At 35.1% G+C, this 123,815-nt stretch overlaps 1 protein-coding gene across 1 annotated transcript; it reads right to left on the bottom strand.

Annotated features, from left to right (window-relative positions):
* Nucleotides 1–6,078: 6,078 nt before the first annotated feature.
* DPY19L2 (dpy-19 like 2) lies at nucleotides 6,079–108,200 on the bottom strand. The gene is made up of 22 exons (XM_004418833.3): nucleotides 107,806–108,200; nucleotides 99,919–99,943; nucleotides 98,465–98,552; nucleotides 95,406–95,543; nucleotides 81,504–81,624; nucleotides 78,710–78,803; nucleotides 73,661–73,718; nucleotides 71,869–71,960; nucleotides 69,600–69,699; nucleotides 55,817–55,894; nucleotides 54,917–55,003; nucleotides 49,319–49,378; nucleotides 41,252–41,332; nucleotides 39,052–39,153; nucleotides 37,884–37,955; nucleotides 36,546–36,592; nucleotides 28,045–28,069; nucleotides 21,068–21,187; nucleotides 19,962–20,136; nucleotides 16,693–16,792; nucleotides 15,246–15,371; nucleotides 6,079–6,241 (listed from the first exon to the last, which is right to left on the bottom strand). Exons 1-22 carry the CDS (start codon nucleotides 108,182–108,184, stop codon nucleotides 6,091–6,093), a joined length of 2,319 nt encoding a protein of 772 aa, XP_004418890.1. The 5' UTR covers nucleotides 108,185–108,200; the 3' UTR covers nucleotides 6,079–6,090.
* Nucleotides 108,201–123,815: the final 15,615 nt, after the last annotated feature.

Consider the following 123,815-nt stretch of genomic DNA (forward strand, 5'->3'; position numbering starts at 1 on the left):
CTGTTGTGCCCTGGCATTGATCACAGAGTGATTATCACCCATTAACTTCTGAGCTCTTTGAAAATATAGAGTGCCTGTAAAGTGTTTGTGGACTCACTCTTGCACATTGTATCCATACAGTAAGCAGACAATGCATTTTGAATAGAACAAAGAAGGGACTCTAAGAGCTGCAGGGCGTACAGAGAGTCTTAAATATTGAATATTAGTAATTGATTAGATCTCATTTGAAAGAAAACCAATGTCTCCTATTGATTATTACTGAAACCCATGCTAGAAATTTTGCCCTTTTGAAAAATAATCTCTTGATGGATCATGCATTAATATTAAGCAGGTACATTTTGTACTTTTTCTAATCTTTGTAGTTAACTACAGGAAGAGATGAAAAAGCAATTTAACACAAGAGAAACAGAGAGACTAATTTGAAGTTCTAATCAATGTACTGCTGAAAGTTGGGTGACAAAAATCTTGACTTTTTAAAAAATAAAAACAAATTTAATTTGTATTTTCCTATATACTATAGACCACAAGCGTTTTGATATACAAAGGTCATCAAATACACTGATGTGTTGGGTTGCCAAAACAGAATTCTCATCATATGGAGGCTATTTTAAAGGCCATGAATAAGCCACATTATATTGCACATCTTGACTTATTAACAAAAGAAAATCAAATAATCATCATGAATTATAATACAATTTCTCTGAATGAGATCTTTCTTCAAAGTCCTGTGAACCATGATATGGTACTCTTTAAGAGGCTGTACTACTTCTGAAAGATCATGTATTTTCTTTTCACTACTATCCAGGATTTTCCAACTTTCCCTTAAAGAACATGAATTACTTTCATAGCAAAAAACTTAAAATAAAATAAAAAATAATAACCACTCTTTCTATCCAGTTTGTGCTGTTCAATAAAGGCACTGTCCCATCATCTGCCATTTGAAGAATCTAAGCAATAAATTGCCCAAATGGAAGCTCAATAAAATTTATAATCTGACAGAACAACTCCTGATACCTGTTTAAGCACCCTGGAACTGCTGAAAGAATCTGAGTTTTCAGAACCACCAATGTGGTATCAAAGCCCTACTTTGAAGGGTATAAACTGTTAAACATTACAAAGTACATGTACATCTTAAAGAATTATGAAATGAACACTTAACGTACTTAACACAGTTAAGAAATGGAACAGGAACATTGAAGCACCCAGGGTCCCTCCTGGAACGCATTCTCTCTTAGAAATCATCACCAACCTAAGTTTTGTATTAATTATGCCTACACTTTTATTGTTCTGCCACACATATATTTCCTAATAATATTGTTGTTTTGCTTTTAGGCTATATCTAAATGACAAATATATTTACATATATATACACACACATACACACACACCACCTTTGATAACTTAGTTTTTTATTCTTAACATTCTATTTGAGATTCATTCCTGTTGATGCATGAATACATCATTTTCGGTCTCTACATTATTCCATTATATGGAAATACTTCATTTTATCCATTCTATTAGAGGCCTTTTAGATTGTCTCCAGCTCCCCAACCTCCCAGGAACAAATAATATTTCCATGAAAATTCTTGTAATTGTTTGCCCCGGCGTATTTGTACAAGCATTTCTTCAGGGTGGAATTGTTGGTTGCAAGGACTACATTAAAATTTATTAGGTAATAACTATTTTCTAAGGTGGCTGTACCAATTTATACTCCTACTACAATTTCATGAGAGTTCTTGTTGCTCTGTTTTCCCCAATTCTTATTATTATCAGACTTCTACATTTTGTCACATGGTTTTAATTTGCATTTCCCTATTTTCTTCTAAAAGTTTTCAAGTTCTGCCTTTCTCATTTAAGTCTTTGACCCATCTTAATTTTATTTTTGTGCATGAAGTTACATACCTACCTGTTCTTTTCAAATTTTCCTTTGATTTATCACGGATAAAAAGAATTTTCAAAGAGAGGTTTTTCTTCTCCCTTATCTCTACTCCCACCCCTTTGGAGGAGACTCCATGGATTTATCAAAGAATATGAACAGAGCACCGGAGAAGATACTTTCTAAGGAATAAGAATACAGGGAGTTTTTACTGGACAATGATGGACATAAAGCTCCACTACTTCACATGAGGCCAAAAACTGTTGAAAATTTAATAATTTTGCTTTCTATATCTGATAAAAAGCCATCCAGATTAGAATAATAATGGTTTAAGAAACTTCACACATAATTGACAAAGTGGATAGCGTCCAACCATGAAATTATGATCACTGAATCCTTGAACAGCTGAGGCACTGAAATTTTTAAACTTGATGTTTAATACTAAATGACATACTGAATATGGTACAAAGTAAATTATAAACTATTTTAGACAGTCTGAAGCATAATCCCCAGCCTGCAGAGTACTAAGGATATACAGACTCACATGGTGTCTTTACCACCTTTACTGAACACTGATGGACAAGACAGACTCACTAACAATGAGTATCTGTAACCCAGACAACCTCAGTGCTGGGCTGGCCACACACACATGATGAATGCAAAGACGCAATGCGCAAGAGGAAATGCAACCATTTAACAAACATGAGCAGGTACCCAGTCTCACAAACTGTAAATTAAAATAATAATGAATACCACTTGTGAGTGTCACAAATTAACAAAAAATATTCTTAATAAGGCTAACCAACGCTAATGAGTGTGTTCTGAAATGAGCATTGTCATACACTGACTTTTGGTGGTGTATACCATCCTTTTGCAAAGATAATTTGAGGCAAACTGCATCGAAGGCTTTAAGGGTGTCCACATTCTTTTACTGCAATTTTACTTTATGGAATATACCTTAAGGAAATAATCTGAAAATTAAAAAATAATCAATGTACTAAGATATTTATTGCAGTGTTCTATATATACATACCTGTAGTAGCCAAAATGGAACTAGCTCTACAATGGTTAACATGTTTATATATATATACTATATATATACACAAAATAGGATGTTATGTAGCCATTAAAAATAATCTATATATAACATTTCCATTTAATATATGAAGAACACAACATAAAACTGATTAAGCTATGTTAAAAGAAGAAAACAAGCAAAAAATTTATGCTTAAACGTAAGGTTGGAAGAAAACAATGAGACGTTAACAGTGCCTGTTGAATAATTTTCCCCTTCTTTCAAGCTTTCTCTAGTGAGCTTGTATTCCTTGTATAATAGAAACATATAATATAAACATAATTAAAATTAATATGAAAAGTACTCAATGTTTTTCACGTGGTATCTGTTAGCAGCAAGCGTGCTATCATTCATCGAAGCTGCACCTCGGCTTGTGACAACTGGGTGACGGAGGGGATTGCTGTAGCTTGTGTGCAATTCACTTCTTCCAGCTCACTTTCAGTTTCAAATAAATGTGCAAAAATATGAAATATCATAGGAACTAAGGAAAACACTTCATTGTACTGAAGAAAAATCTACCCTTCACTCAACCCACAGTGTTCATGCATAGTCTTCACATATCAAAAGGATAAACAATAAAATATATGCAGGCAAGAAGCCAATAGCATAATTTGTATAAAGCTGTAGTCCAGTATTCCTACTTATTGACACAAGATAAAGGTAGGACTATTTGGAATTCTGAGATGAGATAACCTACCATGTAAATTAATATTACTGAACTGTTTATTCAGTGGGAGAGGGAGAGGGAGCAAATGGAACTAACATTTGTTGAGTGCCTGTATGTGCCAAGCACTGTAGCACATCTCACTAATCCTCATAAAGACCCTGTCAAGTAGGGATTGTAAATTCTGATTTACCGGTGAAGAAACTGAAGCTCATAAAGTCAAGTAACATGACCAAGCGTAGCACTGTGCCTGGCATGCACTAAGTGCTCAATAAATATCTTTTGAACGGATGGTAGGTAATACACCTAGTAAATGTAAGTGCCAGGATTCAAACTTGGCTCCATCTGGCTACAAAGCCCACACTATTTCCATTACAGTACACTGCCTTCTGTGTAAGACTCTGCAGAATTGTTTAAAAAATGGTTAAGATAGGTCATTGCCAATGAAACATGGTTAATAAATCTAGGAACCTATGATGTCTACCTTCAGATCAGAGCTATTTCAATTTCAAAATGTACGGTTGGGAAAGGATGAGGAAAGATAAAAAACACACAGAGGATCGTCAAGGGCTTCTTTAATTTTAAACATACATAGTACATGAAAATAACATAAATCCATATTAATACACCATATTTGTATGGAACATTATTTAATACAACTTATCCCTTTTTTGTTGTTGAATTCTACCAACTTCTTTAAAATGTTTTCTATGAAAACACCATACAAAATGTGTTAATTTTATGAATGTTAAGTGTTATGTCTCTTTTCATTCTTTGCCCTGTACTTACATCAAAACAAATTATTTGAAAAGGCTACAGTAAGTAAAATGTGGCATACTTTCTTAGCTGCTTTGTATCTTGTATTAAAATATTCTACAACTATAAAAAGTTGAAAATAATTTTATTGGTTTTCCTATATATAAACCCATGTAAATATAGTTGTATCGAATATTTTATTAGCTATTACAGATGTTTTTTTTAAAAAGTTATACCAATGTTATTAAAATATTTCCTAGGAAAACATCATCCAAAATGTATTTTAATTTTTATGAATGTTATATCTCCTTTCCTTCTTTGCTCCATACTTCCACCAAAACAAATCATTTGAAAATGCTAATATAAATATAATGTGACACGCTTTCTTAGCTGTTTTGTATCTTGTATTAAAATATTTTACAACCATAAAAGTTGAAGAACAATTTTATTGGTTTTCGTGTATATAATCTCCTACCTACTATAAGTGAACTGATCTATGGAATTAAGTCATTTTGTTATCTCAAGTGTAGAGAGGCTAGAACATAAGGAAATCGCAAAAACTCCAAGATGATTAAAGTAGATGCACATTAAAATACTATAGATGTGGCATATTTAATATCTACCAAGCAGAGAAAAAGAGTGTTTATCTTTGCATTTGGTAACAGTATCTTCAAGATAACTATTTACCACTTTTCAAAGCATTATTATTGGATAGGTTTTATATTAGAGGAGACAATTTATAAAACGTCACCTTCCCATCCAAAACCAAAAATAAATGAGAACTTAAAAATATGTTATTATAAAGATGGTGACTAGAAAGAAAGACTATTCCAATGAGCTACGGGGCTATCAAGATGAAAATGCCTTTGCTTCATTCAGATCTAGAATGTTAAAACCTCGTTTAATAAATTTAACTAAATTTTCTTTTATGATTCTGTTTAACTCCCAAATTTGGCTGCGTACCATAGCAATTTTTATTTTACCTGGATATTAAAAGAAAAACCACTGGATTCTATAGACAGATTAATAACCTGTTGGACTTAGGTTAAGAAATAATCAGTAGAAAATACTTATCTGGTTGGGTAAATAAATTTCAAGAGATTCAAAACATTACAAAATAAGCTGTTTTTAAAAATACTTAACTTGTATGAAATGATACCAAAAAAGTTATTAAAAGCTATTAAATATCTTTCCTGAGGGCTAGTAAAAGCAAAAACAAACTTAATAGACACATGGTTACAAATTTCCTCACAGAGGTAAAGAAGCTGTGATCAGTATCAGGATCTTAAGAAAGTGTCATTTCAGAAAACTGTATTAGTCTATTCTAAATGGTTTAGAGTTTCAGCTGGTACATCCTGGTTCTAGAGAAAATCGGAAGCAATTCACCTAGTTGGATACAAAAGGATGTACATATCCTTGATTTATTAAATTTCATTGTTCTTTTACATACATTTTTCTTTCAAACTTTAAGATGAACATTTGTTTATGCAGTATGAAATGATTTAATCATTTAAATGACAAGCTTAATAAGGCTGATATTCAATGGAAAACAATGAAATAATTTACCTTTTAGTAATTAGAAACACTTGAAATCATTTTTATTATCTTCTTTTTAAGGGTCCCTTACTAAAGCTTGTGATTTTTATTACTGTAAATAAGCCAAAAAATGATTGTTTTTGACACACTTCTTTGCACCACAGTGTAACGGTAGTCTCATTCTCAGTTAACCTTTAACACTCTGTACATACTATTCTGAAAGACTGTGGTAAAGTAAGGCCTTGCATCCTTGAGTAAGATGCTACATAAGGGAGGGTTAGCTGCATTGGAAGGGTCTTCCACATCCCAAATTTCAAGCATACTGCAACCAGGCCTGAAATAAAATAGGTACATATACATCCATATTAAAAATGCATTCATATCTAGAGGAAATAGGTAAATTATAAAGTTTCTCCTAGATTTTTAGAGACTAACTTAATAAATTAAAGATTTTAAAGCATCATTTCAAAAAACATAAGTTCAACATTTAGAGATAAAAATGAAATTAAGTATGTTGCATTTTTATGTTCCAGTTAACCAAATAACCAATATATTATTGAACCGAATAATAAAGGTTCAATACACATTCAGAAATATATAAAATTTATTTTCAAAATTAAATATAAATATATTTTCTACATAATATTGCCATGTAAACATGAGGCCCATTAGTAATAGAATGAGACAAATTAGAGGAAAGATAATCTAATTCCTGTTGAATTGTATATTTTTGAGCTTAATGTGACTTGGATTAGCATGAAAACATAAAGTCCAAGGCAAGGAAGGGAAGCTTTCATGCCAAGTTTGTTTTCCTCAACCCTTTCCCATCTTGGGTTGGGTGGCTGAGACAATATTTCTCACTTGAGAATAACCTTGCATGAGAGTCATTAAAGGGAAGAAGTCAGGCAAAATTGGGTTCTACTTTTTTTAATAGCTATATTGAGGTATAATTTATGTACAATAAAATTCACCCATTTTATGTGTAAAGTTTTATAAGTATGGCCAAATGCATACAGGTGTATAAGCACCACCATAATCATTATACAGAAACTTCCATCACCCCAACAAGTTCCCTTGTACCTTTTGCAGTCAACCCCTCCCCTAAACACAGCCTAGGCAACCAGTGATACTGATCTTTCTGCACTATCGTTTTGCCTTTCCTAGAATATGCTAGATATTAATACATATCCACTTCAGCTTTCTTATGTTACTCACATGGCAACATTTTCATCCTTTTTCCTTCAACCTTTCCTTCAATGTATTTGTATTTAAAATGCATCTCTTATAGGCAGCACATAGTTGGAGTTTGCTTTGTATTCAGTCTGCCAATCTCTGCCTTTTGATTGGAGTGTTTAGTCCCCATTCATACTTGCAAATACTCATATGGTTTGACTAAGGCTTGTCAATTGTCTTTTTTCTTCTATTTGTTTCATCCCCTTTTTGATCACCTGTTTCTCTTTATTGATTTCTTTTATGTCAAGAAAAAGTCTATTGGCCTATTAATTATTTTTTTGCATTTTTTTTTAGTGGTTGTTCTAGGGATTACAACAGGCATCTTCAATGTATCACAATTTACTTAACATTAAAATTGAATTATTTCCAGTAAATCATAGATTTTAATTCCATTTACTTCCCTTTCTTGTGCTATTAGTGTCATGCATATTCAAACTATTTACATTATAAACTCAAAATTACAATGGTATCATCTTTTCTTTAAATAGTCATGTCTTTTAAAAATGTTCAGAGAAGAAAAAATACATATACATATATAGTGATTAATATTTATCCACATATTTACCATTTCCAGTGCATTTCAGTATATCGTGTATATCTGAGTTACCATCTGGTGTCAATTCCCATCAGCCTATAGAACTTTTGTTCCATCTTCAAGTGTATGTCTTTTAGCAACAAGTTATCTTAGATTTTACTGATTTTAATGTCTTTATTAGCCTTAATTTTAAAAGGATAGTTCATAGTTTCATTGAGTATGGAATTACTGATTGACTTTTCTTTCCTTCAGTACAGCTGGCCCTCTGTATCTACAGGTTCTGCATCCACAGCTTCAACCAATTGTGGATTAAAAGGCCTATGATGGTTGCATCTGTACTGAAAATGTGCAACTTTTTTCCTCGTCATTATTGCCTAAACAATACATATAACAACTATTTATACAGCATTTACATTGTATTAGTATTACAAGTAATCTAGAGATGATTTCAAGTATATAGGAGGATTGCATCGGTTATATGCAAATACTATGCCATATCATATAAGGGACTCGAGCATCCATGGATTTTGGTATCCACAGGGGGTCTTGGAATCAATCCCCTGCAGATACTGAGGGGTGACTGTATTTTGAATTATTATTCCGATGTCCATTGAATTCCATTGTTTATGAGAAGAAGTCAAGTGTTGAACATATCACATCACTTCTCTCTTGTTTCTTTCAACATTTTCTCTTCTCTCTTCCTTTGTCACCAGTTTGACTATGATGTGCCTTGGTGTGGTTTTCCTTGGGTTTACCCTAGTTGGATTTGTTGAGCTTACTGGATCTCTAAGCTAATGGCTTTCAGCAAACTTGAGAAATTCTTGGCCAACAGTTTTTCAAGTATTTTTTTCCTGCCACTTTTCTTTCTTTCATTCTTTCTGGTACTATATTACTCATGTGTTGAACTAAATATTACACAGGTCTCTATGGCTTTGGTTATTTTTCTTCAATCTTTTTGATCCCTGTTTTTTTGGATTGGCTACTTTTTCTTGGATCTACCTTCAAATTCACTGACTTTTTTCTGTTGTCATATCAAATCTGTTGTTGAGCACGTAAAGGATTTTCATTTTACTTATTATACTTTTCAGCTCTAGAATTTCCATTTTTCTAGGGAGGCTGTTTTTATTTCTCTATTGAGACTCCATATCTCATCATTTACTGATACCATATTTTCCTTAATTCTTTGACTATATTTATAATAGCAGCTTTGCAGTCTTTGACTGCTAAATCCAATATCTGGGCCTACTTGAATAAGTTTAGATTAACTGCCTTTTTTTCCTGAGCACTGGTCATATTTTCCCATTTTTTTTTTTGCAGGTCTATTAATTTTTGGTTGGAAACTGGACACTATAGATAATACATTGTAGTGATGCTGGAATCTGTTTTGTTCTTCTAATAATTGTCAATTTGTTGTTTTTGTTCCATAGGCAATTAACTTGCCTGGATCTCCTGTCATGTGCAGCAGCTCTCTCTTCTCAGGTTTTTTTTTTTTTTGTGAGGAAGATCAGCCCTGAGCTAACATCCATGACTATCCTCCTCTTTTTGCTGTGGAAGATTGGCCCTGAGCTAACATCTGTGCCTATCTTCCTCCATGTTATATGGGACGCCGCCACAGCATGGCCTGCATCCACAGATTCAACTCGGTGCATGCCTGGGATCCAAACCCAGGCCGCCAGCAGCAGACCATGCACACTTATCTGCTACGCCATGGGGCCGGCCCCTCTTCTCAGTTTTTGAAGATTCCAGTTACTTCTTTTTTTAGCCCTGGGGCTTTCCTTGTGTTTTTATCAGCCATGGGCAGAGTTATACTCATATTTGGAGGCCCATCTTCTCTGTATTTCCCTTGCTTCAGGGGTTATCCCCTAAATGTGTAGTTTCTTTGGTATCCCTTTTTTCTGCTCCTGATACCTTGAGTGAGTAATGATTCTACTTTCTGTTTCCTGGGGTATGGTGCAAGTTGGGGAATATACCTAGTCAAAAGCACAGGAAATTAGCAAATTTCACGAAGAGAAGTTCTGTCTTTCAAGGATAGACTCCTTGCCCTAGTTACTGCCTGCCCTTTCTCTAGGCTCCTTGGGGTTGCCCATGGGAAAGTGTAGAATAGTAGTTAACCAATGATTTAGGCAGAATTTATAGTCAGATTTTAGATTTCAGCCCTTCTGCAGTGCTCTTGCTTCCAAAACGTGTCCTTTAAATATCCAGCTGCTTTGCTACTCAGAAGTCTTTCATCTGTCCCCTCAAGCCAGTAGGCTGTGACTTTCTGCTATACCTGAGGCAGGGAGAGGGTGGTTTATGAAGTGCTCTCAGGTAAGAAAGTCACAAAATCATACAAGTTCTTTAAGAGTAAGTTTTTTCCAAGTTTCTCCCTGCTTCTGTGTCACTTTCCACAGTCTTCAAATAGTCGTTTTAAATACAGTCCATCCTAGCTTTGCATGGCATCCTATTAACTTAAGCATATACACACTGGAACTATGTCCTTGCTTTAAACAGTTCCGTGATACCTCTTAGAGAGGACATGGTTCCAATATAGATGAGTTTCAGTTAACGTGACACTGAGCTTCCATGGAACCATGCAAAGCGAGGACATAGTTTTGACAAGCCCGGGTTTCAGTGAATATAGTAGCATGCAAAGTGAGGAGTGCTTGTGTTTTCACCTAGTTCTTATAATTGTAATCTCTGGGAGAAATAACTCAACCTCTTCTTGCCAATATTAACTGAAATCCTCTAAAACTGGTTTCTTATGGGTCTTATGTTTAATTATTTTGGGCCTTAGACCAATAAGTCCTAAATTCAGTTTGTCTAAACTATAAAAGCCAATTAGAATTTTACATTATTTTCCTTCTATGTCATAGTCTGAGGACCTTTAGGCAAGGAGTATGTAACACTTAATAGAATACAGTTGTGAAGAAAAGTAGAAGCAGCCGATTTTGTGAAAACAAGCTGTATCTTAGTGCTTTCTATCTAAGAGATGGCACTGCCTTGTACAGACCCATCTGGTTCTTAATGCCAAACCCATAACAGGAATTACTAATCAATCACAGCTGTTTTTCAGTCTGAGCCCAGGTGTGTTTTCAAACATGGTCTACACTAATACTACCAATAAGAATTGTCTTGAGAAAAAATTTGCTATTCTTGCTTTGGACCTTATTCCTGGTGTTCTCAGAAGTCTACTAGCAATAGTTCTAAAATGTTTTTTAAGTCATAGAACTTTAAAAGAGTTGTTCGCATAAAAATTTATCTTTATATTGAGAGTAACTTTTTACTGAGGTATAATGAATTATAAGTAAAAATGCCTGGATTTTAGTGTACAGTTCCATGAGTTTTGACAAACGCATACACCCATAGAACAAACATGTGAATCAAGATAATGAGCACTGCCATCACTCTAGAGAAAAGAAAAACAAAAGTTCCTCAGACCTGTATATTCTCCCATCTTCCGCTCCACCACAGCCAACCACTATTCTGATTTCTATTCCCATTGATTAGTTTTGCCTGTTTTGAATTTCATAGAAACGGAATCATATGATATGTACTCTCTTGTGTTTGGCTTCTTTTACTCAGCATGTTTTTGAAATTAATTTTTTTCTCCCCATATCAGTGGTTTGTTTCTTTTTATGGCTGAGTAGTATTCTATTGTATGAATATACCACAATTTATTTATTCATTCTTCTCTTGATAGATATTTGGGTTGTTTCCAGTTTGAGCTATTAGGAATACAGCTGCTATAACATTTGTGGACACATGTTTTAATTTCTCTTGTTTAAATTCCTAGGAATGGAATTGCTGATGGTAGATATATGCTTAAATTTTATAAGCAGCCTCCAAATAGTTCTCCAAAATGGTTGTATATTTTTACTCCCATTAGCAATGTAAGATATTTCCAGTTAATCTGTATCCTCTCCATTGGGTATTTTAGTTTTTTAAATTTTATCTGTTCTAGAATACGTGTAATTGTGGTTTTAATTTGCGTATCCCTGAATATTGAGCAACTTTTCATCTATTTACTGGTCATTCACACATCTTCTTTGGTGAATGATGTTGTCCAAGTCTTTGCCCATTTTCAATTGTACTGTCATTTTATTATTAATTTGTAGAATTTCTTTATATAAACTATATTTATAAGTCCTTTATCAGACATATGCTTTGCAAATATCTTCTCCCAGTCTGTAGCCTGCCTTTTCATTCTCTTAACAATATCTTTTGATGAAAATATTTCAATTTTGATGTATATAATTTATTGATATATTTTTTTTTGCTAAGGAAGATTTCCCCTGAGCTAATATCTGTTGCCAATCTTCTTCTTTTTTGCTGAGGAAGATTCACCCTGAGTTAACCTCTGTGGCCAATCTTCCTCTATTTTGTATGTGAGCCACTGCCACAGCACAGCCACTGACGAGTGGTGTAGGCCCGCACTTGGGAACTGAACCCAGGCCACTGAAGTGGAACATGCTGAACTTAACCACTAGGCCACTGGGGCTGGCCCACAATTCATTGATTTTTTTTTATGGTTAGTACTCTGTGTTCTAAAGAATCTTTACAATTTTAATTTTTATATTTAGTTCTGTAATCCATATCAAGTTAATTTTTGTGTATGGTGTAGTATGGGTCATGGGGTTCAACTTTTCTTCTATACAGATATCCAGTTAGATCAGCAACATTGTTGAGAAGATCCCTTTTCCATTCAAGTAAAAAACAGTATTTTTTAATTTCCCTTGTGGTGTTTTTTTCTTTGACCCATAAGTTATCCATAAGTTTACTGCCTAATTTCCAAATATGTATGGATTTAGTAGATATCTATTATTGATTTCTAATTTAATCCTGTATAATTGCAAACCTTTTGACTATATTGAGACCATTTTTACGGCCCAGCATATGTTCTCTCGTTGTGAACATCCCACGTGTCCTTGAACAGAACGTGTCTTCTGCAGCTGTTTCCTGTTGTGTTCTGTAAATGTCAATTAGGTCAGGTTATTTGATACTATTTGTTGTTCATCTCTTTTATATCCTTACTGACATTTCATCTACTTTTCTCAGTGAAGAAAGGAATGTTAACATTTCCAACTATGACTGAAGATTTGCTTATTTTTTTCTTTTCGACAATAGCTGTATTTTATGTCTTTTTTTTTTTTTGGCGGTAACATTGGTTTTTAACATTATATACATTTCAGGTACACATCATTATACTTCTATTTCTGCATAGATTACATCATGTTCACCACCCAAAGACTAATTACAATCCATCACCACACACATGTGCCTAATCATCCCTTTCACCCTCCTCCCTCCCACTTTCCCCTCTGGTAACCACCAATCCAATCTCTGCCTCTATGTGTTTGTTTCTTGTTGCTTTTATCTTCTACTTATGAGTGACTTCATATGGTATTTGACTTTCTCCCTCTGACTTACTTCCCTTAACATAATACCCTCAAGGTCCATCCATGTTGTCACAAATAGCTGGATTTCATCATTTCTCATGGCTGAGTAGTACTCCATTGTGTATATACACCACATCTTCTTTATCCATTCATCCCTTGATGGGCACTTAGGTTGCTTCCAAGTCTTGGCTATTGTGAATAACACTGCAATGAACACAGGGGTGCATGTATCTTTATGCATTTGTGATTTCATGTTCTTTGGATAAATATCCAGCAGTGGGATAGCTGGATTGTATAGTAGTTCTATTCTTAATTTTTTGAGGATTCTCCATACTGTTTTCCATAGTTGCTGCACCAGTTTGCACTCCCACCAGCAGAGTTCCCTTTTCTCCACATGCTCTCCAACACCTGTTGTTTCCTGTCTTGTTAATTATAGCCATTCTGATGGGCGTGAGGTGATATCTCACTATAGTTTTGATTTGCATTTCCCTGATAGTTAATGATGTTGAATATCTTTTCCTGTGCTTGTTGGCCATCTGGCTATCTTCTTTGGAGAAATGTCTGTTCAGGTCTTTTGCCCATTTTTTAATTGGGTTGGTAGTTTTTTTGTTGTTGAGATCTCTGAGTTCTTTATATATTTTGGAGATTAACCCCTTATCAGATATAAGGATTGCAAATATCTTCTCCCAATTGTTAGGCTGTCTTTTCATTTTGTTGATGGTTTCCTTTGCTGTGCAGAAGCTTTTTATGTTGATGTAGTCCCATTTGTTTATTTTTTCTATTGTTTCCCTTGCCCAGTCAGACACAGTACGTGAAAATACATTGCTAAGACCAATGTCGAAGAGCAGACTGCTTATGTTTTCTCTAGAAGTTTCATGGTTTCGGGTCTTCCATTCAAGTCTTTAATCCATTTTGAGTTAATGTTTGTGTATGGTGTAAGATAATGCTCTACTTTCATTTTTTTGCCTGTGGCTGTCCAGTTTTCCCAGCACCATTTATTAAAGTGACTTTCCTTTCTCCATTGTATGTTCTTGGCTCCCTTGTCAAAAATTAGCTGTCTACAGATGTGTGGGTTTATTTCTGGGCTCTCAATTTTGTTCCATTGATCTGTGTGTCTGTTTTTGTACCAGTACCATGCTGTTTTGATTACTATGGCTTTGTTGTATATTTTGAAATCAAGGACTGTGATACCTCCAGCTTCGTTCTTTTTTCTCAGAATTCCTTTGGCTATTAGGGGTCTTTTGTTGTTCCATATAAATTTTTTCTTTTAAATTCTACACATTTTTACTTTGTGTACTTTGAAGCTCTGTTTAGATGTATACACATTTAGAATTGCTATGTATTTTTGATAAATTAATCCTTTTGTCATTATTAAATGTCCATCTTTGTGGTAATATGCTTTGTTCTGAAGTCTACTTTGTCTTACTAAATTTTAAATTAAATTATTATGATGTTCCTGTTTCTTCTTTTGTAAGATGCCTTTTCTTCCTAGATATATTTGATATTAAAATTTGATATAAAAATTAGCTACTAAAATTTCTGAACTTAGCTTTTCAAAAATTTGTTATACCCTATTCCTAATTATCCATTGAAGAAATGAAAATTCTTAATGTTAGACTTACTACAACTAAGGAGTCTTACTTAGATGTTAGACCTACTACAATCAAGGAGTCTAAACCAAGGCCTCAAGATATCCATTAAACATTTAAAATTTTATCATTTTTAGAGATTCAAAATTTAGAAATTTAAAAATTTTAATTAGTAACATTTCTTATTATGTCCTTTTATGTGAAATTTTTCTTATAAGTCTTATAAATCCAATGTAACTCAGCTATAGTAGCAGAATGGTAATACCTCGCTTTTCTGTGAATTCAAATCTGTATTTCAGACATCTAACAAAAGTTATCAGAAAAACTTGAAAAATTACGGGAAAAAAAGCTAAGTTTAAGATATTAAATTAAAATGAAAAAATAGGATACTAAAATATACTATAATTTTTTGAAATAAGGTTTTACTTAAATGATAGTATAATTTTACTTTCCTACATGAAATAATTTTAAATAAAATATCAGGGTAATATTTTAATGGAATTTATTTAGAATAAAAATTCTTAAAGAATCAGGACTACTGTAATAAAGTTAAACATTTGTTGCTTAAAAAGATACTATGTCATATAGCAGAGCGCTCATACTCACTTAGTTCTCACAATGCACCAAGCCTCTTCTAAGACGTAATAATTCACATGTAATGCCAACAATTTATCTCTCACTTCTTTTACAGATTTTCGACTATATGTAGAATAAACTACTTTTGTCCGGGCCCTTTAAATTCAAACGACAGGTTAAAAATTTTTTTAAATAAATGATAATAAAATGGATTACAGAAATTTTGCTAGCAATTAAAATCTCAATGCTCATTGAAAGGAGCACTGATATATGTGACCCCCAAACAGCATGAATTATTTTTGGGATAGCAATTTCCATATTCCTACTTATATTTTGCATGTGCTAAAACTTCCAGCAGTTTGAATTTTGCAGGTATTGCTTGTTAGTGCATAAACCACTTTAAAGTCTAGAGTTGGGTAGCAGGATGATAGTTCAGAATACAAAATTTGCTTTGCATAATTCATAAAATAATCTGCTCATGGAACACATTCAGGTAGAGGCTGAATATAGTGAAAATATAGATTTCGGCAGATAATTTCATCTACAGAAGCTCTGAAAAGCATATGAGTTGCCGCCGCACGTAGGAAATAGAACATTTAGACAGTGGACATCCAGGGTAGCAGTCAGGTAGAGACCTTGCCTTAACAGATCCCTGAGAAATTTTAGGGATGTTCACTATAATAGGGTACAATAAATGATTTGGCCCTAAATTGGAGTTTTTATGAAATTCCTGAACAAATTACCATTTATGCATTAGATATTTCTTAGGATTTCAAACACATGGGATGCCCAATCTCCATAGACAGACATAAAACTTTAAATAATTTAAAATTTTACCTCTAACAATAGGCCAAAAATGTATTAAAAGAAAACAATTACCCTGACAGTTCCTAAAATGATTTTTTAAGTCATTTAAGGAAAACAAAACTTTCAGACCTCAATGGAAACCAGAGTTCTCATAATCAGCTAGCAAAAGAACACTCTAAATTTTCATAAAAGCATGTAATATAGTAAATTTCGTGTACTTTTTCTGTTAAAAAACGCTAGTCATTGGCCACCAGTAAGATCAAGAATGGTTTCTTAAATCAGGCAGAGGAGATTGTGGAATCTAGAGCAGGGACTGGCAAACCACGGCCATGAGCCAAACCCATCCCACCTTCTACTACTATTACTTAGGAGTTTTACTGGAACACACACATACCCCTCCACACTCACACAGACTAGTCATAAATGTGACACAGTTTTCATTTTGAGAAAAATTGGCTTTTGCTTTTTTCAGTTTTCAGAGGTTTACTAAGCTTGCTTTAGAGTCAACAGGTACATTTTGTAATTTCTGGATGGTTATTTTACATTTTTTTAAATTTCTATCATGAATACAAGGATGAGAAGGTGTGTGTGTGTAAAAATTTTTCCCTATTACTAAGAGTCAGTTTAGGTTGTAAGTGTGTCTGGTTGAAATATTCTATCAGTTGCCAACCTCAAGTCTGCATCCTCGTAATGTGGGTGATTCACAATGGGGTGAAGAGCCGAGAGCTTGACACTTGCCATTATAGGCATGGTACCTGCGAATACAGCATCTGAAAAACAAGATTATCTTCCTTAATAACACGTTTTAAAGAAAATCAAAAGTTACTTATCTATAATATTTGAACCTAAATTAAGAAAGATTAAGAACATTTAAATAATAACCATGGACATCATTTTTTTTCTTCACTCAATATTTACTGATTGACTACTATAATAACAGCCAACTTTCTGTTCAATGCTATCTTGGTGCCAGGAACTGTGCTAAATATTTTTACTAGGATTAAAGAATTTAATTTTCACAACTTTGAGGTGAGTTCTATGTTATTCTTATTTTGTAAATGAGGAAACTGAGACACAGCAAAGTTAGGTGACTTGCCCAAGACTACACAGCGAGGAAGTATCTGAGCCCACCCTCTGAGCCACTTCACTACAGCTTCCTGCCACATTCAAGCACTATGCTAAGAGACAGTACTACAAAGACACAGGACTAGAAAGAATTGCAAAATTTCATATCTTGTTCCAATAATTTAAAACCCTAGGAACTGAGAGACTCTTATACAGGACAAGTCTTATGATATATCTTTAAAAACAACTTTTTGCAGGTTGTGAACTGTAAACCTGAGGACTTGCCAGAGGAAAGCATTGTTTTTTTCCCCTCAGATCATCCTTAAATATTCATAATTAAGTTTTCTTAGTTTTTGTTTGACTTTATATAATTTAGACATTCCATCAAATCATTTCATTACGTGTTAGTAGTATTTTTTGGAGTATGGCATGTACAAATGTATTGCCTTTTGATTATAACAAGGGATACACTAAAATCTCCTGTCTGGCTTCAGTTTCAGTTTTGTCTCTTGGAAGTCAAAAAGATCAAATGCTTACTTCCTGCACTTTTGTATAATAAATGATTATATAAAGGTTATGACAATTTTTAATTGGCACAATAAAATCACTAGTAAGAGCAAAGCATGTTATTCAGATCTACTGTAAATAATGGAATGTTCACTTTCAAATATAACTAAGCATTCTAAATGTAACTTTGAATGAAAATCTCTTTTATATGCCTTAAATTGGAAAATAATCAATTGAACTAGAAATGTGTATTTATTTTGGTTATCACGCTAGAGCAATGGTTCTCAAACAGGGGTGACTTTGTTTCCTAGAGACACTGTCAACTTCCAGGGACATTTTTGGTTGGCACCCTGTGGCAGAGGGTGCTATTGGCATCTGGTGGCTAGATGGAAGGGCTGCTAAATATTCTGCGATGCACAGGACAGCCTCTAATGTCAGCAGTGCCAAGGTTGAGAAACCCTGGGCTAGAGGGCCCGAAAGCCCACGGCCAGGGTCATCCAGAAGAAACTAGGAAAGCCTGTCCAGCAAGAGCTGGAACTACTGAGGAGAAACCACCTATGGCAGAGCGAGGGGAAGAAATAATCCCCACCTGCTTCTTTTCTCTTGGTGAAGTAAATATGAGCTTGACAGGGAAAGAATAAGATCTTTTCCTATAAATATACTTAGGTCTCCTCTTACCCTACTGCATGTACAGTCATGCCTCGCTTAACGAAGGGGATACCTTCTGAGAAACGTGTCGTTAGGTGATTTCGTTGTCATGCGAACATCATAGAGTGTACTTACACAAACCTAGATGGCAGAGCCTACTACACACCTAGGCTATATGGTACTGATCTTATGGGACCACCGTCGTACATGCGGTCCATCGTGACCTAAACGTTGTTTTGTGGCACATGATTGCATTACAAAAAAGTATCCCTTCTGACTTGACAGAACCTCACTAACGCGTGACTTGGTGAGTGGACCATAGGGTGGATTTCAGTTCCCAGTTCTCTCAACTGAGCACCTTTGTGCAGTGCACAAACTATACAACCCTACACTACATGGTGGACCCGAACATAAGCACTAGTCCCCCCACGTATAGAACTTCATGCTGCGTTTAATAAACATGTGGTAACCATGACAGAACTCATAATACAGGGATGAAAAAGATTTATAAGATAAAGAAGAGGTGGCTAAAAATGAGGTAGGAGTTGGTGGGTGTTATCTTAGAAGGGTAAGTTGCCAAGCATAGGCTCTGCCAAGAACCCGAGACAAAAACTGGAAGAAAGAAAGACACAAGAAAAGATTAAAAGAGCAGGGACCTTTTAAAGCTTGGGAAAAATAGCTGTAATTGGGGAGGGGCAAGGGAGACTAAAGGGGGTACCTACCTTGTACTCCTCTAGGGAAAAAGTCAGTAGAGGATTAATTCAAATGTTCTGATTAAACTTGGCTGGCAGCTCTAAGTGATGAGACACTGTCACCTATACCCTTTGAAAGCCACGGACCAAATCTCTCAGTTGAAGTTTATAAAAGTTTACTTTAATGATGGCTAATTAGTAAAATGGTAACTATCAAATGAGAGATAAGAGGAAATCGATTCAAGGAGTCATAAAAATTTAAACAAACCAAAGTAAAGAATTTGTGCCAGAGAAAATTACTGAACATCAAAAAGAGTCTTGGACAAGATTATAGATTACTTACTGTAGAATATACTTATTCTCTGGAAAGGTATTTAAAAGTGAAATATCTATCTGCTTCAGGTGGTTTTAGATCAAGATACAAAGGAAAGAAGATAAGTTAAAAAAATACTTTTGAGTATTTAAAAGTAGGATGTATGAGATGATTTAGTGAAGAAGATATAATATCCAAGATTTTAACTCTTGTGCATGTGACTGGTTTTAGAGACTTAGAGCAGACAGTAGCAACTGAAGTCATGGAAGGGGTGTTGTTAACCTCCCTACAGCCAAAAGTATCTTCTCCAGGGGCCCGTCATAAGGTGTGAAATTTTGATATTAAAGATTTATTTCTTTATATGTGTCATTGTTATGGTTAAAATACAATAATGATCTCAGAGTTACAGCACATAACAATCATTAATTCTTAATGTTAATTAAAATTCTTTTTGACAGTTATCTAGGAGGGGTTTAAAGAGGGCAGAAAATCACTTTTTGAAAAGGTTTGATTTGAGATATTGCAATTAGCAGGCTCAAAATCTGTGTGAGGGTATGAATGACTGCATATTTTAAAATTATATATATATATATATACACACACACACACACATACATGAAATGATAGCTATATAATTTATATACACATATATAAATAAATGTGTGTGTGCGTGTATATAAAGCTAGTTATACATATAACTAAACAGCTACATACCTGGTCTGGTATTGTATTTGATCCACTGTATCAGTTCTTCCTGAGGCAAATTATTAAATTCTCCAATTATGCTCCATTGATTACGGAGGTTTGCAAAACCTTGTATTGACATCACTGTTAGAATGCTAAAGATAACATTCTCAAAACGAACTCTGTAAAAAAGCCAGCCAAAGAGCTGAAATGAAAGAAACCATTTATTTATAATTCTTATATGACGAGTACTATAGGGTCAATAACAAATTCTCACCTTGCTACTTAAACCATGGTGGTTACCATTTGATACTATCAGTACACTAATAATATACACAACTATCATCACCTATTGTTTAAAAAGAGTAAATATTTTGGAAATACAGGGCCCAGTTAAAAATGGAGCTTTCTTTCCTCTCCAAAGAATTAAGGAAGGAATATCTTATCCTTCTAGTACTGATTTGCTACCAGGAATTAAAATTAGCAAATTACAATTCTGAAACATCCCAGAACTAAATCCTACTAACACCTGGTTCCCTTTATGGATATCTTGAATAACTAGGGAACTCCACTAGTGCTGACATGTATATTCCTCTCAGGAAAATAAGCACTATGATGTTCCAAGACAAGATTCTCATAATCAAAACTAAATAAGGTGTTTCTAGAGGATCTTGGTCCCTAAATTCTAGCTACTTTGTCTAACTCTTTCGTATATTAGTTACAATAATGGAACCCCAGAATCAACAACTTCTCCTAGGGATTCTTCGAGCCAAATAAGACAATACTAGAGCAATGACCCTGCATCTACTATGAGTACTAGAAGAATACTTGAGGATAGGTTTGCTGGGCCAAGAAACTCTTGCACAGACCTGAACTCCAAAAACTGTCTGTGGACAGCTGACTAATAGGGGAAAGTGTGCTTCATCACTTGTCGAAGAAATCAGTTAAGATCCAGCAATAATTTTCAAAGCTACTTGAAGGTGCTTTTCTTATTCTATAGTGAATCAGGAACATTTTAAATCATTTAAGATAAAAACACTTAGTGTTTTTACGTTTTGGGTTACTCAGCAAAGCCACAGTAACTACACTGCTGTTACTACAGTTCTAATGTAGCTATACAAGAGTGAATACCTTACCCGTCGAGAGCATATCAAGGAAGCCATAACACACATGTGAGGTGTCAAAAACAGCTTCAGCCTCATAATTAAAATGGCAAGAGCAGTAAATGCAAACAGCTGCAATGTGTGAAAAATTAGCTATAAAAACACAAAACAAAATGACATTTCACTTTATATATTTTAAAATTAATAAATATAAAACAAAGTATATTAAAACTATTATTATTCATTAGGACAAGGACCTTTTTTTAGTTTATTTTTTTATTGAGGTAAGATTGGTTTTTAACATTATATAAATTTCAGGCGTATGGACAGGATCTTTTAACTTAGTATTCAGTCTATTAATATCTATTTATTCATTCAACAAAGATTTACTGAATGCCTACCATGTGCCAGGTACTGTTCTGGGTGCTTCAGATACAACAGTGAACTAAACAACAGTGAGCAATTTCTGCCCTTGTGAGGCTTACAGTTTAGTACATTTAGTAAGGAGAGAGAGAAAACGAATAGACACAGCAAATAAATAAACCCATTATATAGTCTATTAGAAAGTGGTAAGTGCGCAGGGTGTGGTGTGAGGCCACAGCGGGGAGGAGTTGCACTCTTGCAATCGTAAGTGGGATCATCAGGGTGGGCCTCACTGAAAAGGTGGTATTTGAGCAAGGACCTACACAAGGTCAGGAAGTGAGTCAGAGAGTCATAAAAATGTGGAATGCTTCACAAATCGGCATGTCAGCAAAATTCAGTCAGCAACAAAAATCACAGCAAACGAGATTATTTTAAAAGTAGTGGAATTACATAAATATTTGCACTAATTAGTAGGACACCCCATTTTGATTAAGATGGGGTTCCACCGAACAAAGGTTTCAAACAAAACTTTTCTCACAGACATAATTCATAAAATATCAAACAACTCCTCACTAGAAAAATGGACAAAGAATTAACGCAACCCAAAGTAAGTCACAACTAAATATTCACGTTCTAGCTCACTAACACTTAAACAAATTAAATGTTAAAGATATTTTCATCTATAAAACTGACAAACATTAAATTAATACTGAGTGTTAGAGAGGATGCCATGAAACACCCTGAAATAATTAATTGGTACATTCCTGTAATTTAGTAATATTTATCAAGACACTAGAAAAGAGGCAACCCCTTTGACTTAAATTTCTGTTCTAGGGATTTAGTTAAAGGAATAATCAAAACACAAAAACACTTCCACAAAGATGATCACTGGAGTGAATTTTTTAGCAGCAAAAACAGAAACAACCTAAGTGGCCAATGAGTAAGTAAATTATTGCATTTCCACATGTATACAACCATTAAAAGATTTCATATCAGAAGATTATTTAATGGCATGGGAAAGTTTTCAGAGTATAAAACTCTGTACACCACAGAATGACATTAATTCTGTGAAAACCATCTGTGTGTGTATGTATACACACCCATGGGGGAAAAGGCTGTAGGAAAATATACCTATGGGGCCGACCCTGTGGCTTAGTGGTTAAGTGCGCGAGCTCCGCTGCTGGTGGCCCGGGGGCCTGGATCCCGGGTGCACACTGACGCACCGCTTGTCAGGGCATGCTGTGGCGGCGTGCCATATAAAGTGGAAGAAGATGGGCACAGATGTTAGCCCAGGGCCAGTCTTCCTCAGCAAAAAGAGGAAGCCCTGAGCTAACATCCATCTACTGGCATGGATGTTAGCTCAGGGCTGATCTTCCTCACACACAAAAAAGAAAATACACCTAAAAAGTTAACAGGTTATTTCTGAATGGTGATTTTTCTGCATTTTCCAATTTTTTTTTCAACGTGTCATTTTTATAATCATAAATACATAATTTATATTTAAAACAGAATGGCAAAAACTGTACCCAAAGCTTTTTTTTTCCTTAAGAAGTTTAAAAATGAAATTGTTAATATTTTTCATAATTCTTGGACCCAAAGTTGGAATGTGGAATATTCATTTCAAAATCAGCCCTTCATTTTTTCTTTAGTCAAAGTCATCTTCGGGTAAAATCAAGGACATGTTGTGGAGGGAACAAAAGACATCACTGAATCACAGATTGGTAGATTACATGAGTCATCTACTTTAATCATCTATCCAAAAAAGGGATTTTTCCTATAAATCTATGAACTGGATATTTACTATTTTCTGAATAGGACTATGCCCACAGGAGTGCCTATTATAATGATGGACAGCAGTAAATGTTAGAAAATCTTTTCTAAACCTGAACCAACGTTTCCTGGTAACCTCCATACCTCTGGAACAGCACAAAATTAGTCTAAACCCATTTGTGCTTGACAGTTCTTTATTATTTAAATACTATAATTACAACCTTGCACTATCCCCACCTTCACCCTTAGAAAGCTTGCTATTTCTAGGCTAAATATTCAGAAACCTTTAATCATTAGTTCTGTGTTGTCACAGTTCTGGTCGCCCTGCTCTGGATGTGGTACAGATCGATCATGTTTGTTTAAAATGTGGCATCTAGAAACAGACTATAACAGATGTGGTCTCATCAACGTGAGCACACATCTGACTTCCTCCAATATTCCTTCCTTTGGTTATTTTGAGCCACTATCATTTTCTCCCCTATTCTCCTCACTTCTACTTTAGCAACAACTTCTCATATGACCAAAACTAAATTCAAAGTAGTAATTCTCCTTGACTTTCCTCTATCATCTGAAGACTGAAAGGACTCTTTTCATATGGAGACTTGAAAGATCCCTGCCATTTCCTTGTCTTCCCTGCATGATGTTTTTGTGGCTGGATGACACAGAATAGCTATTCCAAATGGCATCACATTCTCACCCAAATGCTCCTGACCATTCCTCTACTCTTTGGCTCCGGAGTTAACATTGAGCTCTCTTGCCATGGTTATTTTATTTCCCATTCTATTACATAGCTTTCTTTTCAACCACCAAGTGGAGGACACAAGGCTACAGTCAAAAAGTATAATCCAAAAATCACTACTGTATGTAAACTACTGCCAAATCATCAGTGCTTCTTTCCACATAAAAATTACTAGGAAAATTCTCACAACACTTTTTAGAGGCTGGAAGCAAGGAAGGAAGAGAAGCTCAGGAAACTGTTCATTCCCCATCTTTGGAATAAGCGAGGCCAACTGGGTAAAACGTGAGGTAGCAGCTAACAAGCAGAGAGAATACAAGGACTAAGTGTCTGAGGCCAGTCCAAATGGTGGGCTGTGCCTGTCAAAACCACCTCCCATGACAGTGTGAAGATGCCTTGAGAGCATACTAAAGAGGTGCCCTTCGCTGGCACAATTAACAGTTGGAGCCTCCTGAAGTCTTGGTCCAGAAAGCACACTTGTAAAAGTGGACATTTACACAGTGCTTAACTTACACTAGGCATTACTGTAAGTACCCTACATATAACTCATCTATCCCAAAGCAACCATATAAGTACTATTATAATTATTGTTGTTTCCCAAAAGATATGAGGTTACTTAGCCAAGATCACACAATTAGTAAGTGGATCTGAGTCCAGTCCAGCTCTCGAGTCTATGCCCTTAACCACTATCCTGTGCTTCCTCTCCAAATAATAAACTATTTGACAACATGGTTCTATTAGTCTGTGAACACAGAAGTGTAGAGATTCCCAACATATATCACTCAATTCGTTTCTCAGAAGAAGTAATTCTTCTCTCAAACACTGTATCGCTTCACTCCCCATCACTTTATTCCTACAGAATACCTCTATATTGGTCCAGATGCCTTCACTGTATGTCACAGAAAACCCTTTGGCTGTAAGTAATAGAAAAACTTCGTTTATAACAGAAAACACAAACTCAACTGACTTAAAATATAAAGGATCAAATTATATAATAAACTGTAGGGATTAGAAAAAAAAGTGAAGGCTGATGCAGGACTGGCTGTCATGGACAAAATGAGGTCTGAGTGGGTCCAAAGGAAACTGAGGAGCCAATACTCTCAATGTTCTCTCTCCCTAGCCTATCCTCACACTAGCTCCTCACAGGGACTTTGACATTCTGGCAATAAATATTGTTCCTAGCTCTCCTTCCCTTCTTCTTCTTTCCCATGAATTAGTGGGTATTCCTTCACTAATTTCTAAGCCCATAAAATAGAAAAATTGGTTAAATTAATTTGATAGAATAAATAAATACAGATAATTACATGAAATTATGAGGAAAAATCACAACAGAATCCTTTAACCTAACACGCTTTAATAATATCATGACAGTGGGGAGATAACCCAGGCATTGTTTAGTAAGTGGAAGGATGCAAACTGTCCCTGATTCAGAGGGTTGGCACAAAGCAAGGACTTGAGAACTCAGTCTCTGGTGATAAAATCATCCTAAGCAATCCTCACCTAATCCTGAAACAAGCTGGAATGGTAACCTTTTGTCATCATATCACACTCAGAGTGAGTCACAGCCCTGTACCCCTCCCAAGGTTTATGCCTTCCATGCCCTATCACCCCTAAGGTGAAAACAGTCCCCTTCTCCTAAACCTTGTAAGGAGAGAGATTTACCAAGTGTGACTTACAAGTGGGAATGGGATGAGGAGCCAGCCTCTCATCCGGCAGACATAAGACTTCACACTGGTACTGCATGGAAATCTGTCATTTCCTTCCATAAGATCTACTGTTTTTAGAAATTTAAATCTCTAATCTGCCTGTACATCAGGAGTTTAACATACTCTCTTTAGTTTAAAAAGATTAAGAGATTTGCTATCACTGTCTTTCTTTTAGTGCCCTTCACTGTTGGCTTGACTTCTGATTGCCTTTTTAAAAAAACATCCTCTTTACTGCCAATAGACTTAAAATATTTAAAACTCAGATCTGACTGTACCATCTCCTGCTTTACTACAAAGTCTAGAATAACTCCAGCTTCTTTGCATACGAAGCCACCATAGTCTGAACTCTGCTTACTTTCCCCATCTCGTTTTCTGCTACTTCTTGCCTTTTTATGCATCAGCAATACTGATTTGCCTATAGCTCTGAACATATTACCTTATGCCTTCAGTGCATATCCTCTGACCTTGGCAAACTCCTCTTCTAATGTAATTTAAAAAAATCTTTCTCCGACTGCCCCACCCCCTCCACACAGATCTAATCATTTTTTTTCTGTATGACTTTTGTATCGACCTTTATCATTGTTCTTATACTCATCTGTTCACATTTTTTGTCTTCCTCCACTATACGTTAAATTCCATAAAAGGAGGGACCTGGTGTATAATAAGCACATTATGAAAAGTGAACTGATAAGTATATAGAATTAGTAGAAAAAAAGAAAAATGGGCAAAATAAGAATAAATGGAGAAATGAAAGACAATGAGAAAGCAGCAAAATAATGATGTGAGAGGAGGGCAGAAAATTAAGGAACACTACGCTTCTAAAAAGAAGTGGGTTTTAAAGACTGTATGATAAATGGGTAATGTGACATGGCTGATACACATAAAAGCAGTTCACATTAGGCAGTAGTAGGATGAATGGCTAACAGCATGGATTCTCCTGCTACACTGCCTGGGCTCAAAGTCCTTGGCTCCACAAACCTAAGGGCACTTCAGCTTCAGGCAAGTCACTTGGGCAAGTTATTTAGCCTTTCTATACTGCAGTGGTTTTCATCTGTGAAATATAAACAACAATAGTATTTACCTCAATGGGTTGTTATGAGAAAGAAACTATGAATATATGTAAATCATGTACAAAAAATACCCTGTACACAGGACGCAGTAAGGGCTGACTATTACTTTGAGAGCACTGGAAATGGACTGCTTGGGTTCAAATGTAACCGTTAGTATAAATTAGCTGTGAGCTCCTAGGTAAACTACTTAATTTCTCTAGATCTCTATTTCTTGGCAGAGACCTTTGCTCTTTGCTCTTCTTCCTAGACACACAGCTGGACTCTGTCTCCCAGCCTCCCTGGCTATCAGCTGTGGCCATGTGCCTGAGTCCTGCTGTGGGCAGGAAGTGGTGTGCACCTCTTCCAGGCCTATCTCTTACAAAACCTCTAGTGCATGATCTTCCATGTTCTTTCTCCTCTGCTGGCTTGACGCAGACAAGCACGTCAACTCTGGAAACCACATGTTGAAGATGACAGAGTCATATATGGAAGGAGTCTGGGTCTGTCAATCATTGCTTGTTGGAGAGCCACCTGCTAATCAGGAACTCCTGTTTTTAACTTTATGTGAGCAAATAATTAAACCTCTACTGAGTCGTCATTGAAATGTTAGTGTTTATCTCTGTCACAGGTAGTACCACCTAATTACCATAATTTTCTTATTTGCAAAATGATATTCATATTATGAGGATTAAACAGCACAGTACATGGCACATAGTAACTATTCAAAAAATAATAGTTATCATCATAAGCTATTCCTATTAAGTTCAAACTTAGTTGCCCTCTCTTGTAAATTTGACCTTCACCTTAAGACTCAAAGTTCTATTACTTAGGAAATTGTATTTCCAGCCCATGCTGATCCTTCCCTTTGTACACTACAAAACAATTCAGCACCATATAGAATGCTGTCTTATTTGTTTCATGTCTCCATTGAAAACTCACACATATTTGAGGGCAGGAACATTGCTATACCATCTTCTGTATCCTATAACACTGCTAAGCTTGTAACTGGCTGACCATCAAGTTTGTGTGATGCAGAAGGCCACCAGTCACAGGGCCATGGGTACCTGCCCTGATGGGCTGTAGGCGATTAGCTCTGCAGGCTAGAAATTAATGCTTGTTATTGCTGAATGAAGGAAAGACTGAATGAATGAAGGTAATTTAATTATGTTCCATGGTCATAAATCAGCCTTCTGGCTTTCAGATCCTTACTACTGTTCAAAACAGAGCAGATTCAAGAGTGGAAAGGATCAGGAGAAATTTATCACCAAGGCTGAACCACTCAAGCACTGCTGATGGTGCCTCAGCAGCAAGGTTATACCTTTGTGAATTATCCTCGAGCTAGAATTTAATACACAAATCTACCAGAGATTAAAATGAAAGCTTTACCTCACCATGTTCAAGGAGCTGTTTTCTGGAATAAAACAAAAATATTCTCTACTTACTGAATGCCCATTATTACATAAAAATAAACTTCATTTATTTGTTTTAGATTTTGAAAATCTGATTCTCTCTAAATTACTTAGGAGCATAAATAAAAATAAAAATATTAGATAATATCACTAAAAATTACAGCAATTTAAAAGGCATGATTTATAGTCATCCTATTTAAAGTATATCAAAAAGCCATTCTTTGGTTAAGATAAAATAGATTTTACTGATTGCTGGAGATTGTACCTCTGGAAGGATATATGAATAAAAAGAATTTCTATTAAATATTCAACCATGTACAGTATATACAATACTTTAAATAAGCAATCCCGAACTTTTGAGTTGTTTTCATTTTTGACAACTATAAATAACATGAACATCCTTGTACATAAAACTATGAGCATCTCTGAGTATTTCCTTAGGATAAATTTCTAGAAGTAAAGTTATTGGGTAAAGCCCTATAAATATTTTTAGTTCCAGGAAAACTGTCCAACAAATTTACTAAATATTTAGTTCTAAAAATTTACTACATTGTTATGGCACACTTGCTACGTTCTAGGCACCATGCAGTGAGCACAGTGGGGATGGTGTAGAGGCTGTTCTTACCCTCATAGAGTTTACTTTAGATTCATACAAGAGTACCAGACTGCCTATTTTATTGTTCCATTGAAAAGATTGGATATTTTAGTTTTACAAAAAGCCTTTACAGGATGCAGAGGCCTTCTAATATGAATTTTGGGGTTGCAAAGAGAACACAGTTCAAGTAAGAAAGTAAAAATACAGCAGTTCAAGGGCACACACACATCTAGTGATAAAAAAAAAATGGGTAGTTGGGGGAAGCCCTCTCAGGATAGTAGTGAAATCACAAGATTACTTTGCCTCCATCACAGCTCCTTCCTAACTCATGCAGTCAAGGGTGGGGGGCGGGGATGTACTCCCCACTGTCCCGAAATCTGCCAGTCACAACAGGATCCTGTGGAGAGCTGTTGCATTCAAGGGAGAGGGCTGGTAGGTAAGTAATTATTATAATCGCCAAGGACTTGACAATAACTACTGATACAAATAAATCTAGTAGCTAATTTAAAATATGAATATGCAACTGAATCATAAGACACAAATAGCATGAAAGAGAAACACCAAGATGAATGAGCAAATGAACTGACCTCTCAGGAAACAGAGTTAATGCAAGAAGTAAAAGAGGGTATTAGGTGGAAAATTCCAACTATTATCTTCAGAGAAGTTTAAGAGTATATTGCATCCATACAATTAGAACAAGCCGCAATGATACAGAGCTTTCAGAAATTCTGAGGAAAAACATATGTGCCTAATTTAACACATCAAAGGAAGGCTGAATAGCAGAATGTACACAGCTTAAATTGATAATGCTGAAGATCCAGTCAGGGAATTCTCTGAGAACCTAAGAGAAAAAAGAAATAGAGAATATGATAAAAGTAAGAACAGATGTTCAAAAAAAGAGAGCCTAAAGCAAAAGAATAGAGAACAATTCCTTGAGCTAAAGAAAGATTTGAGTGTTCAAGTTAAAATGTCCCATGAATTAATAAAAATATAAAACACACACACACACACACACACACACACACAATCTCAGAACTCTATAAATTTCCAGAGAGCAAAAGTAAAGATGTAAGACTCCTCATCTGTAATGCTCCATGCTAGGAAACAGTGAAGCAGTTATCTACAAAATGCTGAATAAACCCCAGAAATATTTACTAACCAATCCATCAATCTAATATAAGGGCAAAATAAAAGCACTTTTCCCTCAAGAAAGCACTCAGAAATGCCATCTCTACACTCTTTCTAAAAAACATCATTTGAGCAGATGTAGTCTTTGACTCTAAGAAGGGGAAAAACATGAGCTATAAGAAACAGTCAAGAACAAACTGGTAGAATCTGAAGTACAAAAATATCTTTTGTCTTTAATCTAAATGTTCAGACACTTCTTAAAACAGAAGATATTACAATAATCTAGCTAAAATTTCAGATCATTTCAGTATAACATGGGAGGTGAGGGTGTGTAGGAAGGGAGAAGTGTTCCCATAGCACAGTGGTGAAGCAAGTAGGTCTCTGAAGCGAGAGTACCTGAGTTTGAATCCTGACTTTACTACTTACTAGCTGTGTGCCTCTGGGAAAATTACTTACCTTCTCTGTGCTTCAGTTTCCTTATCTGTAAATAATGAGCATTATAACGGAACTCCTCTCTCATTGAGTGGTTGTGAGGATTTACTGAGGTAATACAGATAAGAAACTTAAAAGTACTGTCAGGCACATAGTCAATAAATGTTAGCTATTATTGTTGAGAGTAACAGGTTTTAGAAACTAATTAGTTCTTGATATCAATATATTTTCTAATAATTTAAGGGAAACAACTAGGAAAACAGAAACGGGATGTAGACAAACGATTCAGCAAATGTCAAGAAAATAATTTTTTTAAAGTGTGATGAAGAGAAAATCTAAAAAAAGATGGCAGGGTGAGTCCAAATTTAGCAGTTATCACAAAGAATATGAAAAGGGATTTAATTAGCCAATTTAAAAATGAATTGTAAGAGAATTTAGATTGAAGAGAAAAAATAAAATCCAACAATGAGAAATATACCTAAACCAAAATGTCACAAAAAGGTTGAAAATAAAGCATAGATAAAGGTACACCAGGAAAATACTAAAAAAGAAAGTGGATGTGGCCAAATTAATTTTCTATGAGGAAGGATTCAAAGGAAAAAGTATTAAATAAAGTAAAGAATATCCTTTAGAATAATCAAAGGTATACTCTATAATAACCATGTAATGAACAACAGCATTGAATATGTAAAGCAAAAACTGTTAACATTACAATTTTGAAAGCCAAAATACATTCTTAACACGATACATGAAGATAGCATTCTGAGAAAATAACATAAAGAAAAATAAATTGCTATACTAGAGAATTTAGAATAGCACTGTTAATTACATCATACAATATTTAACTTTGAACTCCCCAAAATATGAAATGCACGTTTTTAAATGCTCACAGAGCATTTACAAAAACTGAATGTTAATCTCGATAAATAGCAAATAAATAAAACCATAAAGGCGAAATACAAAACAGAAGAAACTAACTAGCTAGAAATTTTAACACATTCTTCTAGATGATTGTCAGATTAAATAATCAAAATTCAAACCATAGACTATATAGAAATGAACATCAATGGTAACGCTACACATACCCACTGGATATAGTCTAACTGGTCTTCAGAGGGAAAATTATACCTTTAAATGAATTTACCAGAAAACAATAAAAATTGATAATAAATGAGCTGGACATTAAACACAGAAAAACAACAAAAATACACCAAAAGAAAGAATAAAAATAGGTAAAAATATAAGCAGAAATTAATAAAATGGAGAACAGCCCTCATAGACATGATAAAGAAAACCAAAAGTTGGTTCTTTGAAAAATCCAAAGAAGAAAGACTTCTGATAAATCTCAACAAGAAAAAAGAGAGAAAATGCAGATATACAATGCTAAGATAGAGAAATATAATTACAAATACAAATGAAATTATTTTAAAAGAATTCATTCTACAATTTATGATCTATGAAATGAAATGGCTTATTTTCCATAAAAATATAGATTACAAAAGTGAATCAAGAAGAACATCTGCATACATATATTGTTATATAAGATGTTGAAAAAATAGTCAGGGCTAGGCCCCTACTCTCAAAAAAAGGCCAAGATATTTTTATGGGTGAGTCTGTCAAATCGTTAAGGAACAGATAATTCCCATGTTAATTAAACCATCCTCAGACAACAGAGAAAAATATAAAGCAAATAAAACTATGAGATGAATATAACTTTGGTTCCAAAACCAGGTAGGGATAGCTCACAAAAACTCTATAGAGCAGTCATATATATACACACATACACCCACACACAAACTAAATAAAATATTAGCAAATAAGTTTCAGCACAGTATTAAAAGAATAATGCACAAGGACCAAATAGATTTCATTCTTGGTGTTCAGAAATAGATCAACATTAAGAAACCCATTAGTATATTATTTATAAATACTTAATAAAGTAAAGGAGAAAAGTCATACAATGATCCCAAAATATATATATTTTTTTTGTGTGAGGAAGACTGGCCCTGAGCTAACATCCATGCCAATCCTCCTGTTTTTTTTTTTTTTCCCTTCTTCTCCCCAAAGCTCCAGTAGATAGTTGTATGTCACAATTGCACATCCTTCTGGTTGCTGTATGTGGGACGCCACCTCAGCACGGCCGGACAAGCTATACGTCAGTGCGCGCCTGGGATGCAAACCCAAGCTGCCAGTAGCGGAGCGCGCGCACTTAACTGCTAAGCCACGGGGCCAGCCCCCCGCAAAAGTTTTTTAAAAGCTATTTTTAAAAATTTAATATCTTTTTTTTACAGTTTTATTGAGCTATAATTCACATACCACACACTTTCAACACTGAAGTTTAATTTAAAAAATTATTTTGGTTTATATGGACTACAAGGAAATTTCCTTAACTAAATAGAGGCTAACCATTACACACTAACAGCAAACAGAACACTGAGCCACTAAAGACATTCACCTTCCAGTCAGAAACAAAACAGTAACAAAGGACAAAGCCTATTATTGCTGTAATTATTCAAACTTGTTCTGGAAGTTCTAGCCAATACAGTAAGATAAGGAAAAAAAGAGAGGTATACATATTGAGAAATGATCATTATTTGTAGATTATATGATAACCTGCCTAGAAAAATCTAGAGAACCAATTGAAAAACTATAAGAATTAAAAAGAAAGTTTGGTAATGTGGCTGGATACAAAATTGATGTTTAAGAATCAACAGCTTTTCTATAAACTAGCAATGATAAATTAGCAAATGTAATTTAAAAATTACCATTCTCAATAGCAAAAAAGGAAAAAACCTTACTAAGATCCAGAATTAAAAATCTTAGTAAGACTCACAGGGCAAAAAGACTACAAAGCTTTAAGAAAGTATAAAAATTAGAACAATAACAACAATAATAATAACGCTTGAGTGATTGTCCTGTCAGCAGTTCTAAGCACTTCACATGCATTAACACTTCTAATACATACAGCAACCTTGCGAGGTCGATGTTGTTATTCCCATTTTACAGATGATGAAACTGGGGCACAGAGGGGTTCAGGGACTTGCCCACACAAATAAGTAGAGATATATCATATTACTGGATTGCAGAATCAATTACATAAAGATTAAATTCTCTTTGAATTAATCTAAAGCAAATCCAATAGACTACGGTGGGTGCCTGGGGGCGTGGGTGATTCTAGACACATTTATTCCAAAGCTTACCTGGAAAAGTAAGTGTGAAAAACAATAACAATAAAGGGGAGATTGAAATAGTGCTGTTCTGACTCAGAAACAAATAAATAGATCAATGTAAGAGAGAATCTAAAACAGAATCAAGTACATATGAGAATTTATTAGTATGTGATTAAAACTGGTATTTCAAATGATTGGGGAAAAAGACAGATTACACAATATTGTGTTGGGACAATACCTCATTTTAGGGGGAAAAGGTAGATTCCTATATGTCAACACACTGCAAAATGAATGCAGGGTTGATTAATCATCTGTATGTAAAACAGAAAATTATGGAAGATGTTAGCAAGACAGTGAAGTGGGAGATACCTGCCTTGGTACCTCCACAAAAAACAACAATTAGATGGCTATCCACAAATGAAAACTGTTCCAGGAGGTCTCAAGAGTCCAATTAAGAACCTATACTCGGGGCTGGCCTGGTGGTGTGTAGTGGTTGAGTCTGCACGCTACGCTTCAGCAGCCCATGGTTCGTGGGTTCAGATCCCAGGGGTGGGGAGGGGCTACACACCATTCATCAAGCTATGCTGTGGTGGTGTCCCATATACAAAATAGAGGAAGACTGGCACAGATGTTAGCTTAGGACCCATCTTCCTCACCAAAAAAAAAAAAAAAAAAAGAACCTATCAGTGGAGCCAAAAACAGAGAATAACTATTCAGAAAGGATCGCTAAGGAGATCAGCTTAGTTGAGACATCTGGAGATGGCTAGAAACAAAGAGGAAGGGTGAGGGGTATCGGTTTCAGCCATGGGGCAGGCGCCATAGTGGTCCCCAGAGGCCTGCTGTGCAGGGACCCAAGTAGATTTTGTCAGTGAGGACCTCAACATCTTTCACAGCAGAGGATCCCACAGCATTTGTCAGCATAGACCTCAAGGGCCTGCTGTGCAGAAGATACTGGCAGCTTCCACCACTGAGGTAACCAACAGCCATTGCTGCTGTGGACCCCCCAGGGGAAGAGGTGATTGCTCCACCAAATGTGAAGACAGCAACTACCAGAAACTCAAAAAATCAAGGAAACGTGACATAACCAAAAGAACGCAATAATTTTCCAGTAACTGACCCCACAGAAATAGAGATCTATGAGTTGCCAAAGAAAATTATGAAAGAAAATACGTGGAAATATTTTAATGATTTTGATGTGGGGAAGTGTTTCTAAGCAACAAATGAAAACAGAAAATGTACAGTTGTGACTGTATAGAAATTTTAAACTTCTATAAAGCAAAGACTATTAATAAACTATAAATTGGTATCCTGGAAGAAACTATGTTATATGTGTAACAGACAAAAGATTATTGTCTATAATATAAAAAACACTACAAATGAATATTCAAATGGTCAAGAAGAAATACAAATAGAGAATAAACTTGGAAAGACGTAAAACTTCACTGGTAAAGACTTACAAGATAAAATGAGTCACTATTTTTTTTTTACGTATCAGAAAATGTTAAAAGTTTGATAACACTGGTGTTCACAGAGATACAGGGCAATGGACCCTCATCATTATAAGTTCTCAGTATTTATCAAATTATAAAAATTCATACCTTAAAATCCAGCAGTCCCATTTCAAATATTCTAAATACTAAAATAAGTATGCAAAGATACATGTATAAGGATGTTCATTACTCATAGCATTGGTTGTTATGACAAAAAAATAATCTAAACGTCCATTGATGTGGGAAAGGCTAAGTACTTGGTCATCACTCATGATGATGAACAATAAAACGTGGAGACCACTACAAAGTATGAGGAAGATCTAGGCACACACCCAAGACATACTGTTAAACAAAAATAACAAGTTACAGAATAATAATACTATGATTCCATTAAAAATATACATTTTATGTTTTTGTATGTGTTTTCTACAATGATACATACAAAGCCATTTACAATCAGCACCCTCTATTCTTGATATACTATTTTGTCAGAATGTATTACTATAAACATGTACTACCTATGTGATTTAAAGGACCCCTCTGCCCATACACACACACTCGGGGCTGTCACTTTCAGGTATTTAACTTCTAAGAAAGCCCTCCTTACTTTTGAGCTAAGTATCTTCCACTCATTGGCCCCCTCAAGTCTGTCCTCTTCCACATTATACCTTCTCAAATATTTGAAGACAGCTGCCACGTACCCCTCAAGCTTCTATTATCCAATTAAATATCCCAAGTCCCTTCATGCATTCCTTATGTGAATAGTTTTCAGCTTCTAAATATACTCTCTAGAATGTCAAGACACATTCCCCTTAGCTCCATCTAACCAGAAAAAAGTAGAGTCGGTCTATTACCTCCCTTAGTTTGGAAATGATTTCAACAGATAAGATTCTATCATTTCAAAGATTTCAATCATAAGATTCTAATTAGCTCTTCTGGCAACCATCCTGTTTATTGAAAATATAATCATAGGGTACAGAGTTCATGGAAATTCTCTGTACTATCTTCACAATTTCTCTAAATCTACAACTGCCCTAAAAAATAAATTTCATTAACTACAGCAAATCTTATGACATATCTACAAATATAAAATGTAATTTGAGTTAAGATTTTCCTCAGAAGGAGCTTTCTTCACAATTTACCCCCCATGTCCTGTAGCAATGTGTGATTTATTTGACTAATATTTTTCCTGTATATTTTTATGCCTTAATTATAGTGACTTTACTAAAACTACAAAAAATGTGATATGACAAATAGTTTTAACAATAAATGTAGCAAAAACTGTTTCATGAATATTCAGAAAATCAAAAAATTATGTTTTCTCTGAAAGTTAAAAAAAATAAGAATCACCAAAATAAAACTTTAGCTTATTTCTGTTTACTGACTTTAAATTCTAGTCATATATTAAAATTAAACTAAACCAATTTAAACTTTGAGTTAATTCACAAATATAAATATCTCCAAAACAAGTCCAGATACATAAAAGAGATCCATAAGAATGATACAGTCTTTTTTTTAAAGAAAACATCTAAGTTTGGTTCATGTCTCCCTTCTTAATCATAACGCTGAAGTTTAATGTACATTCATTTGAAAAATTGATATTACAGTAAGTTATTTAATAACTGAATATAGTATGATTTAAAAACAACTATGATATAATTACCTTAGATAAGTATTCGTAGATAAGACACACAAAATATCACGAAAAGCCTGTGAATAGAATCAAATCAATGAAACTTTTTAAAGGAATTATGTAACATTTAAAATGCCCTGATTCATTCACATAAACATCCCCACTAGAGAGAAGAGTTTTTATTGTTAAAGTGAGTCCTCAGGAAGATATGCAATTTGACTATCAGAAAACTAATTTGAACAGGAAAACACCTGGTATGGTGGTAACGCCATCATGTTATTGCTATCTGCTTAAAAGTATAAAATAAATACATACTGACTTAAGGCAAGTCAACTTGTAAAGAATATAAATAAAAATGGTTCAAGGGGAGGGAGGAGGGCAAAAGGGATGATTAGGCACATGTGTGTGGTGATGGATTGTAATTAGTATTTGGGTGGTGAACATGATGTAATCAATGCAGAAACAGAAAAAAAAAGAAGCGCTAAAAACGAAAGACCACTGTCTTTAACTAGGCTTTCAGATAAACCACTCTCAGACCAAGAAAATCTGCCAGTGGTATTTTAAACATTATTTCTTCTATTGTGATAATATTTTCCTCTGTTGTGAAAATAGTGAACACGTAGAGAATGATTTTTTTAAAATGGCTATGCAATTTCTCCTGTGTATGTCTCAAAATGGATCAAGACTTCTTTAAATGTGCTTTAGGGGCCGGCCCCATGGCGTAGCAGTTAAGTGCACCCACTCCGCTGCTGGCAGCCAGGGTTCGGATCCCGGGTGCACACCGATACACTGCTTGTCAAGCCATGCTGTGGCGGCGTCCCATAAAAAGTAGAGGAAGATGGGCACAGATGTTAGCCCAGGGCCAGTCTTCCTCAGCAAAAAGAGGAGGACTGGCATGGATGTTAGCTCAGGGCTGATCTTCCTCACAAAATAAAATAAAATAAATGTGCTTTATATTTGAAAGATACCAAAGTTGTCATTGTACTTTTCTTTCATAGCACCTATAACAATTGTAATTCTTTAACCATTTGTGTGATTATTTGCTTAACGTCCCCCCCATACCCAGACTATAGGAGCAGGCCTGTCTTATTTTCCCAGTGTACCCACAATGTTAACGTAGTTCTTGGTATATAGTGGGTAACTGATACATTTCTTTTGAAAAAATAAATAAGAATATCTTTTCTAATGTGGCTTTCTAAAAAAAAAAAACCCATATAATACTAGATAAAGAAACATCTAAATAAAAAACTTGTTAGGGAGGGGAAGAGTTCATCCTAAAAATAAGACAGAATTCTGAGCTATTAGCATTAATCTATTATAGTCCTTATCTTGAACCCAAAAGCAAGTGATAAAATTTTTTTAAAATACCTTTTTAAAGATAAAATAAGTAATCACCATAACAACTGGAAGCAATAATGTCTTTGTGTATCTCAGTGGAGTCTGAAATATAGCAAATTATTTAAAATAGTCAATTATTAAATTTTATAATAAATGAGTAAAAATCTATGTCAAATTGAATGTCATAATGAAATTTCTTAACGGTAAAAATGTCTTTGTCATTAACAGAATATCTATTTATCAACTTTCATGTTCTAATGTAAGAATCAAAATTAAAAAAAGTTACACAAATTTATCAAAAATTTTAATGATAAAAACTATTAAACAAAAAATCAGCTATGTCTATTATTTTTTGCCTTTCTTTTGGTATTTTTCTTCCTCGATTTACATAATATTAAGTTTTAAAATGCGTGTTTACTGAACCCTGGGCCCTACATTATCATTTCCTGGGCTGCAAAGTTCCAGTATTTTCATTTGTGAAACTAGAATTAACAAGGAAGAAAGCTAGCCTAAGTAATGAATAAGTACTGAAATAATATCAGCAGCTGAATAACTCTCAGGACTTATTATTGTGATAGGGAGTGATTCACCATGTAACTAAATTACATATTTCTTGAAGGCAGGAACCAAGTCATTTTCTTCTTTGTAGTCCTACAGCAAACTGCCTCACAGATAACTGGTGGTCAATAATACCTTTTGAATGTAAGTATGACTGGCTGGACAGATAAGAGAATAATGTATGATTAGTAGTATACCTTTCTTGGCAACGTCTTGTTAAAAAATTTCATAATATTTGGGGTATTAGATGAAATAAAACTGAACTTTTTTAAAAACGAAAACAAGAGTTTGGATTTATTTTTCCTGAGTGGTCCCATATCTCCAAGTGACCTAGATTATTAAAAGTAATTGAACTATAATAATAGTAATTCACTATGGCTCATATAGTATGTTAAGCACTCTCCCTGGATTATCTCATTTAACCATTATCAAAAATTCTTTAAGATAGGGGCCACTGTTTACTGATTTTACAAGTAAGAAAACAGGCGAGGAAGGCCATACGATTAGTAAAAGTTATAGTAAAAAATAATAAAGTTGGGTGTTTCTGAATAAAAATTTTGAGTTTCATATTAAAAGGAAAATGAAAGAGAAAAAGACCATCATACCTGTAGAGAAGGAAAAAACAAAGAAACATTCATACCGCTTTTTCCATGAAGTCAAATTCAGGAGCACAGGTGTAAATTAAGGTATGGAAATCTGTATACCTTAAGATTCTGGCTGCTATAAGGTCGCTCAGGCGAATCTGGAAGAAAATAAAGTAAAAGGAATTTTACACAAATAATTATATCAATAATAATTGATTTGATGTAATAGTAATAGAGTCTGCAGAACAGATAAATCCAAGGTACATGGATGTTTGTCAAAGAAAATAAAAAAAATACAGTGAACCATACTTGCTATTCACTGAATTATGAAGAAAACTGAAAACAAAGAGAAACATCAAGAGAAATGAAAAGTACAAAGAGGTCAGAAAAAATAAGCAGAGAAGATGATAATGTAAAGAGCGAGCTAAAATCAACATTTGCTGGGCAGAAACCACCATGGAGTTAATCATGAGATTTTACAATCAGATCATTCATCAAGAAAAAAGCAATTTCATGTTAACCTTTTTCACCACACATTATAAGTCACAAACAAATTTTCTATGCATTGTCATTTTCACAAAGCCTCATATACTGATTGCCATTTTTGGTGCTTCTTGGATTTTTCAGACATACATCCAAGCCATTAAATATGAGAGCTATTCTTCATAAGAATTACGACAACTATATACTATACGACAACTACACTACTTTAATTCAGTTACTTGATCTGCAAGGCCTTTAAAATAAACATCACCAACCAAACCCAACATAGAACTCCTATTTTCTACTGATTATTTATTACTTACTGTTGGTGAGACAACTACTTTTTCACTGCATTCTTATAATGCAGTGAAAGCCAGAAAAAAGAAAATATTTGGTATGTAAAACCTTAATTCAAATTATTTTACAGGGACAGAAATGATTTTATATCAAGTGTGCTAACTGTCCATGGATTTCATTTATTCATGGTTCCCCTTATCTACCAGTGTCAAGGATAATTTAGAGTTGACTTTATTTTTCTAATTTAGGGTAGGCGGGTGACTAGTAATAATTTAACCAAACCACTTTAGTTTCAAGTCTTTCTCACAGCTGTCACATAAAGAAAGACACTTAAGAGTACCAAGGGCATGTGTGTGTTTAAGATTTGTAAAGAGCTGGGTGACAACGTGGAGCAAGGCAAGAAAGAAAATCACAGATCAACTTAATAGATAAATAAATAACTTAGGAGGCCTAAATAAAGTTTATCATAAAATGCATACCCTCTACAGAATAAAAAGTTAGGAACAATAAAAACGGAAAGAAAAAAAGAAAATGTGTCAGACATACCAGAAACAACAGCAAAAAATAAACCTAATAAACCACTATACAGAGCTGCAATAAATGGCAAATAAATCCCTAATTTGGAAATCTTATTTAACATGAACATGTACGCAAGCTCAATTGCATTGGATAGTGATAGCACTTAACCTTTTAGAGAATAAATACTATAATCCCTTGTTAAAGGTGAAGTAATTTCAGCTTTAGACAGGGTCCTAATTGGATAGTACTAGATAAGGTAAATTTCAGAGTAGATTATTGTATGATACACTCATGTATGCTCATATCCAAACAGAAAGTGTTAAACATCAAAAGTAAATTCATGCATTGTTTTCTATTCCCTAATTAGTTAACAGAGACCTATGCTTTGAAAAGGGCCATTCTGAAGGTATGAGCCTTAAAACAAAGAGAAACATCACACATGAGGGATAAGAGGTCCATATATTTCCTAGAAGATGAAAAGATAGAGAACTTTCAATGTTCTCTTTTTACATTATAAGAAAAGCTTTAAAAATATCAAATCACATCTTAATTTTAGTCCATAATAATAAATAAATAAAACTATATTGAGATTTTAAGAGTTCTATAATTCAAAGCTCAGTACAGACTGCTCATGTGTTAACATCTACAATAAACTTATTATTTAAACAAATGTTTATTTGTATTTTAAATGAAATATAAACAAATAACTACTTAACATATTATTAATTTTCTTCCTAGAAGGCTAAGTCAGCATTCACTGATACACCTTTTTCTTAGTGGGTTGGACAGATCATTGAACTGCAGGGTCTTAGTATTGACTTTGCCAACAACTAGCGTGGGGACCTTGAAGAAGGCACTTAACCTCTATAAAATGAAGAGGTAAAAACAGATGGTTTCAAAGTTTTCATCCAGCTATATATTTATAAGGAATTTTTCTATTAACTAGAAAGTACTTACATGGTCTGAAACACCTAAGATTTTAGATGTCAGAAATTTCAAAGTGATTGTCCCACACAACCAAGCACAACCTTGAATTAGCTAGAAAATAAATAAAATAAATAGAAGTCAGGTATTCAAAATTATAAATTACCCAGTGAAAATATTAAATTATACCAACAAATGGCACAGGAAAATTTTAATCATGTGAGGTGTATTAGTGAGGAGGTCTAAAAAAAGGATGTTCCTTTAGAAAATTTTCTTTAAACTCAAAGAATTGAAACTGATGGCACTGCTATAAAATACATAACAACACTAGAGTTTTACATATCCTAAATCTAAAGGAATTTTAAAGTTATTTCTTTTCAATTTCTGCAAAGAAAAGAAGGGGGTTATATGTTTGTTTCCAAATATTATTTTCTAGCTGAAAATCTTTTCTTTTTTTTTTTAGTAGGATTACATCATTAAAAATTCTTCCATCACTCTTTTGGAAATATAACTACATGAGTCCCTCTTCAAGAAAGGAAAACTTGAAATTTGAAAACTTAAGCTTTCATTTTTAAGAGAGAAAACTAAAATGTACAAGGGGGTTTCTGTTTGTTTTTTGTTTATGTTTTGGCTAGCCTTGATTAGAAAGAGCACAAAAATGGACTTCTGGGTAGCCTGAGGAAAATTATAGCAGCCTAAACCCAAACCTCTCCACACTATCCAAGAAGTAGAACAACGCAACCACACATACAGAAAACAGATAACAGTACAAACTTCACACTACCTGTAAATAGAAAGAAACAACAAATACAGCAAAGTTATATGTCAAGTTCCTGATCTAAGCCTTTTCAGAGAATAAGGGGAGTCTCAAAACTATATGGAAGAGGGAAGTGAGGCGTCCAAAACTGAACTAAAATAATCTAAGAAAGAGAAAGTTCACCTCAAGTATGAAAAGAGTCCTGGTAGAGTAAAGAATGGACTACAAAGCAGGAACTTAAAAGGATGAAGGATAAAAAATACTGATCTCAGAAAGGCAGTACATCTGGAAAGAGAGGAAGGAACAAGGCAAAGAGAGAAACCCTTTCAATAATGCATAGAGAACGAAATAAGAAGGAAAAATTTAGTATATAGAAAGATAAATGAGAACCAAACAAATCAAAAGATAAAATCACTGCTGCCATCGAAAGAAAGAAAGTTATTAATTGATAAAACCACATTTTGTTAACCTGACAAAAGAGGTTGCACTTGGACTAAAAAACACCAACTCTGTCCACAAAATATTTAGATGAAAGGATGCCTGTGTTATCTACATAAAGCTTCAATAAGAAGATAACAAAAATGAGAGTCAAATATTTCAGCTGATGATATCCTAATGAACAACAAAAATCTCACAAAGCAGAAGAAACTATAATGCAGAAATAAAAGCTTAATTAAGTATCCTCAAATAAGCATTCAGAGATATTTAAAAAAACTTAAATGAGAATTTCAAAAACTGAGAATAAAAATGGACAAAACTAGAAATAAATAGAGAGCTGATTAAACATAGAAAAGAAATGGAAGAAAAGGAGAAGATTAAAAATGAAGACAATTTCAAAGTAATTAAAGGAGAAAGGATTCAAATAAAACTTGAATAAGGGCATTGAAGTAAAGGCAGTAAAAAACCCCCAAAAGAATGAAAATGAGATTAAAGGAGGAAGTAAAAGAATCAGAGAAAGTGGTAGAAACGGAAGACAGGCAACATACTTCTGATGGGAGTCTCTGAAAAAGAAAAAGCAAGCAACGAATCAGAAGTAGTATTTAAACTATAATCCAAGAAAACTTCCTGGAAATAAAAGACGACAATCTATATTTGAAAAGTACCCACTAGTTACTGGGAAAATTGATCTGGTATGGTAAAGTGCCTCAAGACATATTCTAGTAAAACTATTAAAAATGAAGAACAACTCCTCAGAACCTCCAGGTACAAAGACCACATAACTCATAAGGGCAAGAGAATTTGGCTAACACCAGACTACCAAAAGAAACACACAAAGCAAGACAGCAAGGCAGAAGCATTTTCAGAAAACTCAAGAAAGCAGGAAGCAAGGACTTTATATCTAGCCAATCTGTCATTCAGGCATAAAGATTACAGAAAAACAGTTTCAAGCATGCGATAACTGAGGAAACAACCTTCCTGAATATAAAAAGAAAGTTAAAAATGAAAGAGAATCATGTAATGAAATATGTAGACAAACAATAAATATAATAAAAATATATGCAACATTTACAACATAAATAAAAATCTTCAAATTACTTCACAAAGCAAGACCTGACCTATGCTGTGTGGAGACGACATATTAAAACAGACTCAGGGGAAAAATAAAACAGTGGCAAAAGTGTACCAAAGCAAATAAGAAATTATAGGTTATAATCTTAATATCATTAAAAGTTTTCCACCAAAAAGCATTAGATATAAAAAATATTTTAACACTAAAAGACATAATTCATGATGAGGCTATAAGAAGTATGAATATCTATGCACCGCAACCACCTTTTATATAGCAGAAGTTACTAGAAATACAAGGAGAAATAGAAACACACTAATAATAGAAGGCAAACACTTTTTCAATACAAGATAGGCCAGGGGGCAAATAAGACATAAAGATATAAAAGACAAAAATGATGTTAACAAGTAAATCTCATGGATAAATATATAAAACTTGGCATCCTGATAACAAACGATACACCTTCATCTCAAGCACACATGAACTATTCACACAAAAAATGATCACCTATTAGGTCAGAGAGAAAGCATCCAATAGCTACATAAAACAAAAATATTACAAACCACCCTCTGTAATCATGATGTAATAAAACTAAAATAACAAAGTCAAATCAAAAGGCCCTTTCTCCTGGAAATTAACAAAGCTTCTATTAAACAAGTCTTAAGTGAAAGGGAAACACAAACAAACAGTTTTTTAAAAATATGATAATGAAAACTACCTATTAGAAACTCAGGGAGACATGTAAAGCAACGATCAGAAGAAAATCCATGGTCTCAAAAACTCATATCAATAAAAATGAGAGTAAAAATAAATACATTAAAACCTTGACTCAAATATCTAGATAAAGAACAACAAAATAAACTGAAAGGAAATACTCAAGAGAATAGTCTTTTATATTTACCCCTATGTGTATCAATTTTGTTGTTCTTTATTTCTTTCTGATGTTCTAAGATTCCTTCTCTCATCATTTACTTTCTGCTTCAAGAACTTCCATTAACCATTCTTTAAGGGTTGCTCTGCTAGCAACAAATTCTCTTAGTTTTCCTTCATCTGAGAATGTCTTTTATTTCTCCTTCATTCCTAAAAGAGACTTTGACTGAATAAGCAATTTGTGGTTGACAATTCTTTCAGCGCTTGTCAAATGTTGTGCCACCTCCTTCTGGCCCCCATAATTTCAGATGAGAAGTCTGCTGTAATTCAATCAGTTTTGTCCCTTAGGTAATGTGTCATTTCTCTCTGCCTGCTTTCAAGATTTTTTCTTTGTCTTTAGTTTCCAGAAGTTTAATTATGATGTGTCTTGGCATGGATTTTGTTGGGTTTATCCTACTTGGGATTCACTTAGTCTCTTGACTCTGTAGATTTATGTCTTTTACCAAATTTGGGAAGTTTTCAGCCATTACTTCAAATACTTTTCCAGCCCCACTCTCTTTTTACTCTCCTTGTGGAACTTCGATGATACAAATATTAGATCTTTTGTCCTTAAACCTCTATCATTTTTTCCAGTCTATTTTTCCTTTGTTTTTTAGATTGGGTAATTTCTATTATTCTATCTTCAAGTGCACTGATTGCTTCCTCTATTATATTCATTCTGCTATGAAGCTTATTCACTGAGTTTTTTATTTCAGTTATTGTATTTTTCAGTTCCATAATTTCCAAGTTGTCCTTTTTTTTAAAAAAAAAATTTCTATTTCTTTGGTGAGATTTTCTATTTTTTTGTTTGCTTCTAGAGTATTTATAATTGCTCACTGAAGTATTTTTATGATGACTGCTCTAAAATTCTCGCCCAATAATCACAACATCCTATTCATCTCAGTGTTGACATCTACTTATTGCCTTTTCTCATTCAAGTTGTGATTTTTCTTATCCTTACTATGATAAATGGTTTTTTATTGTATCCTGGATGTTTTGGATATTATGTTGGAGACTGTGGATCTTACTTAAACATTCTATTTTAGCAGTCACCTCGTTTAGGGTTAGCATGCAAGCCCTGGCCTACTTTCGTGTATTATAGGGGCAATGACAATTTACATTTCAGAGCCTCTGCAGTGCTATTCTGGTCAGCTTAATTCACGTGGTGCTCCTGGTGCTCCATCTTATTAGTCCCTACTCGTGCTGTCCACCAGGGAAGAATGTGCTTACCCTGAGTCCTGTTGCTACTAGGTGAAGGGAGGGAGACACCAAGCTTGTGGGGGGCAGAAAGCTCTTTCCTGGCCTAGTGTTAGTAGGGCTCCTATTTGATCCCTACTGGTGCTACCTGAGTGGGAAGCCAGGCCTGTTGATGCCAGGTGCAGGACAGTAGATTCCAGACCTGTAGGATGGAGAGCATTTCCCTGGTCCCACTCTCCAAGTCCCTCCTTCCCTCTGTTGCACCCCCCAGTGCTGAAAGGGTTTCTGCTGAATCTTTGCCAGAGCCCCAGGGGAGAAAAAAGCATCTACCTAGGCAGATTTCTACCACTGGGTAGAAGGCTAGGACATGATAAGCCTTCTTCCACTGGGTGGAGTTTCAGGAGAAAGCAGCCTATTGTGTTTGAGTCCTAGCCAGTCTAGCTAGTGCCTAGCCAGTCTGTCTTCCTACAGCACCAGACTGGAATTGGAGGTATAGTTATGAAATCATGATTTCATACATATACATACACACACACACGAGTTCACACACACACACATACATGCAATAAAAGGGTCTAGAAGCAAGGACACACTGGCGGCAATGAGAACACTTAGCACTCAGATCTTGGTTTCTAAATACCATTGTACACTAAAAGGAACTAGGGATCCTTGGGAAGATGGTTGATTCTAGAGTTGGGGCAAGGAAAATACAAGATGAGCCTGGAGCAACTTGTTGAACCAGAATGTAAGGAAGTACACAAAGAATTGTGAAGACAGATCAAAAGGGGAAAGGACAAAGCTTGAAAAGATTCACAATGCCCAAATCTGAAACTGATATTTGTGTATGATGTGAGTTTTCCCGCATACATAAATTATTCCAGCATCATTCACTGAAAAGTGACCTGCAAGGTAATCTTGATGGAATTGCTTTGAATCTAAACATGAATTGGGAAGAACTAACATCATACAGTCTTCCCATGCATAAACATATTTTTCCATTTATTTGGATATTATGTCTTAATTTTAAAATAATTTTTATCATACAAATATTGTATGTATTTTGTTAGATTTACTCAGAGACTATAGTAGTCTCTTTTCTTCCTAATATATTTTTTCTTCCTAATATATTTTTAAAAATATGTTTTGTTTGCTGTCAGAGAATAGAATGCAACTGACTTTTGAATATTAATCTCATATCTAGCCATGTTATTGAATTTATAATTTCTAATAATTTGTCTGAAAATTATTTTTTTCTATGTAAATAATGATATTATAACAAATTTTTATTTTTCCTTTCCATTTCCTTCCTATTCCTGTTATTTACTTTCTTGCTTTAATGTGCTAGCTTGGACCTTTAATAAAATGTGAAAAAAATATTTATATTAGTCTTTATTTTAAATGGAACACACCAAATACCTCATTTGTAAAAACAATGATTGATGAAGAATTTTATTGGGTTAAGAAAACTTTGCTATTTCCACTGTGCTAAGAGTTTTTATCATAAATGGGTGTTCAATTTTATCAAATTCACTTTCTGCATCTAATGGGATGATTGTAAGGCATTTTTCTCCTTTAATCTGTCAGTGTGATAATTTACATTTATGGATTTTCCAGAAACATCTTTGTACTCCTCGGATTAACCCAATTTGATCAGAATTGATTATCTTTTATATATATATGGCTGTTTTTGAGTTGCTTATCTTTTCTATTTTTATATCCATGGAGTGTTTTTAATTTAGGTGGAACTTTAAATCTATGTTTACGAGTAAGAATAGCCTTTCTCGTGCTGTCCTTGCCTGACCTTAGCATCAAGCTTTAGATTACCAATGAGGTTCTATTTCCCTTCTTGTAAGGATTCTCATCTCTTATGACACACACAGAGTTCCCCTGGGTGTTTCTGAGTAAATTTCAGCATGAGCTCAGTTCAATAATTACCTTGCAACCAAAAACTGGAGTCTCCCATTAAGCACTGAATTTCCTCCTACTGAAGAAAACTATAAAGTGAATCACTTAGGTCTGAAAGTACCTTGTTCAGGCTTTAGGTTATAAATACTTATCTTCGCTAAAGACATATAGAAGCTAAAAAATAGAGGAGACTTAATACCTAAGAAGGCAAAAAAAAAAAAAAAAGAATCTTTCCCTCAATTTGCCACATGAAGGTAAAGAATATTAAAATTAGATTTCAATCCATCATTAGTGACTTTTTACTGTTATTCAATGTGAAAATATAATAACTTCTTTAATTTCAAATTTTCAAATTATGACAGAGTAAGATATGCTATATAATCTTTATTCCACAGGCATGAAAGAATTAGTTGGAGTAATAAAACAGGTTTTTTGGTAAGAAAAAGTATCAGTTCACAAAAATATCTTTGCTTCTCCTTTTTGACTATCTTCTATTAAAAAAAAAAAGCTATAAAAAGCCAGAATATCTTTGCGTTGTTTGTTTAGATGACTATCATGATTTGTTTCTCCCTTTTGCAAGAGATTGACAATATCAATTATATCAGTTTCAAAACACAAATATTAGCTGAACATTCATTATATGTCAACTTTTTCTCCTTACATTTTCGTTTCTTTAAACTTCTTAAGCTGAAAGCTTAATTTTTACTCTTTCCAATCTAAAACTGAAAATATTTAAGACAATAAATTTTCCTCTGAGCACAGCTTTGGCAGAATTCCTGAAATGTCCACAGACACTGTTTTATTTGTTGTCATTTTTCAATAGTTTGTAATTGAAATTTGACTTTCTTTTGTGAATTTTCTATTGTTTTCTTCGTTTAATCTTGAAAAAAAAAAAAAACAACCAATGCCAATTTTTCTGAAGTAAAAAAAAATCATATACTAGAAGGTTCGGGTCATCCAAAAACTTAAGTGCACAAATATTTCTACATTTTCACCATAAAGGATGGGGGAATGCCTCCAGCAATGAGAAACTGGTGACTCAATCCATTTTGTTCTTTTGTATTCTGAGTAGAAATCTACCTTCTCATCTTACGATAACTATTCCAGGTTTACCCTATCAATATATAATATGTATTCACATAGTTCTTCAATGTGGCAGGTTTTATTTTTTAGTAGTAGTACATCAAAGACCCAGAGAAAAAGAATGAATGTCATCTGTCTGATACTACAAGAATTAGTAATTACAGTGCCTACCTAATAAATACATTTTACTTGCAAACAAAACACACAAACACAGAGAGAACATGGGCCACCCATTTGTATATTTGGGAAGAAGTCAAACAAAGATTAGGTAGTGGCTGAGTTGAAATAAGAAGGGGCTGGGAGATTTTAAGGAAAATGTCAAAAGGACAAAAATAATAGTCTAAAGTTGGAAGCAGAAGGAAGGATAGGGGAGGGACAGATGTAGCAAAAAGAAAAAGGGAAGGTGGGGACAGAAGTACAAATTGAGTTATTTTGAAGCGAAGGTTAGTAAATCTAAAGAGAGAAACCCAAGGCAAATAGAAAGAAATTTAAAAAGCAAGGTAGTAGGAGTATATCAGAATAAAAAGTAAAGGAAGAAAGGCCTGAGGATAGTGCTGAAATCAATGAACTAATTTCTTGAAAATGACCTGTAGATGTTGCTAAAGACAATTTCCCACTTTATGCAAGTACCTATTTATAAGATTTATTAATTATAAATCATTCAAATTTTTAAGTATATTATCTGTATTGTTTATAGAAATAAAAAGTTTGAGAAAATTGTGTTAAAAATTTTGAACCTTACCCAAAAGTTGAGTTCAGACACTCCCAATCTTTGAATTTTATTTCTCTTTAGAATTATCACCTGAAATGCATTTGATATAAAAGGAAAGAATTAAATAAAACTAATATTTATATTTTATATGAATGATACATTTCAAAAATTGCACAGCCACCCCCTTCCATTTTGGCTCTCATTAGCCATTTTCCTTCTTCTTTTTTTTTTTTTTGGTGAGGAAGATTAACCCTGAACTAACATCTGTGCCTATCTTCCTCTATTTTGTATGTGGGATGCCGTCAGAAGATGTCTTGAAAAGCGGTGCATAGGTCTGTGCCTGGGATCAAACCTGAGAACCCCGGGCCACTGAAGTGGAGCGTGGGAACTTAACCACTATGCCACTGGGCCATTTTCCTTCTTAATTGTTGATTTTTCAAAATTTGGACATGGCAAATTTCCTTGGACAAGGCAAAATTCCCAAATGTTTTGTGTGCCAAAAAGTTGCCTCTAGAATCAAGCTAATTTCTGAGTTACTTGGGACATTTTAGGCAGAACAAATCCTTTGAGGAGGTAGACGGTGTGTGGAAGGTGTGTCTGTGTCAGTGTATATGTATAAGTTATCCAGAAAAATTAGTGGGCTAAATTAACATGAAAATTCTTCCTCTCCAAACTCCAAATAAAATATTTTAAAATCTTTAAAAATGCATAACTGAACTTATTAAGAAAGAAAAGGAACTTTTCAGGTGCCAGAGAAAAGAAGGTGATTTAAAAAACTAAAACATTAATTAAGAGAGAACCTATGGCAGTCTTTGTTTATTCCCAAGTTTGGGGTGGAAAAAAAAAAGGTTTCCCATGAGAAACTGAAATCTGAGGCCTATGTATTATTTAGATTTGGAATATTTTGCACCATCTAGTTAGACCACCGTAAGCCAGGATTCCTGAACTTCCAACAGGAAAATATAAATGTACCAGATTATACATTGCAACATTATTTGTAAACATAAAATATAGGAAACAACCTAAATGCCCAGACATAGGACAGTGGTTGAATTATCAATGGAACATGCACAGTGGAGTACTATAAAACTATAAAAAAGAATAAGGAAGATCTCTACGAACTGATATGGAGTGATATTCAGGAGAGGCTGAAAAATCAAAGTACAAAAGACTATCTATAGTAGGCTACCCTTTAAGTAAGTAAGAGGGGCTATAATAAAATATATATGTAATATTTATTAGTACAAAAAAGAAAAAACAACTAAATGGGTAAACCAGAAAACCAACGAGATATTTTACAAGAAAGAGTTAGGACCAAAGTGAAAAGAAAGGTGGAGAGAATGAGGTGGAAGGAATGAGGAGTGACATTTTCTGAGTATAACTTTTTGTATATTTCTTATTCTTAGAAACATGGTAATATTTCACCCCCAAAATAAAGTAACTAAAATCAATCAGGATGGAACTTCTGCTTCTGATCAAGTTGATATAAGAGGAATCACATTTACTCTCTCATCTGAAACAACTAAACCCAAGCAAAGTAGATAATAAGAGACTACTATGAACAATTAGACGCCAACAAATTGGATAACCTAGAAGAAATGGATACATTTCTAGAAGCATACAATTTACCAAGACAGAATCACGAAGAAACAGAAACTCTGAACACACCTATAACTAGCAAGGAGATTGAATCAGTAATCAAAACCATCCTAACAAAGAAAAGACAAGGACCTGATAGCTTTGCTGGTGAATTCTACCAAACATTTAAAGAAGAATTAGAGTAATCCTTCTCAAACTCTTCCAAAAAAGTGAAGAGGAAGGAAGACTTCCAAACATATTTTATGAGGCCAGCATGACCCTGACACAAAGCCAGACTAGGACACTATAAGAAAACTAAACTCTAGACCAACATCCCTGATGAACACAGATGCAAAAATTCTCAACAAAATACTAGTAAACTGAATTTGACAGCACATTAAAAGGATCATACTCTATGATCAAGTGAGATTTATTTTCGCAATGCTAGGATGGTTCAACATATGCAAATCAATTAATGTGATACACTACACTAACAGAATAAGGGATAAAAATCACATGATCATCTCAATAGATGCAGAAAAGCATCTGATAAAATTCAACTCCTTCTCATGATAAAAACTCTCAACAAACTAGGAATAGAGGAAATTACCTCAACACAATAAAGGTCATATTTGAAAATCCCACAGCTAACATCATACCCACTGGTGAAAAACTGAAAGCTTTTCCTCTAAGATTAGGAATAAGGCAAGGAGGCCAATTCTCATCATTTCTATTCAGCGTGGTACTACAAGTCCTAGCTAGGGCAATTAAGCAAGAAAAAGAAATAATAGGTATAAAAATTGGAGAGGAAGATATAACATTATCTCTGTTTGCAGATGACATGATCTTACACACAGAAAACACTAAAGATTCCATACACACACACAAAACTGTTAGAACTAATAAACAAATTTTGCAAAGTATCAGACACAAAAATCAACATACAGAAGTATGTCACATTTCTATACACTAACAGTGAACTATCTGAAAAGGAAATTAGAAAACAATCCCATTTACAATAGCCTCAAAAAGAATAAAATATTAAGAATAAACTTAATCAAAGAGTTGAAAGACTTATACACTAAACACTACAAAAACTTTCTGAAAGAAATTAAAGAAGACACAAATGGAAAGACAGTATTTGTCTTTCTCTATCTGACTTGCTTCACATAGCATAATGCCCTCAAGGTCCATCCATGTTGTCAAAATGGCAGGAAAACCTTATATATTCACCTTTAGCTACCATTTCTAGTGCCTTTCATTTGTGTAGAGCCACAGTGACATCTAATATTATATTCCTTCCTTCTGAAGGACCTCCTTTAACATTTGTTTTAGTGCAAATCTGCTGGTCATGAAGCCTTTATTTTGCTTTCATTTTTGAAAGATATGCTGGCTATGTATAGAATTAGATTGACAGTATTTTTTCTTTAAGTATTTTAAAGATGTTGTTTGTCTTGTTGCTTGCATTTTTTCCTTATGAAAAATCTGTTGACATTCTTACCCTTTGTTCTATATTTAACATGTCTTATTTCTCTGGCTATTCTTAAGGTTTTCTATTTATCACTGATTTTGAGCAATTTGATTATAATGTACCTAAATATATCTTTCTTTATGTTTCTTGTATTTGGGATTTATTTAAATTCTTCATCTCTGAATTTATAATTCTGAACAAATTTGGAAAATTTTGGGTCATTAATTCTTCAAATATTTTTCCACTTCCTCCCAACTCCCCTCATTGAGACATGTACTTTACTTTTCCTATATGAACTGTAAATGGAGGATTGGAATATCACCCTTCTGCAATCCCTATTGAATGAATGGATTTGGTACCAAGCATTGACCGCTGCTATCATAAAAAGAGAGGCATCAAACATTATGTGCCTCCTGAAGAAAATACAATACTATAGACTTGCCAAAGGGATCAAAAGTGAACCTGTCCAAGTTTTAGATCCAATGACTATATATTATAAATACAGAAGGCAAAGCAAAATGTAAAGCTACACTATGAGGATTCAAAGAGCAAAATCTAGACCACAGAACCCTCCATATGTTCAACGACCCATGTTCTTCAACAAATAAATTTCTTGGGAAAAAACCAGGGAGGTATATGGGAAACCTGTAGATAAAAATAGAAACTTAAGTGATGAAACTATAAAGGAAAGCTAGGAAGTGATTACCATATTCAATGTAGGCATTGCTGTTTTAGAGCACTGCAAGGGAGTTATAATTGGGGCAGGTCACATCGAGGGCTTCTAGAATGGTTGGAAAAGTTCTGATTTTGACTTGATGGTAGTGTAAAGATGTTTGCCAAATAACAGTTCATTAATCAGTACTACTCAGTACTAGTTAGCACTAGGTCAGTACATAAAACATTTGTTTTATGCAGTTTTGTGTATCTGTGCTATATTCCAACATAAAAAAAAGTTGTCACAGAAAGAGGTGGATGAGCACACTGTTACAAGTCCTCTACTTTGTAATGCTGAAAAAGTTTGACAAAATGTTGAAAAGAAAGAATGTATGTTTTTTGGGAGAGAGAAAGAAGAGGGATTACTTACTACGATTAACAAAAAGGCATGGGGAGCAAAAATGTTAAAACATAAAGGCAATCCCCAAAGATTCAATCAATGAACCATACATGGAAAAGTGCTGTATTTTGGTATTACTGCGGTTGGTATCATTTATGATCACTGTGGAAAGAGAACATCCCAGGAACATTCCAGGTCTGGCTTATAAATACCAGAAGTGTGACTATAAAGTAATAAAACTGATTTACTGAACTGTTGTTCCAAATACATATCCAAATGAGTATTATCTATGAAAGTAAGTCACATGAGACTATACACTTATTCTAATTATGTTGCCATTGCTCAAAACATTCCTCTTTCTAACGTGCCTTCAGAGATAATTCAGCTATGGGTGTAAGAAAATCAGTCTTATTACTTTACTGTTATCTCATATTTTTTTATTATTATTATTTCTTTTGATGAGGAAGATTAGTCCTGAGCTACCTCCGTTGCCAAGCCTCCTCTTTTTGCTAAGGAAGATTGGCCCTGGGCTAACATCTGTGCCCATCTTCCTCTCCTTTATATGTGGGATGCCTGCCACAGCATGGCTTGACAAGTGGTGCATAGGTCCACACCTGGGATCCGAACCTGTGAACCCCAGGCTGCCAAAGTGGAGTGCGTGAACTTAACCACTAAACCACTGGGCTGGCCCCTTTACTGTTACCCCATATTTTGATTAAGATCTCTATTACCCAGCCCAATCACCTATTTATTCACAGGACTTTGTTGGTTTTCAAAATTCAAACCCACCCTTGAAAGACAAAGATTTGTCACTTTTGAGGATATTCAAAGAATGTGCCACAGTCTGTGAAGGCAATTCAGAGGAGTTCCAAAAATGTTTGGGGCAATGGCAGTGTCACTGCAGTAAGTATTTAGCCTACTGAAGTGACTTAGAAGGAAATAATTAATTTTTATCATAAATTATGGCATATTTTAAAAGTAAGTCTCATTACTTTACGATTGCTTTTTTAAATATTTACTTGGGCATTGCTTCAAAAAGGTAAACTTTGTACTATATTATTTTTCAAGGATGAGATAGAAAAAAAGTGTTATTTGGGTAAAACCTTTTCATGTGAGTGATAACCAGGAAAGGGCCCTATTCATTCCCCTAGACCTATATTAGGTGGGTAAATCTGCTATTTGACAGGTAAAGAAAAAATTCTTGGGCTGGCCCAGTGGCGTAGCTGTTAAGTTCATGCACTCCGCTTTGGCATATACAATGTCCGCATATAAAAACGTAAAAATATATGTTTTTATAACATATAAAAACGTTCGCAGGTTGGGATCCGGGCGCAGACCGATGCACCACTTATTAAGCCATGCTGCAGCGGCGTCCCATATAAAGTAGAGGAAGATGGGCACAAATGTTAGCCCAGGGCCAATTTTCCTCAGCAAAAAGAGGAGGATTGGCAATGGCTGTTAGCTCAGGGCTAATCTTCCTCACACACACACACACAAAATCTTCATAAGCTTAGCAAACACTTACCCATGTCATTAACAAAGATGAAGAATAGTAAGAAGATAAATACATTGGATTTCCAAACATCAACACAAAACAAAGGAGAACCGAAATCTGAAAATTGAATAAAAGAATGTTTTATAGTTATTAGATAGATAATATAATGTATACTTAGTCTACAGGCATATAGCCATTTCTAATACAAACTTTATTTGTATAAATAAGACTAAAAAATAGATCTTGGACAAATGATAATAGAATTTCAACACACCGATAGGTTCTAAGTATTTTCAACACCATAAATTCTATACAGCAGGATTTAATTTTTTTTTTCTCTTCATTTTTTTCTCTATCTGCTACTTGTTAGAAAGAAAACAGGAAAAAAAACCTATTGTTTCAATAATGGAGTGATATAATAAGAAAGACTTAGTTACAAGTATTAGATTTTCAATCTTACGTTTGTTGGACTATTTGAGAGTTTCCATCACTAATAAAGTTCTATTTTACGTTCTTATCTAAAAGATATTTATTTTTATGTTCTTAAAGGAGATGCGTTTGGAAACTAAGATAAAAACAAAAAATGCAAAAACATAAAATTCGCAGCCTCATATACATGCAAAGTGTTAAAAATCTCAGGTCTAAGGGAGAAAAGGCAGTTTAAAAAGTAGTGACAATAATAATAAATAAAACATAAAATTTTTAAAAAGTTTCAGAGATTGCAAAACATCTACAGTCTAGTTGAGAAAGTATAACCTTCTATAATATGGTATCTATAATGTACATTTCCCATTTTCCTTCTGGATATTATTGACATCATACGCATTAAATACTACTTGAGAGAAGGTACCCCTAAAACAGAATAAGTTCTGTTTTATAAACTCTGAGATTTTATTTTAATATTTGACTTATAAATATTAAAAATGTTACCATGTTCATATAAATGATCTTCTGAAATTTGTTTGGCTCAATGTACCCCACAACATACATGGGAAATAATGAGGCTATCTGAAATAAAAATATAAAAAAAAGCAAAAGTGAAAAAAAATGTAGAAAACAAACACTTCGCTATTCATAAGCCAAGTAAACATGAGAGGAGAGTTTTATTTCCAATAATGATAGTCAAAGTAATTTGAACCAACCTTCTCACTGAGAACTAGAATAGCTAGGAAAAATATAAAAATCACCTGTATGAAAGCCACAGATTACTAACAAGGCAAAAAAGGATTAGGAAACTAAGACCAGAGAAAAGATGGAAATCTACAGTGACGAGCATGACATTTTGGGTCACTTTTGTCCCAGAGGCACCTGCCAATTTCAATAGAAGTAGATGCCTGCCAGCTGAGAGATTCCACAGACTCAGCAGTCAGGGCGCACCAAGAACGGGATCCCTACTAAGTCCCCAGACTTTACTTTGGGGCTTCAAAAGCCTATACTAGAAAAGAGAACCAGAAATCAAGCAACCCTCAGAAAGACTGAAGCCCACCTTTGAATTACCTCATTCTCTAATTGCATGAAAATGATTCAAGATTTTTAGTGCCTTTATTTGCCTGCTGGAAGCAAATTTAATCTTCTTTGGAAGAAGTTAATATTAACCTAGTCTCAAATTAACTCTATTACTGTTCATGTACAATGTCAAAAAGACCATCAAAACTAACCAGATACAGGAGGAGATAAGACATTATCTCTAAGACAACAGAAACAGATCCATAAAGAATCTAGTTCAGGGTCAGCAAAATTTTTATGTAAACAAGTCAGATAGTAAATACGTTACGCTTTGTGGGCCACATACAATCTCTGGTTGTATATTCTTCTTCTAACTTTTTTCTAAACAACACTTTAAAAATGTAAAAACCACTCAGCTTGCAAACCATGCAAAAACATGTCTTGCATCGTCAGACACAGACTTTACGTTTGACATGTGCAAGGAAATAGACAGGCTTGAAAATTCCAGGAGAGTACTGGAAACCATAAAAAAAGAACCAAATTTAAAATGTACAACTAAATATTAATTAATTAAATAATCAATATTAAGAAATCAAAGATGGGTTTAAAAGCAGGTTTAACACAGCCAAACAAAAAAGGGATAAACTGAAGATAGGTCAGAAGAAAATATCTAGAAGAAAGCATAAAATGACAAAGGGATGAAAAATATATGAAAGAACATAAAAGATGTAGATCATATAATATAAAGACCTAATACACTATACTTTACATCTCAGAAAGGGATGAGGGAATTAAGTAAAAGCTATATTTAAAGAGATTATACCTGAAAAGTTCCCAAAATTTATGGAAGAAATCAAGCACTGATTCATAAAGTATTACAAACCCCCAACAAGGGATAAATTAAAACAAATGAAACCTGACCACACTTACAAATATCATAATAAAAACTGCTCAAAACCAAAGGCAAGGAGAAAACTCTTCAACAGATCTGGAAACTAACTGACTTGAAGATTCACTATAAAGCTGCAGTAATCAAGACGGCACGGTATTGGAGAAAGAACAGACAAACTGATCAATGGAATAAAATACAGATCCTAGAAAGAAATCCACACAATTATAGGCAACTGAGCTCTGACAAAGGAGCAAAGGTAATTCAATGGAGGAATGACAGTCCTTTCAACAAATGGTGCTGGAAGACTTGGTGGACATCTATGCACAAAAAGTGAATCTAGACCTAGACCTTATACCTTTCAAAAAAATTAACTCAAAATGGATCTTAGACCTAAATGTAAAATGCAAGCTATAAAAATTCTAAGAGATCACATAGGAGAAAATATAGGTGACCCTGTTTGAGGATGAGTTTTTAGATATGACACCAAAAACATGATCCATGAAAGAAAAAAAACTGATAAACTGGACTTCCTTATAATTAAAAACCTCAGGTCTGCAAAAGACATTATAAAGAAAACTAAAAGACATGCCAGAGACTGTGAGAAAAATCTTTGCAAAACCTATATCAGATAAAGGTCTGGTATGCAAAATACACTAAGAACTTTTAAAATTCAGAAATAAGAAAACAAATAATCCAATTTAAAACTGGGAAAAAGATCTGAATACTTTACCAAAGAAGATATACAGATGGCAAATAAGCACATGTAAAGATGCTAAACATAATACTCCATTAGGGAATCGTAAATTAAAACAATGAGATACTGTTACACACCTATCAGAGTGGCTAAAATCCAAAAACCTGATAAAATTGGCAATTTCTTACAAAAATAAACATAGTCTTACCATACAGTCCACCAATCACACTCCTGTGTATTTACCCAATTGAGTTGAAATCTTATGTCCACTCAAAACTGCACACGAATGTTTACAGAATCACCAAAGACTGGAAACAACCATAATGTCCTTCCAGAGGTGAATGGATAAACAAACTGTGTGGTACATTCATACAGTGGACTATTATTCAGCAATAAAAAGAAATGAGCTACCAACTCATAAAAAGACATGGAAGAACTTTAAATGCATATTGCTAAGTGAAAGAAGCCAGTCTGAAAAGGTTGACATGGTCTGTGATTCCAACTGTATGATATTTTATTTTGGTTGTATTTTACTACATTAAAGATTGCAGAGCTCTACTGTGCATTACAGTATTACTATTTCTTGTACTTTAGAGGACTATATTCACAATAATTATTATGACTGGGCCCAGAAATTCTTTTGTGAGGGCCTTTGAAAAGCCCCATGCAATTTAACATTTAGTAGTAACCAGATTATGAGTTCACTATATAATTTCAAAAAATTTATAAATACAAAAGCAATGAATAATTCATTCAAGAATCCGAAAGAGATGTTTGATTTAAAGTGGTACCGGTCGAAGATGGTAACACTTTCAAGTAATAACCAAGTTACCTGAATGTTGTTTCCCAGAACTTGGCTTATAACTTAGTTGCTTGGAGCTTAAAATACGGTTTTCTTAGAAACAATGCTATAAATTCAAGTCCATTCAATGGATACTAGAATGCCAATGTTATCTCCATCCTAAAAGAACTTACTTGCCGGTGGTGTGGAAAAAAGGCAAGGACACAGCTGCTCGGCAAACCTCCTTTCAACACATTCTCACGCGTCTCATAAAGCAAGCTCAAGCATGGCAGAAAGCCAGCCTCAAATCTCAGAGCCAAAGAATGCACGAATTGTTACAAGTTTATTCTACAGATCAACTACCCAGAATTTGGGAGTTTTACGCTAACACCTTACTCTCAAACCCCTTGTCATTTCTTCTTCTCGCAGCATAAATACCTCACTACCCACCTCCTTCCAAAAAATGGATGGGGCGGGTATAAAGCGGTTCCAACTGATGCTACAGCTAACAGATAATCAGAACTTGACTGGAGTTAAGAACTTTATCCCTTTTATTAAGCTTAGACTCTCTACCAAGGGCTCCCCTATTACTTTTTTTCCAGCTTTATTGAGATATAATTGATTTATAACAGTGTTGATTTGATACCCCTATATATTGCAATATGATTACCACCGCAGTGTTAGCTAACACCTCCGTCATGTCACATAATTACCATTTCATTTTTGTGAGGAGAACATTTACGATCTACTCTCCTAGCAAATTTCAAGTATATGAAACAATATTGTCAGCTATAATCACTTTACTGTGCATTAAATCCCCAGAACTTACTCATCTTCTAGTTACAAATTTGTACTCTTTGACTAATATCTCCCTATTTCTCCTACACCCCAGGCCATGGGAACTATCATTCAACTTTCTGTTTCTTTGAGTTTGGCTTTTTTAGATTCCACATATAAGTGATATCATACAGTATTTGTCTTTCTCTGTTTGACTTATTTCACTTAGCATAATGCCCTCAAGGTCCATCTATGTTGTCACCAATGGCAGATTTCCCTCTTTCTGCTCGCTGAATAATATTCCATTGTAAATACATACCATCTTCTTTATCCATTCATCTGTTGACAGACACTTAGGTTGTTTCCATATCTTGGCTATTGTGAATAATGCTGCAATAAACATAGAAATGCAGATATGTCTTGGATATTCTGTTTTCATTTCCTTTGGATAAAATACCCAGAAGTGGGATTGCTGGATCATATGGTAGTTCTATTTTTAATTTTCTGAGGAACCTCCATACTGTTTTCCATAGTGGCTGCGCCAATTTATACTTCCACCAACAGCGTACAAGGGTTCCCTTTCCTCCACATCCTCAGTAACCCTTGTTATCTCTTGTCTTTTTTTTTTTTAATGTTTATTTTTTTGGTGAGGAAGATTCGCCCTGAGCCAGCATGTGCTGCCAATCCTCCTCTTTTTGCTGAGGAAGACTGGCCCTGGGCTAACGTCCATGCCCATCTTCCTCTACTTTATATGTGGGGTGCCTGCCAGAGCATGACTTGGTAAAGTGGTGCGTAGATCCGCACTGCGGGTTCCAAACCCGCGAACCCCAGGCTGCCAAAGTGGAGTTTGAGAACTTAACCACTACGCCACCAGGCCAGCCCCATCTTGTCTCCTTGATGATATTAATCCCTTATCAGATATATAGACAAGTGAGATTGCATCAAACCAGAAAGCTTCTGCACAGCAAAGGAATCAACAGAGTAAAAGGCAACCTACGGAATGGGAAAAAACATACGCAAACCATGTATCTGATAAGGGATTAATATGCAAAATATATAAAGAACTTATAATACTCTAGCAAAAAGCTAATGACTCGATTAAAAAAAGGGCAAAGGACTTGAACAGACATTTATCCAAAAAAGATATACAAATGACCAATAGATATATGAAAAAATGCTCAATGTCAGTGAAATGCAAATCAAAACCACAATGATATATTATTTCATACCTGTTAGGATGGCTATTATTAAAAAAACAAAAGACAACAAGTATTAGAAACAAAAGGAAGGTATAACAGCTGTGCACATAATAATATTGCATCAAAATGTTTAAAGTAAGAATTGACAGAACTAAAAGTAGATATAGACAACTCCACTGTTAACAGTGGAAGATCTTAACACATTCCTCCTCTAGTAACTGAAATAAGCAAACAAAAATAGTGGAAATCTAAAATATGTGAATAACACAATTAACAACTTTGCCTAACTAACACATGTAGAACTATACACCTAGCAAATATAAAATACCCAATCTTTTAAAATGCATCAAAAATAGAAAATACCTGGAAACAAATCTAATGAAAGATGTGTAAGATCTCTAAAAATCTATATAACATTATTGAGAGAAATTAAACAAGAACTAAATAAGTGGAGATATATATTATGTTCTTTGGTCAGAAACAAACATATTTAAAGATCTCAAAATTTTTTATTTACTGAAATGACACCTTTCTTCAAAATTAAAAGGAAAGAAATATGTGTGGGACCTCCTGAGATTTCATCTAAATTAGGGGGGAGGAACAAGCCTAAAACATAGGTTTTAAGAGGCACTGAGAGAAAGAATACAGTTGCTTTCTGCTTGTCTCCTGTTGAGTCCAGCTCCTTTATAAAAAGTTACAGTTGTTAAAAAGAAGTTCATAAATTCACCTTGTGAGGAAAATTAATCTTGACACTGATTATGAAAAATGTATCATATAGATTCTTAAATAGGAAAGCAATTAGGTAACAGAGTAGACTCAATTATAGTTTCGCCAAAGGTACATAACTATTCTTCAAATGCATAATTCTTTTATTAATGCTGCATGAAAACCAAAGGCATTTTAGCAAGGAAATAAGATAATATAGCCGAGGATGTAACCTTCAATAGAGAAGAATTCAAAGACCCTAGGGACGCAACAAAAATAAACTGGGAAGTACTGGTGCTTTGGCAAGACTTGATTTTAATTTAATCTTTGAGCCTCAGTGTTTTCATCTCTAAGACTAAATAATACCCGTCTGACTGGAATCCTTCAGGATTAAATGAAATTAACACTGAAGTCTGGCATATGTTAGTCTCCCTTTGCTTCTTCTCATAGACCAATATTATTAGGATATGCAGATCTGGACCATCCTTCTTAAATGTCACAATTAAGCTTTGGCTAAAAAAAATACTTCACAGGTGAAAATTTAGATACAAGCAGCTGAGTCGACATTCTGTTTGAAAACGTAGAAAAGTGACTTCTATTCTTGCCCCCAGCTGAAGATTTCATCATATTTCTGCAGATACTAGCCTCAAGGTCAGTAGGTCTGATGGTAGGTCAAAATTTGCTTCCAGGAAACAAAAAAGAATTTTGAATCTGGTCAAACCCTTGGACCAATTTTGTTCCTGAAATCAGAGATGAATGCAGACACTTTAAATAAAATTATATATAAGAAGTGAAGCCATAAAACTCTTCTGTAAGCTAATTTTTGATTCCCTGTTAGTTTATATATATAAAATTTAAACTATATTTTAACCATTGTAGCCATAATAAACACTATCATACTAACAAGGAGAAATCAACTAGAAATTCATCTACTAGAACAGGATGCCAGCTCAGACAAAACTTTTAGAGAGAGAAGCTGACATTTATAGTAAGAGAAGCTGCCTCTAATTCTAGTAGAAGAAACATCAGGTCCCCTGAGAAAAAAACATTTTAATGGCCTCTTTTATTTTTGAAGGTCAAAGGTGAGTAGGCACCCACTTTTCTTGAATTGAACAAAGTTTGTTTGGCTTGACAAAGACTCCTTTCTCAGACCCTTGGTGTGCGAAATTTGATGTTCAGTGAAGAGGGAGGACCTGGAAAAAAATTTCATAGGGAACCAGGAGTCTTCTGGGGGAAAATCTTTCTTTTCTGAGATGTATCCATATTTGAACATCTCCAAGAAAACAGTGGGTAAACTGACAAGACAGGACCCCCAGGAACTTGAAAAACAAACACATAGCACAGGCAAGAGAACTTGGAACTTGTGAGCTCACACAACGCCAGAACTCTAGTCTCTTCTTAGGAGAAGGCTAGTTCTGCAGAGAGCCTTTAGCTGATGCTGAGATTCCTTGACTCGACTTAGCTCTCTCAGCACCACACGCATGATATGAGACAAAATGACCATATTTACATAAAAGAGAGCTGTACCACTCATAAGTGAAAGCACGGAGTTCAGGTCAATTTTAGTATGAAGCCCCCAGCATCTACGGCTGTCAGAAGTTTTCTGTCTTCAAGAAGGTGAATCTGAGTTCTTGATGTCAATGCCAGCCAGAGGGTCTTAAGTTCACACTTGGCCTCAGGTTCATTCAGACATTCCTGTTCTGTAGGACAGGAAACATGATTTGTCAGCAGGGCAGCTTCAGACATTTCTCTTCAGTGGGAACCCTCAAAGAAGTCTACACAGCAGCCTCACCCCAGCTTTCCTGAGAAAGCTCCAGAGCAGAAAAAGAAGACACACAGCAGGCAAATGCAGAAGCCAACCTGACTTAGGAGCTCCATAACCCATGGGAACCTCCACAAGGGAAATGCAACTTAAAAAAATACTTCACTTAAGGAAGCCCAAAGTTATGGCATTCCCTACAGGTAGAACTTAGTTCATTCCTTCCACTCTGGATGCAATTAGGCAATCACCAAGCAATGTGCCTGGTAACATCATGGACACAACACACTAGTAGGTTTCCAAGGGAAGAGAGTGAAAAGGTTAACTGAGGGTCAAATTCTCAGGCAAAAGGGGAAAACATTTTGCTAAACAACAGTGTGGTAGCATCCTCTGTGTACCCAGATCCGTAATGGCTACAGAATCCTCCAGATACAAGCAGTCCCATTTCTGGCTCCAATGGTGAGGCGAAACCATCTAGCCCTGATCCTTGGACCAAATAAATGGCTGATGTGCTTATCAAAGAAAGAGAAACTCCAGGAACGGAAAAAGATACTCTTGTCACAAGCAGGATGAGGGCATAGAGTCACATTAATCTAAATATTAAAAGAGATGTGGCCTTATACATACCCCAAACAAAAAACTAGTTATATGAAGAAAGAAAATGAAATTGATAACCGGCTTTTTATAAATACAATATATCAATACTATCTCTTCTGGAAATAATTTGTATTTCTATCACTTCTAATTTTAATCCCTTTTACTTTCCTTAGTCATAACAATCTTTCCTATCTGACTGGGAATGCTCTAATAAAATGCAAGAAAAATAGAATATATTATAAATTAAAATCCAGTTACTAAATAAGTCACAATTTCTCAGTGTCTTCAGAAGGATAATATCTAAGGTCCTATCACCCCAAATATTCTGGGTTTCTACAACGGTCTCTTGTAATTTTTTCTTTAAAATATAGCCTATTCTTGACTCCTTCACCCCTATTTATCAGACAATATGTTCAGGAGACATGAACTAATTTTAACCTTAACCTACGAAAAATATAATCAAGAATAAAAGTCTTAGAATACTCCCAGAAAAATAACTTTGAATTATCCTTCTGTTAGCATGAAAAAACAAACACACATACAAACAAAACTCTATCTATTAGTTAAAAAAAATGAAAAGCCAGAAGTGATGTCAGTATCATGGCATCATAAGACATCCCTCCATTTTGTTCCCCCCTTTAACAACTAAAATCTGGCATCCATCCATGAACAAAGTGCCTCTGTGGGATCCAGCACCATAGGCCAAGGGTCCCACCCATGCATTGGGTAATAGGCAGACAGACCTTGGTATGGGCTGTGGAACCAGCAGGAGCCAGTGAACTGTCCCCAGCCCCTCTTGTCCGCAGATGAGAAAAACCTGGAGAGTACTAACTTGGGCAGACACCCGCGGATGCGAATGAGAGACCCTTTGTAGAAGTCCAGTCTTCCCGAGGAGAGGCTCCAACACTCCACTGGAGCAAAAAATATATATATATATATGAGTTGGGATGCACTGGAGAAGGTAAGAAGAACTTTGCTAGCACCGCCCCTCCTCCAAGGTGGCACAGTGCGGGGCTGAACTAGCAAGTGGCAACTTCTCCTATGGGGAAAGGGAGAGCAGTGAATATGTGCCTGGATTCCCCAGCTGTGCAGGACACTGCTGGGAAAAAACATTTCTCTCCCACAGCACCCAAAGTAGTGAGGTGTGACCTCCATGACTGGGGGGAGGGAGGAGATTAAGAAAGAGGCAGATAAGAATATAAGAGGGTATTAAAAGGATGTGGATCCTTATGACTGCAGTCAGGACTTTAGGAGGAAACCTGCCCATCAGCTGCTGGGAAAACTTCAAGCAAGGATCCCCCCACTTGGCCCAAAGGCATCCGACACCCCCTGAGTGTTAAACCCACACCACCCCTACTCTGCAGCCAGCTCCTTGTGCATGCTCCTGAGTGTGGCAGCAAAAGTGAGCTCTGGTAGACAAGGAGCTCATGCAGAAAACAGGCCAGGGTCTGTGGGCAAGGGAGAAACCACAAACTTGAGCTGTAGTGCCACCTTCTGGAAAACAAAAGAGGTTTCCAGTAGCCAGCCTGGTGAGTTGTAAGATCTAGAAAAGACACACAACTTAGTAATTCTGCCACAAAGAGGCAGCAAGAAGCATCGAGCTGGTGTACCCACACAAGGTCAGAGAAAGCCCCAGATACAAGCAGGACCAACAAAGAATATCTCCCACTTGAAGGCAACTAGAAAAGACTGGAGGTGACTGCTACTTCAAATGCAAAAACAGCAACACAAAACTCCAAGGAACATGAAGAATCAAGGAAACATGACATTACTGAAAAATCTCAATAATCCTCTAGAAACTGAACTCAAAGATGCAGAATTCTGTGATTTACCCAATAAAGAATTTGGAATAGCTGTTTTGGGGAAATTCAATGAGCTACAAGAAAACACAGAAAGACAATTCAATGAAATCAGGAAAACAACACATGAACAACATGAGAAATTTAACAAAGAGATAGAAATCATTAAAAAGAACCAAACAGAAATTCTGGAGCTGAAGAATTCAATGAATGAAATAAAAAATGCAATAGAGAGTATCAATATCAGAACAGACCAGACAGAAGATATAACAGTGAGTTAGAGGATAGGAAATTTGAAATAACTCTATCAGAAGAATAAAGAAAAAAGAATGAAAAAGAGTAAAGGAGCCTACATGATCTATATGATGCCACCAAAGGATCAAATATCAGAATCATTGAAGTTCTAGAAGAAGAAAGGTAGAAGGGGACAAGTAGTTTATTTAAAGAAATAATAGCTGAGAGCTTCCCAAACCTGGGGAGAGACTTGAACACCCAAGTTCACGAAGCTAATAGATCACCCCATCACTGCAATTGAAAACGACCTTTTCTAAGACACTCTACAGATGGTCCCCAACTTACAATGGTTCGACTTATGATTTTTCGACTTTATGATGGTGCAAAAACAATATGCATTCAGTAGAAACCAAACTTCGAATTTTTATCTTTTCCTGGGCTAGTGACAAGCAGCACAATACTCTCTCAGGATGCTTGACAGTGGCAGCAGTGGCTCCTAGTGAGCCACACGAACATGAGGGTAAAAAACTGATACACTTACAACCATTATGTACCCATAAAATCATTGTTTTTCACTTGCAGTACAGTACTCAATAAATTACATGAGATATTCAACACTTTATTATACAATAGGCTTTATGTTAGATGATTTTGCCTAACTGTAGGCTAATGTAAGTGTTCTGAGCACGTTTAAGGTAGGCTAGGTTAAGCTATGATGTTCTGTATGTTAGGCGTATTAAATGCATTTTTGACTTGATATTTTTCAACTTACAATGGGATTATCAGGATGTAACCCCATTGTAAGTCGAGGAAGATCTGTATAATGAAACCGTCAAAAATCAAAGTCAAAGAGAATCCTAAAAGCAGTAAGAGAAAAAAAGATAAAAGATTGTAACCTATACAGAATCTTGATTAGGCTATCAGCTATAGTAATCAAAACAGTATGGTACAGGAATAAAGACTAACATATACACCAACGGAACAGAATTGAGAACCCAGAACATGCATGCATATATGGTCAACTAATATTTGACAAGGAAGCCAAGAATACTCAGTGGGGAAAGGATAGTCTCTAATAAATGGTGTCAGGAAAACTGGATATTCACATAAAATTGAACTCTTATCTTATACCACTCACAAAAATTAACTCAAAATGGATTAAAGACTTAAACACAAGACCTAACACTGTAAAACCCCTAGAAGAAAACATAGGGAATAAGCTCCTTGACATTGGTCTTGGCAAAGATTTTCTGGATTATGATACCAAAAGCAGAAGCAACAAAAGCAAAAATCAACAAGTGGGACTACATCAAACTAAAATAATTGCAGACCACATAGTGAGTAAAAGATTAATAACCAAAATATACAAAGAACTCATACGACTCAATAACAACAAAAAAATCTGATCAAAAAATGAGTAGAGGAACTGAATAGACACTTTTCCAAAGAAGACATCCAAATGGCCAACAGGTACATAAAAAGATGCTCAACATCACTAATCAACAGGGAAATGCAAATCAAAACCACCATGAGATATCCCTTCATCTGGTAGAATGGCTATTATCAAGAAGACAAGGGGCCGGCCCCGTGGCTTGGTGGTTAAGTGCACACGCTCCACTACTGGCGGCCCGGGTTCTCCGGCCATGCTGAGGCGGCGTCCCACATACAGCAACTAGAAGGATGTGCAACTATGACATACAACTATCTACTGGGGCTTTGGGGGAAAAAAAAGGGAGGAGGATTGGCAATGGATGTTAGCTCAGGGCTGGTCTTCCTCACAAAAAAAAAAAAAAGGAAGACAAGAGACATACAGCAACTAGAAGGATGTGCAACTATGACATACAACTATCTACTGGGGTCTTGGGGGGTAAAGAAAAAAGGAGGAGGATTGGCAACAGACGTTAGCTCAGGGCCGGTCTTCCTCAGCAAAAAGAGGAGGATTGACATGGATGTTAGCTCAGGGCTGATCTTCCTCACAAAAAAAAAAAGAAGAAGAAGACGACAAGAGATAACACCAGTTAGAGAGGATGTGGAGGAAAGGGAACCCTTGAGCACTGTTGGTGGAAATGTAAACTGGTATGGCCGTTATGGAAAACAGCATGGAGGTTCCTCAAAAAATTAAAAATAGAACTACTATATGATCCAGCAATCTCACTTCTAGGTATATATCCAAAAGAAATAAAAACAGAATATCAAAGAGACATCTGCACTTCCATGTTTATTGCAGCATTATTCACAATAGCCAAGACATGGAAACAACATAAGCGTCTGTCAATGGACGAAAAGATAAAGAAGATGCAGTGTGTCTATGTGTGTATATGTATATTCCATACATGGAATATTCCTCAGCCATGAGAAAAAAGGCAATCCTGCTATTTGCAACAACACAGATGGACCTTATGGGCATTATGCTAAGTGAAAACAAGTTAGATAAGAGACAAACAAATACTGTATGATATCACTTATATGTGGAATCTAAAACAGCCAAACTCATAGAAACAGAGAGTAGAATGGTGGTTACCAGGGGCTGGGGGCTGGGGGAATAAGAGAGACACTGCACAAAGATGTTGCAACTAGAAGATCAATAAGTTATGGAGATTTAATACACTGCACAGTGATTATTGTCAATACTGTATTATATACCTCAAAGTTATTAAGAGACTAGATCTTAAATGTTTTCAGCACAAAAAAAGAAATAATAATTACGTGACTTGATAGAGGTGTTAACTAATACTGTGATGGTAATCAGGTGGTAATCATATTGCAATATAATAATGTATCAAATCAACGCACTGTACACCTTAAACTTGCATAATGTTACATGTCAATTATATCTCAATAAAAAAAGAAAAAAAAACCCTAAAAGCCTAGTATATCTTTTGAATGGATAGAAAATCATTAAGGCAATATCAAAATTACCTAAAAGAGCTACTTAAATAGTTTCACCAGCACCACTGGATTAATAAATTTGCTTGCAAGGAAGTGATACACATTAGAAATCTATTCTACTATGTTGGCATGTCCAAATAATGAAAACCATAGAATTTCTGTGTTATAACCTGAAAGGGCCAACTATAAGGAAGTAAAGCAGAGAAAACACTTTAAACATGCAGCACCAATGAAGTTGAGGTTATAATTTCATTCTTTGTAGACAACTGGCAGCACAAGGCTTCTTGGCAGAATTTCTCACTGCCAATGAAAAACATTATTATCATCAGCGTTTGTTAGTTAGGTGGAAAGAAGTTCTACTGGAAAATCTTAGTGTCATGAAATTTCATCAAAATTGACCTTTTTCTGCTTCCCCAGCTCAGTTTCTTGCCATTAGTCACTTAGTTGTCTGGGGAAACAGGATACGGTCTCAATTCACTCAAATCATGAATAAAGCTCTGAGAAATAGTGTCCAATAAGCTTCTGCTCTTCAGACAAAACAGCCAAAATTTAGCAGGATTAAAAGCAGAAACTCCCTAGCATGAAGCGTAGTATTGGCCCTTATCATGTTGTGTAGCTTGGCATCCAAAATGATTCCCAAGGCAAAAGGAAAATTTGCAGGTAGATTTACAGAGATCATCTCAAATACCAACATAAAAAATTGTGAACTAAAATAATAGCAAAAATTCTTCTGCTTGTTGATCATTAATATCTGTCTAGCCAATACATTAATAGAAAATAGAATTATATGATTTTTAAAAAATCACACATGTATGTAAACTTTATAATTATTCCATATTTTGAAGAGTTATTAGGGCACAAATATAATCACAATCTAAAACTTCTATAGAAACACCAAGTACATCTTGCATTCAACTTAAATTAGTTTAAAATCATCTTACCTGTGTAAAAAGTATAAACTGAGCAAATTGCCAGGGAAGCATGAAAGCAACATTGGCAAGACAGAGTGCAATGAAATGCCGTCTACTATTGTTCGAGGTCCTTAATGGAGAGAATTGATATCAATAAGTTTTACCATAAAAGTCATCTATCACCAAACAGCAAGACTAATTGCAAAATGATGAAATCTAATTATCCCCTTACCTTGGATACAAGACAACAAAATATAGTTAACTTTTAAAAGCTCATTAAAAAGAAATTAAAATACTTGCATTATAAAAACAGTATAAAACAATCAAAATTAGAGCTTTAAATAAAATATTGTATCTAGTTTATCAGTAAATATTCTAAACATAAAAGTTTATTATCCTATAACTATGCATGACACTGGAAATTTAATATTTCAGCAAGAAGGTCAGAAAATAGAACATGAACTGACCCTTCGTACTGCAAGATATTTACCCCATATGAGCAGCAATAGCTTTTATATACCACCAGTTTCATGTTTCAAACAGCAATGAAGAAAATATAAGTGCTGGTGAAGTAATAAATGAACAACTATGAGAAAAATTTAAAGAAAATAATCTAAAACAATGACTTAGAAAGAATAATTATAGAATACAAACTATTGCACATTGAAGTTTTAATGTCCATTCTGCAATTATGAAAATTAGTAATCAACACTTTTTACTAAAGAAGACTTGAGCATCTTTTAGAATATGAAAAAAGAAATGCAAACATTTTGTGTAAATAATAAAACTGTAACTATTCTTTTTATAAGGTTATAATGGATTTTGATAAATCCTTGTACTATGTTACATAAATTTTCAAAAGCAAAACTTTATACATTCATATTGTTTAGTAATATTATCACAAAATATATTCATTAAGTACTCAGTTATCTTATATTTATCAAACAAAAATTACTTTTGGCTAACACATGCACTCAGGGATACCATCTTAAATGGTACAGAGTACAGCACATGTACTCAGGGATACCATCTTAAATGTTTAATTAACACATTTTATTCCATGAAACCCCTGACTGGTCAGACTAATATTACTTATAAAAATAAAAAATGAAAAATAAACCATCTCTCTAGGAATTTAACTGGAATGAGTGGGAACAAACAGGCAGCTTCTTCCACCATAATCTTTGAAAGAGGGTAACATACAGAGTAAAGACACAGAAATCTGGATGGGGAACAGATTCCCAAGTCCAAATTCAATCCAAAAAAAAACTTGTCATGTAGGTAACAAATCAGGAGTTAGTCTGCCCCTTTCTCAAGGTTGGTAGCCACCCAGTATGCCACTATTTACCTTCTTCAAGCTAACATATAAGAGCCTTAAATATCTCCATGGCAGTGTGCTAAGCGCTCTGTGGTTAAAGAGATAAATATGGCATGGTCCCTGTTTCAACTGGAATTTTAATACACTAAGTGTATATGCAGACAATTGTGTGTGGTTGACTAACAAATTTACAGTTTTAAGAGAGAAAGAAGACATGTACACAAATGATTTTCATACAGGCAGAATCTGATGGGTGCTAGTAAGTGAAGGACGAGGCTCCCTGGGAGTTTAGAGAAGAGCTACCACTATTTCACACAGTGAGAGATCTCACTAACACTCTATGAAACTTATTTCCATCATAAAGTTGTTTACAGTATTCTGCTATTTATGTTTTTGTTGTTTCTCAGATCTCTTAAATTTCTAAAATGCTTATAAAATCCCAACAACAAAAAAATGTGTCCAAGAAAAACAGTTCAGATGAAACTCTGGTTGAACTGCTAGAAACATCAATAGTTCAGAAATAGTCATAAATATATGAATATATATACTCCTTATCTATCTAATCTAGCATTTCCCAAATTCATTTGTGCATAGAACACTTCTTTCATAGAACATACATTAACGCTCCATCAAAATCACAGATTGGAAAACAATAAGTCAGAGAACATAAGCTTTGAGAAAGAAAAGTATCAGTTTCTCAAAAACTTTAGAACTGTTACCAAATATATATGAACACATACATTCTGATTTATTAAAATATAATGTGCTTATCTAAAATCTGTAGCCTAGACTCTTAAGGGGAAAGCAATTTTTACATAGTAATTTTAGATTATTTTCTTAACTGGATACTCTATTTTTAAAGTAACTGAAAAAAAAAAGATAGTGAGCTTAAATTTGGTAATTATAACTTAATAGACTGAAGTATATTTTAAGAAAATTAACTTATAATTTATTTAGACTTGTTTTATAAATAAAAATCACCTGAGAATCAAAGTTAAAATGTACATCTGAAGTACAAGAAATGGATAAGAAAAACTTTCCCGGAGAGGTGGTGTCCACATCACACGAGTAGCCTGAAATCAATAAAATGCTTACTTTACGTTACGTTCCATTGCAAAAAACATTATTAATCTAAAAATCATGAGTGGGATGATTTTAATAATTTTAATACTAGGCTTATTCATTTCTGAATACCTGGTATAGCTTCTCCGTTTTTTGAGCTCTTTTAACAGGCACATAACCATTAGGTAGAGAGCCATTAATTAGCAAGTCCAGAAACAAGAGAAAGATATATCAGGTCAAGCATAACTAAACCCAAAGGACAAATAAGATGGCAGGTACAGGAGCAGTGAGGATTCTGGGACTGAAAAACCAGATCTACATTCCAGCTCTACAGTGAGGACCCTGGCATCCCAGGGCTTTGGGATATATATATGCCCAGAAAAATATCTAGACAAATGTCACCTAGGGCACTCACAAACACCAAGAGAGCTTGTACATAAGTTTAATGGGTAGAGACACGTATTACAAGTAATTAAGACTGTCTCTGAATTTGTGAAATACACCTTTAAAAGAGTTAACTGCAAATTTCTAAAAACAACTAGAAGTGTTTGGGAATCACTGATATGATACACATAATAAAGGTATTAAATTTTTGTATAGACTCAAAAACTATTTCTAAAACAGTGGGTGAAATAATATAAAAGTTTTGTACCAAGCATTCTGAAATTCTAGAGAGAATATAAACACTTATAACGTTGCATTTGTCTTAAACTTATTGCTCCTCTTCTAAGGAACCAAAATTGTAAACCTTGGAAGATAAATTATGGTATGTATGAGAAAGTCAACTCATAATGCTACTCACCTGGCATAGTCAAAGAAAAGAACTTGTCTTTACATTAACACGTTGGTGAATGACAATGCATTTGTTTGCTTTAAGTTAATATATTTAAGATATTTATGTATTAATTTTTATGGTTCCCCTAACTCATTTTTAAAAATTAACCAAGTATCTACCTTTCCCAATAGTAATAGATAAAGACTTCTACCCTCTATAACCTGTGCCATAACGTATTACATATTTTGTCTCCAAAAGCTAGTCAAATTCTCTCACTTTTCACTGCCATATTCTCAGCATCTAACAGAGTTTGGCACTGTTATATACTCAACATTTTGTTGAATGAATCTATTGTATTCTAAAAAAGTTTCTATGAGCTCTTTTTAGGTGGATCATGTCCCATTGGGCTGGATTAGTAAGTTAATTTATATTCGGAATTCAGCATTTTGTGTCATTGAAAAGGCAGCGTGATGTAATAGAAAGAAACAAGGTTTTAGAGCCAGACAGATGTAGAATGGGAAAGCCAGCTTCATCATGTAGCAAATGTGGAATCTTGGATAAGTAACTTCTCTAAATTTCAATTTCATATCTTCTACTGTGAGGATAACAACCACTTCCCAAAAAAGTTTGATAGGAGTAAATGAGATAATGTATATGAAGTGCCTGAACTCAAGGAGTAGAGTCTTTCCTTTTTCTACAAAATATATGTATATGTATATATATACTAAAAACTAGGCAAGATATTTCATGTCATGAATTCTAATTATGTAAAAATTATAAATAAACAGGATTAAAATATCAGTTTACAACACAAGGTTCTTTAAAGTACTGCAAAATCCTAAGTAATATACAATTATATATTGTTTTGATGAATATATTTCCTTGTTCCTATACAGCCCCTTCTATTTCTTAAAAATTATTTTCTAGAAAACAAACCTCTCCATGGTTGAAAAAGTAGCATAATACTGTAATTAGACCTCCAAGTTGAGTCCCACTGTAAAATAAAAAAGGGTATACATTCATAATTCATACAAAATATAATGAGTTTTTCACAAAATCATCTCTCAGAATTTAAAATCATATTTAAAATGTCATAGTACTCAACCACATAAAATAAAAGTAAAAATTTCATGAGGCCATCTGGGTGGCATAGTGGTTGAGTTCGGCACGCTCCACTTTGGCAGCCCAGGTTCGCGGGCTCAGATCCCTTGCGTGAACCTACTTCAGCCGTGCTGTGGTGGCAACTCACATACAAAATAGAGGAAGACTAGCATAGATGTTAGCTCAGGGCTTGTCTTCCTGAAGCAAAAAAGGAGGAAGATTGGCAACAGATGTTAGCTCAGGGCGAATCTTTGAAAAAAAAAAATTCAAAAGTATCCACGTAGTTGATGTTTTAATCTCGAATGTACAAGCATACAAAGTGTACATATCAAGTAATCTGAATTTTATCATCTATTATATTTAAAATATTTTCTAAATAAGATGTGAACATAAAATAATTTTTAACAAACACACTTCAGAGTCTATCTTGCATTCTTTGAATATTCTGAATGGAGACAAATTTTTGTTTTTTGAAATGAGATTTCAGTGACTAAGAGACAAAGAGTCTAACAGTGTCACTGAGCAGTAACTTTGAACTGCCTAAACTACTGCAAACATTCTTTTGTTGAGTCCCAAAGAAACAACAATGTAGAAGACAAAAGTCATATCAAGGAGGGCTGATAATCCTCAAAGATTAAGAACCACTTAAAGTTGTTCATCACTGTATCCACAGCTTCACACTTGGAAGACAGTAAATATTGGTTGATTGACTGAAGAAACAAAAGAAATGAGTTTAAAAAGCCAAGCAGGGGAAAGCTAATGGGAAGTGATTTACCATGTATAGAATTTCACAAAAGGAAATTCAAAGGATACACTTTGAAAAGGAAGAAAGTGAGAGAAGTAAAGTGTGAGAAGCAAGAACAAATGCTGCATATAGAAACTAGGAACATGTGGCTAAATCTGAGCAAGATTTGACAATATAAACAGTAACAATAATGACTGCTGTGGAGGGTAACAGAGTTTTGAACTGTGGTGATAACTGTAAGATGTGAGGGGCTGTTTTGAAGCAAAGTCTTCTAAAATTCCTTGTATTGATTAGAAGAAGAGGAAAGATATCAATTAATTTTAGACTTGATCAAGTTAGATATGGATGTCAACATTTTATCATTTACCACCAAAAAAACAGAAATGGAATATCTACCTTCCAAGTCAGTGCCAGTGGGGGAGGGTGACCAGGGATAGAAATACAAAATTTCTCCCTGATTTCCTATTTCTTTTGTTTTTCATATGCCATAGTTTCCAATCTCCTCATGGTCTTGGTGACACTTTTATGGCCAACACGTTTTATCTACATATTCTCCTTAAAGCCTGGAGCCTAGTAATGTATTTGATATTCCAGAAATTTGTAACCAATTTAGAGAAGACTATCACCTCTCGGGTAGCTCTCTGAATGAAAAATATTAATTTTAAAAAAGATTTAGTCCTGTGTAACATTTTCCGTATTAAAAAAAGCATAAGAAATACGAACCACTTTCAAGAATAGAACATTTTAAAGCCTGCCAACATAATCTCACAGTAATCCTTTGCCCTCAAAATACTGTGATGAGTTCATATAAATGTTTTTTTCCTATACAGCATACATATAGAAAAAAGCGTCAAAATTTCTACATAGTTTATAGTAAACAATTATAAATTGAACATCCTTGTAACTGCCATACATCATTGAAATAGAAAATTGGTCGCACCCTTAGTCCCCACTTGCCACCTCGAGAGAGCCACTATCCTATCAATATAAACACTTCTATATACATATCATACTATCATTTACTTTAATCTGTTTTTAAACTTTATACAAATGGAAGTATGCAGTATTTTTTTTGTGTGCCTGCCTTCACTCATTCAACATTGTACTTGTAAGATTCATCCATGGTGATGTGTGTAGCTGTAGCTCATTCATTCTCATTGTTGTATAGTATTCCACTATATCAATAAACTACAATATGTACATTTCTCTGTTGATGGACATTTGAGTTGTTTCCACTTTGGAGCTATTACAAACAATGCTGCTGTATTCTTGTACATATTTCCTGGTGTACATGTGCAAGAGTTTCTTAAGCATATATACTTTAAATTGGAATTGCTGAGTTATAAGTTATCTACATCTTCAACTTTACTAGATAATGCACGCCATTTTTCCAAAATAGTAGTACTAAAGTTTCTTTTGCTAATCTAGTAGATGTGAAATAGTATCTCATTGTGATTTAAATTTGTATTTTCCTGATAAGTAATAATGGTGTTCAACTTCACATATGTTCATTGGTAATTTGGAATTCTTCTTCTGGGAAATGTCTGCTCATAAATATTTTGCCCATTTTTCTATTGGGCTGTGTTCCTAGTCTTTGCCTAGCCCCTAGAATATACACTTCAGGAGGACAAAGATTGTTTTGTATTCCCAGCACCTAGAATAGTGCTCCTGGTCACAGTAAGCATTCAATAAATATTTGTCAAATTAATGAATGTGATGTCTGGATACTATGTTGGGTATATGCTTTGCAGTAGCTTTTCCCAGTTTGTGGCTTATCTTTTCATTCTGTGTCTTGAGGAACTTAAATTCTTTTCATCAAATTTATTAGTTTTTTTCTTTATGGCTGGACTTTTGTACCCTGCTTAAGAAATCCTTTCTTAGCCCAAGTTACTGATGATCTTCTCTTATATAACATTCTAAACATTTTATAATTTTGTCTTTCATATTTGAGCTTTTAATCCAACTACAATTTATTTTTCATACAGCTCCAACTTCTCTTTGTTCCATATGATCTCCCAATTATTCCAGCACCATTTATTGAGAAGCCTATCCTTACCCACTGATCTGCAATATCTGCTCTGTCATACATCAAGTGTCTTTAAATGCACATTTCTGCTTCTGGGCTCTACCTTATTCCAATGATCTATTTGTTGATCTGTATGCCAATATCACATTGTCTTATTTACATTACCCTTATAATACAGAAATGATTAATATCAAGCAGGTCCTTCTATCTTCTTCAAGAATATCTCAACGATTTTAGGCCCTTTGCATTTCTCAATAATTTTAAAATCAGCTCATCAAGGTCAACAAAGTTGGTAGTGCACTGAATCTATAAATCAATTAGGATAACTCTCATCTTTTTAATATCGAGTCTTTCAATCCATGAACACGGTATGTCCCTCTACTTATTTATGTCTTCCTAAATGTCTCTCAATAAAGTTTTACAATTTTCCCATAGAGGTCATATATATTTTTCGATAGATTTACTCTTAAGAACTTCATGCTTTCAATGCTATTCTAAATGGAATCTTTCTAAAATTTCATTTTCTGCTTGATGCTAAAGTATAGATTTACAATGTCTGTGTATTAATTTTATATCCAGTAACAATATATATTTTCTTATTATTTTAATACTTTACTCACAGATCTTTTTGAATTTTCTACATAAAATCATGTGATCTGCCTACAAGGACACTTGTTTCTTTTTTCCAAGTTTTCCAGTCCTTATACTTACTATACTACTACTGTTTCTTGACTTACTGTGCTGGATAGGACAACTGGTACAATGTTGAATATGTCACAATTTTCCATTGATTCTATGCTAGTATTTACTTTTTTTTGAGGAAGATTCACCCTGAGCTAACATCTGTTGCCAATCTTCCTCTTTTTGCTTGAGGAAGCTTCACCCTGAGCTAACATTTGTGCCTATCTTCCTCCATTTTGCATGTGGGTCACTGCCACAGCATGGCTGAACGAGTGGTGTAGGTCTGTGCCTGGGATCCAAACTCGTGAACCTGGGCCACTGAAGCGGAACACGCTGAACTTAACCACTACACCATGGGACCAGCCCCTCTATGCTAGTATTTTTATACTGAAAAGTTTCTAAAGCAAGGGGTGTATATATATTAATCTCTATATAGACATAAACTCTATGAAAACTCAATATTCTTGTTGAAAGATTAAATCTAGATTTTTAATGTAAATGTTGTACAGTTCAAGAATAACATTGTAAAGAAAGCTGATGGTTCAGTTAGGAACATATTCTGCTCTAAGAAACAGAAAACCTGACAAAAGTGCCTTAAATAATATGGATGTTTATTATACCATTCAACAAGAAAATGAAAGATAAGTGTCTATTGGCATTGGTTCAGCAGCAGAAGGATGTTAGGGCAGACATATGTGCTATGTTTACGGCCTCATGGTTGCAATATGACTGCAGCAGCTCCAGGTATCACATTCAAGTAAAAGCAGGAAGAAACAGAGAAGGAGAAACTGAATCTATTCTTTTACGAGAAAGGCAAGTGCTTTCCTAAGTGTAACCAAGGCTGACCTCACCTTATTTTTCACTGAAAAAGCTAGCTCATATGGCCATCCCAAGGTGCAATGGAGAGTGGGAAGCAGAATATATGATTGTCATAGTTAACTTCAACTTTCACCTGAGACCAGGCACACTGCTACCCCAAACCAAATTGTGGTACTGTTATCAAGAAAGATAGGCTATCAACTATAAGTGTCTGCCACACATGATACACATTTTCTTTTACTGCTTTCTTAATTACACACGTACAGAGACTAAAATTAGAATAATCTGCTACTAATGCCAACCAAAGATCTCCTCTAAGGTTACAATAATTTGACACATGACCTGGAAGTATTTTCATTAAAAACTTCGTTAAGGAATCTTAATTAGGTAAAAAAATATCTCCACAGGATGAAAGGGAGGCTTCTAAGATATTATTTTAGTGACAGTTCTAGTTTCTGGTTGCATGATATTGGCTAAGTTTCTGAAAAAATAAATCTACGAACTTTCCTACTATTAATCAATTAATCTCATTAATTACCCTTTTCATTAACTCAACAAATGTCAGCCCGTCCTTATAAGCCCATTGAAAGATCTTTTAATACAGTAGCCTTACCTCAGGTATGCACCATATATGAAGAACAATCCCATCATTATTCCATTTAAAATAAAAATCACATCAACATAAAAGTAAGCAGGGTCTCCAAATCCTTAAAAAAGACACAGATTATTCAGTATTTAATGAATAAATGACTATGAAGCAATTGGGCATAATTATCTCAGTGCTTTGTAATCAAAAGCTCATGAATCTGTCGAAAGCATTTGCTTTTCAGATTGCTGCTCTATTTAATAGTTATATTAGTACTTCCTGCTTACATGAGATGTTATTAATTACATTTATACTTTATTGTAGTTATATTTATACTTTAGCCTTATGAAGTATTATTATACTGTAATGATTAGTTGATGCTTCACTTTATTTAGGGAAGCTGTTATTGTTCAGTATCTAGAACTGTCTGCAGAGTCACTTGAATTACAAGAGAAAATCCACTGCACTATTTTCATCTTTTGCTAGGCTCTAGGATAGGTAAGATATGGCTCTTGAGCTCAAGAAGCAGCTTTAGTCAATATGAGATAATCTAGTTATTTGATCCATTATTATGTATAACCAGAACCTTAATACTTAATATATTCCATGTATAAGACTATATATATATATATAAACACACACACCCTCTACTAGGTGCTTTACCATCATCATCTCACATAATTCTAACAAATCTATGAGATTAGTTGGTATGAAAATACTTTTTTTTAATGACTGAGAAAATAAAAAACTTAGGTAACTTGCCAAAAGTTATTTAGCTGTTACTGGTGGACCCAGGATCTGAAGGCTGGCCTTTCTGATTCCTTCTACTTCTCTAACTGTTCCTTTTCAGTCTGTCCTAATAATTTCCTTTACACACCCCTCTTCAGTGTTGGACCACCGTAGGCTCTGTCATACACCCTCTCCTTTTCTCGGTCTGCATATTCTCCTTAAGGAAATTCTCCCACTTCCATGGCTCCAATGATCACCTATACACAGATGACTCCAAGTCTATATTCATCCCAGAACTCTTCTTATTCCTGTATGTGTATGTGCAAGTAGCCACTTGACATCTCCACTTTCAGGTCTCTCAGGTACTTCAAACTAATGTAGCAATTCAGACCTGCTACTTTTAAAATGTTTTTTACCATTCAAAGGGGTTCAATTACTTAAGCCAGAAACCAGTGTTAGGTAACTTCATTCTCCTTCCCCTCACCCATCAAACAATTACCAAATCTTGTCAATTCTGCTTTCAAAATAACTCAAATCCAGGCACTTCCCAGTTGTCTTTCCTGGAATTACTTGCTGAGAGTGCAAGAGTCTCCTAACTGGCCTCACTGACCTCACTTTTGCCCTTTACTAGTATCTTTTCCATTTAACTGCCAAAATAATGTTTTTAAAATGCAAATTTATTAAAATTCTTCGATGAATAAAGTACAAAATCCTTAACCAGAAAATGGCCCTTCATTATGTGACCTTTGCTTACATTCTCAGCATCATTTCACACCATTTTTTCTTCTCTCTCTCTCTGCTCCAGGAAATCTAGCCTTCTTTCAGTTCTCTCTTGCCTCAGAACTGTTGACTATGCTAGGCCCTATTCTTAAAACACTTCTCCTCCCTTACTCCTAACCTCAGCAACTTTATTTTATTTCTAGTATCCATGATGGTTGTAACCACTAACACTCCTTTTATATACAAACTCTATGAGAGTAAAGCCCCATGTCTACCTGGTTCATCTTGGGGTCCCAAGCACTAACACTAACCTATCACTTAGTGGCAACTTTATAAACAGCATATATGTACATACATAAGGTGATTTTTTTTCCATCCCTCAGAAAAGGTTATACTTTCTAAACTGATTGAGTCCTTACAAAGTCTCTCACTTCATGACACATTTTCTCGATTCTTTTACTTTGCACAAAAAAAGGTCTAATTGCCTCTCAAATATCGTCTATCAATGCTATTTTAGATGTTATAAAAATCACGTGAGGGAATCAGTAAACACGTAAGGGAAATACAGAAATACAGATTTAGTACATATTCTGAGAGATGAATGTTATTGAAATAAGTCAATAAAAATATATTTATAAAATATAGTAAGCAGTCATGTTGTGGAGAATATGAAGAAATAAAGAAAAAAATGACTGTGTAAATGTTATGCAAATAGATATATGTGACTTCAAATAAGAGTTTCAAAGGACAGCTTTATACTTAAATTGTAAAAGTGCTAAATTGCAAACATCTTAAACAGAAGTGACAATTATAGATCCTGGAAAACTGTTAGATGATTCCAAAAGTGGTTCTTTGACAACGATACCGATGTATAGGATGTAGATGAAGAGTTTGATTACAGCTGTTCATGGACTGTGAGAGTATATAAAAAAGCAGTATTTCTAAATCAATCTATTATTGTATATCTGATTTTTAAATATGTGTGCATAACTAAATTTTTATGTTAACTATTACAGGAAGATGTGTGACTAATCTACATCCCTCAAATTTATATATTCAAGCTACCTTAAAACTTTTTTTTATATCTTCTTATTCTGAAATGGAAGAATGATATTATCAGGATTGCCTTACACTGAGGTATACCAATATTCAAATTAAATTCCAAATTAATACTCGTATTAATAAGTACATAGCCTTCTCAGAAAATTACTTTAAAGGGTAAATACCCTTTTAGGTGAATCAGTTCTAGATGGTTTTAAAGAAAAAAAATCAGTCATAGCAGTTTACAATAATTCTTAAAATGAGTCATAACATTATAAAATGTTTATGTAAACATTAATGACAACACAGCAGCATTTAGGAAGAAACATGCCTTCACAGCTTTGAACTTCATTTACCGGTCCTAATCTGGTGACATTCCAGCAGGTTTTAGTTTCTAGCCCAATTAAATTCATTAGTCCCACAACTGTGCGATACCAGAAGGCTATTATTACCTACAAAAGATACAAAAAGAGATACTGGAGGAAAATATATTATCTTCATAATAATTTTTCCAAAATACCATTTTACAATGGTTGCCTTTGACATTATAAAGTTTGACAAATTTATTTAAATCATTTCATTTGGAAAATAGTCATTTAAAAATTATACAGACACACACACATTATAAACTAAAGTGTATTACTGAGTAATGTGCATCTACAAAAATTTATGTTGTGATCAACATCTCTGTAATATACTCTTGTAATCAACTCTGTAGTATAAATAATAGTAGCTCTAAAATAGTAGCAAAGTATATAATTAAGGGGCCAGCCCCATGGTCTAGTGGTTTGGCGTGCTCTGATTTGGCAGCCCAGGTTCGGTTCCCAGGTGCAGACCTACACCACTCGTCAGTGGCCATGCTGTGGCGGCGACCCACATACAAAACAGAGGAAGACCGGCACAGATGTTAGCTCAGGGCAAATCTTCCTCAAGCCAAAAAAAAAAAAAAGAGGAAGATTGGCAACAGATGTTAACTCAGGGAAAATCTTCCTCAAAAAACAAATATATATATAATTAAAATATGATTATTAATAGCAAAATACAAAGATTTACAGAAATATTTCATAACATTTCATTTAGGTCCTTGAATTTCTTTTATTCATAGTCTACAAAATATAAAACCAACTGCATATGGAATAATAGTTCCTGTGCCCATTAAAACTTTCACCAAGCAGATTTTAATTAACCAATTCTTCCCATTCTGCAATCCACTTTAAAAAGTTTAAAGACAAGGAAAAGAACAACAACAAAAATCACAAACAAAAAACAAAATGCTCATGCCTGGGAGATTTTTTTTAAAATAATTTTATAGATTTGGAAAAACTAATGCAAGATCATTGGGGGATAAAAGTAAAAAAATAAGAGGTCAAAGTGAAAGTAAAAACCACCTAGAGATAACTACTTTTAATATTTTGGTGATCATCCTTCCAATCTCACCCTAGGCATATGAAAACACACAGCTAAAGTTATTAAATATTATATAATGTCATGTATTATAAAATGTTAATGTACTATACATCACTAAACATCATAAACATCTTTTAATATCCAAAAAGTATAGATTATTTTATCACTTTATTTTATAAAACCGACCTTCTACTAAAATTTATCATTTATATTCTTGTGTATTTATCATAAATGTACAAAAAATTACCACATTAAATGTATGTGCTAAATCTAGAATTATATGCTTTTCTGGGATACAGCTTAACATAGTAGGAAGGCACGTCTTTGAAGTCAGAATTGAACTCAAATTCTGACTCTGCAAGTTATGGTTTCTATGGCCTGAAGTAATCCTTCAAACTCGGAACCTCAGCCACCTCATCTCTAAAATGAGGTTAATAACAACCATCTTGCAAGAGTGATGAGAGATTAGAGCTCATATATAAGTGCTGGGATATAGCAAGTGTTAAATGCTTTTGCCTTTCCAAAACATATTGTTCCAAACTCATCTTTTTAGCTTTAGATGAGAAATTAATCTCTTTGTGAACACAAAAAGTATTCACAGGAACACAATGTCTCCTTGGACATTCACTTCAATACTAAAGTACTACGTACAGTTGCAAGTAAATCTAGATCTTTTCCATATTGTATTCATGTGATATGAAAATAAGACTGAATAACTCCATGTTGCCTTGTCCTTACAACACTATCAAGTTTTAAAAACAATTGAACTACATTACCATGATTACTTTTTCATAATATCAAAGAAACTGAAAACTGTGCTAATTATTCAATAAATACTTTTGAAAAAAGAGGAAAAAATTAGCTAATGTCTTTGAGACCATACTGTCAGAAATTAATGGAACAAGAAACAGAGATTTTACTATATAAAGTTCCAAAAATAACCAAAAAACTAAAAATAATAATTACCAAACACTGGGAGAAATAGGGCTAGTGTAATAAGCTAAATGTTCATCTTATATATACAGAGTAAGTCAACATTAAAGTTGAGGATTCAAGAAATGGGTTGCCTCTTTGATTTTCACATTTACAACAGAGTTATACAGATAATCATCAGAGGAAATAAAAACAGAAAAGCACCTCTGAAGGATAAACTGGGATATAGAGAAAGCTGGTGCAGAAAACCGCTTCTTTCATCTTAGATTTAAGCAAGTCTATACTATACAATTGTTACTGTGACAAATTACATTGAAAAGTACTTATAGAAATCAAAAAAAGAAATAAATCTGAGAAACCCTCAAGTACTTGGAAATTAAACAGCACAATATTAAATATCCAATGAGTCAAAGAAGAAATCACATGGGAAATTATAAAATTACTTGAACTGCGTGAAAGTGAAAAAACAATATATAAATATTGAAGCAATGCAAATTTCTACTTTGGGGAAGATGGAGTAGATGTAGTTTTCACTATTCTTCCAAGTACAACTAAAACTCCTAGGAATTATATAAATCAAATACAAGAAGACCCTAAAAGGTAGAGAGAAGAAGGCAAACTAGCTAGTGATCTCAGGACCCAAGGAATGACATGGTGATGAGTTCCCTGGACTTTCCTTTTGCCTTATTTTCTCAGATTTGGAGTTATGAGGCTGACAACCAGAAACACCAATGGGTGCAGACACAAAAAGGACTAACAAAAGCCTGCTCTCTAGCCAAAGGACCAAGAAAGGGACAGCCTAGGAATACAGAAAACTTTTGACAAAAATATCTCTGCTCCAACCAAACACCACAGAAAAAAACTGTAGTCCCACCCCCACCAACAAAAGTCAAATGGGGAATCTAGACTTCAACCTTCTCTAGGCTTTAACAAGTCACCCAAACCCACCCACTGGGATGGTGTAAAAGAAGGCCAAGTAGAGAGCCGTCTATCCCCACAGTGCCAGTAGAGACCATGTGGGGAGCCTGGACTTCCACCCTAACCAGCAATGAGTCACTTCTTTCCTTTCCCAATGGGGTAATGTCAGAGGAGGCCTAGTGAAGAGTCAGGACTTTCACCACCACCCAGTGGTAACAAGGCCATCCCCACCACGGTGTCGGTAGAGACCACATGGTGAGTCAGAAATCTCATCCCACCCAGCAGTAATAAGGAGCACCCCCATCTCGGGGTCAACAGACGCCAGGAGGGGAACCTGGACTGCTACACTCATCTGGCAGTAATAAGATGGCAGGCACCCTCTCATTCCTTTGCAGGAGCGGTGCCAGCTAAAACAAAGGTTTAAATAAGATCCAGTTTGATAAAATCATGCTCAAATATCCAGATTTCAACTGAAAATCACTCATCATATCAAGGATCAGAATGAACTCAAATTGAATGAAAAAAAAATCAACAGATTCCAACAATGAGATCATAAAAATATTAGAATGATTGCTCCAATGAGCAATTAGGAACACGCTTGAAACAAATGAAAAAACAGAAAGTCTTTCAAAAGAAATAGAAAAGTCTTATTTACCAAAGAAATAGAATATATAAGGAAGAAACAAAAATTTCAGAACCGAAAAATATAATAACCAAAATAAAAACTCAATAGATGGGCTTAACAGCAGAATGAAGGGGATAGAGGAAAATAATCAGTGAACTGGCAGATAGAACAATAGAAATTACTCAATCTGAGCAAGAGACAGAAAACTGAAAAAAATAATAACAAAAAATACAATAAAAATTAAATAAATAAAGAAATAAAAATAAAATAGTTCTCTAGGAACCTGTGGGACTATAACAAAACATCTAACATTTGTGTCACCGAAGTCCTGAAAGGACAGGAGAACCAAAAATAGGATAAAACCAAAGAAATCTACAACAAGATACATCACACTTTCAAAAACTTTTAAACATCATACTTTTGAACACCTGTGAAAACTAAAAAAGAAAAAAGTATTGAAGGCAACAAGGAAGAAAAAAATCTTACCTAAAGGAGAAAAACAATTCAACTGACAGATTTCTCATCAGAAACCACAGAGGGCCAGAATGAAGTGGCACATCTTTCAAATGCGAAAGAAGAAATGGTACCCAGAATCCTACATCCAGCAAAAACAGCCTTCAGAAAACGAAGGGAATTTGACATGCAAGACAAAAAAAAAACTGAGAAAATATGTTGCCAGCCTACCATAAAAGAATGGCTAAAGAAAATTCTCTAAACAGAAATGAAATGATGAAAGAAGGCATCTTGGAACATCAGAAAGGAAGAAATTTAAAAAATGGGTAAAATAAAATAGACTCTCCTTTTCCTCTTAAGCTTTTAAAATAAGTTTGATGGCTAAAACAAATGTCATAGCACTGTCTGATCTGGTTTTAAATGGATGCAGAGGAAATATTTAAGATGATTATGTTATAAAGAAGAAAGGGTAAAGGGAGGTAAGATTTCTACACCTCTCTGACCTAATAAAATGATGACAGCAGTAGACTGTAATAAGTTATGTACAAATAATGCAATAGCTACAACAACCACTAAAAAAGCTACATTAAAGAGATATATTCAAAAACTATAGATAAATCAAAATAGAATTTTAAAAATGTTCAAATAACCTACAGGAAGACAAAAAAAAAGAAAATAGAGAAATGAAAAACCAAGAACAAACAGAAAACAAAAATAACAGACTTAAGCCCAAACATATTAATAATAATATTAAATGTAAGTGACAAAATATACCAATTAAAAGACAGAGACTGACACATTGGATTAAAAAACATGACTCAAGTGGGTGCCAGCCCAGTGTCATAGTGGGTAAGTTCGCGCACTCTGCTTTGGCAGCCCAGGGTTTGCAGTTTCAGATCCCGGGCGCAGACCGACACACCAGTCATCAAGCCATACTGTGGCAGCATCCTACATACAAAATAGAGGAAGACTGGCAACAGATGTTAGCTCAGGGCCAAGCTTCCTCATCAAACAAACAAACAAAAAAAAAACATGACAATTGTCTTCAAGAAACTCACTTCAAATATAATGATAAAGGCAGGCTGAAAGTAGAAAGATAGAAAAAGATGTACCATGCACACATTAATCAAAAGAAACAAGTAACTATGTAATACCAGAAAAAGTAGACTTCAGAGCAAACAAAATTACAAGCAAAGGAGAAAGGGTTATTATTTAATGATAAAAATCCAACAACACATAGCAATCCTAAATGAGTATGTACTAAACACACAGCTATAAAATATGTGAAGAAAAACTGATAGACCTAAAAGGAGAAATGGATGAACCCACAATTATAATTGGAGACTTCAGTATCCCTCTCTAAACAACTGATAGATGCACTAGACACAAAATCAGCAAAAGTTGAGAAAATATCAACACCACCATCATCTAAAGGATCTAATGAACACTTATAAAATAATTCACCAAAAAACAGCACAACACATTTTTTTTCTCAAGCGCTCACAGAATATATATCAAGATGGACCATATCCCAGAGCATAAAACAAACCAACATTTAAAAGAATTAAAATGATACAAAGTATGTTCTCTAAACACAATGAATTTAAGCTACAAATTAATAACAGAAAGATAAAAAGAAAATCTCCAAACACTTGGAAACTAAAAAACCCACTTTAAAAAAAAAGATCCATGGATCAAATAAGAAGTCTCAAGGGAAACAAAAAATATGCATTTAATTGAATAAAATGTAATACAAGGTTTCCAAGTCCAGCATGTAAAGAGCTTGTAAGTTGCCACTCCATCCTAACAAGTAAAATGCTGAACAAACTGAAAAATCAACAACTATTCTTAGATCCATAAGAGAAGTGAGGTTACAGGGTAGACTGTAACCTCCCAAAATTGGAGAGATTGACAGGCAAATACGGAGAATCACAACTTATTGGCAGAAACCTCCATGGGAATCTGCTGGAGAGTAGAAAAATCTAAACTATAATTGATGAATTGCTAGAAGCACAGCATAGACAAGTTTGAGAGTGAAAAACTCCAGTAATAGGGGGAGTGCCCACACATTGATGAGTTTTACCTCTAGGAGCTCACCACATTCTTACAGTGGATATCAGAGAAAATCTCTTCCTGCTTCGGCAGGGGGAGTGGAAAAGGGACTATTCTGAAATACACCCGAGCACTCTGTTCTTCTTCACAAAGCCCGCCCTCAGGAGAAACTATTCTACCTGAGCCTAACCTGCTAGGGCTTTATCAGAGCCTAACCTAAGGGAGGAAGGGAAATACCCAACTCCAGACCATGCTACCCATCCTGTTGCACCTAAGCGGGCAGAAAAAACGGAGAAGCACTTGTGAAGTTCACACAGAGGCACAGGTGCAGAAAAGATTGAGACCTAATCACAGGATTATAGAATGCTTCCTGTATCCCCACACCTTACCATTACACTACTAAAGTCCTATTTACAGCAATTCTTTTTACCCAGTACATCATGTCCATATACTAAGAAGAAATTACAAAGCACACTAAAAGCCAAAAACACAGTTGGAAGAAACAGAGCAAGCATCAGAACCAGACTGAGATATGGCAGGGATGTTGGAATTATCAGACCAAGAATTTAAAACAACTGTGATTAATATGCTAAAGGCTCTAATGGATAACATAAATAGCATGCAAGAACAGATGGGCAACGTAAGCAGAGAAAAAGAAATTCTAAGAAAGAATCAAAAAGAATTGCTAGAGATCAAAAACACTGTAATAGAAATCAAGAACACCTTTTATGGGCTTACTAGTAGACCGGACACAGCTGAGGAAAGAATCCATGAACTTGAGTTTATCTCAATAGAAACCTCCAAAACTGAAAAGCAAAAATAAAAAAAAGACAAAAAAACAAAACAAAACAGAATATCCAAGAACCGTAGGATAACCACAAAAGGTGTACCATATACATAATAGGAATACTAGAAGGAGAAGAGAGAAAGAAACAGAAGAAATATTTGAAACAATGACCCAAAATTTCCTCAAATTAATGTCAGACACCAAACCACAGATCCAGTAAGCTGAGAGAACATCAAGCATGACCCACAAAAACACCCAGGCATATCATATTCAAACTACAAAAATCAAAGATAAAGAAAAAATCCTGAAAGAAGCCAGAGGAAAAAACTCCTTACTTATAAAGGAATAAAGATAAGAATTACATCTGACTTCTCAGAAACCATTCAAGCAAGAAGAAAGTGAAGTGAAATATTTAAAGTGTTGAGAGAAAAAAAAAGCAACCTAGGGGGCCGGCCCGGTGGTGCAAGTGGTTAAGTGCGCGTGCTCTGCTGCGGCGGCCCAGGGTTCGCGGGTTTGGATCCCAGGTGCACACCGACGCACTGCCTGGCAAGCCATACTGTGGCGGCATCCCATATAAAGTGGAGGAAGATGGGCACGGATGTTAGCCCAGGGCCAGTCTTCCTCAGCAAAAAAAGAGGAGGATTGGCAGATATTAGATCAGGGCTGACGTTCCTCACAAAAAAAAAAAAAACAACTTAGAATTCTGTATCATGTGAAATTATCCTTTAAAAGTGAAGGAGAAATAAAGACTTTCTCAGACAAACAAAAATTGAGGAATTTTGTAAAGAAGTGTTTTAGAGAGATGGAAAAAGATTAGAAACTTGGATCTACATAAAGAAAGAATAAATGAAGATAAAAACTTTTCTTTTTACTATTCTTAATCAATCTACATACAACAGCTTTGTTCAAAATAGTAATAGAAACAATTACATATGATTATGTATGTATGTCTGCTTATGTATAAGTGTCATGAATGACAGCAATGATTCAAAGGTTGGGAGGGAGGACTTAGAATTATTTTGTTATCATAAGTTACTCACACTACCCTGGAAGTGATTTAGTGTTACTTGAAAGTGGTCTTGGATTAGTTATAAATGTATATTACAAACTCTAAAACAACCACCAAAAAAAGTAAAAAAAGAATTATAATTGATATGCTAATAAAGGAGAGAAAACACAATAATATAAAATGATCAATTAAAACAAAAAAAGCATAAAGTAGTGGAAGACAAAGTAGAAACAAAGAACAAGGGGAACAAACACAAAACCGTAACAAACATAGCAGACACCAATCCAACTATATCAATATCACTTTGAACGTCAATGATCTAAATGCCCCAATCAATGGACAGAGACTGTCAGAGTGAATCAGAAAACAAGACCCAACCATATGTTGTGTAAAAGAAATCAACTTTAAATACAAAGACACATATAGATTAAAAGTAAATGAATGAAGTAAGATATACTATGCTAAAACTAATGGAAAGCAAGTGTGAACAGCTATACTAATTTTAGACAGAGGAGACTTCATAGTAAGAAAAGCTCTCAGGGATAAAAAATGGCATTACACAATGATAAAGAGGTCAATTCTACAAGAAGACATTAAAAATCCTTAATGTGCATGCATCTAACAATAGAGTGTCAATAAAATCAATGAGCCTCTAGCCAGGCAAACTAAGAAAAAGAAGAGAGAGGACACAAATTACTAATATCAGAAATGAAAGAGGGGACATCACTACAGATCCCATGGACATTAAAAGGATAATAAACGAATAATGAACAACTCTATGCCCACAAATTTGATAACCTAGATTAATCAATTCCTTGAAAGACACAATCTGCCAAAACTCACACAAGAAGAAATAGACAGTCTGAATAGGACTATATCTATAAATATTTGTTCAATAATTAATAACCTTCCAAATCAGAAAGCACTAAGACCAGATGGGGTGACCAATTAATTCTACCAAATATTTAAGGAAGAAAGTATACCAATTCTCTAGAATCTCTTCCAGAAGATACAGCAGAGGCAATACTTACGAACTCACTTGCTGAGGCCAGTATTACCCTAATACCAAACCAGACAAAGTTATTACAAGAAAAGAAAACTACAGAACAATATCTTTCATGAACATAGATGCCAAAATCCTCAAAAAAATTAGCAAATCAAACCCAATAATGTATAAAAAGAATTATACACCATGATGAAGTGGGATTTACTGCAGGTATGCAAGGCTGGTTCAACATTTGAAAATCAATTAACGTAATCCATCATATCAACAGGCTAAAGAACAAAAATTACAAGATCATATCATCAGATGCAGAAAAAACAACTGACAAAATCTAACACTAATTCATGATTTAAAAAAAACTATCAGTAAACTATGATTAGAGGGGAACTTCCTCAACTTGATAAAGAATATCTATGAAAAAACCTACAGCTAAAATCATACTTAATGGTGAGATACTTGAAGCTTTCCCACTAAAATCAGAAACAAGGCAAGGATGTCCCATATCACCACTCCTTTTCGGTATCATATTAGAAGTCCTAGCTAATACAATAAGACAAAGTAAGAAATAAAAGGTATACAGATGGGGAAGTAAGAAATAAAATATTTTGTTCACAGATGACATGATCGTCTATGTAGAAAATCCAAATAAATCAACAAAAATACTCCTGGAACTAAGAATCTATTATAGCAAGGTTGCAGGATGCAAGGATAATATACAAAAGTCAATCACTTCCCTATATACCAGCAATGAACAACCGAAATTTCAAATTAAAAACACAACACCATTTACCTTAGCACCTTCATAAAAATGAATACTTAAGTATAAATATAACTAAATATGTAGAAGATCTATATAAGGAAAACAACAAAATTCTGATGAAAGATATCAAAGAAGAACCAAATAAATGGAGAAACAGTCCATGTCCATGGATAGGAAGGCTCAATACTGACAAGATGTCAGCTCAATTTGATCTATAGATTCAACACAATACCAATCAATCCCAGCAGATTACTTTGTGGATATTGACAAACTGATTCCTAAGTTTATATAGAGAAGACTCAAAATAGCCAACACAATATCAAAGGAGAACAAAGTTGGAGGACTTATACTATCCAACTTGAAGACTTATGATAAAAGTTACAGTAATCAAAACAATGTGGAATTGGCAAAAGAAGAGACAAATCAATGAAACAGAATAGAGAGCCCAGAAATAGACCTACATAAATGTAGTCAACTGATCTTTGACAAGGGAGGAAAGGCATTACAATGGAGCAAATATAGTCTTTTCAACATACGGTGCTTGGACAAATGAGTATCTACATGTAAAAAAATAAATCTAGACTCAGATCTTACACCTTTCACAAAAATTAACTCAAAATGGATCACAGATTTAAACATAAATAACAAAACTATAAAACTCCTCAAATATAACAGGAAAAAAATCTAAATGACCTTAGGTTGGGCAATGACATTTTAGATACAACACGAAAGGCACAATTCATGAAAGAGAAAGTAGATAAGTTGGACTTCATTAAAATTAAAATTTCTGATCTGCAAGAGACAACGTCAAGAGAATGAAAAGATAAACCAAAGACTGAGAGAAAATATTTGCAAAAGACATAACTGATAATGGACTATTATCTAAAATATACAAAGAACTCTTAAAACACAATAATAAGAAAACAAACTACCCAATTAAAAAATGGGCCAAAGACTTGAACAGACACCTCACCAAAGAAGATAAACAGATGGCAAATAAGCATATGAAAAGAGGCTCCAAATCATATGTCATCAGGGAAATGCAAAATAAACAGTGAGATACCACTACATACCTATTAGAAAGGTAAAATCCAGAACACTGACAATACCAAATGATAGCCAGGATACAGAGCATCAGGAACTCTCATTCATTGTTGGTGGGAATGCAAAATGGTACAGCCACTTTGGAAGACAGTTTGGCTATTTCTTACAAAACTAAATATACTCCTACCACACAATCAAGCTATCATGTTCCTTGGTATTTACTCAAATGAAATGAAAACTTACATCCACACAAAGAACTGTGCATGGCTATTTATAGCAGCTTTATTCATAATTGCCAAAACTTGGAAGCAACCAAGATGTCCTTCAGTAGGTGAATGGATAAATAAACTGTGTTACATCCAGACAATGGAATATTATTCAGTGCTAAAAAGAAATGAGCTATCAAGCCATGAAAAGACATGGAGGAATCTTAAATGCATATTACTAAGTGAAAGAAGCCAATCTGAAAAGGCTACATACTACTCGTATTATTCCAACTATATGACATTCTGGTAAAGACAAAACTATGGAGACAGTAAAAAGATCAATGGTTTCCAGGGGTTTGGGGAGAAGGAGGGATGAATAAGCAGAGCATACAGTATTTTTAGGAAAACTATTATGTATCATACTATAATGGTAGACATATCCTATTACACATTTGTTCAAACCCATAGAATATACACCACCAAGTGTGAACTCTAATGCAAACTATGGACTTTGGTGTCAATGTAGGTTCATCAGTTGTAAAAAATGTACCACTCTGGTGGGGGATGCTGATAGTGAGGAAGGTTGAGTATGTATGGAGGCAGGAAGGATATAGGAAATCTTTGTACCTTCCACTCAATTTTGCTGAAGTTAAAATTTCTCTAAAAAGTAAAGTGTATAAAAAGATGAAAGACAACATTCCAAAATTTGTGAACCAGAGATAAGGCAGTGTTGAGAGGGAAATGAATAGCAGTAAAATCAATACACTAGAAAAGAAGGAAAAAATCAATAATCTAAATTCCCACCTAGGAACTTAGAAAAAGAAGAGCAAAATAAACTCAAAGCAGGAAAAATAATAATAAAGGAAACAGTAAGGAGCAGAAATAAGTGAAATTGAAAACAGAAAAACAATAGAGAAAGTCAATGAAAAGAAAGAGCTGGTTCTTTGAAAAGGTCAATACAATTGATAAACCTCTAGCAAGACTGACAAGGAAAAAAAGAAAAGATACAAACTACCTGTATCAGGAATAACACCGGGAATATCACTGCAGAGTCTGCATATGCCAAAAGCATAATAAAGGAATACTATGAACAACTCTACACACAAATTTGACAATTTAGATGAAATGGACCTTGAAAAACACAAATTATCACATTTCACCCAATATAAAACAGATCATTTGAATAGCTCTATAACTATTAAGGAAAGTGAATTCAAATGCAAAAATTCTCCAAACAGAACTCTCCACGCTCAAGTGTTTTCACTGGAGAATTCTACCAAATGTTTAAAAAAGAAGAATGAAAAGACAAGCCATAGACTGGGATAAAAATATTTGCAAACCACATATCTGACAAAATAGCAGTATCTAGAATATATAAAGAACACCCTAAGATTCAACATTAAAAAAATAAACAATCCAATTAATAAATGAGCAACAAACAGGAAGACACATTTCACTGAAGAGGGTATACAGCATGTATCACTAAGGATTACTCTATAAAATATATAAATCACACCAAGAAATCAATAAGAAAACAACCACCAAATAGGTGACAAAGATTTTACAGGTTATTGATAGAAGAACAAATCCAAATGTCTATTAAACATGAAAACATTCTTAACTACACAAATAATAAGAGAAGTATTAATTAAAATAAATAGCAAATCAGAGCCATTAGAAGAGTAAAAATCAGAAATTTTGATAATTTGAAATCTAATAAGGATACGAAAAAAAGTGAATTCTCCTACACAGCAGTATGAATTGCTACATGCGCTTCAGAGAGCACTTTAGCAAATATGTGATAAAGTTGACTAAACACACCATCTACAACACAGTAACTCTACTTTTAGAATACATCCTAGAGAAAATTTTGCACCTAAACAGTTATAAAACACATACAAGAATATACATTTTAGAACTGTTTATAATTTAAAAACTGGAAATAACTTAATATCCATGAATAGGGAAATGTACAAATAATTTTGGAATTCATAAAATGGTTAAAATTAAAGAAAGAAAATATATATATACATACACAGGGTTTAAAAATATAATATTGAGGAAAAAGCTGTAGAGTGATATAGTCAACATGAGAGTATTTATGTGGATTTACAAAAACACATAAAACAAACCTTGGAAACAAGGACCGGATGGACACACACATCAAATTCATGATAATGATACTTGTGCGAAGGGGAAAGAAGCAAACTGGGCCAGGAAGCAGAACAAAGATGACTTTAATTGTATTTATAATGCTTTAATTATTTTAAAATATCTGAAGCAAAAAGAGGAGCATTTCCTTATTCTAGGTGGTTGATCACGCATATTTGCACATTATTCTCTAAGTTTCTGTAATTTTAAACATTTCAAAATCAAAATAATAATTTTTAAAAGCTATAAAATATGAAGAAAGGACTAAAAAGCAATAATTTTTAACTAATCTGCTGGATTCTGAGATAACTCAAAAGTAGTACTTTACCATGATGTTAAATTAGCATTTATCTGAAGAGTTCACAAACTGAATTTACTAATTTTTTTGTTGTTTTTCCAATTTCTAGAACTTGCAGACTACCACAAAATCCATACTTTGTTAGGCTAAGCACTGGAAGATATTCATAGATTTCTGGCTATGTGACTAAGTAAACCTTGTTTTACTAATGTAACTCCATGGTCACTGTACTGCTAATCACTTTCACTGTCCCTTCACGTGATCAGTATGCCCATCCACACGGTCTCCAAAGCCAACAGATCATCCCCATTTAGAACTCTTCTTGACTCCTTCCCACGTCTTGTCTATTACGCTGGTCATTACTTCAACAATAAGGTTCTAGTCTTTGAGTTCATAAGGTGAACATAGATTCTGGGGTCTTTAAATTTAGGAGAGGAACTTTTGATACTCTGCTCAACTATAAGGACACATACAATCAATAAACCTTAAAGGTCCCCTCCTTTTTATAACATCATTGTGCTTACTTACTATTTTTATCTGATAAAAAAGAATCACTCTACAAATATTTGTCACAAAATTTTACTCACCTCTGGATAAAGATGGAAGCGTTTCACTGTATTAATTACTAGAGGATATTCAGTGAGCCTGTCATTCATAATCATCCACAATCCTTCCAAAAATGAAGGTGCTTCAATAATGGTCTTAAAGTAGGAATAATAAAGTCCCTTTAAAAAAGGCACAAATTGTCAATGTAAGTAAAATTTGAAAATATTTATTTTTATAACTCCTTTTAGAACAATTTCTTGTGAAAAAACGAAAAGGTCAATAATAAGACTTTCTAATTTCTCCTTGCTACTGCATTCTTGGACTCAAAGAAGCACACGTTTTCAGGTTATCACTGTTCTTTCATATTTTCTGTAGGTTTGAAAAAGAGCTGAAGGGACGGTTAAATGTATTAAGGAGCTTTTCTAACCATGTCTTAAAATGTGTATACAATATATTTTTAATTCTACCAAGCCTGATTTTTACCTCTACATTATGAGATGCCTAGAGGTTGAGATCTGATGAATTTTGGCATAAACAGAGATGCCTTCATGTCCTTGTACAACTTTGCATATAGAAAAGTATCTTTTTTTTCCAGCTCTTAAGAAATAACATATAATGATCATCAGCATCATTAGAAGGAACTTCACACTTGCAACTTACTTCCTAGCCCCATCTAACAGCTCTGCACAAAGTGAAAGCTAACTAAATGTCAACTGACTACCGTTGTTCATGACACGAATGCTGTGTCCTGAAAAGGGGATTACCCTACGTGTTATTCCAGCAAATGAAATAATGACTTTATTAGGCTAATAAAGGTTGCTGTTTAGTTAATATTCAAAGATTAACAAAAGCATGTTGTTCATATTACTTCCCTCATCAATTTCTTGCTTTCCTTCCTGAAGTCTAAAAGCAAATAAAGGACCACATTGTTTGTAATACACTCTCCCCCCAAAAATTAAAAATAATCTTCAATGCTACACTCACTCCTGTCTCATACAAATCCTTTATTTTCGATCAATTCAACAACACTAGTGGCTACTAAACTGAAGATCTGTTTTAGCTGATGTCCGAAAGAGCATTTCTTCATAGTTTTGATTGGTGAAATATGGGTTCATGTAAGGATTTTTCCTTTCTGCTTATGAGGGCAACAAGACAATGCTACGATGAAAGGATATCTAACACGCATAAGTCTACACTTGGAGAAATAGAAAATATATAAGTAAGTTTTATTAATAACAGCTATTGTTTTGTGCCAGGTACTGTGCTATGTGCTTTGTTCATTATCTCCTTCATTTTCAATAAAACCCTGTAAGGCTGGCATTGTTTCTAGCTAACAGATGAGATTACTGAGAATTAGAGAGGTTAACTGACCACAGCCCACAGCCGTCACACAAGGAAGCACAGAACTGCTCCCTGAATCCAGTGATCTGTCACTAAAGCCCAGACTCCACCACAGCTACACTCTGTATTTAAAATATTTTATATCGTCTCTTTGGAAATAATAACTATAAAATATTAAAAATTCCAATGTCATACAAATGCTAACGTATCCAATTCTTTAAAGCTTTAAGGGGGCTATAGGGTGAGATTTAAAAAGCAGTGGCTGGGGGCCGGCCCCGTGGCTCGGCGGTTAAGTGCGCACGCTCCGCTACTGGCGGCCCAGGTTCGGATCCCGGGTGTTCACCGACGCACCGCTTCTCTGGCCATCCTGAGGCCGCGTCCCACATACAGCAACTAGAAAGATGTGCAGCTATGACAGACAACTATCTACTGGGGCTTTGGGGGAAAAAAAAGGGAGGAGGATTGGTAACAGATGTTAGCTCAGAGCTGGTCTTCCTCAGCAAAAAGAGGAGGATTAGCAGGGATGTTAGCTCAGGGCTCATCTTCCTCACATACAAAAAAATAGCAGTGGCTGAAGTACCTAGAATTGGCACATTTATAGACTGAAAGTAGAACAGAGGTTACCAAGGGCTGGGGGAGGGGGAAGGAGGGAGTTAGTGTTTAATGGATACAGTTTCTGTTTGGGGTAATAAAAAAGTTCTAGAGATAAATGGTGGTAACAGTTGCACAATAATAGGAGTGTATTTAATGTCACAGAACTGTACACTTAAAAATAGTTAAAATGGTAAGTTCTGCTATTTTTAAATTTTTTAAATTTAAATTTAAATTTTACTTTAGCCACAAATAAAAACAAACAAACAAAAGTAGTGGCTAGAAGAGCCACTAGTGGCTAGAGTAGAGTCAGAAGAGCAGCGGAGCCAGTTTCAGTTCTTCATTTGGCTCCTAACTAGCTGATCTGGAGGATGGTCCTGGTCTCGCTTAACTGTAAAATTCCGCAATTCTGGCATTCATTATCACATTTAATCCTCACAATAATTATGTGAAATATGTATGGCAGATGGCATTATCTCCTTTTTATAGACTAGGTGTCAAAACAGAAAAATTATTAAAGAAAATGTATCAAAAGTTGTCTCCTAAAAGAGATTATCTTGTGAGCCAGCCCCAGTGGCCTAGTGGTTAAGTGCAGTGCACTCTGCTTTGGCGGCCTAGGTTTGGTTCCCAGGCGCGGACCTACACCACTTGTCTGTCAGTGGCCATGCTATGGTGGCCACTCAAACACAAAAAGAGGAAGACTGGCAGTGATGTTAGCTCAGGGCAAATCTTCCTCAGCAAAAAAAAAAAAAAAAGAGAGAGAGAGATTATCTTGAAATCAAGAGAGCTAAAAAAAAAAAAAAAAAAAAATTAAAACAGCCAGGTAAAACATGGGATCTCCCACCTCTAGCCCAAGAGAAAGCAATTTCTGGTAACATTTGATTCTCCTATATCACTTCCTAAATGTTGTCTTTGTTCTCCTTCTTCCTCAGCTATTATAATTGATCTTTAGTACCTTAAAAAGAAGTTTGCAGTAGGAAAGGAGGAGAGATAGTGAGAGAACTTGAAAAAGAATCTTAAAACACTTTTCTATTTGAATTATAAACTTAGGCTATAGCTTGAGAAATAGCACAGTTCACCAAAAATTCATTTCAGTTCTAATAAGTTTCACCTTATAATCTTATTATTCTTAAACTACAAATGAATTCATTAGAAGAAAGAATCTAACCATTTCAGTGCGAAAAGTCATTTCCCGTTCCAAAGATGAGAGGTGAGAAAAATGACGCTCATTTTCAAAAAGTGTTACTAAGTGTATCCTAGAAAAAAATGAAGCACCATATTATAAGAACGTGTTTCAAAACCAGTACTAAAATAACTAAGTTATAAAGTACAAAAATCATAAAAAGGAAAAGGAAAAAGAATTTTTATAATAAATATTGAAATAATTTTATAACTTGCTTACTAATATATTTTTAGACATTTATAATCTAATGTAGCACATAGCTGAAATTCCTTAACTCCTTGGTTCTTAATCTTAATTGTATATCTAAAACTCCTGTGGACCTCTCCACCCCTCCTCCCACTCCAGGCCTCTAAATCAGAACAGAGGCAAGTTTTTGTTTGTTAAGTTTCACAAGTGATTCTAATGTACCAGGTTTGGGAACTGCCTCTCTAACTGCTGAAAAGCATTTGGAATTTTAAACAAAATTATCTTATATTAAAGCAATTTTTAAATAAGTATAATACCATATAAGGGAATCAACTTTCAAGTGCCAAAGAACACAGGACTGTACTTCAAAATATTTTATTAGTGAAACTTAAAAAACAGCTGTAGGCAGTTAAAATAGGAGGATATGTGGTAAGTAAAATTAGTCAGTCATGCTATCCTTAATTTACATAGCAGATGCTTTCCAATGAAGTAGAAAATAAAGCAAAATTCCATACATCAGCCCTATCTTCCACTCACTTTCATTTACATGTGGGACATATGCCAGGGTACCCATACCTGTAGGAAATGTTTCTTATCATTACAGCCTTAGTTCTAACTAAAATCTCCCTGCAGACTAAACGGCCAGAACAGCACTGTCCCAACAGGACATGGGCAGATCCCATTCTTCCCAGAGGTAGAAAACCCTGAGCTCAGGTAGAAATGAAAATATGTCAGAGAAAAAATATTATTATTTTACATATAATTTTTACAAATAGATCACTTATAATATAAGGTGCATGTGCATGCACACTGAAAGGCTCATTTAATTCTGTATTACCATTGCAGTCTTTATCTTCATTTCTACCTGATTTCCTATTGACAGGTGCTACTAAAACTTTATCTCTAAGCTTATGTGACTAACAACACACAATTACTGTAAAATAAGAGAGTTTTTTTTTTACAGGAAATAAACATGCAAAGTACACTAGAAAAGCTAGATATTTAAAAAATATAGTAGTGACTCCTTTGGTAAAGCAAAAATAGTTTAATTCATAAGTTACTATTCCCCTAATGCATAATTTTGTAAATGCTGCTTCACATATGACGTTTTTAAACAATATATATGTGTAAACTGGTGTACATATAGATGTTCTATACACATAGCAAGAGGTTATTGTTTTATTGTATGCAAACAGTGATGGCAATTTTTAGTCCAAATGTTTTTATTTATTTCAAACTGAAACTAATCTTACCAGTGCAAAATTCCCACAAATGCAGCTGGAAAAAACAAAAAGGAAAAAAGTCATTAAAAGCTGCTTAATCACAGTATACCTTTAAAACAAGTATTTCAAACGTGTTACCTTATATGTCTAGAGAGAGAACACACACAAACAAGATGGCTAGCTAATCCTGTCTACATAAGCACAGGAAAAATTTCATAAGGACATAAATTGTGACTAGTACTTACCTCTGTCAGGGGGATTTGAGGAGCAAAGGGAGAGACTTACACAGTTTTAGAACATCAATAATTTCATCACTCTTGCAACATGCCACAGAACTGTTCACTTTAAAATGGTTCATTTTACGTTATGTGCATTTCACCTCATTAAAAAATTTTTTTTCTTAAAGAAAAGAAGAATCAATCAGTGCAGAATGAAGTTCAAATGCCTTAACCCTAATCTTGAATTAGACTCTCCATGGCTGTTCCCAACCAACCTTTTGAACTTCCGTGGAAATTAATTCAAGAAACCTTAACTAAATCAGAGTAGGGAAGGCCTGTAGGGGGAGCTCTCAAGCCCTAACACACATCAACAATTATATCAAATAGGAAGAGACAGACAGACGCTGCACCCTCCACAGGAAGTAAAACTACTTTACTACTGATGAACTGTTACTTTCCCCCACTGGACTTTCATTTAGAACAGCCCCTTCCTACTCCCCATTTTTCTCTATAAAAGCAAGCTCCCCTCCTTTGTTTTCCCCATTTGCCTAAGGTTCACCACAGCATGCACATCCCAAACTGCAATTCTTTTGGCTATTCTCGAATAAAGTTGTTTTGAGGATAAAATAACAGGCAAATTTCCTTTTTGACATATATGGTGTCAGGAAAGTGGGATCCAAAGGAGGAAACTCCTGAGAGTGACCCCCAGAATCAAGCAAGTTACCCACACGGAACCCCTTGTGCTCACTGCTTCTGTGAGTTGCCACCTGATTTTTTTTTGGTGAGTCTCCTCTCAGATTCCAAGCTCTGCTCTCCTTGAGTTTTGAGCTCTCAGACTTTATTCGGGATGGGGGAAGTCTTTGTCTTCTCAGGGGAGGAGCTTTGTCCTCCGGTTCAAGGTGTCATCCTTGGTGAGTACTCAGTTGTTTTCTGAAGGTAGCACAGTTCCTTTTGGGGCTCAGGCTTGCTAAAAATCCAGGAGTTTTTCTTTCGTTTTGAGATTCCTTTTGGAATCAGGGATGGGAATTCGGCAACTTGTGTGTTTAGATTTCTTTGGGAATCAGGGCTACTCTAGCAACTTTCTTGGGTTTTCAGAGGAAATTTTAGAAATGAGATCCTTGTCATCTAAATGTTCTGAGGGGAACCCTCCTTCAGAGACCCCCCCGGGGCTGTGTTTATGTTTGAGAATTTTGGGCCCCCTATATGCACATTTTAAACTAAGTGGGCCAAGCAGACCAAAAGCAGTCTGGAATTACAATGGCCATTATGGGGAACTTTCAATTTCCCCAAATTAGCTTTTCTTAAAACCAAATTGGAAGACCATGCTCTAAAATTAAGCCAAATAAATGGTTATGTCTATTTTCATTGGTACCTGGAGGCTTCTGAATATGCACAAAGCTCTAAAACTGCCTCTCTACAAGATACCTTGTCTAAATTAGCCAAAACCACTAAAAAACTGAGGGAGACTAACTGGGTTCTGAAGCATCATGTTCCCCTCCCCCTTCTTCTTTGTCTCAGGCACCAACTTCTTTGTCCTCCCAGACTCCTTTGTCTCAGACTCCGCCCCACCAGCCATCTTGTGCCCAGGCTCAGCCCCTGGCACCATCTTCTTCTCTCCTCCTCTGTGAAAATCTGCCCCTTTAAAATCAGACCCTCTGAGGATTCAAATGCTAAACCCCTAATTACTATTTCTAAGTTACCTGGAGCAAATAAACAACTGGGAAGAAAATTTTAAATAGCAATTACCCTAGACTTTTGATAATAGACAAAATGACTCCAAAAACTGTGCTAAAAAGATCCTTACAGCATGCAAATAAACATCTTTAGTAAAAGACTCTGGCCAACTGAATAAGTAACCTTAGCTTACTTTGTCTGCCAGAAACACAATTTGGATCCAACTATTCTTTTGAGTTTTAAATTACTGTATCTGAGACATGGCTAAAGTTTTAAAATGAAAGCTATGAGAGCTCTGTTTATGTCTATCTTTATGTCCACGTATGTATGTTAGAGATGTGATATTTTTCTACCTCTGAATGGTATTGCTAGAATTGACTTGTAAAAAGCTCTATTTAATTGTCTTGAAGTTAAGCACTTATAAATTAAGTATTCCTAAATCTCAGAAATATAGTAGAAACTAACTTAAATGCTTTTCAGGTTCACGTGATCTAGGACTAACCTTTAGTAAATAAAAGCTAGCTTAAGGTTGTTGGTGTAAATAGAAAATAGGCATGTCTTCAGAGTTGTTAGTATGGGGTGTAATGCAAATGTGCAACTTTTTCTCCACTTGGGTCAAATAGGCTCATGTTATCTGTTACAAAATTTGTCAGCAAGAAAGTAACTTAAGATGATGGCTGGCTATTTAATGTCTAATCCAAGCATGATTGTTAAAAGCAAGTAGTTAAAATAAATGTAAATAAGATCAAAGTTTATGCCAACTTAAACTAAATAATGGGTAGTCACTGAGTACCTAAATCATTTTTCAAACAAGATAAAATACTAAAACATTAATTACTGAACACAGGTTTATCTACTTTTGGTTTCCTATTGCAAAGAAACTAAAGATAAATTTGGGTCTGTAACCATGTCTTGTGCCACACTGAAAGACTGCACTGTTCAAAAGGGCATATACTCTGAAATTATGAAATGTATTTATAAATCTGCCAGTTCACAATTGCTTACTTCTTAGTTTTCACTAGGAATTTGGGATTCTGAGGGTTAAGAATTCTAATATACATAACTAAAGCTACTAGAAACAAAAGGGGAAACATCTCTGTACACAAGGAAAGATGTGTGTTTCAGTAAAAGAAGGTATGAGGAACGAAAATGCATTCCATTGAGGGAAAAGAAAGTAATTTTGTCCTAAAGAGAAGCTGGTTATTTCAGAATGGAAAAGGAGAAAACACAGGACAAAATCTGAATGTAAAAAGGAAGCTGTAGAAGGTTTATGGAAAGAAATTTTGGGAAAAGAGTTTTATGAGCGGTCAGGACTGGCTAAGATTGGAATGAATGAATTTTGATATCAAGATAAGCTGATGCAAAATTAAAATTTGGCTTTCTTTTCTGTTGAAAGTACAAGGTTTCTTGGGCTACTGGTCTACTGGTGAAACAAACTGTGCCTAGCAATATGCCTAGAAAACAGAGATTTTGGGCTTTGTCAAAATAATTTCCTGTGTTGTTTCTATTAGGTCTTTAATTACTTAAGAGAGCCAAGTCTTCTTAGTATTAAAGGAGTTAAGTTTTGCTGACAGCTTTGTAACGTTTTCTATTTGCCTTTGAAACCTGTTATTGTTACTTTGGTCAAATACTTAAGTATTATTTCATAATGACCTGTGATCCTATTTAGTTAAGTGTTTAAACCTTTTGATATTTTTGATAAGCTTCTCAAAATATTCAAATTCTGAATGACATTTTTTTGACCTGGATATAATGTTGGAATTTTCCAGAGGGCACTTAGGACATCTCAAAAGATTTATTCCCTCTCCTTATACAAAAAGAGATATTACACTTATCAGGCTTATTAGGTATATCAAGTTACACAAGAAGCATGGTCAAATAAGTGACGATAAACTTTTTTTTATGTTATATTGTATGGGTGAATGTTATATTCAAGAAAGATGTACACAGACTCAGATATGACCAGATAGCTTTAAGGAACTGCTTGGAAAAATCAGCCTACTACCTTGCTTACAAGGTTTCAGCAAAGCAATCTTAAAAAAGAGCTTATATGGTCAATCAATATTCTTGCTGCATTTATATAAATAATCAGGCCAAATTTAATACAAATTAGTTTTACTATGATTATCTTTAATAAAAATGGCGGTAACTGTGGAGAAAGAAATTATGTTTGCACTTTTGTAGATTTTAAATTCTAGTCCTATTAATCGTCTTTAAGGATTTCTTGTATCTATAAGCTGGACTGGATCCTAAATTCTGCTACTTTCCTTAAATGTCTGGATATGATACTCCAAACTGACATTTCCAATTTTACTGCCCTTGAAATCTCCTTGCAAGGGACTATACGAGGCCCTACTCACCACCCAGATGACAGCCAAACTTCAGGGACTTGAGCCTTGGGTACACATCTCACAGCTAAAGAAGGCTCCATATGACATCTAGTCCTGTACAAACACTGGACACCTCCAAACCAAACTGACTAGGAAGAGAAGCAGCTGACATTTGAGGCAGACAGATTTCCTAACATGGCTGGACCAGGCCTGTATGCCCTCACCCCACTGCTGTTTCTTACTTTATTTTCTCCCTCTCTTTCCTGGAAGGATAATGCCCTTGTTCGCATTTACCAATCACTTGAGAAGGGGAGAAAACCTCTCTGATTGCTGGATTTGCCAACAGAAACCTCAGTCTGTCCAAGACAGTCCCCTTAGTTCACCCTATAAGTAATTTCACTGGGATTTCAGATGCTGTTTGTCTAAATTGCTCCGCTGGCCCATTTTACCAACTCAGGGTGCTAAGCCCACCTAAACTCCTTCCTTGCTTTAATTTAACCTGGCCTTGGGAAGGGAAAACAAGATTATTTGAATATTTGTGTGAAAAATTCTGTGAGGCTGTCAATGTAACCCAGGCCATCTATAAATTTCTTGATATACCCAAATATTCAGGCAACCTCTCGGTATGTAACAACATACTGAGTCTCCAAGTCTTGGTTATATAATGCTAATGCCTCTGTGCCGATGAATGAATCTATAGATGATATCACTTCTGCGAGGTCCTTATGGGCACCCCCTCATTAAGGCTTCATCTGTGAGGTTTCAGAAATGGCCTTTATGCTTTGGCAACTCATTGCCTTAACAGCTGGAGAATATAAGGACAATGTGCCTTTACTGTATTCACTGTTCCATTTTCTCTACATAACCAAACAGAGGCCTCTTACTGGTGTGTTCCATTAAACCACTATAACTGCTTTAAACAAGCACTTCCAGGAGGCATGCATGACTCTGGGTTTGCCTCCATGGGAAGAGCTTTCTTTCCATGGGTTGGAGTGAGTGCCAACAAACCATCAGGAATCTCTCCCTGACACTAGAAGAGTTGGCTGACTCCACAGCCAATGCAATTTCAGCTCAGCAATAGGTACTTAACTCATCGGCCAAGGTGGTTTTGGATACTGTACAGCCCTTGATTATCAATTTGCTGAGCAAGGAGGTATCTGTGCAGTGGTGAACACCTCCTGTTGCACGTGGATAAACACTTCTGGGGAAATAAAAACCCAATTACATAAGATTAGAAAACAAGCACATTGGCCACAACAAATTTCACCTAACAATCCACTCTTTTTTTTTTTTTTTTGTGAGGAAGATCAGCCCTGAGCTAACATCCATGCCAATCCTCCTCTTTTTGCTGAGGAAGACCAGCCCTGAGCTAACATCTATTGCCAATCCTCCTTTTTTTCTTCCCCCAATTTCTCCCCAAAGCCCCAGCAGATAGTTGCATGTCATAGTTGCACATTCTTTTAGTTGCTGTATGTGGGACGCGGCCTCAGCACGGCTGGAGAAACAGTGCATCGGTGCGCGCCTAGGATCCGAACCCAGGCCGCCGGTAGCGGAGCGCGCGCACTGAACTGCTAAGCCACGGGACCAGCCCCTCCACTGTCTTTTGATTTGTTCAGCTGGTTACCTTCAGGTCTGGGCTCCTGGTTTAGAACCATCCTGCAAACTAGGCTTGTTGTATTGTTCTTAATCCTGCTTTGTGTACTTGTTTAAACTGTGTACCTATTGCCTATTGAACCTTTGTAAAGCGATGTTAGCTCAAAAATTTGAAATGATTTCTGATGCTTACAACCTCAGACAAATACAGACTTTGACTATGAAATGCTCGAGAGTTCTCCTTCCTAACCTTCCTTGTAATTCAAATGTGGCCTAAATGGTTTCTAACCACTATGTCCTTTCCCACCCATGTGCAACACAACAAACAGGAAAGGTTCTTCCTGGCACCAAGGAACAAGACCACTACATGCCGAGAATCTGACTGTTAATCAGCAATGATTTCAGAGAACAATCTTGATCAAAATGGGAAAGTGTGGAAATTAATAAAAGAAACCTTAACTGAACTGGAGTTGGGAAGGCCTGTAGGGGGAAGTCGCACACCCTGTACGCAACCCATCACACACCACCAATTACACCAAACACAAAGAGACACTGCCTCTCTGACAGGAAGTACAACTACTTCACTACTGAAGGAAGACTTCTCTCCCTACCAGGCAACAGCTCAGCCAATGAGAAGCCACTGCCACCCTGAACTGCTACTTTCCCCCCAGAGACTTTCATTTAGAACAGCCCCTCCCTATACCCCCTTTGTCTCTATAAAAGCAAGCTCCCCTCCTTCATTTTCCCGATTTGCCTACAGTTTACCATAGCACGCACATCCTGAATTACAATTCTTTTGGCTATTCCCGTATAAACTCATTTTGAAGATAAAATAGGCGAATTTGCTTTTTAAGGTGACACTTCCTACTTCCTCTTCACTTCCTACTTCCTCTTCTTTTTGTACCCTTCCTTTTAGCCTCACTTCACTTTCATAGACTTTGATTATGCTGGTCTCCTCTAATACTTGTTCTCTGCTTCACACATCCAAACACTAGCCTTTTTGTCACAATTCAAATCCCGTTTTTTCCTAAGTCTTCCCCGATCTTTTTTCCCACTTCCCATCCTAAAGTATTAGTTTGCTCAGCTGAACTCTCACTTAATATACTCAGTCATTATTTCACCCAACATTCATCAAGTGCCTTCCATGTGCCGGACATGGGTGCCCTGGAACAGCAAAACAGCTTGGTATCCAAGACCATGCTGATTCCTGATGTGGAATATATCTGTTGCCATAACTAGACATCTAATAAAATCTAAATATGAAATCCCATCTATTATTCCTCAAGTATTTTTAACACCCCAAATGTGGAGACTCATTCTACTTTAACATCAGCAGTCAACTTACGGTGGAAAAGAAATCACAACTTACATTGAGACATTATCTATGTTTCAATTTATATCAGTAGCCAGTCTGACCAAGGACTAGGTTCAAAACTGATTTTATTGAAACAGCAACAACATTTAAGTTACCACTTAAACTGCAGAAAATGAGAAATGTAAATAAAGAAAAATCTTTCAACAGCTTAAATAACAATTCTCCAAATTTAGGCATTGAAGCTCCACAAGAACATGAAAGTAAATGGGTACCAACATGGGGCAATATATTGTCTAATTTGACCCTATTTCCACTATTAAAGATTCTCAACTAATTAAAAAAACCAACACTTTATTTTGCTTTATTTAAGGTGCAGAGGAACATAATGTCTGCCCCCCAAGAAACAGCCTATCATTTTTACAACCTGTGATAAATGGCTGCCCTGATTAAGATGACATTTTGTTGGTGACACAGGAATGATCACTGTGCCCGAAAATACTATGCCCGAAAACCCTGGAAAGTGTTTTAAAACAAGAACTAAGGGGGCTGGAAATTCTTGTCAGCAATTTCTCAGAGCTTGGACCTTGTCATTATTGCTACTAGGCTTGCTTGTTCAACTGGTCTTTTTCAAGACTCACCAACACCACTTCAAACTCGAGACTCAGAGTGCCGGAGGGTCCTTCGGAAGCGGAACCGAGCCTAGCCCCGCGGGGCCCCGGAGGGAGGGCATCCAGCCTTGAGCCGTCGGGGCTCCTGCAGAGAGCTCTCCCCGCCCTGTCTTGCTCACCTATGCCATAGGTGGTCCTGCCCAAGAAATGACGTCTCCGCAGTAGGTGCACCTTGTCGCGGAGCTGCTCCAGGAAACAGCTGAGGAATTGAAAGCGGCCGAGAAAAAGCGTCCTCGAGGCCACTTCCAGTTGCGCGCAATTCTGCGCTTTCGGGTTTCGGGTCCTCCGCGGCGAGTACCGCCGGGCGCCCCCGGGCAGGTTCCCGCCGCCTACAGACCAAGGCAGCTCCGGCTTTTCCACCTCCTCCTGCCGCTCCTCCCCCACCTCCGGCTCCCCGGCCCCGGTCGCCCGGCGCCGCCGCCTAGACTGCACGGAGCGCGGAGCGTGCACAGGCTCTGAAGCCGCTTCTCTGAGCTTATTCCTCGTTTGCCCGACCATTTTTTCATAGCCCCTGTTCGAATGAAGCTGGCTCTCTCTCCGGCGCGGGCCCAGCAGAGTCGGGCGACGTCCGCCGGGGCTCGGCTCGGCTCGCGGTCTCAACGACTCGTCCCCGCCGCCGTTGCGGGCCGCGGGGTCGTCAAGGCGACCGCGAAACCCGGACGGCGTGCCGTGAAATCCAAGCGGCCCCGCGCCGCCTACGCGCATCCTCCTCGCGCACCACCCACGCGCGCAGCCCCCGCCGCGCAGCGCCGAAGCACCACACTCTGCGAATCCCCCACGCGCATCCTCCCACACGCGCAGCCCCTGCGCACCGCCCATGCGCACTTTCCCACATGCGCCGCGCGGAGCGTCACTTCAAAGTCCCAGGCCTGCTTGCGGCAAAGTTAGGGGAGCGCTCTGCGATTTAATTCCTTTCTTCGAGTTCAAGCTTACTTTTACCAAAAGGTTGCATGTGTCGAGGTTAATAAAGGAGAAGGAGATCTTAGTTGAAAGAAATAACCATAGAAAAAGCGAGGGAAGGAAGTGAGCGCCTGTGGTGCGCCTGGCACTTTAGGAACATCTCTTTTCACCTCCTACGGACACGTTGCATTCGGTGTTCAGTGTCCTACGCTGAGGGAATGGCCCGAGGCCACAGGCAATGTGTGGCAGAGCCGGCGTGAGCCCGGTGAGTCTAACCCCAGAGCCTCAGGTTGGCGTGCCTTCTGTGATTCGGCGGTTTCCCGTTGGAGGACAGCACTAGCTAATCCATTCCTGAAGTAAAACTGTATCCCAACAAGGTTGCTCAGAATTCCTCAGCCCTAGAAGCGTTGTGCCCAGCGTTCTCACCTTCCTAAGCCAGACACCACCCAGGACCATCTGAGAAGGGAACTCTTAGCCTCGCGGTCATTATCACTATACTCGTGATGCCAGAGTGGCTGGTAAAGATGGACAGGAGCCACTGACATTTTCCGTGGCCTCTGTTACAAGCCGTGCCACTGGAGCCCACACCAGTCCACCTCCCGTCTGTTTTATGACGGATCGGATTGAATTTCCTAGTTCTCTTCTCTTCCGTCTAATCTACGGCTCATGGTGGCCAGGTTTATTTTCCTGAAGCAACACCGCGCAGAAATGTTCATGGCTCCCATTGGCCCACAAATAAAATGTAAACTCCTTGGCTTGCTCATCAGTGCTTTCAATAATCTGCCCCAATCTACCTTTCAACTTTAATTGCCATTTCCGCGGACACAGATCTCCCATTCCAGTTATTCCGAGTGAGGTCCGCAGGGTGAGACTTCGTAACTATCCCTTTCCTCATACGGAAAAGCCACCCTGTAGCTGTTTCATCCTTTTCTCCCTGCCCATCTGCATTCTATCGCTTTCCAGGCCCCAGCCCAGTTTTCCAGCCCACATTAATTCCTCCTCATCTGAAGGTCTAAAGCATTTACTGACAGAACGTACTATTCATCTTGTCACATTGAAAGTCAATAAGAACTGTTATTAATTTGTCCTTTTGTGAGGTTTTGTTTCCAAGGAGCATTTCTACTTTTCTGGCACTGTATTTGGTATTTAAAATGTTTTCTCATTTAATTCATACAATAACTTTGTGCAAATTAAGAAACCGAGGATCAAGGATGTAGTAATTTGCCCACGTTTCAATAGCTAATGAATTCTGTCCAATACTGAGCTTAAAATACACGGTATTTATGGGTGGTTGATAAAAATATATTATTGAATAAATATGCAAACTCAAAATAAAATACCTTATTTTTTCATATGAGTATTTTAATATTGTTTTAGAATAATAAGTGAGGTGCTATGATTATGTTTTCCTTTTTTATTAGAATTATATTAGATTCATAAAATGAATTGAGTGGATTTGCACCTTTTTGTCTATATTAGAACATTTGGTTCTGGAGCATTTTTGTTACTTTAATCTTTCAGTTTTCTTTATTATTATTGGTCTGTTTACATGGTCTACTTCTGAGGTCAATTTGGGAAATTTACATTTTCCCATAGACATTTCAAGGCAGCTGAATTATACATCCTACTCTACCTGAAATTAATATGGCCATTTGTGCTTTTTTAAAAATTAATGTTTGGCCAATAAATCTGTTTATCCTTCAACTCTCTGTGATTTTAGTAGATGTGTTTATTTTAAGCTGTATCTTGTTGAATATTTTAAAAAATAATCTGAGGGAACTTGTTAAAAGTTAGAATATTCATTTAAGTGATTTTATAGGTTTTATGTCTTTGTTTTTCATGAGGAGTGGGTATTTTTGTGGGAAGTAGGAGTGGATGCTACTGGAATGTTGGCCAGATGTCATTTTCAGTGACATTTTCTTGTACATCTCTGAACTGAACTTGCTGATTTTGGTTTCCCTCCCTTCAGTCTATTTTGCTCATTTCTGATGTTTCCCTTTTTGGTCAATTTCTTTGTTTGTTTGTTTGTTTCCTGGAGTTTGCAATTGCCTTTTGGATCATTCAGCGTCCTAACAAAATAAAACATATTCTTACCCTTGGTCTAGCCCTTGAAAGTACAAATCTGGTCATTTTTACCATTTAGAAAATATTTTTTATAGGAATGTTCATTGTACTATTATTTATATCAGTGAAAATTAGAAATAACCTCAACACCAAACAATAAATTATAGAACGCTGATACAGTGAAGCATTACTAAATTGACTAAAGACATTTTGAATGAATTTTTAATGATATAGGAAAATACTCATGATATAGTGTTAAAGGTAAAAGAAGCAGGATATATATGATTCAGATATATAGTAAACACACAGAATTAACTATGTACCAGGCTACATTCTAAATCTTTTACATAGAGGACTCCTATACAGATGATTACCAGTGTGTAACTTTGAACTAGTAAACCACTCTAATCTTTATTTCCTCATCTGAAAAATGCTAAAGCACTAAAACATAATATGTGCCTAATAAAAAAAAAATGTTCCTATATCTTGCTCTAGATTGACCATGTTCAGAGTATACTGGTGAGTATTACTTCCAATTAATATTTTCTCACCTAGATTCTTTGTCATTAAGTTATATGTTAGTTCTATTATTAAACAGTAATATGAGTTCTAAGTTCATTAGTTAACTCAGAAAACTGAGAGACAGTTGCCTAAATAATTATGCATTCTCTTACTAAGGAGAAGAATAGATTTGTGTACATGAGGGAAAACGTGGCACTTAGTTTTATTCAGTAGAATAGAATCGTGGCATTTTATAACTTCTCTAACAGTAGTCACTTATTTTCACCTAGTTATTTTGAACAGTTATTTGAGTTATATTTTAGTTATATGCTATAATGACAATAACTTAAACCAGTATGACTGATACTTATTCTATGATGAACTGACAATTAAAATAGCACTTTATAATTTTATATGATGCAATATATTCTCGCATTATTTTATCCTCTTTGAAATGAAGATGCCTCATGATTTAGCAAACTATTTCTGTTGCATAGAGATTTCTAATCCAGTCAACTCTATCTAAAACTCATCTCTGTTTTCTCTGTCTTAAAGCGATGGGTAATTTTTACAAAAAAATGCAGTGAAACTATATAACCAGCAGATGGCAATAATGACTTATAAATCAGAATTTTAAAAATTTAGGTGGTTTTTAAATTCATTTTTAAAAAGAAAAAAATTAATGTAATAAATCAGTTTACTAAATATGAAATATAGGGAAATTCCAAATGTAACCTTGCATAAAAATAATTACATTGCATATTTCATATATCCAAATAATTAAGATATTCATTGTGGCCGATATTTGGTTTTCCAAATAATAATGACTTTCCTTTACTTGATTCTTTTTATCAAATTTAAATGTTTTAACTTTGCATGAATACATAGATATAAATGATAGATCAGTAACATCTATATCTAGCTTGGTTATATGGATGAGAAAAGATAGAGGTAGTTCAGGGAACATCATTTTGAAAATGTCAAGTTTTCCATTTACAATTTGATAATTTAAAATAGTAATTTCACTTTGATACTCTTCTGCATAAAAGATGGGTTTTTATTTGTGCTGTTTCACAGTTTCTTATATATTAAAATACTTTTTTCCCTTTTATGGTGCAAGGAGCTGGAATTGGCATCAAAGTGTTTATCTCCAATCTATCATCATTAGTTGGTCCCAAAGATGGTAGCAGAATTCTTAGGTTCTCCCACTTATGTTAACTAAAATTGAACCACATATCCAAGATTCTTTTAGAACAATTTGATTTAGTAATTTTACTCATTTCAATTAAGAAATTTTAAAAAGGTGAACCAAATGGGATTCATTTTTTATACTTTTGTAAGACTTCCTATAAATTCACAAAGATGAAAAAATCTTTTTTTTTGTTTAATCATGTATCTCTATTTTTGTCTCCAAAAAAATAGGATAACCGCGGGTACATGGTTCTTGGCAGCTATTTATTTTCTAATTGGTCTGTTTTTATATGTTAAAAGATCCTTTCAAATTCTTCTTCAGCAAGCTGCCTCCACTAAAAGAAATGTCTTTGCACATGTGTATTTTATAAAACAACTGCTTCAGTCTAAAACCATTACATTTCCTGGATTGATTCACTTTACAATAGTACATCTGCTGCTGTTGAATTACTTTATAGAGCCTGCTTCAATTCTAGTTGGATGCAGGTGCTTCTTCATAGGAGAAAATGAAAAGTCACCAAATTGCAGTGAAGCATTTTGAATGTAAATGCATCCGTATGTGATGCTTTGCATAACACTGCGTTTTGTCCACAGAAGAAAAGGTATCTGTGATAAGTTGGAATTTCTAAGCATTCTGGTTTACTCTCTGCGTCCATGAGGGGCCTATTCTCCTTTTAAAACTGGAGCTCTCTCAGCCACCCATCCTCTGGTCAGTTTAGTTCCCCAGGCCTATAGCAGATGAAATGAGACCCCCTTGACCTTGAACAGCCTTATGTAGGCATGTTTCATTCAAAGGAAGGGAGGTAATCCATGAATTAATTGGGATAATTCCTTCACCTACCACATGGGGAGACTGCCGATTGCGTAGTATATGCACACTGATTTGAGCAGAAGGGTACTCAGTAATCATTGTTAAATGACTTAACCAATATATACACAACCACGTACATATATACATATACCATACCCCCAAAATCAATTTTTCCATGAACCCAATGATGACAGTTTCGTGTACAAACTCCAACATATTGAGATTATTTTTATTTACCACCAAAGTAACTAATACAAGAATTAATACATTCAATATTAATAAGCAGAAGTATTAGAATATGTTAAAGAATGAATTGTAGCGTATATGTGGGCAGATTAAATGCAAAACATAGCAAAAGCAGCAAGGATACATAAGACATCTGTGTACTATGTTTTATATCACATAATATTTTAGATTGATGTAAGATTAACTTTGATTAGGACATAGTGACCTAGAAATCTCACTGGAGTGGGCCCAGTATGTTTTGGGCAATTTACTTTACTTCTCTAGCTCTGACTTCCGCAACTCTGAAATAAAGACTGTGGACTACATGACCTTATTAAAGTCTTTTAAATTTATTTGATTCTAGTTAGTATTTGTACATATATTTAGGTAGCTGGAAAGATAGACCTATTGAGTCATACTGTGCCCTGTACCAAACTCTCTTCTTACCAGGCCTTTCCTTCCCTTCTCCTCCTGTCTTCAGCTGTGTGTTCTGATTCCACCCTGAGGGTCTCACTCTCTACTATCTACCCCACAGTTTGTCCCCCATCCTGTCCTCCAGTTGCTACCCCTGTCACTGCCATCCCAGATGAGCTAAGCCTATCCCTGTCTCTAATCTATTCAGCCCAGCCCCAACCTGGCCTCCAACTCGGCCCTGGTCTCTGTTCTTCTGGTTCCTCCCTGACTCTGCTTGCTGTTCAGTCTCTAAGTACAGTGGGCTTCATTGTTCCTATTTTCTAATTACTTCTATCCTCCAGCAGCCTAAATGGCAACTAGAGTATAAAGGGGAGGGGAAAATGTCCCTAAGTAAGTAATAAGTGTTTACATCAAGACCACCAGACTCTGGCTTGGGCAGCAGAGTCCTGCTTCCACATGGATATTGACCCATCCCCAAAAGATAAATATGGCACTTTAAAATTCCCTTCTGGACACAATCTGTTAAAACTCTTCTTGAGCCACTTACTAGTGACAATTTATAATCTGTTAGGGGAAAAAATTGAGTTATGCAGCTTTTATGTTTCTTGATTAAGGCTGTGTACCTAGATTCAGAAAAGGCAAGGTAGACTTTTTTTTAATTCTTAAAATTTAGAAGTATTTATTTGAGGAGTTAGTGCTGTGTCTTAATTACAATTACAGACAGGATTTGAATCCTGGCTTTCTTACTTACTTAATCTCTCTGAGCCTCAGTTTTCTCATACCTCAAAAGGGAATAGTAATAGATCCTACCTCCTAGAGTTGTTGCAAAGATTAAGGAAGGTAATGTATATAAAGTGCATAGATAAAGTAAATGTTTTATGAAAGTTAAAAATTATTACCATATCAAGGCTCAGGATGGAGAAGAAATTATTTATATCATCTTTTTCTTTCCCAGGGAGTCCAAAGAGCCAGCTATGGCACTTCTTGGGGGAAAAAAGGAAGGGATAAAAATAAACTAGTATAAATTGAGAGCATAAGGCCACACATGCTATCTAATAGGTAGTATTATCTTCTTTTTACAGATTAAAAAAATTGAGGTGGGGAGAAGATTCTAGACTGCCCACTCAACTCACAAGTACACAAGATTTACTCCCCTAGAAGTCCTCAAAATTGACACGTTGGACCCTAAAGAAAGGAAATAAAACATTTGCTGAGTAGCTTTTTTTTTCTTTTACATTTTAAAATAACAGCTTTAGTGAGATATAATTCACACACCATAAAATACATTCTTTTAAAGTGTAGGATTCAGTGAGTTTAGTATATTTACAAGGTTGTGCAACCATCACCACTGTTGAATTCCACATTTTCACTACTCCAAAAAGAAACCCCGAACCCATTAGCAGTCATTCCCATTCCTCCTTCCTTCCAGCCCCTGGCAACCACTAAGCTGCTTTTTGTCTCTATGAATATCCCTATGCTGGACATTTCATATAAATGGCATCATACAACGTGTGGTCCTTTGTGTCTGGCTTCTTTTGCTTAGCATCCATGTTTTCAAGGTTCATCCATGTTATAGAATTTATCAGTACTTCATTTCTTTTTATAGCTAAATAATATTCCATTGTGTAGATATACCAAATTTTATTTATCCATTTACCAGTTGATAGACATTTGGGTTGTTTCCACTTTTTGGCTGTTATAACGCTGCTATGAATATTCACATACAACTTTTTGTGTGGACGTTTGTTTTCATTTCTGCTAGTTGTACAACTAGGAGTGGAATTCCTGGGTCATATGGTAACTCTATGTTTAACCTTTGGATGAACTGCCAGACTGTTTTCCGAAGCGGCCACACCATTTTCTATTCCCACCACCAATGTTCAGGTGTTCCAATTTCTTCACATCCCTGCCAACACTTGTTATTGTCCATCATTTTGATTATAGCTATCCTAGTGGGTGTGAAGTGGTATCTCTGGGGCTTTTTTAAATTAATAGACTTTATTTCTTAGAGCAGTTTTCGATTTACAGAAAAACTGAGCAGAAAGTACAGAATTCTCATATATCCCTTCTTCCCTACCCATGTACACAGTTTCTCCTGTTATTAATATCTTGCATTAGTGTGGTACATTTGTTACAATTGATGAACTAATAATGCTACGTTATTATTAACTAATGTAACTAGGGTTTACATTAAGGTTCACTTTGAGTTGTACAGTCCTATGGGTTTTGACAAATGCATAATGTCGTGTATCCATCATTATAATATCATACAGAATTGTTTCACTACCCTAAAAATCCTGTGTGCTCCACCTGTTCATCTTTCCCTTCCTCCTCCCAAACCTCTGGCAACCACTGATCTTTTTTACTGTCTTCATAGTTTTGCCTTTTCTAGAATGTCATATAGTTGGAATCATGCAGTATGTAGGTAGCCCTTTCAGAATGGCTTCTTCACTTAGCAATATGCTTTTAAGATCCTCCATGTCTTTTCAGGGATTGATAGGTCCTTTCTTTTTATTGCGGAATAATATTCCATTTTCTGGATGTACCACAGTTTGTTTTCATCCGTTCACCTATTGAACGACATCTTGGTTGCTTCCTAGTTTGGGCATGAATGAAGCTGCTATAAACCTTCCTGTGCAGGTTTTTATGTGGACATAGATTTCAACTCATTTAGGTAAATAGCTAGGAGCTATTTGGATCATGTGATAAGACTAAATTAGCTTTGCAAGAAACTGCCAAACTGTCTGCCAAAGTGGCTGTACCATTTTGCATTCCCACCACCACTGAGAGTTTCTGTTGCTCTTCATCCTCACCAGCATTTGGTATTGTCAGTCTTTTGGATTTTAGCCATTTTAACAGATGTGTAGTGGTATCTTGTTGTTGTTTTAGTTTGCATTTCCCAAATGACATATGATGTTGAGCATCTTTTCAGATGTTTGTTTGTCATCTTTATATCTTCTTTGGTGAGGTGTCTATTCAGATAGATCTTTTGCCTATTAAAAAATTGGGTTGTTTGTTTTCTAATTGATGAGTTTTAATGAGTCTTTGTATATTTGAATACAAGTCTGTTATCGGATATGTTTTGCAAATATTTTCTCCCAGCTGGGGCCAGTTATTTCATTCTCTTAATAGTCTTTCATAGAACAGAAGTTTTTTATTTTAATGTAGTCCATCCTATTAACTTTTTATTTAATGGATCATCCTTTGGTGTCATATCTAAAAAGCCCAGGTTACCTAGATTTACTTTTACCCTTGATCTTAGCCAAAAGGCCAAGAAGTGATACCCAGATTTACTTCTGTGTTATCTTCTGGGAGTTTTATAGATTGGCATTTTTTTTTTTTTTTTTTTTGTGAGGAGATCAGCCCTGAGCTAACATCCGCCAATCCTCCTCTTTTTTTGCTGAGGAAGACGGCCCTGGGCTAACATCTGTGCCCATCTTCCTCTATAGATTTGCATTTTACATTAAGGTCTATGATCCATTTTGGATTAATTTTTGTGAAAGATGCAGGGTCTGTATCTAGATTGACTATTTTGCATGTGTATGTTCAATTATTACAGCACTATTTTTTGAAAAGATTATTGTTTCTCTGCTGAATTGCATTTGCTCCTTTGTCAAAGGAAGGTGAATATATTCATGTGGTTTATTTTCTGGGATCTCTATTCTGTTTTGTTGATCTACTTGTCTGTTCTTTCACCAATACCATACTGTCTTTATAGCTTTATGGTAAGTTTTAAAGTCGGTACTGTCAGTCCACCAACTTTGTTCTTCTTAAATATTTTATTGGCTATTCTGGGTCTTTTGCCTCTTTCCATATAAACTTTAGAATCAGTTTTTTGATAGCCACAAAACTTTTTGAGATTTTGATTGGAATTTTGTTTAATCTATAGATTAAATGGAGAACTGACATCTTGACAATATTGAGTCTACCTATCCACAAACATGGAATTCTTTCCATTAGTTCATATTTTTTTTAACTTTTTTCATCAGTTTTGTAGTTTTATAGATCTTGCACCTATTTTATTATATTTATACCTAAGTATTTATTTTCCCTTTTTTTCGTGCTGATATAAATGGTGTTGTATTTTTAATTTCAAAATCCAGTTGTTCATTGCTAGTATATAGGAAAGCAATTGACTTATTTATATTAACCTTGTATCCTACAACCTTGTTACAATCACTTGTTGGTTATTTGAATTTTTTTCTTGGGAGCATATTAATGCTCTATGTTTTTTATTTTTTTTAAATCAGTAAGAATGAAAAGGAAAAAAAAACCCTTAAAACTATAAGTAAACTGAAAAAATGAACCCTATTGTATTGCAAATGAATAACATACCAACACAGGAGAACAAAAAATGATCTAGTCTAAGTAACTGCTAAACATGTCATTTGCCTTCATACACTTGGTTGAGTAGGGAGGGAACAACTGCAAACAAATCCTGAACTCATTTTAGAAGGTTTGTTTACTGTAGTTGTAGGAGTGAAGCAATGTGAAATGATTTGGGGTGTATGATAAAATTGAGTAAATAAATATGTTGATGTTGTTGGGAGCCAGGGTTCTCACTGTGGAAGAAGGCGGATATACATATGGACTGGGGCAAAGCAAGGAAAAAGGACCCTATGGGAGTGCATTGGAATTGGAGATATCAGCATACACTCATGATTTCTAATATATTTTATACACATTCACACACATACATATATTTGAATGTGTGTGCTTATATACATATACGTATTCCTAACTGTTGGCTGAAAAGGCCTAGAAACAAACATACCCCAATGAGCACATCTGGAACCCAGATCTTGGTTTCTACACAGTTCCCCAACTAAAAGGAATCTGGGCCCCTTGTAGAAATGGCTGGTTCCGGGGCTGGGGCAGGAAAGGTACAAGGTGAGCCTGGAACAATGTTTATGCCAGAAATTGAAGAAGTGCTAAAAAAAACAAATTAGGGTATGTCAAAAGGACATAGAAACCAGCTTAAGAGGCTCCTAGTGACCAAATCTGGGATGATTTGAACACCAAGGTAACTAAGGATAGTGATAAATTATAAACCATTGAAAAATAGGAATTCTTTTGCCATGAAAGACAAAGGCTGAGAAACTACCCAGTTAAAGAAGACTAAAGAAACATGATAAGTAAAAGCAATATTTGATCCTGAACTGTATCTGTACTTAAGGAAAAAATATGCTACAAAGGACATCAGTGGTCATTTGACAAAATTGGAGTACAGATGGTAGATCACAGTATTGTAGTATTGTTAAATTTCCTGAAGTTGCTAACTCTACTGTGGATACTTAATGGAATCTTCTTGGTTTTAGGAAATACACTTTGAATTACTTAGGGATAATGGGGCGTGATATGTGAAGCTTACTCTCAAATGGTTCAGAAAAACAATTTGTGTACATTACGTATGTGTGTGTGCGTGCACTACTCAGTGTGAATGCAAATAATAAATCAAACGGAAAAAAGTTAATAATTGGTGAATCTGGGTAAAGAGTATACAGCGTTTCTGTATACTATTCTTTCAACTTTTCAAGCTTGGAATTATTCCAAATAAAAGATTTTTAAAAGGTTGGTGTTTGGCATGCACAAAACATTAAGGGTAATACAGCAGACTTCTTAAAAGCGGACGGTATGATAACGTCAAATATTTTGAGGGACTGTCATGTGGAAGAAGGATTAAGACTTCGAATTTGGCTAATCTTATTTTGTGTCAGGCCACTTTGTGTAATATCATTGCAGCACATCCAGGAGATCATGAGTGGAATGACAGGTAGGAGTTCTTCAAGCTTTATGGAGTCTTCAGTATCACTCAGTACAGAGAGGTGCAAAGACCCAGGATTCTAAGGGTTCATCAGGTAGAGGAAATAAGTGAGGGGGGCTGGGTGTAGGGAAACGGGAACTTGTGGGGACTTGAGAGCAATGTGTTCTCTAAAAGGCTTTTGGTGCCATTAAAGATAAAACCCAAACCCTGTGTAGGAATCCAATGGGCTGTGTCTGGCCTGGGAGAGCCAGTTGTGACCCCTGATCTTACCTAATCCTCTTTTTTTTTCAGGTGAGGAAATAGGTACCAAAAGTCATGAAGCAAGGTGTGTAAGATAATGAAAGGTGTAAATGTGTGCATATATATCAAAAACACACCATTTTTTAATGAAAGAAATTAATATCCACACATTTGTACTTCTGTACAATTTTGGGTAATATATAATTTTAAGCTGTTTACAAATAACATGTAATGCTTCAAATATTATATAATGTTGATAATACATTTCTAGCAGAAATAAATATATTGCACTTAAAAAGAACTTCATTAGATGTTACTTCATAGTATTAGGCTTATAACTTCTTTTTTCATAAAACATTTCCCATGCCCTTCCCCCCACCCCCAACACACACACTTCATTACAGTGACTGTTCTCACGCAATTCATTAAGCAAATGACACAGCAAACAGTAGATCTGTAAGAGAGTCCACTAAAGAGGCTACATCCAATTTTATCCTTTAGGAAATAAAAGACCTTCTTCTAGGTTTCTGAAAATAAGAAAAAATCAACAACTAAATACAGTATTTTAATGTACCAGAAGTAAAATACAACAAATTGTATTTTTTGTCCAGATGTATTATATCACCAAAATGTTTTCATTTTCTTATATCAAGGGAGGGGATTGGAATCGAGGGAGGGACGGAGAAAGAAGGGCCAGAAAATACTTATGGATTATTTGCCTATCAAATATTTATAAATTAACTTTTGCATATTGAAGCATGCTGAAGAAAGGTAAGTATTGGAATATTTTATAACTGGCATGGAATAGTAGTGAAGAAAGGATTTTATGGTTTTCTAAAGGTATAAGAGTTTGTAACCTTCCCTTGGCTTGTTTACATAAAATCCTTGCATTCTGAAATAATACAAAAATGTATAAAATCTATCCTCTACTAAGACTGGCTCTCTAAAGGAGCCAGCTGAAAATCTTTCCTGTTCAGTGCTTTATTTATTTCTGTCCAGTCTAAATTTAGAGTATAATATTGGTTTATTTGTAATAATTATCAACTCCATACACGTTTAAAATAAAAACAGTTTTCCTTACTTAGTCAATGGAAAATTGAGTAAAAATATTGTTTTTCTTGCAATATGTGTCCCTGCACATTCCATACTGAATTTTTTGAACTTTAGATGCTGAGTTATGGCTAAGCATGACTGCGTATTTAATAGGGTGGTAAAGTCACCCATCCATTTTATTTGAAGTTTATTTTTCTCAATGTAATTCAGCTTAAATATAAGCAGGACAGCCTGAAAACCTGAAATGAAATTCAGAAATGGGATAAACATCCTAACATCTCTCTGAAAAAATCATTGACATTATGGGAATGAGGATCCTTTTAAGAATTCTTTTTTCTTTGGCTTTTAGAGGGTTTCCTTTTTCTTTTTTGAGGGGGGAATGTTGTGGCTGGAGAAGTGCAATGACTGAGATGTGGATGAGGGTGGGGGCAGAGATCCTGGAATACCCCAGAAGTCAATGTAACTCCTATAGTATAGCCCTACACAGGTTTTTGCTAGATGATGAATTTAAGGAAACTTCTTAATATCTCCTACTCTTTGTCCTCCTACTAGGAATGGAGGTAGGCCTTCCAGATAACATATCATTGTTATAAACTCAAAAGGACCAGCAATGCAATATAAATTCATTAATATAGATCTTGTTACCTAATAATTTGTAATATGTTAGACATAAGCTGGATATGTTTACCTTTATACTGCTAAGGGTGGACAGAGGAGGGGGAAGATTTACTAAGTAAGTAAAAGAAATAATTGAACTTAGAATTACTGATAAATGTTTTAAAAACAAATCATATATGCAAACCAAGTTATGAATTAATTCCTCTGGGTTAGATAAAGCAGTTCTAGAAGCAGGGGCTCTTTTTTAGCAACACTGCACATTAGCCATGCTTTCTGATACTGTAATATACCTGGAGGGAGACTCTGAACTTATTCCAAATATATATAACTCATGCTCTTAATTATTCAGTTGGCTTTCCCACTAATTATCTAGTTCTTACAATTACTTTTGGTAGAATAGACTTTAGACTTTTAAATCTGAAATACCCAAGGAGTTAAGTAAGAATCAACAACCAGAATAGCTCAGAAAGGCCCTGGTGGGGTAAATATCTACCCCCGGTTCCCATGGCTAAAGTGACTCTGATCAGGTTAAGCTCCATGTCATTTGTGCTTTTCTTTCTGGTTCAAATAATACCAAATACTTAAAAATATATCCAGTTTAGAATTTCAGGTGTGATTTTTCCAAGAGCATGCTCTGATTGCTTAGTCTTTGCTTTTCTCTAAGCACTCTACTTATTTTTTGTCTTATGTTGCTTAATTACAAAATAAAGTTATGAAGTCAAGAAATACTGGTATAAAACCATATTTAACAAAAACAAGCAAACCTACTTTGAGACACACCAATTGCGGAAAATGTCAAAATAGTATTAAAATGATCCTGTCATTCTCATTAGAAAGAAAACTGAGATACGGATTCACTTTAGGAGACCAGTAATTTACCAGGGTATTGAGTAGCATCACATAAAATAGCATCTACTTTTGTTATTCCTGCTTTAAGCAGCAGGACTCTGTATTAAAAGGAGCACTGGCAACAGGCCAACTATTAAATATTAAATCCCTATCCTAAGCCCTATAGATATTTAAGCATTACTCATAACTGCTTTTTTAAAGAAAAGCACATCTATGCTGTGTTTGAAAACAAACTATCTGTGGATACTATAGTATAACATGCAAGAAGTTAGAAATTAGCCTATGGTGTCTGCCATAGGACTTTGAGATGCTTGGTTAACACAGCCCATGCTTCTCCATAAGTACCCTTTGGGATACAGTGGAGAAAGGCAAGTGCAAAATCCAACAACGGCATCACATGGACAGGCAGTACGATGATGCCTTGTTTCATGAGCTGGACATGCCCAAGAAAGGCATCTGATATGGAGAAGCCTAACATTAAAACAACCAAATAAAATCCCACTGGAGTCTGATATGATAAGTATATTACATTTGCTCCCAAATACACCTCTGCTCTCAGCAGCAATACTTCCCATCTCTTTTAAGATTCAATACTTTTGCGGTCAGAACAGAGTAGAATGAATATTACATACAAAATTTAAATTAAATTAAAATAGAGTTTTGGGGAGCTTTGTGAAGAAGATAGGTTATATCCTGTAGCTAAAATACATTATATGTAAAGTTGAAGGACCATAAACTTCATTAAATTTCTGTTATGGGAAATGAACTGTTGCAAAATGCCAAATATACTAACTTGACCGTAAATGCTTAGATACATGGTGACCAAAAATAATATGGATATTATATATAACTAAAGTATAATTAATTACTATACTAAACATTAAAGAAAGCCTTAAGAAGACAGCAAGAGCTGAAAATAAAGTGGAGGAATGCTTTAGATTTACTTGTAAGCACTGCCAATGTTTCAGTTGGGGAGTCATTGAGTTAACATGAAATTTCATATAATGGACTAGAAAAACGGTAAAGGAGTCACTGACTGTAACACAGTAAGAAAGAAGGACAAATCAGATCTATGGACACGTAACTCCTCATGAACATAGGTTAAATAGTGGCTATATGGGCATTCAGAATGGTCATTCACAAATCCTTGTCAGTCAGTGGCGGCAGCTAATCTAACAACAAAGCAGATTTATCAAAAATGAGAATTTGGCCTGGTACATTTCAACATCCATAAGGTCTCCCAAAGCTGAAGTAAAAATGAACGGGACTTTGGCACCCATAGCTGAGAAATTCCTTTCATAATAGGGCAACCATCTTTTTATTGCAGCTGTAAGTGAAAGACAGCCCTACATGTCATCATGTAGAGGCTTTACAGTTTTCCTCAGTGAATAAGTCAGTAGTGTATTTAGAATGCAGCCCAGAAAAATAAAACCTCAGTTTTACAATAACACACAGAGCCTCTTGCTTCAAAATTGTATACAGAAGATTTTTCCTACATA

Source organism: Ceratotherium simum, chromosome 1, assembly GCF_057802395.1.
Source record: "Ceratotherium simum simum isolate JZ-2026a chromosome 1, ASM5780239v1, whole genome shotgun sequence".
NCBI lineage: Eukaryota > Metazoa > Chordata > Mammalia > Perissodactyla > Rhinocerotidae > Ceratotherium > Ceratotherium simum.

Coding starts and splice junctions, on each gene's coding strand:
- DPY19L2 (XM_004418833.3), bottom strand. CDS start 108,184: ATGGTCGGGCAAACGAGGAATAAGCTCAGAGAAGCGGCTTCAGAGCCT. Junction 98,553..99,918: donor TTTGTGGGAATTTTGCACTG/GTAAGATTAGTT, acceptor ATTTTTTTCTAG/GATACACTTAGTAACACTTT. Junction 41,333..49,318: donor TGTCTGAACTCAACTTTTGG/GTAAGGTTCAAA, acceptor TTTATTTTCTAG/CTAATTCAAGGTTGTGCTTG.